This window comes from Emydura macquarii, unplaced genomic scaffold, assembly GCF_026122565.2.
Source record: "Emydura macquarii macquarii isolate MOO-44397 ecotype Brisbane River unplaced genomic scaffold, CSIRO-AGI_Emac_v2 contig_691, whole genome shotgun sequence".
Taxonomy (NCBI): Eukaryota; Metazoa; Chordata; order Testudines; family Chelidae; genus Emydura; species Emydura macquarii.
Window position 1 is genome coordinate 12,524,124 of NW_027130828.1, and position 120,751 is coordinate 12,644,874.

Below are 120,751 nucleotides of genomic sequence, written 5' to 3' on the forward strand. Positions count from 1 at the left end.
CAGGAGCCCTGCTTTTCCTCATTGAGGTCTGGATTCTGGCAGGAGAGGAGATGAAGAAGAGAGACAGCATTGCGTGAAGGAGTGTGGGATACAGGAAAAGAAGGCGGAAGACCTGACTGAGTAGAAGAGATCAACACAAGGAGTTGTAGGGCCTGCAACTCCAGGGTTAGACTCTTCAGACTGGCTGGGGTAGTATCTGCATTCAGCCCCAGGCTCCTGTGCCCTCTGTCCTGTGTGCATTGCTGCTCTGCTATGCCTTCGGTGACTGGAAGATGATGAAACCCAGGAAGAGGCCAGCTCACCAGGAAAGTCTCCCATTGCTGTGGATGGGTGTGGTCTGGTGTTTAGAGTAGGACACCTTGGTTCCATTCACCATTCTGCACCTCGGACCAGTTATTTCGCCAGCTCTGTGCTTTAGTTTCTGCCTTGTGATCTGCTTATGGTCTGGTGCTGCAAACACAAGCAACTATGCATGCATAGCAGTGAAATCACTGAGGCTATTTCAGGCAGTCAGCTTAAACAGAAGTCTGCCAGACCAAACCTTTATGTCTTTGGAAAGGCAGATTAGCTTCTTTTGAGGCAAGTATCGAGATGCACTGGGCCATGTGATAGTGACCAAACCAGAGGCCAGTGGCCATAGAGGGTGTAAAATAGGAATCAAAGGGCTCAGTTGGCTGTTGGAAAAACAGAGGGCTGAAGGTAGTGTCACCTAGTGGACAGAACACTGGACTGCCTCAGAAGCGCTGGGTTCTGGCTCTGCCTCTGGCCTGCTGCATGACCTTGGGTAAGTCACTTTGCTGCTCTGTACCTGTTTCCCCAGCTGTCAAATGGGGATAATGAGACTGACCTCCTTCGTACAGCGCTGCTGAGGCGCAAGGTGGTATTATTATGATTATTTTCCATTGCTTGCATCCCAAGGGTCGTTCAAGCCTGGGTGAAAAGGGAGCAAGTCGGAGTGCAGCCAACTGGTGCGGTGACAAAGCGAAAGTGACTATCCCAGGTGCCAGGCAGGGGAGAAAAGGCCCATTTGAGAAGCTAGATGAACCACCGCAGGGATTGAAAAGCCAATACAGTGCATGTTTACAGACACAGCACCGCACCCCTGGGGCCCAACCAAGGAATTCAGCAGAAGGGGGCCCACGAGAGGATAGGCAGATGGGAGTAACCACCATCCCAGGCAACACCCCAGGGTTGATCTTCTAGCTGTGTAGGTGTGGGGGCCACTGTGGGAAAGGAAGTCTTAGAGGTCAATCTTAGCTTGTTTTTTCCTTGTACTCTCCCGTGTGTATCTGTCTCCAGCTGTCTTATACTTCGATTGTAAGCTCTCTGGAGCAGGGACTGTCTCTTTGTTCTGTGTTTGTACAGCACCTAGCACAACAGGGGCCTGCTCCATGTCCCGTACTCCTAGCTGCTACTGCAATACCAATAACAAACAACAGAGGCTCAATACATCCCAGCTCGGTAGAAGCCTTCAGCTGGCTCTGGTGTTGAAGAGAATAATTTCAGATCTCCATTAGCAATCAGTACTAAAACCATGCCTCTGCAAGGATAGGAAGAGACACCCACACCTTCCGCTAGATCAGGGGTTCTCAAACTTTTTTTGCTGGGACCCCCTTTGAAACTGTTTCAGACTGGCATGACATGACATGACAGCCCCCCCCAGTCTGCGCTGCTTCTGGGGCTGGTGTTGCCTTCAGAGCCTGGTCAGCAGCTGCTGTTCTCTGGCCACCCGGCTTTAAAGGGCAGGGGCTGACAGCTTACGACCGCCCCCCATAATAACCTTGTGACCCCGGGAGGAGTCCCGACCCCCAGTTTGAGAACCCCTGCACTAGATTGGGTGGCACAGACCTTTTATCCCATTCTCTGGGAGATGGGGATGGAGTTTTTGCCCACTAATCAGAGACAGGATTGAGGCTTGAACTCACGGGACCTACTAGTTGTTTTGCTTAATCTCCCCCTCAAGGGTACATCCAAGTGGAAGAATGAGCTGCCCACTCCCTGACTAGTTGCGGTTTCCCAACAACCTGCAAACAGTAACGAGAGGAAGGCTCAAAGCTGGGTAACAGGTTGGAGAATGCAGACGGCATTAATTACAGAATTGCTGCCAGCCACCAGGGATTATTCAGAGGATTTCCATGATTCTGAGAAAAACCAGAGAGGACTGAATCAGATGCAAAAAGCATCATCATTTCCAGCTTGTTGGCCATATACCACTGTGCAAGAGGCAAGGAATCTTGGAGGCTAGGAATTACTCACTGCCACTCAAGACTTCGTTTCATTTCTATGCCTTGCAAACTGGATATTCATTTAATGTGTTTGAAAAACCTGAACAAAATATTTACTTCCAAAGGAAACCAGATTGTGCTGGTGGCTGAGACTCAAGGTCACTCTGGGCACCGTTACATACAAGCTGAATATCTCATTAGAAGTTCCTGGTCCGTCTCTCATTAGGGCCAGGAGTTTCTTAGATATAAAATAGCTTGGAAACGAAAACCCAGCTGGAGATGAAGTTAGAGTTAAAAAAAAAGCTCATGTTGAAACAGCAGATCAGCAGATAGATAACATTCACTGAGCTTGATTTGTAGCCATGAAGGATGCATTTATCTTTAACACGCAATCGAACTGTTTCAAGTTGTTTGTTAACTCATTAAATGACCTATTGAGAATCTGAGTTTACAGACTCTGCTGATTTAAGAGTTTGTTCTATCTGGCACAGACGTGTGGAGATTTAATCAATCTCCCTGACTAGGTTATCATGAGTGATCTGATCAGTACATCACAAGTCTGTCTACAGTCTAGGACAAGTAATTTATCATTGGTAAAGTGCTATCAGCTTCCATCCAAGGCGACAGATTGTAAATGCATAAATAATGGATATTAACGGATTTCTCAAATTGGTGGGATGTTTGAAAAGCAAAGAACTTCATTCAAATCCAGACACCTTTCTTGTTAACAGTGAACTTTACTTCATTTCCTTCTTAAGTCTGTTCTAGGACTTCAGAACAGATCCTGGCCATGAGATCAAATTCAGCAAGGCCATGGGGCATGCAGCCTTTTATACCACAGCATAGCCTTGCTCAAGTTATTCAGTCCAGGTCAGAAATCTGCCCCTCACAGAAAGGGAGAGCGGCAGGAGTGGAGATAATTAACTATGGGGGTTTAAAGTAATGTTTGTAAAGGGCTTTGAAGATAAATCTCTATCTGCTGTTGCAAGAAAACAGATTAAATGCTCTTGTGTGTAGATAAGAATCAAGGAAGTCTCTTCCTTCCCTAAAAGAGTTAAATGCTTAAAGCTCTTTCTTGAAACAGGAAAGTCACAAAGGCCAGAGAATTTGGCTGAAGTCCAATTTGGCTCAGAAGACTCGAGGAAGGAATCTGAATGGAAGATAAGTGTGCACATTCCAGTGTCTAATTGGTTCTCTGGACTCCATTCTTGCTACCTTCTGGTCTGCTTTTGCTGGGCCTAAGGGCTTGTCTAGATGGGGGAAACTTCCTGGTGTAGCCAGAGCAGAATAACTATTCTTCTATAGCTATTCTGGTATTACTGCCCCTGTGATTACTATCCCAAAATAAAAGTGATTTTATTCCAGAAAAATTACTTCACTTCCAAATTGCTCTGCTCACTTTTCTTCCGGAATGGTATCCCCACCTGGGGAATAGCTAAGCGGGTTATTCTGCTGTACCTGGACACAAATCCGACATAAAAAATAGTAACATCCGTAAACCAGTCGGAGAGCACTTCAGTCTCCCAGGACACACTGTAACTGACTAGCAAGTTGCCATACTTCTACAAAAAAAAACCCTTCAAAAACAGACTTCAAAGAGAAACTGCAGAGGGGGAACTTATCTGCAAACTTGACACAATCAAACTGGGTCTGAATAGGGACTTGGAATAGTTCTCTCATTACAAGAAGTAATTGTCACTGTTCACACATTCTCATCTTCTAATCAATAACTACTCTAACTGAATGGACTTTGCTCATATATACCTTCTCCATTGTTGTTCCTTACCCTGGGATATGTATATATATATATATAACTCCTATCTGATTTCTATTCCTTACATCTGATGAAGTGGGTTACAGCCCACGAAAGCGTATGCCTGCAGAAATTAAATTTGTTAGTCTTTAAAGTGCTACAGGACTCTCCTTGTTTTTGCTGTATACAGACTAACATGGCTCTACCCCTCTGGAACTGGGCCAGGTAGTTTCTCATGTGTAGACAAGGACTTATTCATAGCAGCGAAAGGACTGGGTTTCCCAAAGAGAAACTAAATGATGGGAACTAAAAAGGACTTTGTCCTTCTGGTTTCCCTCCCCTCCAGATTGTGCCTCTGTAACCAGGGGGAAGACAGGAGTCCTTGCCCCCATCCCCAGAGATAGGCATTTGTAAACACTGCAAAGAGAAGGAGAGCAGATCATTGGAGTCGGTGGAGCTGGAAGCCAGAAACGCCTCAGCTCCATACCCAGCTCTGGCTGGCATAGTGAGCAACAAACAGCTTCTCACAGTCAATCTCCCCGGCTGTACCACGCAGAGCCTACTCAGACTGAAAACACTTGCTGAAATCCATTTGCTATGGTTGTAGGTTTGAAAAGTCAGCAAAGGGTAAGATATAGCAAATCCTTCCAGCAACATCTCCGCAGAGAGAGGCAAGCTGGGACAGCGACAATACCGCAGCCCCACGTAAGTGGCCAGCCTTTGCAACACTGAGTGACGCAGCACCTAGAAAAATCACAGGAACCCCGCTGCAATCCATAACGTTGGAGCTCGGCGCATAGACGCCCTATACAGTCAATGGGAGGAGAGACACCTTACAGCACAATCCACAAAAGCCAGGATGCTAGGCAGGCAGCTGCCTAAACTAGCCAACGGGAGATGCTGATGAGAGGGGTATGTGCTAAGCCCCATCCCTCCGTCCTAGAGACAGGTGCCTCGCTCTGCTAGCGATCCATGAACGGCCGCCTGCCTCATTCCACACAAGAAGGCAGGAGGAGCAGCCACCACCCAGCTTGTGACTTGGAGCTCAGTGATTAGCACACTTACCTGGCATGGGGGAGACCCAGGTTCAGTTCCCCTGTGCTGGGGTGGGAGACCGAGTTTGAACCGGGGGTGCCCATCTCTCAGGAGAGTGCGCTAACCACACAGCTACGTAGTCCTATGCAGGGCCCCATCCATCTCTCGTTGAAGCTGTTCCAGTTTGGGTGACTAATGAAAGAGCGATTGGGCTAGGGGGACCGGACCTTGGCTCACCCTCCTCCCAGGGGGTGCCCTAGCCCCCAGGCTACCGCGTCCTTATCTCGCTCTCTGGCCTACTTGATATTTAGCTGCACTAGAACACATTCATAGCTTCTAAGGCCAGAAGGGACAATTGTGATCACCTGGTCTGAGCGCCCGTATAACACAGGCCAGAGAACCTCCACTGCAGCTTCTCACCCAATCTTCATTTAAAAACAATCGCCAGTGATGGGGAATCCACCACGCCGCTTCATGAATTTCCCAGTGGTTAATTACTCTCACTTATTAAAAACGGACCTATTTCCAGTCTGAATTTGTTTAGCTTTAACTTCCAGCCCTGGGCTCAGCTTATGTCTTTCTCTGCTAGACCGCAGAGCTTGTTATTCAATATTTGTTCCCATGTAGGTACTTGGAGATTGTGATCCCCTTAACCTCCTCTTTGTTAAGTTAAATAGATTGAGCTCCTTGAGGTCTGTCACTCTAAGGCAGGCCATGTTTTCTAAGCCTTTAATCGTTCTCATGGCTCTTCTTCAAACCCTCTCCCAGTTATCAACATCCTTCTTGAATTGTGGGCAGCAGAACTGGACACGGGATTTCAGCAGCCGGCACAGCAGTGCCAAGGTTATTTTACCTCTACTGGAGATTCCTGTTTAGGCATCCCAGGATCCCATTAGCTCATTAGGCCAGCGTCAGAGAGAACGACAAGAGATGGAAATAATCCTTCCTTTCCCCCACCTTTGAAATGTCTCCTGTAGCTGGACTGTAACCTCCTTTGGGCAGACACTTAGGCATTGTAAGTGCATTACTGCTCTTTGCCCTACCGTGCCCTGCCTAGCACAACGACATGCTTATCTTGAGGCCTCTAGGTACTTCTGTACTACAAATAATCATGTGCTAACTTAAACAGGCACCTAAAGCACAAATCTACAGATTACAGGACCCATCACAGGGGTGGGGACTCATTGGTGCATGTTTGCACAGCGCTCTAGGACTAGGAGGTTAAGAGCATTGGTGCTGCTGTTGAAATGTGGGTAAATGCCTGACCTAGAAAGCAAACAGAGCAGAATTTGCCTCACTCCCCTCTAGATCTTTGATCACGCACCAAGTGGCAGTGGTGAATTTTCCTTTGTTAAACTGTTCTCAAACTGCAGCAATTTGTCCAGCTGTCAGGCTCTGATCCGGTTTCAGTTCCTATGAAGACCTGGTCTTGGTGGGCCTTTTGAACAAGAGTGACATCTTGAAACTGACTGGCTGGATTAAAATCAATTTATTCTGCCTACATTAAATATTCTAGGTAGCCAGAAGAATGCATCTCAAATCACATCAATGCAGTTTTTGCATACAATTCCCCCCCACCCCACCATGGATAAAAATGGATTTTTTTTTAAAATTAGATTTTATTTAAACTGGATTTTTTAATTGTTATTTAAATTATAATACTTTTAAAAAAATTAATCAATTTAAAGTGAATTCTAAATTTAATACCAAATATGTTAAGGCTTACATTTATAAGTTCTTTAAAGATTTAAATAAAAATAAATATGCTGAATCCATGAGCCTCTATAAAAACTTGGAGTTAAAAGCTGCTTTTCTATGCAAAGAACAAATGAGAGGAAAAACATCTTAGTTTGGAGGTCAAACTTTGTAAGTGCAGCATGACAGGACTGGCAAAGTCATCACAGGCGTTGGGACCAGGCTCTGACACCATTGAGTATTACATAAGGATCATCCACTGAGCCTGCCTGGGTGGTCTCAGACTCTTCTTTTATAGCTTCTCCCTACCTGAGCTCTGACGGACTTAGAAAACGGTGACTGAGTGGAGCTGTAAATATTCATAATTTGAGAACTAACATATAAAAATGTACCATTAATAAGAACCTGAAAATATTAAGCTACATAATTGCTTAAATAAATTGTTTATAGTTATAGTGTGCTCTCCTGGGTAGCAAAAAGATGTACCAAATCTAGCACAGTGGTTCTATTTAGTTGTAAGACAACCTATTTTAATGTTTATATCAGCCAGTGAAAATGCACCTTTCTTTAGAAAACAAGTACAAATGGAGAAGTTGTTTAGAATGAAGGATTTAAATTGAGGCTTTCCACTTGGTGGTTTCAATCAGTATGGTTTAAATCAATCCACCCCGCCTCCCCCGTGGGGGAGAAATAGAAGAGAATGAGCTGTCTTGCATTGTTCATGAGCAGCTAGTTGAAAGTTATTGATGGCATTAGAAGGGAACCCACTGGGCCAGCGAGGAAGTATATTGGGCGGGCTTTAAACGATTCAGGTGTTTGTTAGATAGAGACTTTTGGGGGGAGGATGAAGCAAAACAGCTTTGCCGAGTTTAACCAGCAGACATAGGGTGACCAGATGTCCTGATTTTATAGGACAGTCCCAATATTTGGGGCTTTGTCTTATATAGGTGCCTATTACCCCCCACCCCTTGTCCCGATTTTTCACACTTGCCATCAGTCACCCTAAGTGTGGCGCTCCAACCCAATACTTTGGAAAGAGTGCAGGTTGGAGTCTCTCTAGAGCAAGGGTTCTCATCTCCCTCGCTGGCACTTCCCCTCCCACGTGCAATCCCACAACTACCTTGTGGTGGCTCTGTAAATTACCTCCATAGAGGGGGAATATTGGGTCCAAGTGCATGCTAGAAAGTTTTATCAGAATCGCTACGTAGGTCACCCTCCCTTCCCCCAGCTGACATAGCTATGCCAGCAAATCCATCAGTGTTGATGAAGCTATGCCGACAGAAGAGCGCTGTTGTGCAAGGAGGTGGTGTTACTCTGCAGCAGAAACCTCCTTCTGTCGGCATATGCGGCTTTACACAGGAGGCTCTGCCGGCATAGCAGTATCAGCAAAACATGGGGCGCGTACACTAGCCCACTGAAGCTATTTAATAGATTCCTGGCTTCTCTGCAGTTTAGCTGTTAAAAAGGGGGCCCAGCACCATGTGTTCAGCCAGATCTCTGCAGATGGCCAGCAGATGCTCCACGGTCCTCTGCCTGGTGAGCAGTCAATGCAGGGACTCAGAGTGGATCTGGGCAGCCCAGTATCTTTTTCTTTGTTGGGCAAGATGGTGATAATTGCATCAATGCAGACCAAACTCCCTTCGCACGTATGGTTCAGGCACTTAAAGTGATCTGCTTCGAATCTTTCTTGCATTCCTCTTCAAGGCTGGACACCACCTCCCCTCCACTTCAGGGGATCCACTCCATGTTGCTGTTGGGCTTGTGCTATTTGCAACCCCCTTGATTTCCCTTCCTACCAACCTCCAGTAATTAAGTCAAGGGAGGGAGAGTCCTGCTAAATAAACCCTTCACAGCTTAGCTGCTATTGCAGAATTCATGGAGGGAATCCATGGGTCAATTATTTGTATTGCAGTGACATGCAGCAACCCACTACGCTAGGAGCTGTACATGCACAGCTTCATTTTCTTCAGCAAGATTAAGAAAAGCCAAGGATGCATGGGAGGGATGGGGGGAAGAAACCCAGCCAAGGATCAATACGTGAAGTACCAAAAAAAACCTTTATTTTACCCAAAACCATAACAACATTTGACATTATATTGATTTCCTCTTATATTTGTTATTTCTCTACATTAGGAACCAGATACAGAAAATACAGACACGATCTGTTGAATCAAAGACAGCACAGCATTCCATTAGAAAAGAAACAAAAAACTAGAGGAGCAAGATAAAAATGGTGAAAAATAGTCATTCCCTCCAGCCCACAAACTTTCCAAGAATCATCATCAAAATAGAGCTTGGGAAGTAACTTCTTTCTATACGCACTTCTGCTTTATGGAAAACATTAGATTTTTATCTTTTTTTAGATTTCAAAGTAAAAAAAGGTTAAACTATCTTTCAAGCAATTTTGGAAGTTTGCATAGACCCAGTCCCTTTCCAAAAATATCTGTAATCTCTCTCTATAGCATCTGAATATAAATTGAGTGCACTTCTCTTCTGAAGATCACAGAGCTCATTTCATTTTCAAGAGAATAAACCATGATCTCCCCTTTCCCCGGTCTGAAAAAATATGGGCTCTAACAAACATTATTTCTTCTGCTCTCAAGGCAAATAAGAGGCTCAGCCGCACCTCCAGCTCAACCCTGCTTCCAAGTTCCTGTGATTTCCCAGGTTTTCTATGCTCACTCCTTCCCAGTGGGGTAGGAGCAACAGCTCCCTGGAACTGTGGAGGAGATTGGGTGAGGACTGCAGAGGAGGGAGGATGGAAAATGCAGCTCTGGGGTGGGGGTGGGGGAAACTTTGCAGGATCAGCCCCTTAGGTAGAGGTGGCGGCTTGTAAGCACCACAGACACCCGCTACCAGGCGCAGTGTTTGTGGGAACAGGCCCTGAGAGACCAGCCCTGTCCACAGGACTAAGTCACTGGAGCAGCAACTCCCTCATCTTGGGATTGGGGGAGAGAAGAGGAGCGAAGAATTAGCAGCTCCTGAGGTAAGGCAGCAAAGGAATGAATGGGGCTAGGGGAGGTTTGCTCAGCTCCCTCTCCCCAGGAGGGGAGCCTTTCACCTGGGCACTCTAGTCTCAAGCGTACCTGGAGTGAGGTTTCCCAGAGGTTCGTGAGTGCAGAGTCCAGCTGCACAACCATGAATTTAAAACAACGACGCAACAAAATAAAATCAATCCCTCCTATTAATGCAACAACTTCCTTCAGGTCTCAGCCCAGTTCGGGACGCTCTAAAAACTGGAAACCATTTAAAAGGGCTAAGCTTTCCCTACAGAGGGTGGCAGTGGGGGAGACCCTAGGAAACTGGCTGTCCTTTATTTGCAATCAGGACAGCATGAAAGCTCCCAATTAAAGTGCCAGTCATAGAGAAAATGGAGGCATTATGTCATCCTTTCCCCAGCACCATTCCCACCCAGGGCAGAGCCGAGCCTGTCTCCTTCCCTATGCTGAGTCATGACCTCCACGTCTGCCCTTGCCAGACAATTCTTCAGTTGTCAGTTTCTTTAAAAAAGTTAGTGTAAAAAAAAAAAAAAAAAAAATGCTGCTGAAGATGCCACGCTCTGCAGTGGGCTTCCAAACAGAAAGGTCTTGAAATGTTAACATGCTATAAAGGGGAGTGTGGAATCCAGTCCGTTCCAGGTAGGCATTGGGATCCGAGGGGGGGAGGAGGGAATCCAGCTCTGCTCCCTGGGTCAGCCCATCTTAACCGTCCTGTTCTCCTGCATCAGAGACCAGGGCTTACAACACCACTGATCAGGGATGCAAAATCTCACCACGGAGGGCCCTTCCCTTGCCTAGTTCGTTTCTGGATCCCCTGAGAAGGGGATGATTTGGGGAGGAAGAGTTACCTCTCTTAGCCCCCCAGGAATAAAATACCAATGAGAAAATGACAACAGCACAATGCAGTCAAAGTACACCAGCCTGCTGGGTTTATAAAATTCAATAAACTTCAAGGAAAAAAAAAGGAAACTAACCAGTGGTTTGAGTTTGACAAACTCGCAAAATATTCTTCAGGATCCCAACTAGCAACAAATACCAGAAATGCCACGAGGAAAAAAGTGCTTGCAAGATACAAAGCTTCTGGACAGACAGCAGACCTGCTGCTTAGACGGTCCCAACGCCAGCTCTGCTTCCCTCGATGCGCCAAAGTACACACGCAACACCAGGTCGGGGGACCGTTGGGCATCGCATAGGAGTGAGGGTGGGAAGCTGGAATTTGGTGTGGTGTCCTCTCCTTCTTCCCTGCCTGGGCCCTGTTCTCAATAATCAAATGTTAGCTGTATTGCACATGTTCCACACGACTAGGGCTGCTTTCTTAATCAAAACAGGTGGTGTTTGAACTAAAAGCTGCTAAAAGACCAGGGTCTACAAAGTCAACCACCACCACCAGGGAACAAGACCACGAGGCACAAAACTGTCAAGAATTTAAGCGGCACTGCACTGAACTGCTGGAAATAAGCCCAGAGACAGCAATTCACAGAGCTCCAACATCTCGGGATCAGAGCTTAGGAGTGCCGGCCAGCCTGGTGACAGGGTGGACAGAGTCTTCTGAGAGCTAACCTGCTCCTCCTCTTGTCTCCCTGGAAGGAACTATTTCTCCCTTTGTCTCACAGGGTGTTTTGTGACAGCAAACATCTCCTCATGGACCAGTTACGTCTCTCACCGATGGGAGCCAGCACAAAGGTTCTTGGTTCCCAGCCACTGCTGGAGAAACAACTAAGATGGACACCAGAGGGAAGCAGCTACTCTGACCGGGCTTTGGACTCCTTCCAGTGTTACTTGTCTCCTCCCCACTCCTTGAACTGCTGCTGCAAGGCTGCAGACACTCAGGACCTGATTTCCAGGTGTGCGGCAGACCCACAATTCCCACTGAGGTCAATGGAGCAGTGGGTGCCTGTGACAAACACAGAGTGTCTTGCCCATGGATGGCCAAAGGGAAAGCAATGCAAAGCTACTGCTGGAGGAGCACTGTGCTCCTGCCCCAATTTGGGCAGCAAGGGCCAGCCAACCCAGCCTCTGCAGCAGCAGTTCTGGAGGGAGAAGAAAGCAACTAATTCTCTCCCTTCTCCCAAGCCGAGCGGGGAGGAGACGATGATTAACACGCAGGCAAGTGGGAAAGGGCCTTTGCCTTGGACAGACTCAGCCAGGCTGTGACCCAGCCAGGAGCTCTTTCCCACATTCAACCAGAAGGTTTGACAGGCCCAGGACAAAATTAACGGGCTCTGCGGGGAAGGTAGGTGGGTGAAAAAGTGCACACCCAAGATGCTCTCTGCACAACCACAGTAAGCAAGGAGAGGAATTGGTGGGTCTGTGGCATAAATAGCTAGAGCCAGCCTGGCTACGCTGCTCACAGGTTCCTCCTCACCCAAGCCTTCTGTGCTAGCCAGACTAGAAATTCAGGCCCCTTCAGTCTTGCCGTCTTCTGCTGAACTCTCTTGCCCAGCAGCTGATCGGATGCATTCTAGTTACCCAGAGACGCAACCCTTAGTCCTGAAAAAAGTTTGGCAAGAATTTGAAAACCAAAAAGATCTATTACAAATCTTTTCTTCTTGCTAAACGGGACAGCATGTGTGTGTGTGCGAGAGGATTTGTGTGCATGCACGTGTGTATAGCCAGTGATCTGGAGTGTGCCGTCAGTCAAAGTGCACAGCTGCCAAGTGCTACCACAGGACAACAGCAAAAAAGGAACAGGCACCACACAGAAATAGCTTATAGGCTGAAAGCATCTGTACAGAAAGCCAACCCAGGGCAGGAGCCTGCATAGATCCTCACCTGTAGTTCATCTGCCGGGAGAAATCTACAAGTGGGAGTTGAAAAAGGCTCACCTCTTTTCTGCCACACCGTGCAAGGAAAAAGGGCAGTTCAAGTTTCAGACAACTGCAGAAACCAAACTAGAAAAAATTCAACCGTGAAAAGATCAACCAAGAGGACAGTTCGAAGCCTGTCGTTTGTCAGACCCAGAGTTTACAGCCCAGGAGCGGAGGAAGAGGGCTGCTGTGGCAAATGCAGCAGAAGGGCTTCACTCCACCAAAGCGGCAGAGATTTAGCCATTTCTTTCTGCATTTGTCAAAGATTCTCCCCAGCCCAGGAGGGGACTGGCTCCCTTCTCACATGGGCCAACCATGGGCCCAAGAAGGGCCAACCAGAAACCGTTCCCTTACTGGCCCTGGTTGGCAGAGAGAATCATTGAGCCACTCTTGTCATGACGGGAAAAACCATCGAAACCAATCACACGCCCCGTTCTGGCCCAAAGGCAGGATGCCAAGGTTCCTCTCCTAGTCCAAAAATGGGCAGACAGCAGCACCAGTGTGCTCCCTTCCTGAGCCAGGACAGGCAGGCCGGCCCAAGTCAGGCTCGGGGATCCAAGCCCAAAAACAGCGACTGTTTGCGGAGTCAGTCCACAGAGCACAGATTACTTTTCTGAAATGGCCATTACGAGCCTCCTCTGGGTACATCTGGAATCTCTAAAGTGCTCCTGCTAACAACAACAGATGAAAACAGCCTCCCATGCCCAGCAGTGGAAGGAGGTACTGCAGTTAGTGATCTCAAGCGGTAACATTTAACCTTTAACATCAATTCCATCTCTGTTTTCTGAAATGCACTTTTGGGAACTATTTCCTATGACAACTGGGGGGTTTGGTTTTTTTGGATTCATTGTTCAGTCGAATGTTGCCACAGGAGGTGAAGTTTCCTTGCAATCCACAATGCAGAATCAGTGGAATGAAGTATCCTGCTAGCGGCCAGCTCATCGTTTCACCAAGAAGCTGCTCTCCTGGTTTTCCCCTTCAGTGGTTTGAAAAGTTCACAGTGGTACAACCCAGTGGTTTGCAGATACAGGAGTCGAGAAATCGCTAGTAAGGATGCAGTGCGTGGAATGAGGGTCTGGGGAAGGCAGGAACAACCTCCAGCAGAGAGAATGCTTCCAGACAGCCCTCTTGGAGCTGCAGGGAATTCAGGAGTGTTTGGAAGCATAGGGATGAGGGGGAGAATTAACGCCAAGTCAGGAAAAGTGCACGTTAGGGAGTGGTATGGTCTCGGAGGAGTTCTGCAGTGCAAACGTAAGGGGAGGGGTCTGAAGAAATCCCTTCTGGAATGTTGCATGTAGAGAGGTAAAGACTGGCATCCCTGTGGCAGAGGACAGGGTAGGGGGTTCTGTCGCCAGCAGTTCTACCCTGTTCTTCACATTTAACGGGTTTCAATCACCACTGGCTCAAAAACTCCAGATGAGACCCTGCAGGAGGAGAAGGGAGAACATACAGGGAGAAGGGAGAACATTTAGATTCATACAGAAGCGTCCGTGCAGAGCTCAGAATGCAGAAATGTTTTCCAAACAAAAAATACTGAAAAGAGCTAAACCAGCCTGGCAGGATCCCTGCCTGCGTAACAAAAGCCAGGCAGCCAAATGGCAATCAACATCCAAAAGCTGTGAAGACAGCTGGCTGCAACACACCTTTCCTTCCTGCCAGAGACAGATGAAAGAAGCTAGTCAGATGACATTTGGAAAGGCTCCAGAGGGGAAGCTGGCTAACAGAGCAGGGAAAGGATTAGCACTCCTGGGCTCCTGTCCCCCAGCTTTGCCATGGGCTTGGTGTGTGACTCTGCATCAGACACTTCACCCCAAACTCCACTTATCTTGGAGCTTGTGAGGTTTAGTGAATGTAAAAGGCTTAGAGATCCTGCAGAGAAAGGCGTTATGGCACTGCAGAGCATCAGAAGACTGGACTTGATAACAAGTCTCCTCACTGAGGAAAGGAGCTCTTAACATGCCACTGAGAAGAGAGAATAAATTCGTTTTGCTATAATCCAGCAGGAGGCAACAGAGCTTTCCTGCCTTGAACAGGCTTTGAAAACAGAGATAGCCCGGCCTCCCCCGACTGTTTTGTACACTGTCCCTCTGTCCCCATTCTAGCAGCCAAGATCAAATACTTCAGTCAAGCTTCTGCTGAGCTCTGAATACACACACGCACAGCTGCATCCTGTGACTAAGGGGATCCCAGGAGTATTAGCGTGGGAACAAAGCCATCATGTATCGCACGATCTTCAGAAATCTCTGCTGAGATGAGGTGAAAGTCTCCTAAGCATAAAGAACTAGCTGACTCATGTTTACAGAGCCCCTGTGTCCACCAGCCTTTCAGGAGCCATACCTGTTTCCCAGTTGAATACCACTCAACGTAGTGGTGCCATCTCTGCTCACAAACAACCTCAGGTTACTGTCTGCGGATAGGAGGAGAGGAAGAAAAGATCGTGAAACCCAAAGTCATAACAATCCCCAAATGTCCCCTACAGGCCACGTTACACAGTGCTCAGCGAGGGAACACATCCATTTTCATTCTGTTTCTGTGAACATGGGGGTGTATTTACTATTCCTCTGATGTTTCTGATACATCTTGATATTCCCTCTCTCCTCCTTGCTTTAGAAAGACCCTGTGGGCAAATCAGACTTTGGAAGACTATGCTTTTAACAACAAATGTTAATGAATGCGGTTTTGATGGTTAGGTTGTTCTTTGTTATTGTTTTAAAACTTCTAAGCTGTGCCATGAATGAAAGGAGTCCTTAGTACTGGTTTAAAACTCAAAGAGGCAACATTCCCCTGCAGCATTTGCAATCTCATAATTACACCATTGTGGAGGTACTGTGGTTCGTTCAGTCTAGTTTTCCCACAGAGAGTGAAGTGCAAAGCCATTAATGAAGCATGATCATCTGTTTTTATCATCCAAGCCGGCAGAAATGCAAACAGTGAACTGGGCAAACAATGAACAGCAAATTAGATTAAAGTTTAGAGTTCTAATAAATCTAAGACGTGGTTTGTATAATAGGTAAGAACAGTAATTTCAAATACTTTTTTTTAAAAGGAGGATTCAATTTGAAATTTTCCTTAAACTGACCAAACAAACAAACAAACAAAAAATTGGTTTCAATTCCTTTAAAAAGATTGAAAAGGCTTCTCCCTCCTCTGCAGAATTCACAAGGATCCTTCGGTCAGGCCAGTATGTTTAGACCCATCCTTCTTCCCCTCTCTGCACACACCAACCCTGCTTTCTCTTTAGCTTTGGTGCTGCTGTTTCCAGCGAATACCCTCCTGCACAGCGTGGGGACAAGCGTGCCCAAGAGCTGTCACCAGAGCGCTGCAGGAGGGTGATGCAACTGACCAGCCAAACTGACTACTTTTGACAGCACTTCGTGTGTACACATGGGAGAAGAGAAGGACTGTTTGCCTCCAGCCCCATATTGCTGTTACTTGTCAGAGTAGCAGGTACAGGCTGTTTTCAGATGGAAATGCAGTTTCACATCAGTGGGGTCCCTTTAAGGCAGTGGTTCTCAAACTATGGGGTGGGCACAGGAACGTGTCGAGGGAGGAGTGAGCTGTGAGTTTTTGGGGTTTTTTTTAAAAAGAGCTCTGGCTTTCAGCCTCGGGTGGCCGGGGCTCCTGCAGAAGAGCCACACACACCTGGGAGGCAAGGATAAAGAGGGCAGCCAGAGCCCTGATGCCCTAGAGCTGATAGCCAGAGCCCTGCCATCTGGGCTCTCTCCTCCTCCCTCCATCCCTCACTGGGAGGCAGCCCGGTCTCAGGCTCTCCATTCCTGCCCCCATCCCTCACCTGGAGGTGGCAGGGCTCCAGCTGTCAGCCCTGGGGTGGCAGCAGCAGCAGCACAGAATTAAGGGGGGCAATGGGGCGCTAAGTCTGCTGTGAAAAGTGATATTGACAAATACAACTTTTGACATTGCCTCCCTTACTTCTGTGCCGCTCTCTGCTCTGCCTTCAGATCTGGGTGGCAGAGTATGCACAGTGGGTGGGGCGGTGGGGAGGGTCAACGATCACAGACACAAAGAAGGGAGAGGGGGGCCTGATCAAATAAATTTGAGAACTGCTGCTTTAAAGGGACCTACCACTGAAACTTCCAGCAAGCAAATTAGGTGAGTGGGAGACAACATCAGGTGGTGCCAGACTTGGGATTGGAGAGGCCGATGAACATCATTAAGTCTGGAAGAGGAGCAGCAAGTTTCTCCTCTGCACCTCACAGCACTCTCACCTTCAGTATTGCTGACATCCGTGAAATCCTGACTCTGCATAATTTTCTCCACTATGTCATCAGCATCAATCCTGGTGTCATCCACCCAGGTTGGGTGACTCTCCACTGAATCCTTTTTCCTTCTGGGGGAGGAAGAGGAAACAGATTCAGCACCTCAGGTCACAGGCTGTCACATACCCTGCTGTGTCGTAAGAACGGCCATACTGGGTCAGACCAATGGTCCATCTATCCCAGTATCCGGTCTTCTGACTGTGGCCAATCCTCGGTGCTTCAGAGGTAATGAACAGAACAAGTAATCATCAAGTCTCTTAGTTCTAGCCGCTTTCTTTCAGATTACAGCAACAGCAAATCTGAGGCCATAAAGGTAAAGGAAGAATAAAGGATCTTTTGTTTCTAGACCTCTCCCAACCAGAGAGACACCATTTTTATACTGCTACCTACCGGGATGATCTATCCAGCAGGATGGCTGGTCTTGGGGGGCGAGGTGGCTTGTCTAGTTTGTGGTCCCGCTCTCCCTCAGGACACTCCACCGTTGAACTGAGCCCCCCAGATGCACTGCTGCTGGTGGACGTATTCCGGCGGTGGGTCAGATCAGACATACTGGAGGAGCGGGAGTGCTCCGTGCTATAACCTGTGGATACAGACTCATTACAAACCAAGCCTACCATCCCATAGCAACACAGTGCAAATAGCCAAGTCTCCAGTCGGGGCAGGGAAGCCTCACTGAAGAGGAGAGGAACCTCAATCCATGAAGACAGAAGGATTACACAGATCAGATCTGATTTGCAGTCACCACAAAAATGGAATTTCAGAAACAAGGTTCAGTCGTGGCGCTAAGTCAGAGGCGTGGCTGTGAATCACTCTCAGAGGAGGAAGGTGCCATGGGAAAACAGACTGCAGATCTGAAGACCTGCACCTTCCTGGAGATGGATGCCAAAGTTCAGCAGGTCAACAATTACCGGAGATTTTGGACTGTTGACTGGCATAACTGGAGTTCCGCGAATGCCCTGAGTGGAATACTTCCTCTGGACTGGACAGATTCTGATCTGGTTCCTCTGGAACACCTGCCAAACAACGGAGCACTGAAATTAGCTCGCCACCAGTCAGCTCACCACTTCCTGCAGAAAGATTTGATGGGAGTGTTGTTGCCCTAGGCCAGGGAAGGCTGGAAGGGTGCAAGCCTGTTGCCCAAATCTTCCTCTGCACTGACTTGCACAGAGCTAGAAGCTGCCAGGCACCACTGACGATGAGCAGCAGTGAGAGGCTGCGTCAGAGCTGTCACCCCTTCCAGTGGCTGAAGGGCTGCCCAATTCCTGAATCACCAGGGACTTACAATCCCTGGAGCCCATAGAGAGGATGGGTCAAGTCTGAAGCTATTCATAAGAAAGATACTTTTGAAAAATATTAAACCAGCTTGGTGCATGCCCTGTGAGAGACCAGGTGCCCTTACAAGCCCTTTACTACTCAGACCGGAAGCAGCCTGGAGTGCTGGGAAGGCTGTAATACGGGACTTTGAGTGGAGAGCAACAGACGTCGGTACAAAAACCAAAAGAGGCAGGATTCTCAGAGCTCCAACAAAGATGCAGGAGGCTCCCACCAGGTAGTGAAATGCACAGGGTATGTGACAGGCTGACAAGAGCGAGGTGGATTGCCAGTTAAGGCTCTTAATCTAGCTTTCCCTCTTATATACAGATATGAGTCAGATGTAGGGCCTGGTTCAGAGATTATGGTAAACAGCAGCTTGGAACTCAGTCCAAAGGCGAGGCTGAAGCAGGACAGACGGCTGTACAATAGAAAACAAGGAAGGGGCGGTGGCTGCTTGATGCTGCTCCTTCTTGTTAGCTGCTTTACCTACTATAACCCCACCCTCCTAGGGGTGAGTTCCATCATTTACATCACCTCTGAATGTGGCCTGAAGAGTCGGCTCTACCTCTGAATTTCCCGATTTCAGCATCCCCACCCTTGTGAAAGGTCTGTAAGGAACATTTTTGGTCTCTTGGGTAAACATGTAAGGCTGCTTTTCTAAGGGCTCATTTACCCTTTTCTGACCCAGTGAGATGGACTCCAGATTTTGGTGCAGTGTGGGTCTGTCACAGGGTATTTGGAGCCCATTCACTTTGAAGAGGAGAGCTATGGGAGACTGCAATGGCCTTGACACATGGGCTCTTCGAGAAGCTTGAGAACTCTGTTTCAGCAGCTGGAACAAGGCCATTAGAACAAGCCAAGACCCCGAAGCACTAAAAGCTGCATAGGAACTTTTTTAAACATCAGCCTGAGCAAACCTATCAGCAGAGTGGGGAATAATGTTAAGAGTCATTGACTACAGGAGGGACCATAGCGATGGGCACCTTAGAGAGGACTGCAAGACATGCATTGAGTAAGTCCCTGGCGGTAAGAAGGAATGACTATCTCCTCCATTAACAGAAACACAGGTGCTGCAGAGATTCATGCTCCCTCCACTACATTTAATAGAGTCTTGCAGGTTTCTTAGTTAGCAAAGACGCTAGGATAGGTGAGGGAGAGCATGCAGCGCAGAGTCATTAATCCTCCAACTTCTGGAGTCAGCTAACTAGAGCGCTGGAACAAATAAGTCTTGAGCACAGAGGGCCTGTACCTGAGCTGAGAATGGTGGTTCTTGACTTGGCCTGACGCACTGCTCCGATAGTGGCTGAGCTGCTGGTGCTACTGGTAGTCCCCTCGCCCTTACAGGTCAACTGCAGGGAGGAGTCCTGTCCTGGTATGGCGATGGACTTGGCCGTGGAAGGAGGCCTGCAATAGCCAAAAGACACAGAAATAACCCAAGCAAAACTGGCAGCGTCAGGAGGTGACCGATGAAGGGGGCCATTCTCTTCTTGCTTTTGTATGGGGAAGGATGGAAGCCTGCAAGAGTTTTGTAAACAAGGAACACAGCAAAACCTTTGCTTTTCTGCTTGCTTTTTACATTAGAAATTCAGTTCTTTGTCTAGCTTAGAAGACTACAGCAATCAGAGAACTAACAAAATTACTACATGACAAGAGATTAAAATAAGTCTTTTCCCCTCTCAACTGGTGATTCTTTTTTTAAAAAATCAGACTATTTTATAGATTTTTAAGGCCAGAAAGAACCATAAAATTAATTCCATCTGACCTCTGACGTAACACAGGCTAGAGAATTTCACTCAGTTATTCCTGGATTGAGCCCAATAACTTGTGTCTGATTTCAGCATATCTTCCAGAAAAGCATCTTGATTTAAAGAATTCAAGAGATGGATCCACTACTTCCCTGGATACATTTGTTGCAGTGGTTAATCACCCTCACCCTTAAAAATGAAATTTCTAATTTGAATCTAACCTGAATTTGTCTGGCTTTAACTTCCAGCCACTGGTTCTTGTTCTGCCTTTCTGAACTAGCCCCTGAGTGTCTAGCATTTTCTCCCTACAATGTTACTTATACACTGAAATCAAGTCACCTCCCTCAATGTTTTAGATAAACTAAACAGATTGTGCTCCTTTATTCTCTCACTGGAAGGTTTTGGGTTATTTTGGTTCTCCTCTGTGTCCGCTACAATTTTTCAACATCCTTCTTAAAACACAGACACCAGAACCATCCACTAAAACCTTTGGAATCGCCACCCCAGCACCAAAAAAGCGTATTTGGGAGAGGGAGTGAACCCGCCTAGTCTAGATACATCTTATACCCATGGAAGAGTGCTTTTACAGGTACAGCTTATGCCAGCTCCCCCAAACAAAATAAGATATACCAGCAAATTTTTGCACATCTAGATCCATCTACACTTGAGTGTTTGTCACTATAAATACGTTGTTTAAAAAAGTCACACCTGTAACAGACATTACTACACTGGCAAAAAATTTTTAGGGTAGACCCCAAGGAAGTGTGCAGCAGAAGTAAGGAAGTTGTTATTTTGTTGAACAATCACTGAAAGATGCACATATAGTCAAGGCAAGGCTTTTCAACATTACAGTACAATATATTTCTTGTGGTTTTGATTCATTGTCCTCTCTGTTGTGACATCACTATGGAAATACTGCAAAACAGTGTTAAGATCTCATACCACAATTATTCTGTGGCTCTCAAAGACCTTGTTTTCTATAGTGAAATCTTTCCAGTTCCTCAAGACTGATTGCTACAGCTCCTATTGAGAAGTCTGGGGTTTGTTGCTAACAGTCTTCAATGTCGAACACTGGGGGAAAGGATATCTTCAGTTAAGGTGTACAAATGGATCACAATACATACTTGGGACTACTTCTCATCACCACCTGCCTTAAGAAAAGGTCCTTCAACAAAACTGGGGGGGAGAGGAAGATTATATTCTTGATATTTTTAAGGCTAAAAAACAGGGTTTTTTTAAAAAAAAATTATGTTTCCTTTCTCCATCATAAAGCATCAAAGAAGCCAAAATGGGAGCATGCTTTGGGAAGTCCTCTGCAGGTCTCCTTTCATGGCTCACGTCACCTGTTCATTTGTCGATATTACCAGTCTGACTAGTTTGATGACTTAATACAGTCAGGATTTTAAAAAAGCTATTTTAAATAGCAGACATAACTAACTAGTTCTAAGAAGTCAAAAAGTGACACCTTCTATCAGTGTCTCTCAAAATGCACTATAAACAGCTCTGTGAGCCAAATGTTTTCTCCACTTTACAAATGGGTAAACAAGCACAAAAAAAGTAAAGGAACTGCCCGTGTCACACAGTCTTTGGCAAAGTTGGGGACAGAATCCAGGAGTCCAGATTCCCAGTTGTAAACTTTTTTCCTACAGTACTTTTGGGAAAGTCTACTGGTTTGTAAAATTGCCTAGATGATCTATGGGCAAGACGCACATGATCATGTTTGTACGTCACTGGGCTCTATCAGAGATCTTAGCCAGCTCAGGTTACATAGCCCCACCCTTCAGGGAACAGCTTTGCGGCCAAAAACCATCAATCATTCCAAATGATTCTATTCTCCAGTGAAGAAGGAAATACTGCAGATGTAACAGGTTCCCTAGCAACTCACGTTTTGAAGCAGGGGTCCCCAGAGAGCAGCGACATTCCAATTGTGACCTATGGGAGATAGAAATTATACAAGTCATTAGGAACTGCCAATTCCACCAAACTAGTCAATCATCAATGGGGATAGCCGCACTGGGTTCTGTGATACTGGGGGAGTGGGTATCTAGGAATCAGGAGTTTGCGCAGTGCTTTGGATCAGCTGGACTGCCTTTTTCTCCAATACAGAAGTAAGTTTGAGGGATACTGCAGGGCATCATTTAAGCCATTAGTATCACTATATTCCAGACACATCAGCATCTCCTGCTCAGAAAGATGTTGCTACAGCAGCTCTAATGATGCACTCAAGACTTTCTTCCTGCTCAGATCTGATCTGCAGAAACATAGCATTCCAATAACAGCCTTTTAAACTGTGTATCTGTACACATCAATCCAAGAGCAACTGCTCTCTGTGGAAGTGAGAAACTGTTCCTCTGTCTCCAGTCTGGCTTTGGAAAGGGGCTTTTCTGCTAAACATCCTAGCCCACAAGGATGCAAGTGGGAGGGCTGGGAACAACATTCTGTACTACACATTCAGGTGGGATTTCTGAAGAATGCACTGAACTCAAGTAGTGTCTCCATGGGAGAGATCCTAATGTACCTTTAGGATGGAGTTATCCTGCCGGGTGTTCTTGGTATCATATCCTTCCAACAAGCAGCATCGAACAGTGAATCCAGAGCCAGCAAATTCTGCCAGATTCAGATCAGCAAAACCCAGCTGTGGCCAAGAGAAAACAGGAAAAAAGCTCATTAAAGAGACAGTGCATCATACACAGAACAAAGGGAGAGAGTGTTTGTGGTGCTGAACAGATGCATGTGCCTTGCAGGCCCCCTTCTGCAACTGTGGTTACATGGTGGACACCTGTCAGCATCTACTGTCAAGGATGAAAAAGGTCACCTTCTTAATCTGCGAGAAAGGTGAGCATTCAGGAGCCTGTAGGACGCCTCTGTCTGGAGGAAGGAAACAAAATGGTAGTTCTGGCCAGGACAGTGTTAACCAGCCTGCAGTTGTTGCTTAACTAAGGACGTGGAAGGCACTAGGTCAATGGTGTGGTGGGGAAAATCACATACATAAACATAAGGCACTCTTTGTACCATGCCAACCCAGAATGCACTGGACCCTGCAAGCCAAGAGATGAAAGGATATTGTCATAGATGAAACCAACACATTGTTTCTCAGAAGCAAGAACCAGACATCAGGAAAGCAAGCCAGAAGTCACTTTAGTTGTAGAGATCAAGTTATAAACCTCTTTGGCCATGAGACACTCTGGTATAGGCCCTGGAGCTTAGCCATTAGGATAGGGTGCACCTGGAACAGCCTTTCCTCACACCCCTAGTGGTTAGCCAGCCAACAGAAGGTTTGATAGACAGGAAGGAGAAGGAATGTTTTGGGAGATTTTTAATTATTGTCTCTCTAAATCTTAGTTCTTTTCATAAACTAGAGAAGAAAATTACATAGGTGAGTGAGAGTGTAAAACAAAATAAAAGTAGAGCAGACAGGAGGGAAAGCAACAGAAATCAGACACGTTATAAGTGTGTTGATAGGTCAGGAGAACATACAAGTACCTGAATCAAAAAGCAGTAATTATATTTCTCTGCACTCCTGGTCCTTTGAAGGTCTGGGATACTGGGGGTTCTCTTAGGAGGGGGCATACACCTTACTTACAAAGAACGCTATCTAGCAGTGTTCAAGATAACACTTTCCAATCTTGTGTGTTTTTTCCTGGATCTAAAACCAGTTGAGTAGGGCTCAGTTTAGAATTCCCTTGTTTCTATCTGACTCTTAACTGCTGGCAAACAGAAACTCCACCCTCACATGCTGGCCTGAAGCTGGACACTCTAAAGGGACAATGCTATTCCTTCTGCTGTTTGAATCAGAAGGACGACCTAAGTTCAATCGCCCCCGCAAACGATTTTTTAACCACTGCTCCATCTGCAACCCAGGACAAGGCAGCAGAATTCAGGTATGCTCTAGCAGAGTGTCTTGGACCAGTGAATTATGGGCCTGGGTCAGCACCATTCTAATGGCATGTGGGGTTTTATCTGGTCATTCTTGGAAGCTGACAGGTGAGTATAGTGCCACTGTAAATCACAGTTATTGACTCCTGTATTCACTTTGTGTTTGGAATAGTGGAAGCCAAGCTATAGACAACAGCGGACAAGTGCCTGAATAAGAACGACTAAGGGGACCAGAAGGGAGAATGGGACTTAACTGATGGTCAAGAGACTAAGGAGAAGGCAACAGGATCTGGAGACACTTCCTTTCTCCCTGCCATCTCCCCCAGGGGAATGCAGGGACAGTCAGAGTGAAAAGACAGTAGGGTCAAAGGCACATCCAGAACAGTGACTAGAGAGCACAGGTTCTTCTATAATAGAAAGGAAGCTAAAAAATAACCCAACCCTCCGCTCCCCATTTATCTCACAGAAATCCGCTCTCAATAGTTAAGTGTTCTCCCAGTTCTCTCACTACACTAGGGTACGGATCAACGCCCAGCCTAACAGGCAGTAGTTTCAGGGATGAGAGAACAAGTCTCCAGAGCTAAATAATTCCAAGACCAAGGCCTTGTCTTCACTAACATGTGGCTAGCTCCTCCCACCACTTCCTAACACATGGTAAAACGTTAGTGTGGACAAGGCAGTTGTAGTTTTGACACATATCAGAAGGTTGGGGGTAAATCCTAGGTTCCCTGCTGGTTGAAGTAAACCCCAAGGTGGAGGGGAACTGCTACCTGTATTGCTGATACTGATGTAACCCAAAATGGGGGATCAGAGGTCACAGCCATGACTACACCAATAGGATACCATTACACAACACTCTCCCAAGGGGGGTGGACCAGCCTCAAAACCCCACCATCTAATGCACAGATACAAACTCCTGGCCCCTGCCCTCAGAAGGCAGGTGACTGGTCCTCACAGACTGCAAGGGTATAAGCTGACATAAAGCTTTACACAGCATGCCGGGGCCAGGAACGTTTTCCAGGAAGCAGACTCCCAGTGCAGGGAGGGGTCTGCCGAAAGGCAGAAGCTGCAGGAGGACAGAACCCTTATCCAAAGGATGTTCTCAGCTGTAACCTTTCAGAGCAGTTTCCCTCATTTTTCCAGCCAGCTGCCAGCATTTTCATCTGGTTCAGGAAAAATAAGGGGGGGAAAAAAAAAGTTTCCACTTCAACAGCACATCCTGCTGGCCCAGATCCATAACAGCTTTGGTCCTTTCCCCCCGCCCCGAGACATTAATACCAAGCCCAAAGGTCTACGGAAACCCAACTTCTGTTCTCTGCACAAAGCCAGTTGGAAGCATCCGCAAGCGAGTCTCAAAATCTCTCAGCCACTCTGGCAGCAGGATTGGGAAAAATCACAAGGGCCCAGAGTCCTCCTCAGTATTGGGAGAGGCCCTGCAATATCTTTGCTGGGCAGGGCCATTGCTATCCCCTCACAGCTCAACATAATTTCATTCCACTGAGCAGTTACAAGTTTGAGAAGAGATGAAAAGTCCTGAAAGTGAGGAAGGATAGTCATCTGCACGCCATCTGCTGATGCGTGCACACACGCCCACCTTCTAGTGCACCTCATAAGGCCTCTGCTTATCTTTATGTGGATTTTCACAGCAGAGTTAGTAGCTTGAGTGATTGGGTTAGCCTCACCCCGGGGTGAGCAGCCACACTGCAAAGCTCAACCAGAGTTGCTGTGTCCTCAGTGGCGCTGCACTTACCTATGTGTGGATAGCACTTGTGAGGGCAGACCCTACAGTTCCTCTGTGTTGTAGTAAGGTGCGATTTTCTCAGTAAACTGGGGGTGGACTTGTTTGTCCTTCTGGGCACAGGAGGACTTGTGGGAAGGCTTTGGAAGATTATTAGCACTTGAGTGGTTTACCCTACGACACCCTCACTGCAAAGTGGGTAGGTAACCAACCCAAATAAAAGCAGCACTTGGATTTTAGCTTATATCCTGGAGGGGGCCAGATAGCCCAGGGTTAAAGCACCATTAAACTTGGATCGAGTGTGTGTGTGTGTGTGTGTGTGTGTGTGTGTGTGTGTGTGTGTGTGTGTGTGTGTGTAAAAAGGAGGAGGGTTATTGGCAACTCCCACATAAAAGCTTGGAGTAACTCTGCAGTGCCATGCCCCATGACGCTCTTCCAATCCAACACTTCCAAGTGGTAGGGAAAAATTCAGGCCATACATTAAAGAGGGAACAGGCATGCATGTACTTAGTTAACGAAGTGTTGCATGCACGTCCCTCCCTCCAGCTGTGCGGCTCTCTTGCTGGCTATGCAGCTCTACAGAACAGCTTTTTAGTGAATGAGACACAGACTGACAGCCCTGAAGATTGGGGTCATAATTAGCTGCAGAACAGGAACAGCGTCAGCAGCAACAGCTTCCTCCCCACACGCCTCAACCCACATGTAAGACCCTATCCTTGGTCTGACACTGCCAATAAAGGTGCCAATTAGAGCAAATTACAATGGGGCTTTTATGGAATAAGAACACCTGGCCCCTGGGAACAGACACAATCAACTCATTTCACATAGGCCAAAGACCAGCCTTTGCATGCAAGCAGCTGGCTCTGGGCTCTGTGCAGATTCACAGCTCTTAAGCCAAACCAATCTCGCCTCCCTCCCTGGTCCTGCTGTGGGAAGGAGAATCACAGCCCACTGCCCCTCCTGCAGTGCATGAGGTTTCATACATACCATGCAATACAGAAGGAGAAAAGGAATCAATAAAACCCCTCTTGATCAATCTGTTCCTCCCTTCCAAGTCTATAGTGCTCTCCATGAGCATCTTGCTGCATGACGAGCTTCAGCTAAGCGCCACACTGCAGTTCTAAGGTCAGTGAACACAGCTAGCTATGGGCCAGGCTGATTTTTGCATTCTGGGGAACGCAGGGTAAGAGTTTACATTCCATATGTGTCTTCATTACAGATGACCCTAAGCTGGAGAGTTCATATCTGACTCAGAACTTCCCCCCAGTTTAAGGATGTGCCAAGTCTGTGGTTTTATACCAATCCCATCTCTAGAATTCACACGTTCAATGGGATCTGGATTCTGTCCCAGCAAGTCACAGTCCTTCAGTTTTAGGGACAATACATTAGTTCCAACCCCAACTACAACTAAGGTTTACTGTGTAAAGTTGACAGACTGCTCTATACAAACATGGCCCTGCTTCCTGAGAAATTCCGCCAGTGGCCATTTGTCAGCACACTGATGGCTCTGAGGCATTGAGTGAGCATAGGACAGCTCAGCATTCTATTCCGTTTGCACGCTTTTTGCTCTTACCTTGGAGTAGGTTTTTCCGCCCTTCAGTTCCTGTAATGGGAAATAAGAAAAACAGGAAAAGGGGCCATCAGCTTTACCGTGGGAACAAAGGGAAACTCATCATACTGTCAGTGCTAGAATAGGCTTCCAAGATTTCACACCTCCCTGGCAGCCAGGGTACCACCTCCTTAGTCTCCCCTTCAAACATTGCAGGAGGATGGGGTGTGGGTGTGTGAGGGACGGGCTCTGACTATTTCCATTCAACTAGCCCAAGCAAAAAGCTTCTGTTTACCATTCAATATCCATGTATCCTCACATCTCCAAGACAAGGCAACCCCGGAACAATACCAACCCATCCAGCTGCCCGGGACGCTCCCATGTCAGAGATGGAGGATGAGTACTCGCCTTACGCACAGATACTCGGCAGATGCAGGGATCCAGGAGGCCTGTGGCAGGATTGGCACTCATTTTACACACAAAGGTGAATTTCTTCTTCCAGCGGACACAGTTTTCCTGCACTTCCTCTCTATGGGGAAGGAGAAAAAAAAAAGAATTAAGAAAAAGCAACCTGCAAGGAAAGTACAAAGCTGATCAAGCCAATTGCAGCTGCAAAACCCTCTACTCTGAAGAGCTGCCTGGTTTGCAAAGCTCTATTTGCATGACATTTCAATCCACGTCAACCAGAACTGATCACACACAGTTCTGGTTATTTAGGTGCCAAACAATTCCCCTGGCCAGCAGACAGGGTCCAATCCAAAGTATACACACGCCACATCTCCTCTACATGGAGCTTTTAAACAGAATTTGGGAATGGTGTTTAAACATTTCTAGCTAAACTTGGTTGGCTATCCAGTGTGGATGGGGGCTCAACTCTGTTAGAATCAAACTTTAAGAGCTGGTTTCTAGCCCATCCTGCTGGCTAGGCCAGTGCATGACCCTGGACTCAAATTTAACACATGCCTTATGAAGCAAGCACACTGCCTACACAGGGCTCTCTGTGCAGCAACCCTGTTCTCATGCTGGGTTCCAGCCAACACAGCAGCCCTACTTAGGTTAACAGAGGCACTGCAAGCGGGAGCCCACCATACATACAGGAAGCAGGGAAACAACAGATTTGGACCATGCCAGCTAAAGATCCTGTGTGCTCCTGGTCTACTCTGGGACGTGTGCAGCTGCCACAGAGGCTGGCCCTGTTCAAAAGAAAGACGGTGCTGGGAGGGGAGAATCTGTGCCCGTGACAGTCTGGGGATGCAGTCGCCTGGGGAAAGCAGCTCTCCAAACCCCCTCTAATCCAAGCACTGCAAGGCAAGCTAAAAGGGTGTTTAAATCGAGTTGCTGCAGCCTGAGCCACAGAAAGAAATGGAAGGGAGAGAAAAAATAAAGGCAAGTCTCTTGTTGCCTCCACTTTAACTGACAAGGGCTTTAGACTGAGATTCCTGCCTCTGGAAGGCCCTCAAAGGGAACGGGGGAAGGGAAGGCCTGGAACGAATTCTCTTTTTGGGGAGAGGGGACGTGGATGAGCACGGGGAGAGGCTCCGAATATCCATGCAGAGAGGGTGCACAATGCTCACATTACCTACGGTCTCTCTGCACACCAGGAAGCCCAGGCTGATCTATTTACAGCTCAGGCCTCTCCCTTGAGCCAATTAAATTCTCAGTGCATTTGGGCTCCGGGGCAATGAATCTTTGACAAGGGATTTCACCATTTGTAGCTATTAATTGCTATATTCAGATTGCCAACTACCTCCTCCATCTCCTAGCACAACACAAAAGGGGCTGGAGAGAAAGGAATGAGGGCACCAGATATACGCTGTACTTTAGTTGTTAAAAGCAATCCCTCTCCCCAGTCATAGCACCCAGGCATAATACAAGATCATGAGATCAGCGCTCTGAGGAAAACATACCTTCAACACCAGCCTGACACCTTGAAGTGGGGTCTGGCTATCTCTAGATAAAAACCATGTTGGGAAGGTTAAGTCTAACTAGCTTCTCATTCGTGTGGCTTGTATAAAATGGTTAGTGTGAATCCGGCAGGGAGCTAGAACAGGCTGGTTATTGCTAGCTCAGAAATACTTAATCTTCCCTTATCTGCCCCCAAAGAGGGCTGCATCATCCCCTTTTACAGATGGGAAAACCGACAGACTGGTGATTTTCTCAAAGTCACAGAGGGATCCTAGTGGCTTATGTAAGATTAAATCTCAGGAGTTCCTGGATCCTACTCCTGTGCTCAACCTACTACTCCACGCCTTGGAACCAAGAGTATTACCTCTCTCGGAAGGGACTAAAAGGCTTTTCTCACAACAAAGCAAGCTCAGCACCAGCCAAGTTGAGAGAACAGCTGTTTTTTGTTTTGTTTTGTTTTTTAAAAAGGGACAGGACAGAAGAATAAAATCAAAGAACTCCAAGGTATGTGATGTCATAAACCTGAACTGATGGCAGACAGCATGAGTGCTGAGAGCTTAGAAAGGAAAATTCGCTGGACACAGGATCAAAAAGGAATCCAGGGCAGGCCAAAAATACATATACAAATGCCAAATGTGCTTCAGAGATCCAAAGCAAGACATTTGGGATCGGTGGAAGCCCTGAAAACTTCAAGGCAGACAGACATCCACGTTCACAATAGTGAATGAAATGGCATGATGCAACTTGGGAATTAGGATACAGAACAAAAAGAAAAGAGGGGAGAACTCTACCTCATAAAAGTCATATAGAGAACCGGCACGAGACAATGAGGGGGGAAAAAAAAAAAAAAAGATCCCAGTGTCGTACATAATCAGGTCACACTTCATCCAAGGAAGTCAAAGTGCTTTAAACATTAATCCTCATACCCCGCTAGTAAGTAGGTGAGCATTATCCCATTTTACAGATGGGCAAATTAAGTATCCTTTCATCCAAATTAAGTGCTTTCCAGACTGTATACAGAGCAATTACTTCTCCCACCTGGGGCTAGGGCAGCCATTTTACCTCAGCAACACTACAGTTTCCTCACTCCTTTTCAAAGGGAGGAACGTTAGGCAGCACGTGGCTAACAATTTATGCAGAAGGCATACCAAAACCTGAACTTGGGCCCTCAAAGGGCAGGCCAAAAAAAAAAAAAAAAAAGGGGGGGGGGGGATTTTCACGTTATTTAGGTTTAATAATTTCTTGGTACCAATTAATCTGGAATTTGTAAGTAATTGCACCAGTAAAAGCTCACCAGCCTGACCAAACATTGTGATGACTAAGCTTTAGTGTGTCAGCATCCACAGCTCAGAATCCAGTCAAATACCTGAGGCTACTAACAGCTCTTTTTTGGGGTTACTGGTAGACATTTTCCTTTGGCAAGATTGGCTGTTCGAATGTACAGACTAATTTTCTTACCTGTAATTTGTATTGGTCACACTGCAGTAGAATAATCAAGTCAAACCAACCCCATCACTAACATTTGACCAGGAGATGTTGATATATAAGAAACACTTCTTAAAGGAATGTACTTCAGAAAGTGATATCAGTACTGACTAGTTACAAGGAACTGTTGTACAATACTAAACATTTTTTATCTGTATTAACTGTGGATTGATCCTGCCACTGGTTGAAATCATTCTACTTGTCATTATGAATCCTATGTATTCTGTAGTTTCAAAATTTTTACCATCTTGTACTATGCAACTTAATAATGGGTATTGCGAGATGAGGTGGTTTTGGGTTATTGATTTTTTTGGGAAAGAGTGTTTTGTGTAATGGTGGAAAAGGCCAAGACCTTAAAGAAAAGAAAGCCCTTAAAATAATTAAAAAGAAGACCGTAAGAGGCATAGTGAATCATTACAGCTGAATTCTTCTAGGAAAAAAGAACAGTTTTACACAGCTTGAATAGGCTGGGTGTTTGATGAAGTGGCAGACTTTGTCTGCCCGTCTGCTGACATCAGACAATCATTGGGCAGATAATTACAGAGAGCATGTTTTAAAGGTGGCCTTGAATGAAGCCCAGTTTGTATTTAGCACTGGGATACTCCCAGGTGTACAAACAGAAAACACACAAGAACCAGCGAGATGGCAGAAGTGCTGCAAGGAGATGAGAAGGGAGGTGTCCCCCACAACCCTAATCACAGAACAGCCATGCAAAACTACAAGCCTAAAACAGATGTGTCCAGTTTTAAACCTCACTCTGTACTTTTGGAGCCAGAAATAGATTCAGATCAATGCCCGGCCACAGGTCCAGACTCGTCACTGGGTCTTCAGAGGTTTTATTTTAGTAGTGGTCTATAGCTGTGTGCTCCATTTCGCCCTTGCCAGCTAAGCTCTGACCTTCAACAGAGTAGGTTTATAAACTGTATATACTTAGCCAGGAAGAGTAATTATACCATTCTCACAAGAGAAACCAAATCAAGCCCATACGATAAGTGCCAGTTCCTTGCAGAATGTGTGGAATGCCTCAGTCTAAAGAACCAACTTCTTTCAGGACTTCAAATTCCAACACCTTGCCCATTTAATGTATCCTTGACTCCCTGGACAGCCTGTGGGATGGACCTTTGCACCCATCCACCCAGTGATCTACTCCATCTAGAGCCATAGCGCAATGTGATAAAGAGGTGCTGGAAACTTGGATGCCATAATGCACTAGCATGCTACTGGTTGGAAGGATGTATAGCAACATCCCATGAGCTTATCAGCAAGTCAGTGAACAAGATATACAAGTGAACAAGGTGATCCTTTTGGAGGGGAAAGGTGATCATGAGACCACAAAGGTTCTCTCTGTACAGATTCTGTCTAACTAGGGGCTTAGAGTTGGAAGGTGGAAAGTGTTTCAGATTTTGGAATAAAGATAGTTACCAAGCATGATCTACTTGCATATCTGCCAACCACAGAACTGCACTGTTATAGCAAGCCACAGAACCAACTATGACTTTAAGATGGCTAAAAAGGACATTCAAAAAAGGTAATCAGAAAAGACCGTGTGTGGAATAAATGCTGTCTTTGAGTTAATGAAGTCCCTTCTCCTGCATACCAACAACAGCTATCTAGAAAAATACCAAACCCCCCAATCAGACCATAGACAGATTCTGGTCTCTCCACACTGTCCCCAGCCAGACATCCCAACATGCAAACCCAAGCTCCTGGGGGAGAGGAATTTGTCAGACTTTTAATTATTAAAGAAAAATTGAGTTTCACATTGACTTAAATCCTGAAGGAGTAAGTACATTGCTAGATAAAATTGTTGTCCCCTTTGATTTTCCCCAATGATTATTCTGTGGTCTTTTTGGGAAGTGTTATACTGTTATTTTCCCTGTACAAAACACTTAAGAAAAAGACAGCTTTCTTATGACAGACATTTTAATAGTGCAACCCATTTGTAGTAAATGCCGAAAAGTTTTACACTCAAAAGCAGAAAGCCAACTATCGCACTGTTAAATTAGATGCTGTGTGTAAATATTTCCCCCATGAGCAGAGCTCCTTATTTCTCTCTCACCTCCCACACTTAGGAGCACAGCTTTATTATTCATGATGCTCACAGTCATTAGTGCACTCTAGCGGTGCTCCCAGTTTGAAACCCCTTCTAAAATGTGGATCTGGGTCAGCTACTCTGAGTAGCACTACTCGGCCTGCATGCCCACAGCAGATAGTACTCTGTGCTGTTTACGGTTCACCACTTCATTCAGTGATACTCCAGTGACAGCACTGCAAACATGACCCTTCCCCTGCAAAGTCAGATCAAGCTAGTGAAACCGTTTTAAAGAGGTCAGCCAGCCAACTCCCAGCTCAGATTCCTATAATAAATGCGACTGATTGATTGGAGCCACTCATTGTACCATCTGCCATTTTCCAGGTTTCTCCTCCCATTTTTCTTCCTTTGGAGTGGAGATGGTTGGTAAAGCAAGACAAAGAAAGCTGGGACAAAAGCATTCCTCAGAGCTGCAAGGAAAATTTGGTTGAGTGTCAGGAGCTATTACTAGAGGTAGATGCCTACATATAAATCCTACACAATTTCACTAAAGCTAAAAACTGAGCCAGAAGAACTTGTTACAGACACTGTCAAAAGCTGTGCCATAGATGGAATCCAACTGTATCTCTGTAACCAGGCTAACGCCTGAGACAGTCAGGGTTTTAATCTGTTACAGTGACACCGTTAGGTCCCATCTACGCGATAATGACGTAACTTGGTCAGGTGATCATCTGTTTTTCCTTGTGTTCCCTGACTCAGGTATAGCTGTAGTGTAACCCATGAGAAGAACTGGAAACAATTTTTAGGTGCTAACGAGGTCTGATGGTGCTATGGTGTCTGCAGTGGCCAAATGCACAGGCAGGCTATTTACTAGTCACTTGAATTTATACCTGTCCCATAGCTATCAAACGCCAGGCCTCGTTACAAACTTTGCGAAAGTTTTGTAAACACAGATGTGTCCCAGATGATTTAACATTTATCTTGACTATTGTGTCCTTAAAAAAGCATCTCTCAGAATATGTAAAAGAAGGCTAATGTCCTACATCTGGCCCTTGGCAGGCTGAGAGTCCAGACAGTGACTACAGGTGGGGATTGCTTTACTACCTTGCAGCCATTATGAGAGGAAACCCTGCAGCCCTGATGCTCAGCTATTTGGTTTCTGTGCACGGAAATGGCAAGAAGTCAGCAGCAAACAAGCTACACCATCAGCAGCTGCTGCACTAAGAGGCAGCCTACTAGCAGGAAGCTAAGGTTGGCACCCCTTTACCCACTGCACTGCAGTCTGCACACACTCAAATCAGCTACCATCAGATCAACGTGCATACTAACTAAAAATGTACAAAAAATCCCAACCAACTTGTTTGTCAGAAGCTAAATTGCTAGACCTGGTACTGCACAAAATGGAGAAAGTGTCCATTTACATTCCAGATTAATCAAGCTCTCTCTCCATCCCAGATCCACTCATGTCCCAGCTTTTCATACCTCAGGTGTGTCTCTAAGTTCTCCAAAGAACTGAGAGGGAGGTAGGCAGAGGTACTTTTTAGGGAACACCAATTAACACTGATCAGCATCTCTTTCTCTTGCCCCACTCACTGTAAGATTTTAGGAGAAGGTAGAAACAAGCCAATAAATGGTCTTCACTTGCATTCCAAAATTGGGGATGCCTGTGCAGGTATTCAGCTTTCAAAGTAAGCAGGGCAAGTAGCTGGATTATACACTTTCAAAGGACAGCCACATACTACAAGTGATACTGTGGTGTAATGAGTCATCAGCATCAGAGCACAGTGTTAGAGGAGATACAAAGATGTCCTCAGCACCAGTGGTCATTGGATGCATTCTAGGAGTTAACCCAAGTGACCTGACAAAGACAGGGTGATTACATTGTCCAACTTATATTTCCCTGTAGTTTCAACTGAAGTTGTTACTCACTTACACTGTTGTGTAGTTTTCCTGGTGCAAAATGGCTGCTGCATGGCAGTGGTGAGTGAAGCGATTTCTAGACAAAGGTTGTACAGAAGCAGGATTTTCTAAAATTTGGATTAAAAGAAAGAGCCCCAAGCTATACGGTGTATCATTATTAGACCAAGGGTTCTCAAACCTTTCCAAGTCACTGGGCTAGTGATGGTAGCCTCACATGGCCACCTCCCCACACCTCATCCCACCCTCTTCATACAGCAGCTCTGGTGCTAGGTTACCTAAAGTAACACCAGAGAAAGATGAACTCTAATCAAGGAGCTGTACACATCTCATTGCTTTCTCATCCTGGACCCAAATTCTGCTACTCTGGATCTGTGCAGTTTGCTTCCTTGCCCTGCACGTAGGGCATTTACACTTCTCAGTCAGGATCTTCCAAGTGGATGTATTAAATCCTCACTGCTCTACCTCCAGATCACCTTTCCTTGTGGCTGTTTCCTGTGCATTTACTATGCCTCCGACTTGTGAACAAAATTTAATTAAGTCTGTGGAGACAGTCACTCATTAAATCTGTGCAGCAAACCCTGGGAGAGCCATATAAAGGAGCTACACTTGAAAACTAACACATACAACTGGAGTAGGATGGCAAGAACCCCCTCCTTTCAGTTGTACATGTTTCTCCATTGGGAAGGAAGTTGTTCTGGGGACCACAGTTTGAAGATGGCTACTTTGTGGGCAACCCTCCCTCCAAGAGAATGTTTGTGTTTGGGAAGAGGTGACGAGTGGAAGAAAGCAAGGTGTGGCCAACAATTTTTAAGGCTTTGGAACAAACTTGTATGGAACTTCCCAGATGTGCGAGAGATGCCATTGATTTGTAGAAAACAATGGACACATGATGCGATGAGAAATCTAAGGTGATGAAGCCTGGAATACAGCAACATGCAGGTGCCGAAGGACTAACCTACACTAGAATCGATACAGCGACACAACTGCACTAATGCAGCTGCGCGGCTGTAACGAGTCTGATGGAGATGGCTCTCCTGCCAACATTGCACTGTCCGCACTGGTGCGTAGGTTGGTGTAACGTACATCAGTCGGGGGTATTCACGCCCGAGTGACGTAAGCTATACCAAAGTGGTAGTGGGTACAAGCCCTTAATGTTAAAAGCCATTTAAATCCAGAGCTTGTCTTTCTTGGACAGAAAAGATACTAGCTATTCAATGACTCACACTGAAATCACTCAGTTATGACTGAGCTTACGTCACTCACTAAAACAATAGCCAAACTCAATAGCTGAATATCAGCTGTTCACAGCTACATGCGTCTTTCCCTGAAAACCCCAGTATTCTGAGACTAACAAGAGCTGGCTGTTATGGACTAGATGTAAACAGCTGTGGTGGAAAAAGGATGGCTCAGAGACAGATGATGTAAACCCTTGTTACTCAGAGAACTCGGTAAGCAAATCTTTATTGTTTGATACAAGCAGTGTTTGGGTGTTCCACAAGAAGTGTTTTATGTAAAGAGTTCACTCGGATGGGTCACCACATCCACCCACTCACAAAACTCACTCTCTCGTGCACTTCCAACAAACCTGTTTACTCTCCATAGATACAACTGCAGTCGAGAAACATGCCTACTCACATCCCCTAAAAATCCAGCCCCGCCCATTCAGTTACTCACATTAATGCCAGGCTACTCATGTCTTTTCTTTAAGGCATCTTGCCCACAGACAACACAAATGCTAGATCTGGTTGCTGAACAAGCTACGATAGTCCTTTTGGGATCAAGGCAAGTTCTGCTCTATGACAAATACATTTTCAAAGTGCTTTATGAACATTAATTCTCCCCCATCCCTGGGATGGTTCTGTTTCTTCTGCTGGTCAGTGGGATTTTCAAGGAAATCGAATCAGGAAGCCAGCTTTGATTTACTGCTGTTTAAATAAATGAGCATCACCCAGACAGTTCTGCTTCCATGGAGAAGGGATGAATGCAGGAATGAGGTTTAGTGGAAGCTAAGTAAAAAAGGAGTTACACAGGGGAACTGAAGGGACAGCTCAGAAAATGAGTCAGGAGCAAACTTCTCTATGGAACCGAGCAGAATGAGCAGTGGCAGGGTTGGGAAAGGCAGGTGAAGACAGAGGACTAGAGCAGAAAGCAACAGAAGCAGAGAGAAAGTGACAGAACATGGCACAATAAGAACAGACTAAAAGATCCCTTGGAGAGAAAAGGAAGCACCTAGTTCTGTCATTGCACTGCATACTTTGCTGCCTCAATAATTTTATTAAAATGTGAAAAGAACCATAAAAGTATGGCTTTTTATTGCCACGACTATCATTAGTTCTGACGGGGGTAGACTAAAGTCAGGGAATTTGCAATTGCAGCAAGAATGATTAATAAAGGGAACTCCAGGGCGTTCACCCCTACTTACAGATGTATACATACAGAATTTCTAACTGTATGTTAGGAGCTTATTTGGTGGACAATAATTCAATTTTGTTTGTCCAGACTCAGGCTTCCTGACAGTAGGATTTTTTCTAACTGGCAGGCACATTAACACACAATTCTGCAACCCCACAAAACATCCCTGTAAGTAAATGACCTCCAGTTCGCTCCATATGATAGTACATGGCACAAATGAAGTCATGAGGTACAAACTGTAACAAAATATCCGTAACTGCTGGTGACATCTAAAAACTAAAACTGCTGAAAGAAAATCAGTTTAGAAGAAGTGAAATATGCTAAGAAGTCAGCGCTTTCAATATGTTTGCTATACTTCAGAAAAATACCTTACAGCTGACGGGCAAGCCCCATAGAAAAAGGTGTTTAAAGGCCCCTCTACAAGCACAAAACATCTACAGTAGAACCTCAGAGTTATGAATCCCTCGGAAATGGAGGTTGCTCGTAACTCTGAAATGTTCGTAACTCTGAACAAAACGTTATGGGCGTTCTTTCAAAAATTTACAACTGAACATTAATACTGCTTTGAAACTTCATGTACAGAAGAAAAATGCTTCTTTCGCTTTATTTTTTTTTAGTAGTTTACGTTTCACACAGTACTGTACTGTGTTTTTTTGTTTTTGTCTCTGCTGCTGCCAGATTTCATACGTTGGTTCCATGGTTGACCTGTCAGTTTGTAATTCTGGCGTTCATAACTCTGAGATTCTACTGCATTAGAATTTAGGGGGAGATAGTTACACAGCAGAGATCTTAAAGGTCTGAATTTGCAGAACAAGCCAGGTGGGTTGGAACCGCCACTTTCTTTGGGAAAGGAGCGGGAAAATATTCCAAACACAGCAGTAAGGTATATGCATGACACTTTACAGGCACCTTAAGAGCCCCTGCTCCGAAGTGTTTACGCTCTATGGAATCCTAAAAATGAAGGGCTGGAAGTTCAAGAGGTCAAGTTCAGCCCCCTGTGCTGAAGCAGGACCAAGTAAACCAGACCATCCCTGACAGATGTTTGTCCAACCTGTTCTTAAAATCCTCCAATGATGGGGATTCCACAATCTCCCTTAGAAGCCTATTCCAGAACTTAATTATCCTTATATTTAGAAGGTTGTAGGTTTTTTGGGTAATAGCTAACCTAAATCTCCATTGCTGGAGATTAAGCGTATCGCTTCTTGTTCTACCTTTAGTGGACATGGAGAACAACTGACCACCATCCTCTTTGTAACAACTCTTAACATATTTGAAGACTTATCAGGTCCCCCTCAGTCGTCTTCTCACAAGACTACTTCCTCATAGTGCAGGTTTTCTAAACATTTGATCATTTTGTTGCTCTCTCCTGGACTCTCTCCAATTGATCTACATCTTTCCCAGAAATGGACACAGTACTTCAGCTGAGGCCTCACTAGTGCTGAATAGAGTAGGACAAATACCTCACCTGTCTTACATATAACACTCCTGTTAATGCAGCCCAAAATGATATTGGCTTTTTTTGCAACTGCAGCACATTGTTGACTCATATTCACTGTGATGCACTATTACCTTCAGGATCTTTTCAGCAGTACCATCACTTAGCCAGTTACTCCCCATTTTGTATGTGCGCATTTGACTATTCCTTCTTAAGTGCAGTATTTACACTTGTATTTGTTTAATTTCACTTTGTAGATTTCAGACAAACTCTCTAATTTGTCAAGGTCATTTTTAATTCTAAACCTGTCCTTCATGATGCTTGCAACCCTTCTCAGACTGGTGTAACGCACACATTTTATAAGCACACTCTCCACTCCATTTATCCAAAGACAAAGGCTGTAGGGAGAGGTGGTATGGGCAGGATAAAGGCTGCAAGAGAAGACAAGTATAAAAGAAGCAAAGACTGACTTGAGGTAAAAATGCAAACCCAAGGTCTTGTTGCCACATCTACAGAAACAACACGAACTGCTTTTGGTCAAAGGCCAGGGATACATGCCAAATGGAGAAATGTCACAAGAACAGAAGAGTCAGTTAAACTGAGCTCACACTGCAGTTCCAGAGAAGATATGACTAACCAGAGACGCTGGGCAGCTGATAGTTACTGAGATACAAGTCTATCGAAGATGTATACAGTACACTAAACATGGCTTTCTGAACTCTGATCGCTATCTATTGAAACACTTCCCCTTCTCCCACTCCCATTGTTCTGATAGCTAATGCAGCTCCAACCAGTCTAAGAAGAATTTGCCTACCGCACTCCCAAACCTAGTTACTGCTCTCCTATAAGCAAAATTCAGATGGACTATGGTGGTTAGAGCAAGAAATTAGGGTCTTTGCTGAAGACTTAACTCCAGTGATTGGCACACAAGTCTGATCATCCAGTTTAGTCTAGTCTAGGTGTGGGCAGCCACACTACAAAGCCACACTTGAGTTGCTGTATGCTCACTGGTGCTGCACACCCCTGTGCGTTGCTAGGACTTCTGGGGGCATATTCCATGTTCTTTTGTGCTGCAGTAAGCAGAGGTGCTCTATGCTACCCTTCCAGTGAATTGTGCATAAACTTGTCTGTCTTTCTGAGCATATGGGAGGAATTGTGGGAAGGCACTGGAGGACTATCAGCACTTGAGTGACTTAGCCTGTGTCCTCACTGCAAAGGGGGAGAGGGGCACTTGCCTGTGTGAAAGGGTAACCTATACCCCCACCCAGCCCAGCTAATCAGAGTTTAAAGCACCAAACTCAGGTGAAAAGGTTTTGGGCATGGACAGAAGAGTTGAGTAAGAGCCCAAATTAATTCTGCAGTGAAGACATCGTAGGGGTCAGGATTCCTGGGTTCTAATCTCAGCTCTGTCATTGACTTATCTTTGGGCAAATCATGATTTAAGTAGTATAAGGAGACCAGGGGAAAAGGTTTGAGAAAACATTCATCTGAGGCTCTACAAGTGCTTTCCACGACGATGTATGTGTTTAATATGGACAAAGTGGATTGAACCTCAGTTTTCAGAGCAGATCATTAGCAATTTTTTGCTAGTAGCGAAGAGGGGATGCAAAAATAAAGATGCGCTGCAGTGATTTCCTAGTTCTATGAACTGTACAGATTATTTAGTAGGCATTAGCAGTGAACAGCCTGGACATAAAGTTTGTGGGATGAATAAAAAAAGTTTCATAAATACAACTATTGCTGGAGATGCTCTAGGGGTCAGTTCCTTGTTGACTAAATCCAGGTCCTGTTGAAGAAAGGCTCCAAGGTAAAGTCCAACAGGGAAAAATCTGATCATATTCCTATTATGCAGCATATAAGATGTTGCTGTTATGCCACTAGACATACAAGAAAAGGACTCTGTGCACAAACAGACCTCCAAAATGAAGAAAAACCCAGAATCACACAAACGGCCAAGTTCACCTGTGCTATAATTCCACCAACACAACGGGTTTCATCAGCCACTAATTTGGCTCAAGTTTTCAATGCAGGAAGTATCAGCATAATGAGCCTGAAATCAAACCCAGTGTTATGAAAAACAGTTTGGATTATCCAAGAGGAAACACCCTGACATGCCTGGGCACGTTCCAGCTGAGTCACTCCCAGGTGATGACAAAGCGCACATCAGTCAGGGCTGCTCTACACTACAGTGTGCTGTCAATGGAAGTCAGCTTTTGGTGACAAAACAGTGGTGGTGTACCTGCTACAATGCTCCCCGCGCAGACAAAACTCCCCTGCTTTGGCGACAGAATAAAAGCACCTTGACGAGAGGCGTAGAGCTTTTTGTGGAAAAGTTAGCGCAACAAAGCGTTAGTGTAGACGCTGTGTGCCGTAACTGGGCTCCAGGAACTATCCCACAATGCCCACCCTGACTGCTCTGCTCACTGGTTTGAACTCTGCTGCGCTGCTCTGCATTCCAGCTACACAGGCAGGTGCCGCTCCCCTGTCAAAGCCCCAGGAAGTTTCGAGATTGCTCAGCATGGAGCTCACATAGCTACTGCCCAGCTGAGCATGTCGGCTCCTGGCAACAAAGGCAGTCCTGCCTGGACTACAGGGGAAGGGGTGAATCATTCTTCTGGGTCTGTGGGGAGACAAGGCTGTGGGAGAACTCCCAGGGAATCAATCCTGCTCTCCTCTGGCAGGCATGCAGGCGGCATGGGCTCCTGCTGGGGGAGGAGGCGGGGGAGACTCCTGATGTGCTGTGCAAAGTCAGGGAGGGAGGTGGAGGCTGATGTCAGGGTGTCCCCTTTCTCCCGCTGGTGGTCAGGTCTCTGCTGAACTTGGGGGGGGGCGAGGCAGGGGGACACCAGCTGTCTGTGCACCAGCTTCTGCCTCAGGATTGGTTGCTTCCGGCAAAGAGACAGAGAGAGGACACTCACTGTTCCCCAACACACACAGGCACACTCACTCCCTGTCACACACTCCCTCCACCCCACCTTTCTGTGGGCTTCCAGTGTTTGAGTTCAGCAATGTCAGCTTGGCTGACAGGGCAGTCGAGAAGCAGCTGTCACTCTAATAGGATGCCTGATGGGACTCAAACCTTCATCCTGTGATGCTGGGCCTGCCCCAGGAGGCATTGCAAACCCTTCCCAAAAGCACCCTGCGTACAGTTAAGACAGTGGGACAGCTACCCACAGTGCACTGCTCCCTGTATCCATGCAAGACCTGGTAGAGTGAATGCACTCCACTGAGACAAGGAGCACAGTGAGGACATGCAACAGCAGTTTAATTACAGTGGTGGCTGTACGCCAGCATCACTTGTGTCGACAAAACTCTGTAGTGTAGATAAGGCCTCCGAGTCAACACCACAGTACAATGGAGAACCTTCTCCAATGAGCAGCACCCTTTTACCCCAGCCGCAGGATGCTTGTTCACACTGCACGCCAAAACCCATATAATGGGAGCGCTATAATAGTCACCAGCGTTCCTGGCTGTGTTGGTATCAGATCTCAAGCTGCAGAAAGCTATTTCTAGACTGAACACCTTTCTGAATGTTTCCTAGCATCATGTTATCTTCAGGCATCCTTATTACTTCCTCTAGCTATGGGAGTTTACCATCTTAAAGGCTACTCCTGTTGACTCATAGTACAAGTCATTTGCAAGATGTGTAAAAGATCTGTAGGACAGCAAACTTGCATGGTATCCTTGCCACTTTGGCATACTCAAACAGAAGCTACACATCCCAAGCACATCCAGTGTCCCGTGCAGCTTATTCTGCTAACAACCTTACTCTACACCAGCCACGATACCCCACACTGTAGTTTCATGAGCACAGTTTCCAGGCTGTATCTGGAACACCGATAAAGGTAGCCTCATATGAGCCACAGCTTGGGCAGAAACAACAAACCTGAGAATACAGTCTTTCTAGACCACTGTTGAAGTTATAGAGTCAAACTACTGAACTGGTGGAAGTCACTGGCCAAGCACCTGGTACCATAGTTTGTTCAAGTGCTAAACCAGTTTTTGACAACAGTAGATTTTTCTGCAGCTGCAGAAGAGGCTACTTTTCTTCATTTCAGTTTATTCAGCTACTTTAGTTCCATGACTAGTTCATTCAAAGTTCATAAATGGACTGGGAGCTGAAAGCAGAAAGTCTGGTTTTCCTCTTCCAATCTCATGAATAAGTCTCAGAGAATGAGCTCTACTAGTTCTAAAGGACATGGTCACCAATCAGTTCAATTCACTAACTACTGCTACTTCCTTTGTTTAATAAATTAGTTATTTTTAAACACAAGAAATATGTTGATATACATAAGAAAAAAGTATTCCACACATTTTTGGTAGATTTATTTAACTAATAAAAACCATTTTGTGTGCGAATTTGATTGAATTCCAGTTTCCATCCAAATACAGCTTGACAAGTCATGAGTAAAAAAAAAATTATCTAGTAAATAAAACCATCATTCACCATTTTCTATTATAATACAAAGTGCTAAAATTAAGTATCTGAATAAATGTATGTTAAGTTATATAAACGCTTAAATAAATGTGTATAAAGTGTATTCTGGTTAGCAAAAAAAAGCAGCACCAAATTTAGCGTAAAGGTTATATTAATTGCAAAAATCAAGGTTTTAATGGTTATCAAGCAACAAGAATCAACTTCTCTAAGAAGTTAAGTGAAAAGTACAAATGCAAAATAAGATGAAAGTTGACTGAAATCAATCCATCCCGAAGTGAATCCTCCAACAACCCTGGATACCACTCTCTTCCTTTCTTCTGCCCATCCTTCACCCCCAAAGACACAAACACTCTTATTGTAATATGGCTGTAGCTGTTAGCCAAGTCCTGGAGAGTTCAGCTCCAGTGCTAAAAAGGTAAAGCAATTCTAGAAGGCTTGTCAAGCTTCATTTGACAGTCTTAGCCACAAAGTGCATTCCAGCTACAGTACTGAAATGAGGGACGTGTCAGGCATCAAGCCTCCTCCTACTACAGTGCAAGCACACCACTTAGACATAGGTTAGACAGTCATCCCGGCATGGGGGCTGGGTGTCTATTAATTAAAGCAGAGATAGCCACCAGTCAGAAACCCATTCGAGAGCTGCTACTGAAATCTTTGTGTTTTGTTTCGTCTGAAGTCCTATTCTGAAAGTAGAAGTGACGTGTTTAATCTTCCCACTGTGAGCCCCAAACCCACTTCCACTCTATTTTGGGAGGGGACTTCCTGTTGATTAACAGCTTCAGAAAAGCTACCACCAAACCTAGACCTTCTCTGAGGCGACAGACTAGAGCCAGATTATTTTAGAGCAGGGGCAGTGGGCTAGGCTCCACAGACACTGACAACAAGAAATCACTCACTTGTAAGACACTTTAGAAACTCAGCTGCCTGCATTCTGTGCTACTCAGAAGTAAAGGATGGAAGGGTAAGAGAGACAAAACATTTCTTACCATGCATCTTTACCAAAGGAAGCCTCCTAGCCTCCAGTGTTGGTTTGAGTGCGTGTTTTAGGGCAAGCAATCCAAGCTCAGCTTCAGAGATCTTATTTAATGCTCCAGCTCCCCTTATTTCAGCCCCCCTAGAACACTATCCCACAACTTCTCTAAGGGCAACAGCCCAGCAGAACCCATATAGACTGAATGAACAATCTACAATTGATGTTTCTTTGTTTAGAGTCCCACTGCTTTGGCACCGCATAACCCAGCAAAACCCTAACTCATTCCCACTGCACCTGTAATAGAGGACTTCGGGAAGGCCTCCCCATCACCCAGACTACTGATAAATTCAACCACACCGAAGGCATAATCCTGATGTTTTCCCAGCTCAGCTATTGCTGTTTGAAAGGGAAAGCACCCGTGCTAGCCACAGAATGACTTTGCTATGGCATATCGAGAACATCCTGTCTCCCCAACACTGCAGCCTCCTTCCAGACCTCAGGTCTCCTTGTGCTTCCTTTTCATTCCCCCTCCTCACTTCCATATCCCATCTCACTTCCCTCATCTTTCCTCCGCTCAGCCACATCAACACATCTAGAAGAACTGACCACACAAGAAAACAAAGACTTCCACAGAAATCAGCAAATTCAGCTCCAATAGAACAATTCCCTCCTTGCTTATCCACAGGCTAGAGACATCCAACAACAACGTTGTTCATCCTGTGAACACAAGGCACAACTGTTTGTCTAGTGGGAAGTGCCTATCAAAAGGAGGCACTAAAATGAGATTCATAGTCCAGCTGTATGGTACCAAAGACGTTAACTCCTGACTCAGTGAGAACAGGGATAGATATTATGCCTTCCAGCAGGTGCACAGAGTAAGACGTGGGCAAAGAGTGAGCGTCAGGAGGAAAAGAAAGGGAGTTTCTTTAAACGGCACGTGCTAGGGTGGGACAAGGCACTGACACCACTCACAGCAAGAGTTAAATTACTGGTTTGAGGTCCTAGGCCCGTACCAAAGAAAACAGTATTATCTGACTAAGGGTTCTGCATGCACACAATAGGCGTATGGGCCAATATTTGGCGGGCCATCAAAGCTACGAAACAAGGAGTTTAAAATCCAAGTCTTTGAATGGCACAGAGCAAGGGATCCACAAGGAAGAACGCCAAACAATAGAGACTGCATATCCAGACATAGCCATCTTCATCCCCCCCCAGACGTGATCCTCTCCAGTTAAGCAACCTGGGAGGCTGGATGCCTGAGGTGCTCACTCACACATGCCAATGCTCAGACTTGCCTGGAAGGGAGAGAGGTTTCTGATTTCGAAGAGCAGAAGTGGGTGTTCTTTCCCAGAAAACTCTGAAATAGCACATGCAATTTCCTGCAATAAAATATAATCCTCCCTAGCATTTATCCAGAAACTGGTACTAGAACAGCTTGCCATGGGCACCTTATAGTCTATTAAAATACAAACAGATGTGCACCAAAACCACAGGGTCTCAAAGGCACACATGTATGGCTCAAACAGATTACAATTCACGAAGAAGAGAGGCAAACCAAAAAGCTACTTATCGCTTCCCCTCTATTTAGGAAGGTAGCTACAAACTTTCAAAGGGAAGGTGGATTTAACTCTCAGGCTCAGTACCTTGCTCTCACCGTGTGCATTGGGCCGAAATCCACAATGGAGTGGACAGAGAATACTGCAACATTTTAAACAACGAGGCCACAGGTTCCCTACCCCCCAGTGTAGAGCATTAATTTATAGTGGGCCATTTTTGAGATACGGGCTGCTCAAGTCATGTGGGGAAAGGCTGTTGCTAAATGTTAGTTGGCAGAGCAAGCACTGGTGCTAGATCAGTGATCAGGAAAGAGGGAAAAAACGGGATCCCTGCTGTCCCAGCATGGAGCTTTTCACAGCACATCAGTTACAGAGAATAAAGTCACACTCCACCTCAGAGACACTAGGCAGGACAGGAAGTCAGAGCTATGGAGTCCACAGGGACTGACTGACCTTACACAAACAGGATACAGCCCCCATAACAGGAAAGTTTTAACATCGTCTTGCAAAAGGTTAACAGAATTCTGCAACTATGACCTACAACAGGAACAGACTGGCTCAGCATTAGGCAACAGGGCAGAATGAAGTTTCTCTATGTCAAATGCCGCAGGTGTATGAGCCATAAGCTGGGAAAGTATGAAGAAAATGCAATGTAAACATACAGCAGCTCCAAGGTAGTTTGCAGTTAGCTCACACCACAGTTTGCCATGGTGTCTTGCTCTACTTCTCCCTCCCGGTTTTTCCTAGCACTCGCTTCCTCTATCACTCCTGCCTCACCCCTGTCAGTGGAAAAGACTTCTCTGCATGTCTTGCTAGCTGGATTTTGCCTACCTCATTGACTCTACTGGTTTCAAACCTTAGATGAAGACAGTTGTTCTCTATTGTCTATACTTCCTAATTTCTCTCTATTTTTCTAATTTTTAAATTCTCTAGTTTTCTAATTCTTAAAGTGTGTGTATATTGGTATGGTCTCTTATCCTGAATTAGGCTGTGCTGTATCTCATAGGAGAGTTGTTTCCACCAGGCTGCATTCAAATCTCTTCCATTAAGGCCCTCCAACGGCATTCCTCAGCCAGTAGCTGAGAACTACGTTCTACACTCCTGTATCTGGTGACGTTGTTCAGTCACATAAAGAGCTTTCTGTCTCTACGTAGGGAAGGCCTTTACTTCCAGCTACACTTACAGCAAAAGCACTTAAGATGTCACCCTGCTGCATACTCCTGCAGATGCTGGGATGAAGCAAGCCTGGCTCTACTATACAGTCAGATCCCCATACAGCTAGAACCAAATTCTGCGCTCAGACCCCTGCACCTCAGAAATCAGTGGGATCTCAAGAGAATAAAAGAGCAGAATTTGACCCACCATTCTTTCCCGTCATTAGAGCCGATTCTTTCGCTCATCCTGGCGGGGACTAACTATGGAGGATGATTGTACAATTCCCTAAGCCTAAAACCTGACATACCTAGACTATGTGGAAACAGGTTTAAATCCCAGCACAGTCAGCCTTTCATTCTCTGAAGAACTGTAAGCAATTTACCACATTTGGCTCTTTCAGACAAGACCTTAATAAAAAAGTGTCTTGGCTAGTATGCATGGATAGGGAAGATCTCCTGGCACATTTTATAAAAGCAGAGGTTTGCTCTGATGTTCTTGTCCCCTCTCCCTCTGCTGTGCAAGGGGCTGTGTGCTCCCCTCGACCCACGAGGCAGCTGCATTTCAGTGATGCCCTACAAGTACAACTGTAAAGTGCTTCAGTATCCTTTGGGAGGGGGAGTGTCAGGGGAGAAGGAGTTAATCTAAAGCAAATACATTCTTCATCTAAAAGAGCAAACAAAGTCACTGCTGCACTGAAAGCCATGCCCTAACTCACAGGGGACCATCAGCTGCACCAAGTGCATCTCCAAATGCCAGCTACTTTGCCTTCCCTTTCTCTGGGGGCAAGTTTGTGTGTGCTGCAGTCAGCAGAGGAAGTGGCCTTACACCCTTGCAGCACTTAGCTGAAAGTCATAAGACTCCACATCAGCAACTTCCTCGGCTCAACCTACAGCACTAAAAAGCCTCCTAATGAGCCAGACTACCCTAAGGGAGTCAGCTCTTCCCAGATCAGAACTCTTCCACTTCAGTTTGTCTATTAGCAGCTGTTAAGTTGTGACAGAAAGAAAGACAGAGGAAAAAATTGGTTCCCTGGCCTAAGCTAGAGTTCAAGTGCTAGAAGCACATGGGAAACCAAACGAAGCTGCTACACCAATCAAAAGGAGCATGGTCTTTAAGAAACTATGATTCTCAGCTTAATGGAGCATCTAAATGGTTAAGTGCATTAGATTTTCCACCTCCAAGCCTCGGGAACGAACAGAAATGCCCTGAAATGGCTCAGTTCTAGTTGAACACAGGTCGGCAGGGATAAGCGTTCTAATTCCACAGTCCTCGTTTGCGGACTCCCACAAAACTCAGTCCTCTCCCTTATAATATTCAACACCAATATGAAGCTACTGGAGAGCCAGTGAAACCACACAGACTAAAATGTGAGCAGTAGGTGGATGACACCTGGCACTTCAGCTGCTATCCATCTGAGGTAGACAGCACTGTCTCCTGGCTTTCTTAATGGCTAGCCGAAATCAGCACTGGGATGAGGGCCAGTTGGTTATCACTCAACCCAGACAGCATGGAGGCGATGCTGTCTGTATATTGAATAACTCATTACCAAGGGCATCAGTCCTCAACTTCTAATGTCAACCTGCAGCCTTTGGGTCCTTTTTGGTGCTACTGGATGATCTTGTAGCCCCAGGGGAGGTCTATTTCAACCGGAAAGCGGCTACAAGCCTGAGCTGGATCCTATCATAGAGAGAGCTGGTTGTGGTGCTCCACGCAGGAGACCTCCAGATGAGGCTATTGCAACATCTAAGATTGAAGATACACACCTGGAAAAGCTTTAGCTGGAAAAAAATGCAGCACTCAATCTGCTTTGAAAGACTAGTTGCCATGAATGCATACGTCATGCCGGTGCCTTGCTCTTTATTTTCTATTTTGAATACTTGGGAGGCACTTGGATACAACGGTGATAGGGGACCTTAAATACCTTGGTTAGTACATAACAGAGGTATATTGGTAGAGCTGTGTAGGAAAATTTGCACAGCACCTGCTTGCCCTACGCCTGGCTTTAAACAGCACTTTCCTGAACACCAGGTTCTGTACTTCAGCTAGACAGCACTAAACCAACACAGATACAATAGCCTGTAATTCTGCTAGAGCACTGCAAATGGACATTGATAAGATAAATCTTATCCTCACAGGACCAGTCCAGGATGCACTAGGAGAGGACTTGATTAAGGGGAAAAAAGTGAAAGGGAATTTACTGCTTGCAAGTTCATACTTTAAGACAGTCAAAGCCTAATGCAGCCCACCAAGCCAGCTAGTGTGGAAAAAAGGGCACACTTCTGAAAATGAGCACGCCAAACCAGTTGGAAATGCTCTCGGGAGTTGGGAGCTTTTCCAGGATATTCTGAATTCCTAAACGCGTTAAGTCTTAATGCATTTTGGACAGGTTCCCTTTGGAGGTAGGCTGTTTTGTTTCTACCTCTGCCAGAGGAGCTACTGGCTATAGTTTCAGTCAAAGGAGGGGGTTCCGGACTCCGGGAGTTAACACTTTCTGGCTGGAATCTGCATGCCCCATAACCCAGATAGGCCTCCCTCCCTCCAACTCTATTGCAGGGAACAGTAATATGTCTCTGCAGCTCAGGCTGGAATGGACTTGGAACCAGGGTATGGTGCTGGGACATGGGAATAAAGCTTCCTAACTTCTCCTTTACTCACAATTCTGGTTATTAAACTGCGTGATCAAGTCAATTTGACCCATTTAATGCTACTAAGTGACGGATCATATATGCCTCCTCCCCTAACTCTCACCAAACCTTTCACACTTGTGTCCATGGATTCCTTAACTAAAAGCCCATTGCAAATACTGGCAGAAAAGTCTCTCTTTTTCATATCAGGTTCCACAACAAGGAATTCTTCCACAGAAACCCAAAAAAGTGCTCCTTCTACACCAAAGATTGGCCCTATTCTGGAGAAATTTCCTTATGGGTTTTAAAACTGGTTCCGCTAAACCACTTTTAAAATCCATTACACGTCTTTCCTATTGCACACAGGATTCCTTACCCAGATGTTGTTTTCATCTCACTTCTTTCAGAAAAGTGCATGGTTGGAGAGCAGTGGCAATTGTTCTACTTGGCCCAGTCACACAAAAGTTCTATAGAAGGGAATATATCTTACTGCCAAGGAAAGTCAGAATTTACAAGTTGTACATGGGTGTACCACACAGCCAGCAACACAGTGAGAATCTCCTTTACACCAAATGGTTTGGCAACAGAAACTCTGCCCCAGCAAGCACCTCGGACTCCAGTCTCTTTTGGAAAAGTTTTGGTACCAAAGAAATGATCACAGACTCTAGCTAAATTCTTAGTCACATACAAACTTCCAATTCAGGATGGATATAATCTCTCTTAATTCCCCCAGATCTTTCGAATTTCAAAAGGGTCACAGTTAAATGGAAAAGCAGTAAACTGAAAGTCAAGGCAGGTCTGGGGGATCTTCTGTACAGGGTATTCCTTGACGATCACCACTTCTTACAGTTAGAGAGACTGCAAGAGAAAGAGCTCAAATGAATCAATACCACTGAGCCGAGTACTTTTCTAATAGGAACACATTTCCACATGCTTTCAGTTAAACCAGAGAGAGGCTAGGTGAAAGGCGGCAAACCCAACATCCAGCTTCCCCTTTTGCTGGATTATGAGCACAATGAAGCTGAGTAAGTGTAACATATACATTTGGTTTAAATTACAGATGATTTCTCTGCAGTTACATGAACATGCTGCATGCTGAGAAAACTCCTGAACCCCAAAAAGCCAAAAAAAGCCAAAATACCAACCCAGAAGGCTGGCAGTAGCACCAAGCCTGCACTCCCGCAACTTGCTTTCTATGACAACAGGGAGAAGCTTGAAACCCAGTCTGGGAGACCAAGTCCACCTGGCATAGTTTCCAAATGAATTAGCTGACTTAGGAAGCGAAGGAGTTAATTCCTTCCTGCACTTACATACAGCTCAAATTCCTTAGATAAGCTACTTCTCCGGAACCCAGGGATCTAACACTGGGGAGAAAACGACAAGGAGTTGTTATGATAGACTTTTTCCTCAGAGGAACTCGGTTAGGTTAGCATCTGCTTTTCCAGAGGGGTGGCAGCTCCCAAGGCCTTCTATTGGAGATGGGGTTGCTCTTCTGCAAAATCAGGCCTTGGTGCTCTGTTGCAAGGCTGCTCAGACACACGTCCACGTGTTTACAAGGTCGAAAAGGTTTAATTTTGGCCAATAAAGACCCCCCCTCCCGGAACAGAACAGCTCTCATCATTCTCAGCATACAGTGCCACAAGAGAATTGCCTTTGTGGACTCAGTTTTTCCTGGAACCAATCAGCACTAAGAGCCCAATAAGTTACCTTTAAATAAGATTAATTATGCTTGGGTTAATAAAAATTTAAAAAAAAAAAAAAAACAGACTTTGAAAGCCGCTGAAGGCTGTTAGAGCGTACTGAGGCAGTAAGACTGCAAGTCCAGGGCTGTTTTGGAATTTGTGTTGGTATAGCACTAGGTAATAACCAATGTGCATAGCTGGCAACAAAGCAGATTTTGATTAGCAGTTTGTAGCAAGAGTGGGGCCAGAGACCCCGGAAGCAGGCAGAGAGAGAAGCCAAGCCAACCCAAAAAGGGGGAAGGGGCCTTATAAAAGAATCCTACAAAAGTATTCCAACTATCACAGATTACATTGCTGCTGCAGTACTTGGGTCCATTAAAAAAGTGACAGCAAACCGGGAGCGGCACTCATTTGAGAAGATAAGCCCTGGCTTTGAAACTAACAACTTTAACCTCCCAGGCAGCTGTATTCCTTTTCATGGTAATTTGCTATGCAAAGCAAGCTATTTCAACCCTTACCACGGACAGTAATTCAGAAGCAAACAGGGAGAGCAAAGTTGAGCAGGGTTTATTTGTTCAGTTTAGATGCAATTTCCTACTGAGTTAAATTTCTCATTAGGCACAAGCACAGTATGGTTTGTTCTTTCATAATAGTATGTGTGAGCTTTTTTCTGGAGGGGGGGGGGGGGGAAGAATTGTGATCCAAAGTGTTCATCAAAAGCCCCCAATATCTTTCAGAAATGTCACCCCCAAAAATCTGAAGGATTCAATCCAGTTCTGATCAGAGGCCACACACATACAGCTGGCCAAGGATACTAGGCTCAGGGCTCTCCAGCTATGCTCAGATGGGGGTAAAGAGACGAGAAGTGGCCTGTGGGTCCCTACAGCAGGACTATTAAAATCACATGGAAGAGGCAGGCAAGTGTTAGCAACATACTAAACAACTCAGTTCAACACATTTTAACCAGGAAAGGAGGAGTATGAAGATGGGGAGAAGAGAGAATTACACAGAGCTTCTTACCTGGAAGACAAGCTAGCAAAGTCCCCTCCATCCAGCAACCTAATTTTGCAGAACAGAACACCATTCACAAAGGGAACAGCAGTCAGCTCCTCCAGGGTGAAACTGGTCTGAAATTTAAACTTCTTTTTCTTCATCAAGAAAGCCATGGGCAGGCTCAGTGAGAAAAGCCCAGGAACTCAGAACAAAATCAGAGAGGAGCTGCTCAAAATGCACACAGATAAACAGAGGAAGGGCAGCTGTTTCAGGAGTGGAAGAAGAGAGTGTAAATTTCAGTTCAATTGCAATGACTGCTCAGCTTCAACTGCACAATCCTCTTCTCTCTTTGGTGATCGGATCTGGCTGTGGGATCATTGCCCTGGCAGGCTTCAGGTGAGGAGGAAGAGGACAGAGTAAACCTCTGGAACATCTCCAAGGAGGAAAAGCAGGGAGGAAAAATCCAAGCTCCGGACCAGCAGGAGCTCCCCTGGCTGCAGCTCTCCTGTTTAGAGGTTGTGGTGCTCTGTGTCCATCAGGCCCCCTTCAGAAACCATCTCTGATAACAAGTCATCCTGAATTAGTCTAGCTGAAAAAAATCTTAGATCTGCAGACAGCACATTCACGGCTTCCTAGTTTCAGTCTCCGCCCCTTGTGTGACAACTTTACACAGGTCTCTGCTGTCTGTGCTACTGCTCCAACAGGTCTCCAATGTCAGGTAGGGAGGGAAATGAGTAAATTAGTCCCAGCCAGTCCTTGGCTTCTCCTCTGAAATCTGTTTAGGTGGATAAGATTTTGTTCAACGTCATTGCAATCAAAGGAGAAATGCAGTTAGCCTGCTTCAAAGATCCCTTTCCCCCCTTTCTGCCTACTGCCATCTTCACCCCCCCAGGTTGCTCTCTATTTTGCAAGACGTATTTTGCACTAAGCTGTTCTATAACAATTTTCATCCATAGATCTCAAAGCAACAGTTGATCTGGTGGAAAATGGACAGAAATATTGGTGGAATGGGCGGGGAGGGGAAATCAGAGCTGGTTGGGAAGTTTTGATCTTTTTTACTCCTGCCCCACCCCAAGAAATCTGCAACCCCCCCGCCGTTTCCCCCACCAGTTCTAATCATAAAGCGTTCCCACTGGTTCAGGTGCAGCACCAGCGTGAGTCCGAACCCGTGCAAAGTTCCTGCGGCCGGACCCATCTCCAGCGCTGTGCCCAGTGACGCGCTGCTCAGAGGGGACCTGGCTGCAGAGGCCTTGTCTACACTAGGGCTCGGACGCCAGCCCAGAACCACGGGGGGGGGGGGGGGTCGGTACCGCTCCCCAGCCCAGCCGAAGGCCCAGAGCTACTCTCGGATACATGCGATGAGCCCTGCGCGGCCTCTGGTGCCGGCGGCCTCGCCGGGGACCACAGCGGCAGGAGCATCCCGGATCCTGCCACAGCCCCCGCCCGCCCCTGCGCCCCCCCGCCCGCCGCGGAACCGCCTGGCCCCGGCGCTGGGCCCCGGCCCGGTTCGAGCTCCCGGCCCGGTTCCGCTCGGCCGGCCGCGCCTCTGCACCGTCAGCAAAGCGTCCCCGACTCGCCGGGTAGGTGCGCGGCGCGGCGCCAGGCCCCGCCACCGGCCTCGCTCTCACCGTTTGCCCGCTCCCCGCAAAGCCGCCGCCGCCGCCCGCTCCCCTCCACCGTCCGATCGCAACCCCTGCTACCGCTACGCTAAGTGCGCCGGCTACGCTAATGACGTAGATAGCGGCGGGGGCCGAGCGGGCCCGCCAAGCTTCGAGAATACCAAAGCCCAGACAACATTCCTCCTCCCTCCCTTTCCCACGGGGGCCGCAGGGAGAGCGGCGCCATCGGATTGGGCAGAGGCAAAGGGAGGGATTCCTAGGCGTGGGTTCGGATTGGCTAATACAGCACAGCTAGGGGAGGGAGAGCGAGCTAGGGGTTCAGTGATTGGGGGAGGTAACTGTCAGTCTTATTAAAAACATCCCCTACCTCAAGATTGAGATGGAAGAGAGAGGGGAGGGGGAAAGAGGAGATAGACAAGGGGGGGGGAGGAGAGAGGGGAAGGAGGGGGGAGGTGAAGTGGGGGAGAGAAAGAGAGGATGAGACTAAAGGTGGAGGAAAGCCTGCCTGGCAGATAAAGGGCAGAAGAGAGGGGGCTGGGAGCAGGCAGGAGGAGGAGAAAAGCTAGGTGGGGATAAAAAGATGTCAAATGGAGAGCCGGTCAAAGAAAAAGAGGGGACAGGACCTCACAGGCAATGGACAGGGCAGCGTCGCCAGTCGCTCAGCACTCACGGCCGGCTGCCCCCCGATCGCGAGACCAGCTTAGAAAGCCTGAGATTTTTAAAGCACTAATACGTTTGGGGGGGCTGGTTTGTTTGCCGCTTGGGAGGCGAGACCCTTGGGGGTGCACTCGTGTCATGTTTTGTAGCTTTTCTCTGCAACCATGAAGGTTAGAAAGTTACTTTTATTTTTAAAGGAAAGCTGAGCCTCCCCTAATCCCCTGACTGCAGGAGATGGTGCCAAGATCCTCAAAGATATTAGGTGCCTAACTCCCATTGATTTCACCTAAATACCTTAGGGGATCAGGGCCTGGCTCTTTTAAAAAAAAACATCAATATCGTGAGGCTTGTGATAACTGTTATTGCTAACAACAACTCTTATACCTAGCCCTTCTGTAGCTCCTTACATTTACTGAGGCCTTAATTCACACAGCTCTCTCATCCCACTTACTATTACTGGCCTGAATTCAGGAAGGTCCTTAAGCACATTCCTAACTTGAAGCATGTAAATAAGTTATATTACCGTTTATTATTTATTTGTATTGTGGTAATACTAAAGAGGTCCAGTCATGGCCCAAGTCCCCCCTGTGCCAGGAGCAGTAACAAACACAGTACAAAAGATGCTCCCTGTCCCAAAGAGTTTACAATCATTTTCGCTTAAGGGCCTTCTAGAATCAGGACTATTACCCACATTGTAGAGATAGAGAACCTGAGGCACAGAGAAGGGAGGTGACTTGCCCAGTGTCGTACAGCAAATCCGGCATAGACAGGATGAAAACCCAGGAGTTGCCAATCTCCCATTGCTCCTGTTAAACATTTAGAATCACTGCCTCTAATCCAGTGGTCCCCAAACTTTTTCTCTCACCCCCCTCTTACCAGTAATAGAATGTGTCTGGGCCCCCCGCCAGGCCAGGAGCGGGGGCCAGTGGCCAAAAGCAGGGGTCAGAATGGGGCTGGGTGGCGCTCTCTCCCCGGCCCCTCATGGGGGCTGGTCTAGACCCTGACACACCCCACCAGATGTTTCTCCATGCCCCACAGTTTGGGGACCACTGCTCCAATCACTAATGCTGACAATAGCAAGAATTATCAAATTATTTCCCCCCAATATGAAACCTTTTTACAGTGACAGAAAAAGCACATGGAAACTTACTTGAACCCAGTGATATTTTCAGGTCTGATTAGAATCAACACTTTGCCATGCTGGTTTTTGCTACATTCACAGGGATAAACTGATTGCCAAATTCAGGATCAAGAATTATTTTTTTACTCCCAGCCTCTTGGCAGGGACCTATGAGGTGAGTGTGATGGAGTGGGTTAACCTTCCAGCACAGCACTGAGCAGGGGGGATACCCTTTTTAAGATTAAGGGGTTGTATTCCATGCCCTATAAACTGATATCTTGTGCTTACAAGGGCTGACAGACATTGGTGGATATTGACCCTTTCCACCTCCTATTTCTTTATTTAATAGAAATGCCATGGTGAAGAATCAAATCCTCTGGACATTTTAAATCTGCAAAGCTGTGAAAGAGGGGAAGGGGGAGCCTTATAGAATTTTGGAAGCATTTCAAAGTCACCTCTTCTGCAAGCTTTCTGTAAGGTCCACTGTCCGAACTCTGGTGATTCCACTTCCATCACTAGAGAAAGGATTAATCGTCTCTTTAGTAGGGCACTAGGGATATCTATTGTGATGCACTCTAATAAATAACTCCCTTAAGGACTTCTCTCCTTTGTTTACAGCAACAGGGCTGGATGTTAACATTTACAGAGATTTTAAACCTTGGTGTTCTCACGCATATTTATTCAATAGCTTTGTCAGAAACATCTCTTGAAAACCTCAATGTTTGCTTTATAATTAATTGAATAATGTGCCTGACGTTAAAAATAAATTAACTTGGAGAAATGCCCAGAGAATTGCATAACAGTCTGTAATATCACAACTGTAGTTGGATTCTCAGGAGCATGTATATGTCCCCCTAACAAAAGAAGTATCATGAAACCGGGATTAAACTCTTGGGACACAGATTCTTTATTAGTCTGAAACTCTCCATGTTGGCATTTCTGTATTTTTACTGCACATTTGTGTCTTGATAAATTAGCATCTTTAAAGGGCCAGGAATTAGGAAAACATGATTTGATGTATACTGTTGAGAGAAGATGTAATTGACTAGTTAGAATTCCATGTAGACATTATAGGAAATATAATGAATGCATATGGCATCTCCAAGTTCTTTGCTCTTCAAACTCAGGCAGGTGCAGAATGCTGCGCTCCCACTTCCCACACATGAGGAGAAGCATGGCTATATCACCCTATTCTCAGCTCCACTGACATCACCTTACTTTCAGCACGCAGATCAAAATTGCTCACTTTGGACCAAATTTATTTGTAGGGTAAATTCATATAAATTAAGGGAGTTATCTCAGACATTAAACTGACCCATAGGGCCAGATCCACAGGTCTGTCTATGCTATGTTCAGCTAAGAACCCAAGGAAGGGTGAAGTGAAGCGAGGCAAAGATGTCTTTCCCTCCTCCCAGTTCCAAGGAAAGCCAGGGTTTGACTTGCTCCAAAGCACAAGTTGTGTTTGTTTGTAACTGCCCATGGAGCGCACTACATTTTGGACACATTTTGTTTCATTTCCTGAGATGCCCCTTATTATAAGCATGCGGAATTTGTACGTTTCTACATCACTTCTTGATTCCATCACACTAAAGGAATCCCCAGCTGCTGAGGATCTGACCCATAGTTTTTAAGCCCCTATTGCCTTGCTCCATCCTTTCTTAAATACTGACCTGCTCTTTCTTCCTCAAAAGCGATTATATATCAAAGGAATTCGATGGTTTTTGTATGGCACTCTCGTTACACCTAATCCAGTGAACAGTATCTAGCTCTGATATCTTTTGTTTCTAAGGAAAACAGTATTGTGCCGAAGAATGTGCTACATCAGCTTTTTCTTGTTAGACAGGAGGTTTGGAGGTGACCTAATCGAAGTGTCACAATTATGGAGGTGTGTGATAGAGTTCACTGGGTAGCAGGATGTAAAAGTGAGGAAATGGAGAGTGAATTCAAGCAGAACAAGCAGCTGTGAAGTTGCCAAGTAACGGCTATGAATGATTATGGGTAAGAAATAATTTTAAAAGACAGAAATATCTTTATTTTGAGAGGGAGGGGAGCGGATTGAGGGAGATAATGAGAAAGCAAGGAAAAACTGAGCTGAGATAAATTGAAAGGGGACTGGATTGGGTAAAATTAGTTAGTTAGTTAGATAGATAGATAGAGAGATAGATAGATAGGGTCAGTAAAGTGTGAAAAGCATTTGGGGATCTAGTCCTATTACTTAACCTGGGGGTGGTGGTCTCCAATCAGATCACTAAGCCTTGTAAAATAGACAGTTTCCTCCTCTGGAAAATATCATTGGAATAATCCATTTGGACTAGCAGCCAAACACTGAAGACTTGGAAACCAAATTATATAGTCATTATTACAATAAAAGCATAGTAATGGACCTGTTCCAGTACAGTTTATAACTACAATTATAATAGCTTTAATGAGTTTTCAGTGTTATTGTACAAAGAATATAAATGTTACTACAAAATGCATTATGCTGTATAAATGTATTCTTCATACTGCTGCCAGTTATACGCCTAGAATGCACCTGCTTCAGGTAGCGGTACCAGATACTGTGGGATGGGTACCTGCTCTGCTTCTGCAATGCTTGCTAAGTGCTCTGTGTGGGACAGTAGTGACCTCACACCAGGATGGCTAGTGGGAATACACTGCATTGTTGCACCTCTCCTCACTAGGGCAAGCCGCAACAGAGTAAAGTGTCTCGTGCAGACGAGGCCTCAGTGTCAAGTTACTGCAGAGATGCACCCCATTTATAGAGCTCAGGACTTGGAGAGCTATTGGGAGTGGTGCAAAGGAAAATGTATGTTTATCCTCATTAGGTAGGATTATCCTATGTTACTGAGTTACTCTAAGCTTGTATCTTCTCAGCTTAACTTAATAACAGACTGTGAGCTCCTCTTTGATCTGTTTGTATTTTTGATTAGCTCTGTATGTTAATAGTATTTATGATAATAAAGGGCCATGAACTGATTTCACACTTACCATGCCAGCCAAGTGCAGAAGAGCTGCACACTGGGAACACAGAGAAGCTACAGTGGTATACTCCTGGTTTGAAGGGACTTGGGACACCGCAGTTATGGAGAAAAGGGAGTACAAGACCCAACTCTCCAGCTGCCTGACCTTTCTTATTTATTGGTATTTATCAGTATTTCCCCTTTGTGTTTTTGGTATGTTAAGTATCTCATAGGAAACCCATTCAACAGAAAAGAATTAAGTTAATTTGCTCCTTCTGATATATTCAAACTTGCATCTGCAGTGCCTGAAGCCTTTGTCTTGTTTATAGAATACAATCTTATGTTTGTAGCACACTGCAATGGTGTGGTGCATCCACTCTAGTTGTGAACTTTTGCATCCATCCCCCAGTTCCCGGCATGGCTCCTTAGAGTCTCACACAAGCAGGTGCATGATGACCATGGCACATAACATCCATTTACACCTATTCCCATTTTGATTTGTTCCAGTAGGTGTTGCAAATGGTTCTGTCTTACACAAGGAGGTGTGCATGTGGTGGAAGGGGTAGGAGCTAGATCCATCACACTCAGACTGCTGACGCTATCATGACAGTCACCAGACCTCCATTCCCTCTTCACCTCTCCTCCATCCACTATCAGATCAACTTCGGGCCTGTATGTCCACAGGCTGTTACAGTGAGTGCTGCCACCTTCAGATGGTGCTTGGGAGGGCAAGGAGCTTGTGTTTTTCCTTACTGTTAAGTCTTTTGATGATGTATTATGCTGTTGTAGTTTTTCCTCTCTTGATTTCTTTTGTTGATGTTGTAGTTGTTTTGCTGCTCTAATTGTTCTCTTCTCCTTTTTGTGTCCCTTTAGGATGCTGAGACAGGGGAGCCTCGTGGCTGAGATGTGTGCTTCACAGAATCATTGTTACAAGTACTTTGAAAAAAGCGAGAAACATACATAAAAATATTCCAGGGGGAGGGAGATAGACAATGCTAAACTCCTAACTACTTCAGCCTTGATCATATCCTTACCTTCTGTCTCATCAGTGACTGACCTGCCTCAGGGTCTGCAGACCATGGATATCCCAGCCAACATTAAGCCTTGCCACCTCTGCCGTCTCCCTAATAATAAAGGAGTTTGGCTTCTAAAGCTGTATTTTCTTAATCATCAGGTATTGCCGTGAGGAAGAAGGAAACAGCCTTGTCTATTAAGAGAGAGCTCAGGGAAGAAAGAGATTACCGGAGAGAGAAGGGAAAGCAGGCTTTCCTGTACGAACTCAGGTTCCGGTCCCAATCCATGCAGGCAGATCCTTATGCTCATACGGAGTCTTGCTGAAGTTAATGAAGTTCTGCACAGGCACGGGGGTCTGCCTGTGTGGATCACCTTTCAGGATTGGGACCCAAGTGGCCATGTGTCTCACAGGTTACAGATGAGGGAAGCCTTTATTGAACTCTGGTTTTACTGCTAACCATAAAGTGCAACTTGGAAGCAGCACTAATAATTTATTTGGCAGTCTCCTGCCAGTTACTTTCAAGAGTGTCATACAAAAATGGAAGGGCCTTAAAAGCTTAGACTTTCATACTTAGCTAAACAGAACAGGCCAAATTCATACCTGATCTAACTTCACTTGGAGTTACATCAGAGATGAATTTGGCCAAAATAGGTTTGACAGTTAAGCTTTAAAAAAATATAGTGCAGGGGAAAAAAATTAGACAAAAATTCAAATCATGGTAATTTTGCACATTTCTTATCACTTTGCCAGTTACTAGCTACCAAAACTATAAAGTAACTTAAATGCACACCAGATATATATGATATACAAACATATTTATGTGCTATACTTATCAAAACCTTTGATTTCCATCCCTTTGCCTGTAAATGCATAACATCTGTCATTGTGGCTTGTACATCTCCTTTATTCTATAGTAAACTTGTTTACTAGAAATACTGAGCATTACTGAGCACGTCAAAAAAGGGAGTTCCAAATAGTCAAGCTCTTTGTCCTTCTGTTTTTGCTGGAAGGTATGTTGTTTTGCATTCCCAGCCAGCCGGCCTTTTCTTTGGACACAGGGCTTTTTCCCTGTGTTATGCTGAGTTTCTTTCTTTCCAGCTTGTCAGCCTCAAAAAGGAGAAAACTGTGAGAGGATAAACCAATAGAATCATAGGAGGTAGAGATGGGGAGGACTTGTTAGATCAATCTGGTGTGGTGCGTTGGCCAGTTCAACTGTAAGGCTCTCCTGCTGTAGGATTTTAAATATATACGTTAATAATTGTTTGTTTGTGGATGAACTGAGATCTCAGTGGAATGCCAGGCAATCTGGTATCCTAACTGCCGCGATTTCTCCATTCTGTTATATGGTGCCATCTGCAGGAGAGAATCGAAATGAATTCTGTACATCACTAGCCAGATGAACACCTTTAAAACTATGTATTTGTCCCAGGGGTGGATTGGCATGTGTAAAGCAGCCTGACCCCCCTGGTAAATGGCCTCTGATGGACCAGCGACCACTTCAAGGTTTATTTCCTGAACCTCCAACACTAAAAATTTGTGCTGTATACCACTGACAAACTAGGAATCCCAGTAGTGTGTACTCTATAGCATTTCCTAGGTGTGGTGATTTATGATACAGGCCCTCAAATCACATTTGTGTTATACTCTTTCACATCTGTTGTGTCCTGTTGGAGAAATCCTTGCCTGGTACATTCCTGAATGGCCTGACATTCCAGTCCAGGCAGCTGGCTACTGAACTCTCCAGTTCCAAAAAGAGCAGCATAGTTGGAGCCCAGATCAGCATCCTAGATGCTTTGTTTCTCATTTTCTGTCACTGTTGGGTACTACTTTTGTATTCAGTCAACATAACCTCTTCCCACCCAACCACAGTTTGGGATATCTTTTTGGCTGCTTCCTTTTACTATCTAGTTTTCAGCTTGGATGGGCAACTTTTTCTTTATTCCTCATAGGGCTCTAATGAACAAGTAACGACCAATGGCTGAGCCCCAGGTAGGCAGCTTGTACTATATTTAAAATATTGCTACAGTTTGTTAAATGAGTGAGAATTTATGTACACAATTTACAGCTGAATGCTATTGATTTGAGTTAGACCTATATTTATCCTTAACTGACAGATAAATTGGTGTTTCCAAGTGCCAGACATTCAACTATCTGTAGCAATAACAATTTACAATAAGATGTACTACTGAAACATCACGAGGGGCTGTATCATTGAAAGAGTCATTGTAAATCAATTCGAAAGCCTTATAAATGCCAGCACTTTGTCCTCTATTATTCTAGGATGTTATACTTTATCCAGCTCATGGTAGACATACAGAGTAGTAATCGCTACTACAAGATAAGATAGCAGAAACTATTGATATTATTTGAGAAACAGAATGTGATCATAAAACTAAATATTATATATGACGAATCATGTGCACAAGGGGAAAGAGTTAAGGTTGCTGAAAGGAATGTGCAACCTTAAGTTTGGTATTTCCTGACTTTTGAATCCTTTTCAGCCTTGTGTCATCAGTCTTTTCCTTGGAAAATAATGATATGTTGAGGCAATTTACAAAAAAAATCATTTTTATTAAAAATTCATATTGGTAAAGGAGGGCCCATTCTTTTCACAAGTGAGGTAAACCGATATGATGCAGCGTGTGTTTTAAATATAAACTGCAATTAGGTCACTGATTTGATTCCACAGGGTTTGAGAGAAATGAGCCAAGCAAATTGTACTGATAGATGGTGAACAAGGTGGGAAAGCCATTGATGGTGCTGTCCTGACTCAGAATGGAAGACTGAATGGATGGGTCAAGGATCTTCCATGGGCCAAAGTTTTCAAACCACACTGTTCACCATCCCTCCTTTCAAGCGACAGTGAAGCTACCAGTACAATGAAGGTTATAAAATATAGCAATATCCCATGTACTGGGCTAGTTAAGGGCCCCATTAATGTTTCCATCATAAAAAGATATATTTAGGGATTTATAATTTAGTTGTACAAATTCATTCCATCATGAATTTCAGCTCACCACTTCTCAGCCCTGCAGAGAGATCAACACCAAACATAACAACATAAAAAAGAAGTTCCATTTTGATGGTAATATTTGGCAAGTATTAACACATAATTTCGACTCATTGGTTCTGCAAGTGGGGTGGGAGGTAGGGGGCTAAAAGAAGTTAACAATGAAAAAAAATGTTTTTAAACAAATCAATCAGCTTCTACACATGTAGAGGTGAAGCTTTTCATCTGAAATAAAAAAATCTTTTTTCATGTATGAAGTTGGTGCATATCTGTAACAACCACATTCGCACCACCACGTTAACTTCCTATGAAATTAAGGGCTCTTACTTAGGTCCAGGCCCAAAAAGCCAGAACAACTCAAAAGGGATGAAGGTGTGAAGCATCATTTTCCCCCCCCCCAATATAATCTTAAGAAAAAGATTTGGGGCCAAATCCCACGGTCTTTAGGCAGTCAAAATGCCTGCTGAAGTCAATGGTATATTGACTAAAGACAACAGAATTTGTTTCTAACTCCTTAAAACTACAAAACAAATTACAAAACCGTAAACAAAAACAAAAACCTCCCATACTGTTAAAATAGTAAGTAGTTGACGAACTCACTCAAGCAAAGACTTTCAGAATTATGACTGCTGAAAACTCCATATTTTTCCCACCTTGTTGTGGCAACATATTGTACAGGTTTCAAACTATATTGCAGTACATAGTCCACTAGGATAGAGTTTCATCTATATGTAAACCTTACCAAATGAAATTCATACTTAGTCATTCCCTTAAGTATTACTTTGAGACATTTGAAATACACATGTAAAAGCACCTCCTCTAGCTTCAGATGAAATTCACCACTGTGCAGAGCGCCAGCATGAGGTCCATGTATAACTTCAGCTCTCAAAATAGAGTTTAAGTGGACTTCTGTGCGATTTAGGTTGTGCATATGCCTTGTGCTGGTCCGCTGTACAGGGATGACTTTCACCCTTAAAAAGCAACATCCATAAACCTCCAGCACAGAGACATTGCTGCATCACCTCAGGTACCATATTATTACTCTACAAATGTACAGCAAGAGATAGAGTACAGGGGAGTTAATGCAGTCCTAACAGAGTATCTGGGCACCTTCAGTGCTGAGATGTGACTGCAAGATCCTCAGCATGTTAGGAGTCAGATAAAGACTGCATGTCTTGAAAAGGGATGTCATTTTTTAAGATAGAAATAAAAATAATCGTCTTTTTATAAATCAATGTGGAAAAAAATTATTATTATTTTTTTTTTAAAAAGGAACCAAATCCCCTAACACTAAGTTCCAAGTTTATCACACATCCTGGCTGTCATCCTGGATGTTGATTCCACAGAAGCAGATAGTGTAGGATCATCACAGAAAAAGGAAGCTGTCCAGGAGCAGCTTTTGACCCCAGAGGGCTGGAACTGAACCAGTCCACAATGACAAGAGTCAATCTTGTCCCTCCTACCTCTGGCCCAGTGCGTCCAACAGTAGCAAAAATAGCTCTTTTGAGAGAATAGTCCAGTAGCTCCTAATCTCATTGAATGATGCTGTCTTGTTGCCCATTTTGTGCCACGTGGCTGGGGTCAGCAGTCACTGATGGATTGGGTGTATTACTTTGCAGGAATCGACGGAAGTCCTTGATCATGGGGCGTAGGATCTGGATTAGGACACTCAGAGCAGCCTGGGTCCCTTCCATAGCCTGCGCCTGACGCTCTTGTGCACATGCCTGCACCTCTTGAGAGCGACGGATCATTTGCAGCAGGTCATTTTGCTGTTCCAAGTGCTGGGCGATCTCCTTCACGTGCAAGTTGGTCACTCGCTGCTCCTGCAGGAGCTTGGCTGAATTTAGGGCAATTCGGCTCTTCAGCTCCTGGGGTTTCACAGATGCCTCAGCTTGATGTGCCATCATCTCCAAGGGTGCTTCCGTGGTAACAGTTGTGGGAGCTTCTGTTGTGCAGTACTCCACCACTCCATCCTCCAGACTATGGTAAGTTGTCTCTGCAGGAACTAGGAACAAATAAAAAGAGAGGTCAGAGGCTGCAGTTCTTGGGTGAACATGTCTATAGGACACCACTGACAAATGATCGTGCCAAGACTTTAGTGCCTGCTTAAGGGGAAAACAGAGAAGATTGTGCATGAAGGATCCTTCCCCTGAATCTTTCCCTAGGCCTATAAAACACAGGGTCAAAAAGAGTAGGGAATACCTAGATATACCATTTCTCAACCTCTCAGTTCAAGAGGACCTTTCCACGCAACATTAACAAACAGACACAAAGGACAAGTAAGATGCAATGGCATTGGTCAGAATGTCTGACTGCTCAAGTATCCGCTGAAACATCTCCAAAGACCCAGAAATAGGTTTCTAAAGACAGAAGGCATAGAAATGTGTTTCCATTTTCTGTAACTCACAAGGGATTGGGGGATGGTGGAAGAGCTGGGAGTGGCCATAGAAGATACAAATCTATTAATCTCAAACTCTGCAAGACAAATTAGATTTCACTCACTCATCGTAGTATGAAAACAGCTACGTGCTGCTGTTTCAACTAGCATTTCTCTGAACATCTAAAGGTCTAAAGGAAGATCTGCATAAACTAACTTAGCTAATATATATACAGCCAGAGGTCTCTGTAGTCTCCTATTTTGCTCCATTCTGTACACTGGGTTTATAGACAGAACATAATGAGCATCCACTCAATGGGAAGAAAAGCATATGAAAGACATCTGAACAGATAAGTAAAGAACTATGTAGCATGAGCTTTTATTTTGGGCTAGAGAGCTCAATATTCAAGTTCTTTCTTTCCCTACTAAGCCCCCCTTAACCCATCTTTGCTCCCGTTTCTGATTGGTTACCCTACTCACAAGCATGCATCAGCTTTAACCTCAGAGAACTGTGCTGTAGTTACTGATCATCCTATGATACAGCCTTCCAGTCACCAGTAAGGGAGTTTGAGGGTGGGGAATGGCATTCAATGTCCCACAGAATCAGTTTTTGCTTGGGCTGGGGGGAGGGGGGTGGGAAATCAGGCCAGGAGTTGTGTCTGCCTCTGCTGTTATCCCCCAGAGGGAGGCTGGGGCAGCCTGTTTGTTGCAAAGGTGCACTGGGATGCGAAGTCCACAAAAGGCTGCTTGCTTTCCTTGCTCTTAAGACTGACCTTGCTCTCCAACAGGGGTGGCTTTTAGTACCTGCATATCCTGCACCTGCCTCTCTATAACGCCCAGGCTTACAGGGGGTGCCATTTTCACTATACCGTAGAAGGTGCCAGGGTTTAATCTGACGACCTCTTGGGGAATGGAAGCTGCTCTCTATGGGTACCAGAACCCCTTCTTATTGTTCATGGGAGAATTGCAGGGAGACCTGAATGGCCTTCTGACCCAGAACCTTCAACAGGGGCAGCACTCACTCTGGGTCAGGGTGACAGTGGTGGTGGAGGCTGCGATGGGTATCTCAGCACCATCCCCGGCAGTGCAGTCCCCAGTAGGCAGACTGATGATGGTGGCTTCTCCCAGCAGGTTGCAGATGCGCTGCTGCATGGGGGTGAGTATGACAGGGGTCGCGGCGGCACCAGTTGGGTCCTCGCCGTCCTGGCTCTCGCCGGCTCCATCCTGTCCTACGCCGCCCCCTTCCACGGCAGCCCGGACCTGCGCCACTTTACGCCGCACCTCGGTCTTGAGGTCCGACCACTTCTTCTTGACCTCTGGCAGCTCGCGGCGGCAGGTGGCCACGGCGTTGACGCGGCGCAGGATGTCGTGCCAGGCGGCGGCCTTGGCGGCCAGCGGGACCCCGGCGTTGAAGTGGTTGATGAGCAGGTGCTTGCCCCGCTCCAGCTCCTCCACGATGATCTCCACCTCCCGCTCCGAGAAGTTCATCTTACGCTTCTTGGCTGGGGGGGCTGGGGGCGAGGCCATTGCCATGGGGTCACGGTGATGGGGGGGAGGGGAAGATGGGGGGGCTGGCCCTGGGGGAGCTGGGAGCTCAGGGAGGGCTGGGGGGAGGGGGAGTTAGAGGGGCCTGGAGGCCTGAGGGGGAGCTGGGGAGGGGCCCTAGAGGTGCCTGGAAGGGCTGGGGGCCTTAGAGGCCCGGGGGGAGGGGGAATCAGAGGGGGGCTAACAAGGGCCCTGAAGAGGGACTTGGGGCCTAACGGAGGCAGAGGAGGGGGGGATCCAGGGGCCCCGAGGACCTAACAGGGTCTGGTGACCAATAGAGCCCGGGGAAAATGGGGGGCCCCCAAGGGGCCCTGGGGTGCTACCCCCCTTCAATAGCGAAGGATACGCAAATTGCGTACCGCGGCCACCCCAGCAAAACGGCCTCCGCCCTGCGGCAGTGGCGTAATGGCTTCTAGAATCAGCCCCTTTCCTGCCTCAGCCCATTGGGCCCCTCGCTTGCCTGTCAGGGAATAGGTCTCACCTCCCGCCGCCGGAACCATTGTCCTATTGGTCAAAGGGGATGTTTGTCAGGAGTAGACCCCGCCTCCCCTCAGCGCCGTTCCAGCCGCGGGCCGGCATGCTGTCTGTCAGAGGGTGTACCCGCCTCCAGGGGCCACCGCCACAGAGCATTGGATGTCGTTCCTGCTCGTCAGATCTAAGGCCTCCCCCACTTGTCTGCGGTTAGCGTCTCAGCCCATTGGGCCTGTCGTCGCCTTACCCCGCCTTCCGCCGCAGCTTTACCAATGGGAATTCTCCGTCAATGGGAGTAGCTTCCGAAATCCTAGCACCTGCGTGGGCGTTCCTTCATTCTGATTGGCTGAGACGAAGGCGTGCGTGTGACGTCAAGGTAGCCCCCCCCACTACTCCATGTTTTGATTGGCTCATAGCTAGGCGCCGGCGGGTGCGTGGGTTGCGTGGTGTATCCTCCGTGCTGTCCTCGCGTAGCGCTCCCCGTACGAATAGGGTGCTCCGAATGGCTAGGACAGGGTCACGTGGCCGTCTGGGCGGGCGGCGCGAACCGGAAGCGGGTTGAGTCACTTCCTTGCCGCGGTGGGGGGGCGCCTCCTGCCATTTGCCGGCAGTTTCGCGAGTCGCGCCGGTGGATGATGCCGGGGCCGCGCCGCTCGCTGGCCTCTCCGGTGGTGAGCGGGGTGCTGTGCCCGTGCGGCTCTCCGGGGGCGGCAGCCGCCGCCGCCGCCACCTCGGCAGCGGAGTCGGGCGGGCCGGGGCCTTGCGGTCGCTCCCTGTGCGGGGGCCCGGAGCACCGGCGCCTCCACAGCCTCTTCCAGAAGCTCGACGTGAACCGCGACGGCGCGCTCTGCGTGCACGACCTGGCGGTGGGGCTGGGGCAGCTGGGGCTGCACCGCAGCGAGGGGGATCTGTGGGTGAGTGAGCGAGCGAGCGAGCGCGGGGGGCCTCGGGGGGGGGGGTGGAGAGAGGGGCCGTGGCGGGGCTCGGCGTGCGGATTGCGCGCACCCCCGGCCGGGCCGGGCAGGGGAGAGGGAGGCTCTAACGGGTGAGTTGTGTGGGAAGGGCGGGGTGATTGATTGCACGTGCTGGGGGGGGGGCGTGCCCGTGGGTGAGTGATCGCCGGGAAGGGAGGGGGGTATGCCCGGGGGTGGGGTGGGGAGGGGGGGAAGGGAAGGGCGCTCCCAGCTGAGTGACGGGGGAAGGGCGGGGGGATTGCGTCACGCCGAGGGGGGAGGTCTGGGGGCTGGTGTGCCTGCGGGTGAGTGACCGGGGAAGGGGGATTGCATCATGCTGAGAGGAGGGGGGGGGAGGTTGCCCCCAGGGGGTGGGGGAGGGGGATTGCATCACGCTGTCCCCAGGGGAGTGGGGGAGGGGGGATTGCATCACGCTGAGGCTGGCTGCTCTGGGTGGGGGTGGCCTGGACAGAGGGTGCAGCAGCAGCACACCTAAAGGGTGTCCGGTCTTTGCTGAGAAGTTGCATTCTGAGGGAGAGCCTAGGCTAATTTGGGGGCTTCAGAGGGAGAAAGTTGGGAGGGTTTTTAACTGAGAACAGTCCATGTGTGTATGTGGGAGGGGGGGACTGTGGGGGCTGATGGATGCAGGCCCTAGAGACAAGTAGGGTTTGGGGTCCTGTGGGAGACTTTCTGGCACTCAAGGTAGTGTGGTGTGCATGCAGGTGATATGTTAATGCTCTTTTCCAGCTCAATCCCTTTTGTTTCCAAGGGGACCCTTTCCCTATGGAGAGGTCATCCATAATCCTGACCCAAAGTATTTTGCTAAAATAACTGCTTACCTGTGTATCTACCCTGCCATTCACTGTCTGCCTATCCCATGCTGATGTGGGGGTACAGCTTTGGCACCTGCTGGGTGCGTTAGATGGGGGTGGGCAAACTTTTTGGCCTGAGGACCACATCTGTGTATAGAAATTGTATGGTGGGCCATACAGAGGGGCAGGAGGGAGGAAGGGCAGGGGGAACTGCATGGGTGGGAGTGGCTGCCATGCAGCGCTGCTTGGGGTCCAGAGCAGCTCCAGTCAGGGTGCCACTGGGCCCATGTGGTGGGAGAAGGGCTGGGCCACAGTGTGGGAGAGGGGTAGGGCTGGGAGGGGGGAGTGGCCTCCACGTTGGCTGCTGTGCCCATGTGGTGGGAGAGGGGCAGGGGGATGATGCAGGGCTTGGAGGGGGAGCAGCCACCGCTGTGCCACACAGCTTGTTCTGCAACCTTTCCGTGGACCACTGGTTGAGCTGAAGGGCCTGATGGAAAGCTCAGACGGGCAGTAGATAGACTAGATACTGTTACTTGGGAGCAGTGCATATAGCATTGCTCCATAAATGTGCCTCTCAGAGCAGCTTTGGTTTTGGGTAGAGGAGCCTCCCTGTAAGGTTAGTCTTAGGAGAGGAGCTTTCCCCCCCCCCCCCCGGCGGCCAGATGGAAGGAGTTCAGGAGGAGGCTACCTCCCTCCTTGCTGATCTCCTGTCTCCCTGGCTGCAGCAGGGAAACCCCATGTGTTCTGTAGCCCGGTGTGCTCTCCCTAGGCAGTGGCTCCCTTCTGCAGCCAGGGGGATGGGACATCAGTGCTCCCCTCCTTCTGGCTCCAGCAGGGACCCCAGCATCTAGGGACCTAGGCAGAGCACTTTGCTCTCTGCTGGAGCCGGGGGACAGGAGTGCTGATCTCCCCTCCCTCTGGCTCCAGCAGGGATCCCAGCGCCTAGGGACCCAGGCAGAACCCTTTGCCATACTCCCTGCTACAGCCAAGAGGAGGGGAGCTCTGATCTCTGTCCCCTTAGCTGCAGCAAGGAGCCTGTGTTGATCTTTTAGCCCCATGGCAATGCGCTCCTCATGGGCCCTTAGACAACAGCTCCCTTCTGCAGCCAGCAGGAGGGTAGCGATGGGCCACTTCGAAAGCCGCCATTGGTTGGGAACCACTAACTAGACTTACTAACATTTGTATGAGAACTGTTCTCACAGGGTTTTTTCTGAAGTGATATTTTCTTCAACCATAATTTCATATTAATAGTTTTTTACCTGAAAATTTTCCTTAACTTTAAAAAAGTGTAAGAATGCTTCAGTTACCTGAAGATCTTGCAAGCTGCATAGATACTATGATGAAACTTAAAGCTGTGCAGGTATTTTGTTTGTGACAATAACTCTGGGATCCTGTAATCAGTGAATCTCTGCACTGAAAAGTGTTTAGGTATGAAACCTAATCTTAACATCAAACTATAAATCATCTGCATGTGCCCTCATAAAATGCCTGACCTGCTGCTCTTCCTGGGCTCTGAACTTCTCACTCTCTGGGAGAATTGTGTTGGATTAGCCAACAGAACATTCTGTGCTCGCATCTACGTGCCTGGGCAGTTTAGCATGCAGGCCCTTTTCTTCCTCTGGCAGCGTCGTTATATCTGACTTCACATTTTCTATGAGGGCTTGTGTGTGTGTGTGTGTGTGTATGTATGTATCTCACATGAGATGAAAACTACCATATTGCAGGAAGCCCATTGAGGAAATGTTCACAGAGGGCAGGAATATATGTTTTTAATTGGGAAACAGGCTTCATGAATCCAGTTTGTCTAGCCTATTCAGTGAAGCCTCTCTCCTTTGTCAACATTGTCCCTTCACCTGGACTCACTTTTTCCTCTTTCCTCTCCTGTTATTACCTTGTTTATCCCTACTCACTCTTTCCCCCACTAAAATCTCCTCTCAGCAAAGCTTGGGCTTCTGGATATTCAGAGTTTGTAAAGCGTGTACTAGGGTGTTGCACATTTCATAATAATGCATCCGTTGGGGCAATATGTGCTTCCTAATAAATGCATTAGTTAAGATGCAGAGCTGAAAATGTTGCAAAGCTTTGAGTATGTGAAAACAACCCTTCAATAGATGTTTGTTCAATTTTTCATTAAAATTATGTTTTGATGAAAATATTCCCAACTTCTGAGAGAAATGTTTCCTGTTTCCCATTTTTTTAAAATTAGTTCCCCTTTTTCTCTTTCTTAAAACTAGCCAGAGGCACCAGTACTTAGGCAGGGACAACTAATTTGGAGTTAAATTCAGAGACTATGTTAAGTGAAAGTATTGGTATCCCTATGTCTCCAGACATATGTGGCTCAGACTGTGCAGGAAAATTCTGCTTGATCATAGTTTCACAAGTGTGAAACTTCAGGTGGGTTAGCTTTGGATCAGCAAAACATTTTGTGGCTCAGACACCTAGCATTCTTATTTCCTACCCACTAATCAGTTGCAGAGTTGAGGTTCCACTTCATTTTTTGGGGGGCAGGAGAGGAGAATTAATCTTGTGAAGGAAGGCTAGTGTCAGCCTTAATTGTGGATCAGACTGATATCTCTCAGTAGTGTTAGTGAGTTAAAAAACCTGCTTGCCTTAAATGAGTTGGATTGTTGCATAACAACACTGATCTTGTGATGAGTGTAAATTGCAAGCATTAAAACAGTATAGGTTCTTGGGCAGTACTCCAACTACCTTTGTTTTCTCTCGATGAAAACTTTCAGGTGCAGAAATTATTTTTGTTGCCTATTGCTGGTACAGAATAGCTGCTGCTTTTTATTTCAGAGGTGGCTGTGATTTAGTGTTGGGGGAGTTAGTGCATTACTTTAGCATCCTTCAGATGAAAGTTGCAATGTAAATGATGTGGTATTATCTATATGATTACTTTAAAACTATTCAGCCTATATATTACCAAACCACTATCTCTGACAGTAACACAAACAGTGCAGGATGATCAAAAATACTGGTTTCAGTTGTTACACTTTTCTAAATAATAGTTCATTTTCAGTGTTTAGTATGAATCAAACCCTAGCCATATACTGTACTTGCATCAAGAGCTAAGATGTGAATTCAGTAACTGTATATATACTCATGAAGGATCTCAGCTATTAACTGTATAGGGACCACTCTTCCATCACTTGATTGCAGCAACCTCTGGAGTAAAGAGCCAGTCATTCTCTATGCAACACTACATAAGCTTTTTAGGAGGGGAAGTCAAAAGTAACTTCTCCAATTGATACTATAGGGTGCTTAGATGGGACATTATTTTGACTTGCTTGAGTAGTATTTTGATCATTTGGGGCTAAGCTCCTCATATTTTAAAAAATACTCTATTAAAAAGGCATGTTTTTATTGCTGATGTATTCATACTGCTAACATTCATTTTTCCTACCAATCATAATCAATTGCAGGGCTGGAGCATCCTTCCAAAAGTGCATCTTTGCTGCTGAAATTAAAGCCAGTTGAACCAGTGGAATTTGTTGGTCAGCCAACATGCAGAATCTGACGTAGTAATCAGCTTGATCTGCAGTAGCCTCTTCTATGATGGTGGAAAACTCTTCACTTGGACTAATTAATGAATATTTCATAAACTAAGTCGAGCACAACTCCTTCTCTTCTCAATCACAACCGTCTGTTTGCCTCTGCTCTCTGTAACTACGATGTACTCCTTCACCCTGAGCTTTTTCTCTTCCCACATCTATATCAGCAAATCTGCCTGTCCGTCCACCTCAGTGGCATGTTCCCTCTGATGCTGCTTCAGTTCTACCTGTGCTGAAATCCTCATCTGCTTTCATCTCTTTCCTTGACTAAGGCAACTCTCTTCTCTGATCTCGTCAAGTACCAGCTCTCCAGGTTCAAGCATGTGAGTTCTGCTGCTCTCCTCGTATACAAAGAAGCATGACCGCATTGCTCCAGCCACAAAATCCACTGATTGCAGCTTGCTTCAGGCTCCAGTTCAAAATTGTTCTCGTATTTAAAGCCCACCATGGACTTTTTCCAAATGTCTTCAAATAACTTGTCTGTTTATGTCCTGTCTGTGTTAGTTTTTATCACTTGCCTTTTGATCATAGCAACTACTAGCCAGACTAGTCACCTTGAATTTTCTGCTTAATCAGTCCTTCGTCTCCTTTCAGATCTCAGCTGAAAACATAATTTCCCTTGTTACTAACTTAAATTTCTTTCTCCTTTTGAGCTTTATCTCTGTAATTGTTCAACCCTACAAAATGTTTTAGGCTACAGTTTGTTCGTGATTTAAGGGTAGAGAAGGCAGGAAAGTTTGTATTTTGTTCCAAATAATAAAACAAAGTGCAACCCCTCCCTCCAACAAACCACACAAAAAATCTTCCATCAGATGAAGATACCTGTAACCATACATTTGGTGGGCCCAGTGAATGACCAAGTTCTATCCACTGTTTAAGCTGAAAGTATTAAGATCTGGATGACACCAGTAGGTGTTCTTTAATCCAGGCTGCAGTGTTTCTAAAATCCTGTGTATGTTTGATAAAATGTATTTTACTATATATGTTATGAATCTTTCTCCAGAATGTACAGAACTTTGAGGGATATGTGACCTAATGATTCAACATTAACTGGACTAAGGGTTTTGAAATATGTATGAATTCAAACAAATAAATTACAAACTGTTTCCTTTTTAAATGGTGGACTATGGTCCATTGCTTGCTTTCAGGTATTTGCCAACAGTTCACTAACCATCTTGGGGGCGTATTGTGGATGTTCTAAATCAATTCAGACAGCAGTCTTGCATGTTCGTGAAATTGTTCTCAAGCCTAGGTTAGTGTATCACTTTTGGGTATAACCTTCCTTGAGCTGGTAAGCAAATAGGAATACATTTAAAAGAGCTCTAGAGAACGGAGTACTTCTCCTGTTGGCGGATGGCTTGATGAAAACTCTGTTCTGTTCTCATGTACCAGGGCATCATGGTGCCAGTTCTGTAGGCATGTGGGCTAGAATTCTTTTAGCTGCAAATGGTATCCTAAAGCCTTGTGCAGAATAGCTGGAATACAAAACTTATGCTGTGTTCCTCAAGTGGGGAGCAAAATGAACACTTTGTAATCAATCCAAAGAGTTCCTCTCAACCAGAGCAAAAACTCCTTGCAGAGGAACTTGTTAATTGGCCTTGGGACAGGCAAATCTTGCAGTTGTGGTGTCCTTCTATTAAAAGATTTGGCCAGTAGCCCTGCCAAGACAGGAACTGTGCAAGGGGATTGATTGTACCTGTACCTGGAGAACTGTTTGGCATGTTCACTGTGTGCCTTGATCACTCTGCGCTTACCCACAGAGCCAATGAGAAGTTCAGCTGGGAAGTAACGGGGGTCTTCAACACTTAGGGCTTGTTCAATATTGGTGAAAATCATCAGCTGCATTGTTTGGGCCCTGTGCTGGCCATCCAGAGGTTCATCTTGGTTGCTAGAGGAATAAATGCTGTAGCATATTGCTAGCTACACTCTGTGTCTCAGAGTAGCCAGGGAGAGAACTTTTAAATGCACATACAGGAGATTTCCCACCCCTTCTTGCCTAATTAAATGAGCAGAGCACTTGGTACTCCAAGCAACATATGCAATACCTGGTGTCTTATGCTGGGGGAATGGGGGGGTGTCAGATGTGCTGTCTTATTGGGATGTGATCCTGGAACATTCTTTCAATTAAACAGATCACTCTGTAGTCTGCATTTCCAGCAAATTGGAGAAGGTTGATGCTTGTTAGGTGTCTTCAGCTGGAAGAAGCCTCTGTTTAAGCTCAGGCCTGACCTTTATGGGATGTAGAATTAGCAATGCCTCTTACATGAATTTTTAATGTAAATGGTATACAGTGAGGGAATGTTGCTTGTAGAGATGTTTTCTGTGTGTTCCTGAGATGTATATTCCTGCTGGATAATACATGTTCTAGATTCTCCACCAAATGGGGCAACTGCAGAACAACTCAGCCGACCTGCAAGTACAACCTACAGAAGGAAAACTAAATCACAAGAAGCTACAGAATCAAAAACACATGCAGCCTCATTCTATAGCAAATGGCTTTGACCAAATGGCATGGGCAATGTTGTTTTTCTAGGACCTACTCCATGGGGTAATGAATAATTAGTGAGGAGAACTAGGCAAACAAGCCTCAATGTCTGCTTTTGGGAAGCTGCCTCTCCTAGTCCTGGCTGTAAGTGAGGACTGATACACAGGGAGTGGTGGTAGGAAACAAAATACTCATCAAAATAAAGGCAGACAAGAGGCCAAGATATAGGGCCACCCACTGGTATTCTTCCCATTAGGAAAATAAATGAAAATGAAAAGTCAAGAACCTGCCTAAAAGTAAAACAGACTCACAAATGGCTGGAATAGCTCTCAAACTGTTTCAAGAAGGATATGGGCTGTTGTTCAGAGTAAATTTAATAAAAGGGTGAGAGTTGGCGATCCATGTTGCCTGTGTGGTATATTATAGCATCCAGGCTCAGCCTCACATGTTGTTGGGTAACTTTGTCACCATTCACTGATAAGATACCTGTAAAAATCTTTGTTCTTGTGTATAGTCTCACTACAGGTGGTGTGTTCTGGCTCAGTGGCCAATGGACAGCTGGGGGGATGTTTGGGAAGTGTAGCATCTTTCCCCAGATTAAAGCTCAGCAGTTGATAAGTGACTGCAGTCTCCCCCACATCAGCATGGAATGTAAATGAAGTTTTTTCAAAGTTATCCATGGGATAAAGCTAGTCACATGACAGCTATAGGGGGGTTCAGAAAAGGATTCTGCAGTAGGGTCTCTAATCTGTTAGATTGAGACTTGTGGAATGGCAGGATCCTTTGGTATCTGTGTTGGGCTAAATAAATTTCCCTAAATGCTGCCGATTTTAGAAAGAACAGGACTTGTGCCTTACTGCACCCCAGGAGCTGTGGGGGAATAAGCTTGGGGCTCAGGACTAGAGGGAGAGAATAATTTCTTGATAGCTATGTTCCAGGGATGTGTAACCCATTAAGATTTGCCACTGCAAGTTGTGTGCCTGGGGTTTTACGTTCCTTTTTACTGGTGCAGTGGAGAGAGACTAGCTTTTTAATCTTGCAGTGTTTAGTCTGGCCAGTCTCCTGTCCACCCTCCTTACTCGTCACATGATTTGTATGATCTTACTGAGTACTCACTGTTCAGTGGTCCTGATGAGCTCCGCCTCTGTACCAACCCCCTCATCTGCAGTCTTCATACCCTTGTATTTGGCACAGGCTCCCCTTGCTGTTTTGCAGTTATTTATCACCTGGAATGATTCTTTTGAAACTGCAAAAAATGAGCAGGTTATCTAGCACGGGGACTAGTTAGCAATTACTACACTGTTCCCTATATCAGTTTAATGCTTTACCACAGCTGCAAGGGTTTTTTACACCACTCAGTTTAATTGCCCAAGAAGTAACGGCTGGAATGTCTGGTTTTTGCTGCCTAATACAAGAAGCACTGCAGGCTGCGTTTCAGCTGTGTCTCTGGAATGTGAAAAGTTCATACTCAATCCTGTTAATTTGCTCAACGATTTCAGTTCTCAAAGGTTGAGGGTGACAAAAAGTGTAATTTCTCCCATGCAGAAAGGCAAGGGGCTATTGCAGGGTTGCTTATTTGTAGCCAGCCCTTGTCCTCAGCTGGGGGGAGCTTTGAAACAAGATGAGTCACTGCTCATTCCTGCAGGGTCACTTGGGGAACTGGAGATGGCAGCTGCTGTGGGTTCTAGTGACTGGGGAAGGAGGAAAGATGCCATTACAAGCAATCCAATCCGTGCCTCTGGAGCAGCCCCGTTTTTGCTGCCGTGCTCTTCCTCCCCCCACCCATTCTTGCCACGTTCACTAGCTGTGGCAATGAGTTCACTGAAACACACTGCAAACTTCCTCAGTTAAGAAGATTGTTTTAAAAACCAGCTTAAAAAGTAAAAAGGCAAATGAACTCTGAGACTGAATTTAACTCTCTAGGGTTGCATGGTGGAAATGTAAGGGATTCATCTGGCACCCATTGGAGTGGGAAACAATAGGTCAAAGGGTCTCAAACTTTTATAGTGTGGGCTCCATCTTAATAAAATGGTTTATAGGTCACCTCTTTCCATGCTCACCACATCCTAATTGCAGGACATCCCCGTGCAACTACTACATGGATTATAGAGAGTCTGTCACTTCTTGGTCCCTTTGGTAGAATGGTGTTTTGTGGGAGTCCCCAATTCTATATGCAAGTATCTTGGTGCTAACTGAACTTCCCTATAAGCATCCTGCCCTTAACTGGTTTTATTTTTGTAACCCTAATATCAGGTGTTCTTCTCTTGATATGAACAAAACTTTCTTCTGTTAAATCTGGATTAGAAAACCTACTAATGCATACAGCAGTGGCACAGATTAGTGCAGTGAAAGAATTCCAGCGAGGCCTGATTTACTAAGAGGATGAAACCCAAAGGGGCTTGGCTAGATTTCTACACCCAAGGCATAATGTCATCCCTTGCACAGATGGCTATCTGAAGACAAGCAGTGTGTCTAGTTCTGCACTAACAAAGTGAGAGACAGTCCCTGCCAAGAATATTACAGCCTAATTTCAGGTTAATATTCAGCAGATAAACTATGGAAATATTGGTGTGTAACTTCAGTTGTTAGTGTGAATGGGCCTTGCTGAACAGCAAATCATAATTGGAAGCTGCCTGTCTTCACACATTCTATTTCAGGCTTAGGCATTAACAAGAAGGTTGGTTTGCAAGAATTGTTACTCAGTTGTTCCAACCAGATTTGTTAACTTTAAAAAAACTTCATTGCTTGGGCTGAGAGAGCACGAGAAACTTCAACCTAAAAGGATAATTTAAGGGATTTAAAAGAGGGGTCTAGTATGGAATGATTCTTTTGATTTATGTTTATAGTTGTGGTATCACAGAGAAGCCAGGAAATCTGCAGCTCAGATTCTCATAATGTCTGAGGCTTAAAGAATTGTCAACTTTTATTGCAGTGCAATGGTAATATTTTAAATGGCTAAATATAATCTTCCTTGTGTGACTTTTATTGCTCTTCTGTAACTTTAAACAAATCCCTTGTAGTTTCTTAACTTGAGTCTATTGGAACTGTTATTAGGTACCTTTTCCAGACCTGAGGAAGAGCTCTGTGTGGCTTGAAAGCGTATTTCTCTCTCTCTCTCTCTCTCTCTCTCCAACAGAAGTTGGTCCACTAAAAGGTGTTACATCACCCACCTTGTCTCTTTAATATCCTGGGGCCGACACAGCTACAACAACACTGCTTAGTCAAGGCATTACAAAAAAGTATTCTTCCTGTTCCCACTTCTTTCCTGTAGACTGGGCTTCTGAGTAGAGTAAAATCCAAACCACAACTTTCTTGACCCATTCTTAGACTGTTGTAGGAGAGTGTGGTTTTCCCTGCAACTTCATAGTTGGTATCACTTCCTCTTTACTTCCTAACCTCACTCTTGTTTCCTTTAATGCAGAAGCAGTTAAAAATAGTCACTTGGCGGGGGTGCTGTGGAGTCACAAGGCCTGTACATTGCATTTGAGACTCAGCAGATAGTGCTTGTAATGTGAAGTCTCCTACAAACTTAGAGACTAGCTTCAGACTTGACCTTGTCTCCTGCTTTTCTGCATAATGTTTCATGATGTGAATTATTACATTAGTGATTAAGTGGACTTATGTTAATAAATACATGGATACAATATTACATGCCCATCCTTACAAACTCACCTGCAAAATGGCTTGCCATTTCTTACAGCTTATAACTACTTTGCTAGTTTCACATAAAACATCTGCAGAACTGTATAATTTCCTGTAGATGATTCTCTGTAGTCAGAAGTTAAAATCCTGATGATAGATCACCGTAACCAAAATCAGCTACATACAGTAAGTAACTTTCCCTACTCCTTAGGAGGTTTCTAGGGGAAAATATTCTCCCCAACTCCATTCTTCCTTTTTCTAGCATTATTTTTGGCTATGCTCACAATTTTCCAGGATCCAGGGGACAATACTTCCATTTTCAGCAACTCTCTTTAATATGGCAAGGCCACTTAAATCAAGATGGAGCATTGCATGCTGGGACCTGTAGTCTCTGGGTCACATTCCCATATTAATACTTCTGTAGTGGCATTTATCTGAAGATATCAAAACATTTTACAGTTTAGAAGAGAAACCAGAAATCTTCTCTCTCTTGCAATCCCCTGCTGTATCCACTAGGCCATGCATCCTCTCATAGGACCATCTAAAAGCCACATACAGAACTCTGGCTGAATTTGACCAGCTGGCTGCACTTTAACCACTGCATGTTACGTCCTTTGGAAAGAGAAGGAGCCAGGAAGGCTTTGTAAATGTGTGCCATGGTATTGTAGTTAAAGCCACACGGCAGAAGTGCAATGCAACACTAAGCAGCTATTGTCGCTACAGATGAGACTATGATAGACTAGCTGCATGCCCCTCCCTCCCTTTAGAGGTCAATTCAGTTGTGGCTAAGGACAGCTGGCCTCTAGCTTATGAAGAGCCATCTGCTCTATTGACAGAGGATATAGATTCAGCTGCAGCTGCTGAGTCATAAGCAGGTATGTGTGATTCTTTTCCTTTTTCAGGTTTCTGCATGATAAAGAGGCCATGGCAGGGTTGTGGACGTGGTTTAGATGCCCAGAGCTGGCACATCTTTTTGAATATGGTCCTCTTCAATCCGTTGGTACCTGGCTAATGCAGTCTCATTCTGGAGGCTGCAGTCAGCGCTTTTCTGCAGGACTGTCTGGCTGCATGCAAAAAAATCCTCTGGTTGCACACGCTCCTATTGGGCTAAGATTGCTGGTTTGAATAATGAACATGTTAGTGTCGGGAGAGGTGATTGGTTGGGCACTGCTGCAGTGAGATGCAGGCTGGATACTCAGGGTTTCGGCTCACTTGATGTGCGCTAGATGAGCCAGGGAGAGCAGGTTAATTGGTCGCTCTGAGCAGCTTCCCAGAGTGAAAGAGTCCATTTTAGTTTTCATATTAAGCTCAGCATCTTGGTGTGTCTGGCCAGACTTCCTGTAAAGCTCAGTATCTTAACTTCTCCATGCTAGAGGTCTTGAGCTTTATCTATTGCCATGAGCTCTGGCTCTCATACAGTGAACTGCTTGTCAGGCCAGGCATGATAGCAGTAGCAGCAATTTCAAAAAGCAGAAATCAGCTGCAGGAATAGTCTGTAAAGAAACTGATCCTCTGGAGTTACTGGCTTGTACCTCTTTCTGGCTGCTGTGCAGAGCGGATTCCCAGTCTGGAGTGCTTGGTAGTGCAGTCACATCCTTGGCAGCAGACAGCCATTCATTGCAGGGTTTCCTTGACTGGGACTTTCAGTGGAGCAGCCATGCTACAGACCCTCTGGCATTTTCTGTCTAGTCTCTTTACCAGGGCCATGTGCCACGGTCCTGCAAAAGGAAAAGCGAATGAGGCCAGAGAGACGACCACAATTCCAGACTCAGGGGACCAAGGGCCAAACCTGTTGGGGAAGCTACAGGACAGAGGGGCTGATCCCATTGAAAGGAGACCAACTATCTTACTGGTGGTTGGACCTGCGGAGCATTTTCCAAAGGTAATGGGGCTTCTGAGGTTCCTGAAGAGGGGCTGGCCTGCATTGGGTTGCACATGCTTTGACTTATTTGAACAAAAGGTATTGGGGGGAGAGTTGATGGAGGGGTGGCGGGGCTAGCAAAAAGGAGGGAGAGGGATCCTGGGTGTGGGCTTGCTAGAAGTGTAAGGCAGGAGAAAGGATTGGGGGCAATGATTCTTACCTGGAAAGAGCTGCCAGTATTCCTCATGCCCCCCCCCCCCCCCCCCGCAAAATATTTTGAAGGGTGACCTCTCTAGGGAAACTGCTTTTTTGGGGGCAAGCTTGAACATTTTAGTCCAAAGGTTCCCTGGCATCTGAAAGAATAGGCTTAGTCCAAGAAGGCAAGGAACAGTAATGTGAGCTAAAGGTGAGATTCATGTACCTCCACCTCTGCACGGGGGACTGGTTAAGGGTTAAGAGAACACTTCAAAAAATGTCTTGGAATGTGTGGGGTGATGCCTCAGGAGATGCAAGTGAAAGCAGGGTATTTTGAGCAAGCAAGAAGAGCCTGAGAGGATTAGCCAAATGGCACACAGACCTGGAGTCTGTAAGAGGCAGGAGGATTTACACCTTGGAAATGAAGAATAGCTTCACACAGGAGAGGAGGTTAGAAAAAGAACACTGCAACTGGAATGAAGATTGAAACTTCTGAGGAGGGGGAGAGTGGGCGTGGGGAGCAGGTACAATAGATGGAGAACAAAAGGCGACTCTTTGGGTCTGCGGCAGATAGACAAAGGCTGTTGAACAGTACGTTAACGTACAATAATCTGGGATCATGTGACCGTATCGGCTGGGTGCGATTTTAGGTCTCTTCATTTGGTTATTTAGCTATTTAGAGAGGATGCCACTGGTCTCTGTTGTAGACCAATGTAGAGCTGGGGAGTAAAAAGCAGTAAGGCTGTGATTACATATGGCTTGTTACAAAGGGAGTGGCCCTGTCACTGGGGAAGAGGGGGTCAGGCAGGTACAAGCTCTGCAAGGGATTGGAGCAGGGCAGGGAAGGACGTTGAGCCAGGTGGCTGGGCTCCCAGCAGGGATAATGATAGGTGGCTTGCTGCAAGTTCCAGTTTACCAGGCAGGGAACCAGGTTTTGCTGCTGTTGTAAAAGCCTTCCTTGTTCATGTAACTGCAATCAACAGTCTGGGATTAACTGGTGGAGGCGATTGTAATCTTTTCTGCCTCAGGCATTGGATTTGTGGATTTGTGGTTGAATTTGTGGTCTGTTCCAGGGGATGGGATATTCCCTGCCTGCGTCTGACTGAGAAATCTGCAGAGATTTATGCCTCTTCGCTGGCTGTTCAGTGATGGGAAACGTGTACCATTTTTAAAGGAGAGAAATGCATGAATATGGAATGGAGAGAAGATAGGAAGGAGAAAGAGAAAAGCCAGTGAGGAGCTAATGAGGCTGTGAGGGGGAGCCTGGAATGAGTGGGGTTAAAGATCTCAAGTGCATTTTCTAGGAGAGTAATGGGTCCTCTGCCTCTGAGAGGATCAGTCTGCCTCTCCAATTAAATGTAGCCTTTTTGAGAGTGGGTCTGAAGCTGATGTCTGTCTCTTTCCTTCCCCATGTGACACATCCCTGTGACCTTGGGAGGCTGCTTCCTGGAGAGAGAATTAACTCAGCCTTGAAATCTTTGGGAGGGGAGAAGAGCTTAGCTGAGCACTGAGGAGCTTCTAATTTACCTTTGCTGGCATGTAGGGGGAACGGTTTGGTTAGAGCTTAGGGTATGGGAGGCAGAGATAGGAAAAAGAACCCAGCTGTGCCACTGAATGTTGGTGATCTGGGTGAGACGCCCAATCCCTCTGCCTCTGTTTTCCATTTGTAAAAGTGCCTTGAGCACCTCAGCTGATATACAGGTACGAAATATTTATTATGCCTGAGAGCTAGGTACTGTGGTGGCTTCATTTGTAGTAACAAATCTGGCAGATTCCATAGACCAGTGTGAATCGCTTCTCTTCATTCCTGTGGTGCTTGCCTTACAGTTGAATAGGCTTTGATGTGCTGGCTACTTGGAGGTGGTTATTGAACCATCAGGCTATTTCTCTCTCTCACTCTCACTCACTCACTCACTCACACACAAAGTTGATGGGCATGGGCATGTGATGTGCTGGCAAGCTTACAGTGTGTGCACAGTAAATTCCTGCCAATGACATCACCACCAGGATCTGCCACTCGACCTGGTTGTCGTGGTGGAAGAGGTCAGCTTCCCTGGAGTTTAGTTACCTTCATGTGAAATATTTATCTTTCACTGTCCACTTCCCTGTAGCCTTGGCTAGCTGCTATTGTTCTTGAGTTTGCTGGGGACTATATTGAATTAACAAATGATTAACTGCCCTCTTCATACACCTGTCCACTCCTTGACGTTTGTGTCCTGTTAGGACTTTCTGTCCTGTACAATGAATTTTTCACTTCTGGAAGGTGGAGTATAATACAAAGTCAAAAGAAATTACCAGCCAGGACCTATTTATTCCTTTGCTGAGCAGTAGTGGGACACAGTGTTTCTCAGACTGGTCCACCAAGCTACTTCTGCCACAATGGAAAAGCATGTTAGCCTTTAAGCTGACACTTGCCGTGCGTTGTGGCCCAGTCCAGCACTTAAGAATTCCAGAGACTTTTTTTAACCAACTAAATTAAAAAGAACCAAACCCCTCTGTTGTCCTTGTGTAGTTGCTTCATGTGTCTGGGCGGAGTTTTTTGATGTAAATTCAACTGCAGTCTGACTAATGGAGGGCACTAAAATTGGAGGTGACGCATATGCACGGGAGCTAGAAGCTGAAGGTATGTCTATACTGCAGGAAGATCTGTGGCATGGCTGCGGCTGGCCCGAGTCAGCTGGCTTGGGCTGTAGGGCTAGAAATAGACGTGTAGATTTTTGGATTGGAGCCCAGGCTCTGACTAGTAAGTGCGGAGGGTCTCGGGGCCCAGTCTCCAGGCCAATCCCAAACATTTACACTGCTACTTTTAGCCCCACAATCTGAGCCCCATGAGCCAGAGTTAATTGACCCATGCTCTGAGACTCAGTGCCACTGGGTTTTTATTGCAGTGTAGACGTACTCTAAGTAACCAGGAAAGGTTTGGGCTGAGGGGTCTTCAAGTAGCTTAGATGTCAAGCCTAATGTCATGCATCTTCCAGGGAGAGGAAATGAATAGCATAGATATCAAATGGGGAGGACGTTAAAGCAGGTATATGTTCATCTTGTCTCCTTAGTACTAGCCTATTATTGCCTTTTCATGTAATCAAACACTAGAGTTTCACCTGGGAATGCTTGGGATGAGGCATCTACAAAAGACTCTCTAGCTTAAGAGGCCGTGAAAGGGAGGAGTCTTGAGAATTGTGGGGTTGCGGATACTCTTGCATTCAGTCATGTTGTGACTTGCAATCTTGGTACTATGTCCTTTAGTGGTGGTCTTCCAAAAAATAGGCCCCTGTAAACAGGAATGCACAGAGCAATCTTTAACGTTCAAATAAGATGTCGCAACTGGTAACTGTTGCTAGGGTTTGTTTTTTATGTCAAGTGCTGTTTTATGAATGAATTTGAAAGTAAGTTGCATCTGTCTTGATGGCAAATCAAGGTCAGTCCTTTCGTAGCAGAATGAAGCTGGATCCTGGCAGCGCTCTTTCCTAGGAAGGGCTGGTCTCAGGGGTAGACAGTGACAGGACGTTCACTGCAAGAAAAGAGTAGGTATGGACCTGTCACATGACTCGTACCTCCTGCAACTCATCCATCCTGCTATCTGGAAAGGAAATTGGTGGAAGGAATAGTTTAGGTAGGAGCAAGGCAAGGATATTGTAGAGTTTAGCAGTGAAGAAGCAGCAGAATCTGTTGGCCTAAGGTAGGTATCTTGTGTAGCTTTTAGCTTTTCACTGTATTTCTAGAGTCCAAGTAGTTGAATGATTGCCTGAATGATGGGACAGCTCAACCTCACGTACCGCCAGGTGTATGGAGAGTGGGCTGGACGGTGGCACTGCTGAAGTTTTTAAAAGGCCGTACTTGGCTTCACTGTTTAAAGGATGTAGAAATTAGTTTTTTCCCCTTTTAATAGTACCTCAGTATCACAGGTCTCTGCTTTACAGAGCAATTTGCTTTGATACCTCTAGCCTTCCAGCTTCTTGGAATGGAATCTAGACACTTGATTTTTGGAATCTAGACACTCTCCTGCTTTGCCTTCATTTGTATAATGCAGTTTCTGGTGTAAACTCCAGTTGCACTCCATCTCATTTTCTTAGTTCATTGTCCTGTAATACTGTAATACTCAGCTTAAAAATGGATTTCTTGGCCTCCTTTCTTCTCTTCTCTACTTTGACGTAGGGTGGTGGGCGTTTCTTCCCCCAATTGCAGCTGGAGACAATGGACAAAACAATGCAAGTGTAGGTGGATTTCATTGGGAAAAGCTGCGTTGTGCTGTCATAGCAACTGTGGTATCAAGTGGCTGTAACAAAGAATGACGTCTGGGAATCCAAGAACCTGTGTGTGTGTGGTGGTGTGGGGGGATTCTCAATCACTGTGTAGTGGAGTAGATCTCTGAAGGGAAAAGTCAGTTCAATTGGCCTGTAGGAGGCATTTGCCTTTGACTCTCTGGGTTGGGCTGATGATTATGGCAAAGGTTGGTCTTTGAGCGAGTGTGGGGAAGTAGGGGTGCACTATTGGCTTGTAAATCACACCAGCTACTGCAGCTGACCTCTGAGAGGATCCTGTTCTTTGTGCAGATAGATGTCCGAGGGGAGTAGGTTAAGCTTGGTTAAGTGATAGTGAAATAAAGGGACGCAGTGGGGTGTGATGCTTCGGGGAGGAGTTAAGAAAGCTGTACTAAAGCCAAGCTTTTGGGGGCTGAAGTTGGGAAGAACACTAAATGTTGCTTAATAGATCATGACTTGCTTTAGTAAATTCCTCAAATTAAAGCCCTAGGCTAAATATTCTCAGCACATGTAACTGGTTTGCTACTCCATGATCGTCTTGTAAAGACTCATTTTAAAATTGCACCATAATTAACAAAATAGCAATGAAAGGCCTAAATGTGTTTTTTGGACACTAGGATGTGGGGGAGAGAATGCTTGAACTGGTTTTTAAATTGGTTCTGGCATACAGTTTGCCTGGCCAGTGTGGACAGAGCATAATCATTAGCATACTATTACTTTAGCAAGATAAACTGTTTGCTGAGCTGGTTTAAACTAATTCAGCAAATGCACTTCCTTTTCTCTAATGCAGGTTGATAATAGTGCTTTGAGAAGCTGGAAATTAAATGCTGATTCTTGCATCCATTTCTCTTCTCGTAGCCTTTCTATGGCATGTTTTAGGGACAGGGACTCGACTAACTTGCGGTTAAACTAAACTGCATTCTGGTAATGCAGAGGATTATGTGAAGCAATTAATAGTCCTATAACTGATTACAGAATGCTGTGCTGGTGTGTTTTTTGTTGTATTTTCTCTGTCTGAATACTGCAATGCCAGGGAATATTTAGTACTCACACACCAAAGTGGTGTGTTCAGAAGCCTGTAGTCATATCTGTGCTCAGCAAAGGATGTGTCAGAATCCTCACACCACACCCTATTTGTCAGCCTGACCAGCCCTACAATGCTCCATGCCCCTGTAATGAAAGCATTAAGTGGCTTAATTATAGATGGGAGAACCAGGGAAAAACGCTGTGTCCCCCCAGACCATTTTACAGTGTAAGCTGTAACTGGACAAAATGTTTTTTCATGTTTTCCCATCTATAATAAACCACTTACTATGTACGCATGTGAGCTTACACCTCTGCTCCATAGATGGCTAGTTAGACTTTAATTTGTCTCAAAATTTGACATGGAAGTTTTGAAGTGTATACTCGACCTTAATCTGAAGCCTGCTTTTGACTGTGGCTTCCTGCAAGTCTATCTCAGTGGCATACATCTTCTCCAAATTTCTCCTGGCTTCCTTTTCTCAATGTCCCTTAGAACAGGGCTGCAGCATTATTAATCTGTTTGAGCATACAGGAGATGCTCACTCATGGCTGACATCATCAAACTCTTAACTATTTCTCTGAAGATTGTTCATAATCAGAGAGCTAATTATTCTTTTATTATGCCACAGCCGCCTTGAAATATGGGACTTTTGGGGTCTCATGGTGACTGGAGATTTTGAATGTGGTATGAAGGCAGTGGGTTATGGAGTGTCCTGTCTCCTATGCATCTTTTAGAGGAAGTGAGAATATCATTGGAATATTGCTGGAGGTGGGGTGGGGGCAGACTCCAGTTCCTTCAATCCTCTAGTATTATCATCTGTGGTACTGAGCAAAGGCCAGAGTCAGCATTGGATGCCATTGTGCTGTGTCCTGGGAAGAGACGGTCCCTGCTCCAAAAAATCTAGTCTAATCTAAAGCAAAGAGCATCCAGTGAGTATTAGGAATGGGGAAGGCAGAAGCTTCTCCTTGATGCTCTTGCAGCTGTCCCTCTCTACCCACTTAGAAATGTATTGGTGCCTGTCCCAGCCCCAGTGCTGTAGGTACTGCATGTGACTGTCCTGGCTGCATCCAGGAGACCAGCTCAGTTGAGGAGGGAGAAGGGATTAAGCGTGGGGGACAGAAGGGTTAACTCTTCTGGTGAGAATGTGACGTGGAGCCTCTTGGGCTTTACAGGGAGCCTGGAGTTGAGCAATTGGAAGCAGCTCACATGCCTCGTCACAAAGCCAGTGTCTGGTTGACTAATTGTGTGGTATTGCACAAGGAGAGCTTGCCATTTAAGCAGAAGGGCAGGGCTTGAACAGCCAATGGCAGCTGCGCACAGACAGCTCATAGCCATGTGTCATGAGACTTGCCGGCATTTCCTCTCCACCGCACACTGAAACTAGAAACTAGCTCCGGCCGGTGATCCCAGGTCGTTTTCCATCCTTTTGTGGCTGTGCCGGTCAGCACCTGAGTCGCTGGCTCAGAAACATGCTCTGCCTGTGTCTGTATGTGCCGGTGTTTGGGGAGTCCCAGACAGAGTTCGAATACTTTGAGTCAAAGGGGCTCCCTGCCCAGCTCAAATCTATCTTCCGCCTGAGCCTCTTCATCCCTTCGCAGGAATTCTCTACCTACCGCCAGTGGAAACAGGTATGGCTGGGAGTAGGGTGGCAGCAAGGAGGGTGGGGGTGCAGTGGGAGAAAGTGGTGTATCAAGATCTGAACTAGTTGGCTTGGCTAGTGGATGGGAAACAAGCTTGCTGTGGCCCCTGCTGCTAATATCTATAGTCAGAGGCATGGGCTGCCGTCCTCTCTTCCACTGCCTCTTTGCAGGGGCTTCTGACGGCAGCACAGGGCAGTTGTCTTTCTTTCTAGGCTACCTCCCTCCCTCACCTTGAAAATGGGAGTCAGTTGTGTGTGTGGATACTTGGGACATGGGAGCCAAATAACCCTTCTCTTCAGCAGCTGTTTTAGGTAGCTTCCCCCCATATTTCACCCTTGCTGAATTTAGGAGATCTTGAGTAAACCAGCTGACTAACGGGACGATATCCTAGTGGACTCTGCGAGGGAAGAAGTTGGGGTCTCTTTTCTTTACTTTGCCGTATCTGCCCGTAGACAGTCTCTGTGGGATGGCAGTGCTAATCCCACCTGGTTATCTTCCCCATCCTCCATATGACTTGTCTTCCCCCCCTTCTTGTGCACTAGCATCCAGCAGCATGGACACATCTAGGTCTTGTGTCTACTCTGAAGTTTGAACCTTTTCTCACAATGGGTGCAGCTGAACACATGCTGAGCATTGTTTAGCAGCAAGTGTAGACAAACACAAACTGTTTTCATCAAGGCTTCAGCAACCATATCTAAACCCTGCATGGAAGAGTTCATAGTGTAAGCAAGGCGATAGCATCACTCACAAATATTTCATGTAAAGCTCTCTGCTGCAGAGGGGCCATTTACTAGACTCGCAGGCTCACCCTCTCTCCGCTTCATTGCAGCCCCTTCTGCTCCAACATGCTGCTGCTGCTGCTGGCACTAGCTGCATGTCAGATGGCCATGCTATTAAGGGCTCTGGTGACTGCTTATGTATCCAAGGAGATTGTGTGCCTGGCAGACTTATGCATAAGAACTGAGAGGGGCAAGGGAACAGTATGTTGTAGAGTCACTTGATTCAGGTGGTCATGGAAAACACTAGCAGCTTAACATACCTAAAGTTGCAAGCATAGCTGTGCGAATGCTGCATTCTGCTACAGAATACAAAATAGAAATTACTGTAGTGATTCCTGTTTGCCTCTGAAGGTAAGTAGGCAGGTGTGGGTACTCACCCACATACACCCCCGTTAGCGTACACCCCCTGCTAGGGTGTCCAGTTAGCAAATGTGAAAAACTGGGACATTTTTTTGGGGGCTGAGGGGGATATAGTTGCATATATAAGGCACTGCCCCTAGTATTGGGGCAGTCCTGTTAATATTGGGATGTCTGGTCACCCTACCCCCCTGCACAAGTAGGCAAAAATCCCAGCACTGCTCTTGATGTAAGCTGGGTGCTGTGACTTGAGAAACAGTTTGCATCCTTCATGGCTTAGTGAATCTTTGGGTAATTAACTTGGTAAGCCTGAATCAGGTAGAAACTGCCTAACTGTGATTGTTCCTGTTACCCCCATCTCCTCTGTGAAAACTGTTGTGAAGTATCCTAGGAAGAAGGGAGCCTTTTAGTTCTCCTGATTGTTTTATGGAGGCTGTGAATCTCCCTGGCCATGAACTGGTCAGGGATTATCAGCTAGAGGGAAGCCTGGATCAGCTAACTGACACTGATCTGCTGACATGCCAGAGGTGTTTGTCTATCTTTAGCCTGCAAGTTGAATATTGGGCCCCATCTGTGTCCTGTGACTGCAGACTAGGAACACAGTGGGCATATCTATAAGGTCACTGTGGTTCAGATTAGCATTTTATTTTTTTAAGACTCTCAGAAATGAAAGGAATGATTCTGGATTGCGCTGGAACCAAAATTGACCAGTTGGGGGTGTTTGTCTGACTTTAGTAACCTTAAATGTAGTGGCCACGTGTGTGTAGCCATTTATTGGATTTAAAACTAAACGGTGTATCTTGATTTAAATGCATTTTAAATACTTCCATTTCCACCTGCCTTACAAATGAATGAGTTAGGTACTGGTAAGTACAGGACTTGTTAAAGGGTCTGATATCTCGGAGTCCAGAACTGAGTTCTGTTACAATAATAGCCACCTGCTGTTTGCAGAGAAAATAATTAGCATAATTTATAATCCAGAAGGTAGGTAGGGGAAGTAGAGAACATGACTGGACTGAGTCACTCATTACTTGGTGTTGGTCATTGTTGGCTCCTGTAGACTGTGCAAGGCAGTTAACCAATGTGGAGTGGAGCAGGAACTGACTGACCCAAATTGCTCTGTGCAGGCTGGCTCTCCCCTACCCAGTTAATAAGCAGCTATGGGTCCATGTGCAGGGCAGGCTATGTGCTATTACCTCATGCTGGAATGAGTTGAGGGGTGAGAGCACTGTATGCCAAGGCTTTCTAACTTTCCCAAGTGCTTGGGCTAGATTCCCATCTTGATGTAAGCACTCTGTTCTGCCTGCTGTCCTACAAGAAACCTGCTGTTCAATCTGTCTCTCCCAGGGACCTTGCGCAATTCAGGTCTGCACAAGTCTATAGCTGCGGGGTGGCTCAACCAGGTCATGCTGGCATCACAGCAGCTTTTATCACTAACACTGTCCATGGGAGGTGGACCTCACTTTGGCAACAGGCTCTTGCTGTCTGGGATTGGTTATTTCCAATGGTGGCTTTCTTTTTCATGCGTCGTGGGGGAGAAGGGCAGGGACTCTGCTTTAACTAGGAAGCTTGAATTGGGAGGGGGAAAATCTGATTGAGTTCTATGATCCAAACCTCCTGCAGTTCTAGTGCCTCTATCTGAATCTCAGACCCAGGTCCTGGACAATTCTAATATCTGGCATCGAGGGTGGTATATTACTACAGGTCTGACATTTAACTGGCCAAGTATTAGTTGCATATTAATGAGTAATTTTATCTGCATGTCTGATTGACTTGTGAAGACATAAGCCTGGGATCAGTTTGGCCTCTCCTTTCCCTCTATTACTATGCACAAACCCACATTTGAGTGATTGATTGACACAGTTCCATGCTGACCACTTCCTGGGTAAAGCTGACCCCGTTAGGAGGGGAACTCTTCTTAATGCTGCATGTGCCTCCTACCGTCTGTCTAGCTAACTAAGTGTTGCATAGAGAGGGGTCTTAAAGAAGGAAGGTGGGGGTAAATATATCTGAATGAGCAAGGAACTGAGATTGTTTTGATGTCTTCTAAACAGAAAATTGTGAAAGCTGGAGACAAGGACCTGGATGGGCAGCTGGACTTTGAGGAGTTTGTTCACTATCTCCAAGATCATGAGAAAAAATTGAGGCTGGTCTTCAAGAGCTTGGATAAAAAGAATGATGGTAAGGCTCTTTCCATTGGTCATAGATGGATCACTGGCCTCTGCAGGTCAACCTGACAGCCTTTTTGGGTAAATGGGCTCTAAGCTCATTGACTTCTATCTTTGCAGGCCGTATCGATGCCCAGGAGATCATGCAATCCCTCCGGGACCTGGGAGTCAAGATCTCTGAACAGCAGGCTGAGAAAATCCTCAAGAGGTGAGTTTTCAGCTGGCTCCTACACTTAGTTTGCACTTATGAGAAGGAAGTGTAAAGAATGACTTACCTCCCCTTTCCTCTCTGTACACACTGTCTAATGACTGCAGCTCTCCCTCCTCAGACCTGTCACCTCTTACTGCATTCTTGAATCTTCTGTGTATTGTAAACTGTAAGGCTGTAATGCATTATGGAGGCCAAAGAACAGCCACCCATTTGGTCAATGGGCTTGAATCAGACTGGAGGTCCAATAAAGAGCGAGATCGCTGATCAAGTAGAATGCATAAGAACAGTGACTTGTGCTGCTAGATCGACCACTGGACTATCAAAATGGTATTCTGTCTCCAGCATGGCTACCATGTGATGCTTCAGGGGAGGTGGGAATTCCATCTGTGCATAATCATCTTCTAGGTTCCGAGCACTTCAGTTACCCCCTCCCCATTCCATAGAAAGAATGGAGAAGAATGCCTGTAGCCTTTCACCCAAGATCTTGGAGCCTTGCAGTTAAAGACCCTGGTGCTACTTTGCTAGCCGATTGTGGAGAAGGGCATGCACTTGATCATACCAGCATCCCTTGTGCCACTATCCTATCATCCACAGCTTGCTGCTCTGGAGAGGGACTGTTCGTTTTCTACACTGAAATGCTTAGCACTCTGCATATGACACTAACACTGTAACACTTATTTGCCCTGTTTTTCCTCTTTCCTTTGCCATCCTCCCCTCTGTCTGTTTGCCTGTCTGTCAGAATAAGGACAGGCCATTTCTGGGGTCCTGTCACCTAGTAAGTACCTGTTTAACTTTAGTCTATGCCAGTTCCTTATCTTCTCTGCAGTTTCAGAGTTTTGTTGTTCTAACCATGCTGGGAGGGTGCACAACAAATCCTTTGGTGTGGGGAGGGAGGAAATGAGGCATATTCCACCACTCTCTGCATGGCTTGGGAGGGGAGGATTTCCTAGCAATGTCTTGTATCTTTCAACGCTTGTAACACTTTCTAGTAGTTGTCCTGTGAATACTTCTGCTTTGCCGTGAGGGGCGGGGCCCTGAATAACCAAGGGGGAGGTGAGGACTAGTTTCTCCTTCAACGGGGTCCTGTACCCATCTCCTGTTCAATTGCTTGTAATACACTTTTGCAGCATGGATAAAAATGGGACTATGACGATTGACTGGAACGAGTGGCGAGACTATCACCTGTTGCATCCAGTGGAGAACATTCCTGAGATCATCCTGTACTGGAAGCACTCCACGGTAAAAGAAATAAAAAATTCCTCACCAAAGCAGGCCTGATCCTTCCCTAGCTTCTTGATAAGCATGCCACTCCCCCACAGCTCTTATCAAGTCATCATCGTTCTCGTCTTGGTTCAGTAGCTGTCTCCTAGCTCTAGAAGCCTAGTCACTTCCAGCTCCTCTGTTACCTTTTTATTTATCCTTGGCGTGGCTCCTGAAGTCCCTGGTGCAGGTGACAACTGGACCTTCTGAGGGAGGGGAGAGTGAGTGAGCAGGTTGACTTGGATCACAGCTCTGAGAGCTCACACCATACCAGTTCCTGCTAGTTCAGAATCTGCCAATACCAGAAACTGATACAACAGGCACCAGCCCTTCCTTGGAATATTTATTCAGTGTTTTATATACATGTGTAATGAGAGCAGACTGGCTGAGTGCCAGAAGGTTCCAAAAGCTTCAGATCTCTTTCCCCACCCCGGTGCCCTTGGCTAGTCACTTGAATCATTAATGTTAGGCATTTTGTACTGGGGCAGCCAAGGGGTTGGCAAGTCCCCAGCTTCTTGAACTGCAGTTACTAAAATGTGAAGGGTCCCCATGTCCTATAAAACCATGAATGTCATGGAGAAAGAGAATAGGGAAGTGTTATTTACCCTCACATGACCCCTAGTTCTTGTGTTAGCTGATGAAATTAATAGGCAGCAGATTTGTAGCATCTGGCACCAACCCCTGGCATACTGTCAGACTGGTCTGACCCATAATGGCCATTCTTATGTGGTAATAGCTTGAGTGTCCTCTGGCACTGGTAGTTCTTGTATTTGGTGTGATCAAACACATCAGTTATGATTTGCAAACTGGGAATTTGAATAGAAAGCTCATGTTCAGTGTTTTACTGCTATTTATTCATACTATGTACTCACGCTATGGGAAGTTGTAGGTGATTGACAGTGGGACCTCTGAGGACCTGACAAGAAGCTGCCTACCTAGCTCTGTCCTACTATGCACTTCTTAACCTCATTCCTTCCCTTGTAGATCTTTGATGTGGGAGAGAACTTGACAGTCCCAGATGAGTTCACGGTGGAAGAGAGGCAGACGGGCATGTGGTGGAGACACCTTGTCGCGGGTGGAGGTGCTGGTGCAGTGTCCAGAACCTGCACAGCTCCCTTGGACCGGCTGAAAGTGATCATGCAGGTAGGGCAAAACCAAGGACACCTTTGTTTTATCGAGGCGCACATGCTGCTTCCCTTAGTGCACTGGTCCAATGAAATGGATCTTAGCAGCAGACCCGAAACTGTCCCTCCAAATAACTGACCAGTTCTGGTTGGACTCAGTCTCATTAGTTCCACATTGGTGTGCAGCAGCTTTTTGGTCTGTAGCAAATATCACTTCTAGCCATGTAAAAGCCATTCTTGACCTGTTAGTCGTCAGAATAATATGAAAACTTTAGGAGCTGAGCAGCTGAGAGCTGTCACTGGTCCTAGCTAGACTTACAGCCTTGGGAAACTCTTACTTCCATGGAACTGGTTCAAGAGGAGTCACTGGTTTGAGAGCTGCCCTTGAAAGTGGCTGAGTTGACTTGTTGGCAGGGTTGCTGGCTCTAGGCTCACAGGGCAGAGATAAGCGTAATCGATGATAGAAACCAGAGTTACGAAACAGGGATTTTGGACTCTGCAAGCTCAGCAGTGACTGTCCCTGTCTCTTAGCTGAGAAGCCTCTTCTCCCTGGTGCTAGAGCCCATGGGGGAGTGTGCAAGAATGTTACCCTCCCCTCCCTGCTGTGATGGGCCGGGGCTCAGGTGAATTAATCAGTAACTGAGGTCAGACTTAATTCCCCCAGCCCCTCAAACGCCTTGTTTTCCTATTTCTAAATGTTATCTGGTAAGGGTTAAAGCCTCTCTAAATCTCTGGGTACATAAGAAATGCCCTTTGGCCTAGGATTACAGAAACATGGGAGCAGTGGTAATCGGGACCAGAACCAATCAGAGTTCTCCCCCTTCCTCCTTGTCAGGTCCACGCCTCTCGCAGTAACAACATGTGCATCGTTGGTGGCTTTACCCAGATGATCCGAGAGGGTGGGACTAAGTCGCTGTGGCGGGGGAATGGCATCAATGTCCTGAAGATTGCGCCCGAGTCTGCCATCAAATTCATGGCTTATGAGCAGGTAAGGAAAAGGTCGTGTTTGAGCTTGGACCCAAGGCCATGTGGGAGTCGGAGGAGCCTTTCCATCTGAGTGACTGCCCAAACGTGGAACAGATGGTCACCCACCAGTCAGGCTAAATGTATGGTGCCTCTAGGCAGGCTGAAGGCATAAGCTCTCTACCAGTGCCTCTCTCCAGTGGTGGGAACAGTGCCTTTCACACGTCCTTCCATGGCAGAGCGGGAGAAATGGGCAGCATGAAGTGATTGAGTTCACGGCTGGAACAGAGGTGGTGGCCATGCTTCCCCCTCCAGCCTGTGCCAGGCCCAGAGAGTGAAAAGGGAGAGAGCTCCTGGCCTGTGCTGAGGAGGGAAGGTCTTACATCATCCAGCCAGTTGAACAGTCACCACTGCAAGAAGCCCCCCTCTATAATCTTCTTTCTTTGCTTCTGCAGATCAAGCGGTTCATTGGCACCGATCAGGAAATGCTGAGAATTCACGAGCGGTTTGTGGCTGGTTCTCTGGCAGGGGTCATTGCCCAGAGCAGCATCTACCCAATGGAGGTGAGGCTGGTGGCTGGCAGCCTACTCCATGGTATTGGGGTGGGGAGGGAATAGGGCATCATGAGGTGGAGAAATTCAAATGTGGTGTTTTGAGCTGAATGCCAACCGTGGTACTTACTGTGTCGGGTGTTAGAGGCAGCTTTTGTACTGGGTGCCCAAAAGCATTGTCAAGTAATGGGGCTGTAGTAGTGCATGGGATGGAGGTGCTGGCACTCCCTGTGGTGCTCACGTCTCTTAGTAATGGGATTAGCTGTGACTGTTCCTCCTCCTAGTGCTGTCATGGGCATTCATGGTCTGCATGCTCTTGTGGTGTGTGTTAGGTTCTGAAGACCCGAATGGCACTGCGGAAAACAGGACAATATTCAGGCATGCTGGACTGCGCCAAGAACATCCTCTCCAAGGAAGGAATGGGAGCCTTCTACAAAGGCTACATCCCCAACATGCTGGGAATCATTCCATATGCTGGTATTGACCTGGCGGTCTATGAGGTACGGCGCCTGCCTGGCTTCAATGGGGCTTGGACACGTCACGTGCAGCCCAAGCAGGGAGAAATAGTGCCTATTGCTAATGTAGGAGCCCAAAACACTTTGTGTCAAACCTTCCCAGTTAAATTCTGTACGTGCCCCTTGAGATTAACATAAAATGGCCTAGGGGGAACAAAAACCATTCCAGCACAAGGCTTGTGACCATCTGTGGCCCTGCCCTTTCAGTGGGGGGGTGGCAGCAGCAAAGCAACTAACTAGCGTCTTTCACAGATGCTACGGTGGCAGCAGCAGCAGCTCAAGAAAATCTGAGAAGCTAGGATCTTGTCTTCAGCAGTTATTTCTAGTTGATACTGCATAGATCTCCACAAGCTTCCAGCCCCAGCTTCTCTTCCTGTACAGACCAGTTTCTTGTGGCTCCATGCCCTGTTCTTCTCCACTAACCCCTGGCTTATTTCTTTAGACATTAAAAAACGCCTGGTTACAACGCTATGCAGTGAACAGTGCTGATCCCGGAGTATTTGTTCTCCTGACTTGTGGCACCATCTCCAGCACCTGTGGGCAGCTGGCCAGTTACCCCCTGGCTCTTGTGAGAACACGCATGCAGGCTCAAGGTAAGAACTGTTCTGGAATTCTTGAGGGGAGTCTGGACGGCTGCCATGTGTGCGGTGAGCGTGGAACTCGCTGTGCGTATCAGTGGAGGTTGGGAAGACGCATTGCGGAATTCAGGCATATCTTACTTTTCTGTGCAGCTGAACTCTGGGATGTCTGTTTGCCAGGAGTGAGGTGAACTTTGTGACATTCTTGGCCCTAGGCACGTGGACCGAGAGCCCCAGTAACAAAGATGTCCTTTCATTCTCCTAACGTGTGTGCCTGTGTGTGATCACACACTGTCATGTACCTATACCGTCAGGGTAGAACAAGACTTGCCAGCTTGTATGAGTGCAATAAACAAATCTATCACATGCCTTTTGAGATGGGCATTTTCTTACAATATACCATAATCCAGGCTCTAATATTTCTTGTGGTTTCTGTTGTAGCTTCAGTGGAGGGCGCTCCAGAGGTGACAATGAGGGGACTCTTCAAACACATTTTAAAGACAGAAGGAGCATTTGGCCTCTATCGGGGTCTGGCTCCCAACTTCATGAAGGTGATCCCAGCCGTAAGCATCAGCTACGTGGTTTATGAGAACTTGAAGATGACCCTGGGGGTGCAGTCACGGTGACCAGGAGATGCCAAGGATTCTGAACTTTGAAATCTTGGGCTGTAATCCTGGGGCATGTAGCCATCTCTCATTCTGTGAATGTGTTAACACTAAGCTGACAAAGCAAAGCTGTGAAAATCCAGTTGTGTGTGAGTTGGGAGTGGGGAGGATTTGGTGTCCTTTGCCATCTTGCTACTCGAGAGCTCTGTTTAAACCATCAGGTGGTCCTTCAAGCGTACAAGGGACCAATTGGGAGAGCAGGGGATCAACTCGTGGTTGTGTCTCAAGCTGTGAGTTTGAGGCCAGTTCCCAGCAGCCTAGTAGAGCGGGGATCTTACGCATGGAAACAGAACTGCTGGCCTGGAGATTTGTAGCACCTTTGAATTATGCTGAAGGAGCTTCTTTTTTCCATTCAGTTTAACCTCCTACCTGTTTAAAATTGTACAAACTGTGCTGGTGCTGCCATCACATGGACTTATTTATTATGTTTACATGTATTTTTTTGGGCAGGAGACATTCACGTTCTGCTTCCAAGACTCTGACATGAAATGTAACTTTAAACTGTACTGGTTTGAGGGGCTAGTGAGTAGTGGTTCCTCTGCTCAGGCTGAAGGTTACTTAGGCCAGCCTGGTGGAGAATTAGGATTATTTATTTTTATAGGTCAGATCAAGTATCTCTCATAAACCTGCTAATAAGATGCACTTATTAACAGAAGTAGCAGACTAGAGCCTGCACACCTGAATTGTTGCATGCCAGATGGGTTTGTTGCTCATGCCCAGCAGAGATTAGGACGGGAAGACGAGAGAGCCCTGAATGGACTGTTGCCTTGATGCATGGCTTTACTGAATAACTGACTATACTTACTGCTCCTGTCCATCTCCACAGCTGTGGTCTTGGCACAGCATGGGAGAAGGGTTTACAGCCTGCATGGTACTCTGAAGAAGGCTCTGCCTGGTGTCCAGGGTGGATGACTGACCCTTTCCAAACCCTGCACCTAAGCTGCTATCTACCCCTCTTTAGATCTCATTGTAGTTGAGGAGTTAGGGTTTCCATTTGAGGAACAGGGAATCCCCAGGCTAGGAGTCCCTCTGCTGTGTGAAAGGATATTAGCAGACATTGGAAGGAGGTAGGCTTCGTCAGAGCTTTAAAGATGACTGCTGACTTTTTCTCCCAGAGGGCATTTTTCATAGATGGAAGGGAAGGGAAGGGAAGAGAAGGGCTTTAAAATTTCTCTGACTTACTATGGGCTGCCTCAGTCTGTAGGATGAGGCTTCTGGGGGCCCAGGAGATCCTCATCCAACTTTTGATTTGGAGCAAAATGCACCAGCATCACATTCCACTGATGTCTTACTGCTTAGATCATATTTATTTTATATTTATTTGAACAGAGTTATGTCAAACTATTTTTATAGACTTGTCTAAATATTATTACCGTGTCCTTGTATTTCTCCTATTTAAAAAGTGCTGTATTATTTTCTTACCCATTTACACCTTTACCATCACACAGCTGAGCAACAGGCGAAGACACTGAGAGGTCACTAGTGTCTTCTTCCCCTAAAGCTTGAGCTGCTTTTTTTACATCTGGGTTGGTTGTTGGAGGACCTCAGTCAGTCAAGAGAAATTCCCTTTAGCAATAAGCCATAGGAGGGAGGGGAAGTGATTAGCTAGGAAATAGTCCACTGGGACAAGGGACAGAGGATGGTGTATTTTGAGGCATGCCTTATTCTGGAATTGCCTCGCATGTGTACGTATGACGGAAAGGATTTCCTGTGGATGGCTCTAGCTGGGGAAATGGAAGGTCTGTGTATGTTGATGTCTCAATAGCTAATTGAGAGAGGGTTGATGGGAATTTTTGTGAGGGAGGGAAAATATCTCAGGGATTTTAAAGACAAACGTTGCCAGTTTCCAGAAATGTGGAAGGAAACTTGGGCTTGGACACTAGCTGCCACAGTTCTGTTTGAGGGCGAGTGAGTGGGTCACGGTACTCCTCTCACACAAATGTGCACTCTGGAGAAGTTTGTGTGTGGGAACGGGAAGGGCTTTGTTAGGCACTCCGGGCAACTGCTCCCGGTGTGACAGGCTTTGGTGGTGTGGAGAACCTTCCGTCCTTAGGTACTCGCCTTGCTGTCTGTTCTTGTCGGATAGAAATCTGACTTCGTACCTGGATTAGTGACATGATTTTTTTTCACCTCCCCCTTTGAGACCAAACTGTAAATTCTGCAGTGGTTCCTTCCTACCAGTGTGGCCTAATGGGAATATTCAGAATGCAAAAATCAATGCAAAATATGTCTGTAACCGGAAATTGTCAAAACACAAATCAAACTCATGAGATTGCTCATGGAGGGAACAGTCTGCTAATAAAGGTCTATCAAAGCTACCACATGCTTGCCTTTCTCTGAGTGTGAATGGCTCGTGCTGTGCGAGTGTCTTTGCGGTCAGTTCTTTTCCTAAAATCCCTTTCCTTCACTGTGAGTATTTGACATTGAGACTGTCCGAGCAGAATCCTAATCAAGGGAACACCTGAATATAACCAGAACTAAATGGTTCTCTGTGGCAATGAGAATGAGTCTGGCATATCCCATTACCAACCTATTGTCCTGTGCAGTGAGCATTGGAGAATCCTGGTCCTCCTTGTTCTGTGCGATAGCTGGATCTTTTTTCTGCGTAGACGATCCGTAATTCCTTTAATTTAATCTAACTGCATCCTGGAGGTATTGGCATTGGGGTTTTAAAGGGTATAGTCCTGATGTACTTTTTACAGAGTTCATTAACAATGAGGTGATCTACATGTAGCTACCCTGGAATACCATTCAAGTACAGTAGCTGGTGCAGAACATAGCCACCTGCTGGCTTGGTAAAATTAACCAGAGGAACCATTTTACACTAGTCCTTCAAAGACTACACTAGCTTCCTGTGTTCTTCCAGATGTTCAAGGGATTTCTGTTTGTTTGTAAAACCTAATAAGATTGTGTCCTAGGAATGTGAGAAACTGCCTCAGCTGATTGCAACTCAGGCACTTGAGTTGGCATTCCCTAGATTGGGTCCTCTAAAGGTTGGTGGCAGGGCATTATCAGTGGAGGGTGTTCCTGAGTTAATGCTCTCCTGTTGGTCCCTCAGAGCCAGAGCCTGACGTTTGGGGCATGATGCTAAGTCAGCCTGTCACCAGCTGATAGTTGTGTTTTTAATTGAGGGGGCTGACCCTGTACCTGTCCCCTGAGATCATGGGGGGCACATCTGAGGTATAAAAACCCCTACAACTCCATTTTCACTATAGCAAATACTCGTGACATCTCTTCTCCCTCTCCCCTATTGAGAGAAATGAAGGAACAAAACTGATTGAAGTTGCAGTGCTCACTACATACCTACCCCTAGAGGTAGGAAGGATTAACTCCAGGAAGAGGGGGTTTACTCCCTTCTGCACCTTTCCCTTACGTTTCTTATGCTCTGTTTCATCTCAAAGAGGAGGAAGGCTGGTTTAGGGGTTTAAGCCCTGGAACTAAGGCGATCAGAATTCCACTCCTGCCTTTGTCACAGACTCTGCCTCATGGCAAGTCACTTAATCTCTACGTCTTTGTTTCCCCAAGGACAATAAGACTTCCCCCACCTCGCAGGGCTCTTGTGAGGTTACGTTAATGAACTGATGTAAGGTGCTCACCTAATGCAGTCGGGAGTGCTCTGGGAAAGCCTTGTAACCAAGTGCTCTACAGAAGAGAGACTGCCACTCAATCACTTTTGGTTTTGGTGTGCTGGAGCTAGTGGGAATCAGGCTGCTTATGAACTCCCTTCTAGTGAAACAATTCCATTTCTGAATGATGGACCCCCCAGTGGCTCAGGCTATTTCTAGAGGTCTGACATGGTCGTTGTTTTTGCTAACGTAGTGATCTGCCAGTTTCTCTTGCCCATTCTACTAGGACCTTGAATTGGTCAAACATCCTTTGGACCTGGGATTCCAATTCACATCTACAAGTTTCAAAAAGGAATTTCCTCCTAGGAAATGGATAACTAATGCTGGTAGCCAAGTTTGGGACCAAGTAAGCTTCAATTTTACACTTGTGCCTCATACACTATCTAGCTGTTTTAAAATAGGTCTTTTCCCCATGTATTACAAGTGGTACAGGAGTGCCCTCTTCTGGTCATCCCAACATTGAGTGGTATCAATTCATTTCCAGAGTGGGGAAGTTGGATGTTAGTAGTGCCCTCTGTTTCCCCGTGCGTGCTGTTCAAACGCCAGTACAAAATTCGCTGCATTGAGCCAGCAATGAAGAAAAGTTCAAGTTACATGCTGTTTTGCAGCCATTGTTACTGCCATTTGTCGAGCATTTGGAAAGTTCGCCTATCAACGTCATTTATTTGCAAATAACTAGGCAAATCAAGCTCTGATCTCTCTTAACTAACCCTGATCTAGCTATCTAGCAGAGCAACTCCCCTCATTGTTGCTGCATCAACAATATACATCAGAAATAATAAGGAAAATTTTTATTTACTGCAGAAGTTAAGTGGTCAGGTCTTGATGTTTAGCTGTGGTAAGTCCAGAGTTATCCCTGTTCCTAGGACTGTAGCTTGGGGAGTTGTTTGGTTTCTTCCATTTGGCACAGCTCCTTCTGAGAGAAATATGCAGCAAATACAAGTGATCTCAATATGGCAGCAAGAGGAAAGAATTCTCCAAAGCAACAGGATCACTTTCTTTTCCTTGAGTTTTTGTTCAGCAATAAATTGGCCCCCAAAGGAACTAAGTCACTCTCTTGGAAGCAACTGGGCCTGTGCTGTATGCCTTTTAGCCATGGTTAATACTGTTACAAACTACAACATCTCTTACGCCATCCCCTGGATTCTGCTGATCTTTGATCACAGAACGTTTTTTGTTGGGAGGGGTAAAAACTGCAGCTAACAGTTCTTCTAAGTCTTTAATATAAAGTAGGAACTTTATGTAACAATAGTAATGTGCCACTGTGACCTGCACAGTAAATATGTCCTAGACCAGTGGCTCTGTCATTCCAGACTATTGTACCCCTTTCAGGAATATAATTTTGTCTTGTGTACCCCCAAGTTTCACTTCAATTAAACTACTTGTTTACAAAATCAGACATTAAAATACAAAAAGTGTCACTCTTGCTGCACACTCTTGCTGAAAAATTGCTTACTTTCTCATTTTTACCATATAATATAAATTAATTGGAATATGAATATTGTACTGACATTTCTGCATGCAGTATATACTATAGTATAGAGTAGTATAAACAAGTCGTATGAAATTTTAGTTAGTACTGACTTCATTAGTGCTTTTTATGTAAACTGTTGTAAACCTGGGCAAAACCTAGGCATCTAGATGAGTTGACCTCTGTGTACCCCCATGGGTACACATACCCCTGATTGAGAACATCTGCCCTAAAATGGGTATGGGAAAACTCAACTAGATGAATTTAAAAGGGTGAAATTCTTTTTAGATGCTCAAGGAATTATGTAAAAAGGTTGTACTCTTAAAGGGGCACTCAAATTAAATCCTATCTCAACACGTCTTTAACTATGTTAATATTGATGCCTTAGATCAGGGGTGTGCATGGGAGGTGGGCAAACAAGGGCATGGGTCCCCCAACAATTGGCAGGAGCACAGAACTCCTTCGACTCTGGGGAGGAATGTGCCCCTCCAAAAGTAGCCAATTTTTATTCCTGTGCACGCCCCTGCCTTACATTGAGAATAGAACATTTCAAAACCTGTTTTGCTTGTCACTACTGCTCTTTCAGCCTGGTGAAGGAAAATCAGTAAAGTCAGTCCTAGTTTTGTATAGTTACTTTCACTTTTAAATTCTTAGGGCAGCAAAAGTTTTGGGTCTCAGACCTTGCAGGGGAATCTTTCTTTCTTTATTTAAAGGCATCTGTGTTCATTAGAACTTTGAAAGAAAAAGACTGACTCGGACTATTCCTATTGGATTGTACCAGAACTTAAATTTGGTTCAAATGTAGGGTTGTCCCTTTAAGTTTGCAGCAACCCATAATTAGCTTGTTAGGAACAAGTTGCTACCTCCACAGGTGATCCCAAATTAGCTCCTAGGGAGATCTGACTGCTCAAAGGAGAAAGAAGGAGCAAATGTAGAAACAGGCTTCAGGCTGCATGACTGTTCTTTCTAGACTTCTGTTCAGTTTAGTAATGGCAATTGTTTCAAAGTTTTGCTTTCAATAGTTTGTTTTCCTTTGGCCTTAATTATGTGAAAGTGTGGGAGATTCCCAAGGAGAAATTCCTCTCTGCTACTTTGGGGAGGAAGTACTCAAATTCCCTCTGGGACAAGGCTTTTTCTAACAACCTTTGCCTAATGAGGCCACCTGGAGCTGGATTCAGTTACTAATTATGAAGAGAGATCCTGACGAAGCACAGGAGATGGCCTCTGATCAGGTATGGTAAGATTTATTCCTTCACCGCCATTTTGTCTAGAAAAGAATGCCTGCAAGCATACTATAAAGTTACCTAGCGACCTTAGCTTGGTTGTTTGAACAGAAAAGTCATGACTAGGCATTTTAGCGCCTGGGGTGAATAAATATATTTGCAGCCCCCCACCAGAGGCAATGTGTGGGTGTGGAGGGGCATATGCCCCCCTGATATTTTTGGTTGCCCCTCCATCTCCCTACTCCCACCCCCCATGACAGGCTTGGTGGCCTGCTGAGGTGAGTTGGGTTGGCGGTGGTGCTCCCTCCCTGAGCTCTGCCATGCCTGAGCTGCCCCTCTTGCTTTGCGTCCTGGGTCACTGCCCTCCCCTGGTTATGGCCCTTTTGAGGGGTGGTTTTGGTCAGGTCCTGGCTGGGGGGTGGGTCCTGCCTGGCACTCATCCCACAGTGGCAGCTCCTGCTCTTTGGGACTGGCTGTGCTGGGCTCTCCACCCTGGGTGTTGCAACAGCTGGGGTTGCAGCGTGGCTTAGGTTTGGCCCTGCTCCCTGACTTGAACACATTTGTGAGAGTGGAATTGTGACCTGGCTCATGAGGTTGCAGGGCCACTCACTCAAATTTGGCCTACCTGTCGTCATGACGGCTGGACCACCCCTGAGTGGTGTGGGGATCCCAGAGGTTGCAGGACCAGGAGCAGAGAGGTGAGCCCAGCTCGCCCTGTGGGACAGGAGCCCCCACATAACCTTTTGAAACATTCTGTTTACCCAATTTTGGGTCCTGACCCAGGGGTTGAGAAATCCTGTCCTAAACTGTTGTGTAATAGAGCTGTGCGCTGTCAGCAGTTGCCAGATTCTTCCCCAAAGGTGGCTGCATTTTAGTGATAAGTGGGGTGTGCTTGTATGTGTGGTTTATAAATTACTCTGATAGGAATACCATAGAAACGTAAGATGTTATAGTTAGTGGAAGGGTGGGTCTGTGGGTATCATTCTCTTTGTATTTAAATCCTGTATTTAATTCCTGTTCTGAGAGGAGGTAGGTGGAGGTTGGGTTTATGATCTTTACAAACCACACATTTTTAGTGAACTACTCTGTGAACTTGCGCGTCCATCACATGAAGATTTGTTTTCTGGACGTAAAACTTTCAAAAGCATCCAAGGCCCATTTTCAAAAGTGATTTAGACACTTGAGTCTAAATCCCATTGATTTTACAAAGAGATTTTAGGCTCCTAAGTGCCTAGGTCATTTTTTAAAATGGGCCTTGTGTGCTTCTGAAATTTTCCCCTGGGTCTATACATTGTGTGGTGAGCTGGGTCTATTTATTCATTTTTTATAAAACTCCTTGTAGCTGAGGCTGGCCCCTTTTGTTCCCTCCCGGCTCCTGAGAGTTACAATATTGTGTGGCACTGAAAATTGGGCAAAGATGTTTACTGATCCATAAAGAGAATTTTACCTTCTGCCATGGTGCATAAACTATTTCCTCTTCATTAAGGCCCAGACATTTAGCATGGTCTCTGAATTCCTGCAGCTGAGCTTTACTCGTGTTTTGGTTCCGGGCTGTTTAAAAAGAGAGAAATTTCTGTCACCAGTGCTCTACTTGCGGAGTGGTGAATCAGGGGACGTGACCTTCCCAACTTACTTAAACCCACCATCAGAGCCTTATTTGAGCTAATATGGCTGGAGAGTCTGAATGCAATGCAGAGGGGCGTGATTCTTGCTGGCTTGGTGGGTGTACTCCCATTCTTGGAGGTTGAAGTGAGGGAGAGCAGAGAAGAGAGCAGCTCCCACTTCTCTCCTTAGCTTGGGCATGTGGCGCTCCCCCTCCTCCTTGACTGGTGCAGCGTGGGTTCTGTTGTGAAATATTTTATCTGCTGCCCATTCTTCGAGGTGGTGAGGGCCACAGCTCCATAACAACGGGCATGTCTGTCTGCTTGCCGTGCGACCCAGCTCAGACCTACCATCTGGGGAAGTCCTATCCTCTGTGGTCCCTGGTGATTTCATTCCCCCTCCGTGGAGGCAGGCGGGTGGCTCACCTGGCCCTTCCTGCTATCGAGCTTTTCTGGGGGGGAAGACCAACACTCTCTCACCCAGATTTCTGACAACTGGGCTCAGTAAATTGCTGGACTGAATCTCAGCCATGTCCCAGGGCTGCACTGGCTCTAGGCGAGTTTTCCCTCTCCGCACCACTTCTCCTGCTGAGGGGCCTCCCTCCCCTGCTGGCTATAGGGAGAAGGTGCCAGGAGAAGGGCCTGTCTCTGCGGTTCCACCCTCTCCTCCCCCCCTTGTCAGGGTGCTTGGCCGCCTCTGTGGGCAGATTGCAGTTCCCCCCCTCACAGCCCGGTCAGCCCCACTCCTTCAGGCAGGATTGGAGCGTGCCGGCTCTTGTGGGCAAACCACAAGCACCCTCTCAGCAGCCTGTTCTAGGCCGATTCTGGTTCTTCAGCCCACCACCCCCAGCAGGAAAGGAGCCAGGCAGCACTGGAGAAGGGGGCTTCAGTGGCTAGGGACTCCCCCTCTGTGAGGGGAGCACAGAGTTTCCAGCTCTCACGATATTTGGTATTTGAATTTCTTGTGAACGTTGCCCTTGGGGTGACTGGCTGCCATCTTCCATTACTCTCAATGGGATGGAGGCCAGAGGCTTCCCTCAGGCATGATGGCTGCTCGTCCACTTTAGCATCTGTATGTGGAAGTAAGGCGGCTCTTAGTCAAGATGGCCACCATGTCCCATTGTTTCCACGGAGACAAGCCAGGCTGCCCACCAGGAAGATGGCTAATCTTGGATTAGGCAAGTGGGCAGGAGTGGGTCAAGGGGAGGCAAGTGACTGTGAGGGGGTGCCAAGAGGGGGACACGGGTGAGGAGCAGGAAAGAGGGAAACTCACTGAGGGAGGGGAGGTGAATATAAGGATGGCATGGGACAGAAGATGGAGGGAGAATGTGGGTGGGACAGGAAGGGAAATGGGAGGAGATGGAGAGGGATAGCATGGCATCTCTTTGCACCCCAAGAGACAGGTGAGGATAAGTGGAGTCCATCTCTAAACAGCTTTTGGTGTGTGGGATGTGGTGGAAGAAAATGGCACCTCGGCTGCACCTTTTGACTTTGGGATGGGTACCCCTCCTCGGTGTTTGTAGTCCAAGAAAACCCACTGTACACTAAAGGCTACAAATTCCATGTGTTCCCCCTCCGGGCTGACAGGACGTCTCCTGAAGTAAAAGTTCTCGATCATGGGCACGCAGCAGAGGGCCATTGCGTGCAAGCGCTTCTGAGATGCCCAGAATGTTCCGCAGCAGGGCTCGGCAGATTGCTTCCCTTCCTGAACGCACCCAGCTAAGGAGCGCCCGAAGGACAGCACCAGCGTGGGTCCAAGCGCCAGATTAAGCTTGGGCGTTGTTCTCTAACTTCCCATATCCTTCACCTGCTCTCCAGTATCAGTTCTGTTCATTATAAAGGCACCTGCTCTAAGTAGGCACATGGGGCTGCCATTATTGTCTGTGCTGGTGAGTTCCCCTGGACCCGCTGAGGGGTAGATCTTACAGTAAGTGCTGGAGGTCCTTAGGCAGTCCTCCGTTTTTTTTTAAACGAAAGCTGAGATTTTTATGTATTCATGTGACTCTAGGTGAGGTGAGGAGGTGAGGCTTCAAGAAAACCACCAAATATTGTGAGAGTTGGCAACACAGAGTCTGACGTGACTTTTATTAGACCGATAAAATTATATGGGGGTGAAGCTCCCTCAGATCACAGCTTCAATTATTTTATAATGAGGTTTGCATACCATAAAAATACAATCCTGTGTAGTTCTTCTCTTTGTGCACCTGGTATTGAATTAGGAAAATGTCTTCGGAACTGCTATTCATAAGCTTCCCCACCGTGCGCTGGTTCTTGGCTTCAAGAGAACAGAATCAGGGGTTGGAGAGGGGGCAGTAAGAATATTTAATTCAACCCCATTCTGGGTAACAAGACTCAGTATAAACCTGCAAGAACTGGTAATATGGGATAGTGAGTTTTAGTCTGATTGAAGATGAATACATGTTTTGCTACCATCTGATCACATGTAGAAAAGTCCTTATCCTGGTGTAGCTTCTTCTGTTGGGGCCAGTCCCACTCCCAGCAGAGTCAGTGGGGGGGAAATTACCATTGATTTCAATGTGAGTTGTAATGGGCCTTTATTTTTTTGGGCTACTTTTAGATAATGGCCTGAGATTTTAAGGAACCAAAGATGCCTGATTCCAGTAGTCCTAACATAGACATATGCAGTTGGCTCATGATTCCTTGGCGCATTCAGACATGAACCATTGTGCATGGATCCCTGAATACTCTCTTGAGATGTTTCACCTTGAAATTCTGACCTGAGGTGCATGACAAGCTCTGCCTTCCAGGTGAGGAAGAGACATGTCTGACACTGCTCTCTGCTGCTTGGGGCTTGTATTGCCCTCTAGTTCAATGCATGTCCATGCAGAACCCTTACGTACCTGGTGGGGATAGATTAACCACATAAGGGCAGGAATTAGAATGTGAAGATAGGATCATAGTGTCTTGAGATTGCTCCAGTTTTGCAGTCGGGAAGGCACTGTTTTACCTCTCATGGACTGGATTCTTCTTCTTTCCCTCATGGTATGGCCCTGGCTTTGTATGCAGGAAGGATTTTTGGTTTTTCAATAATTTTGTAAAAACACCAGAATTGCCCCACTGGTTTATATAACTTGATATGGGTTCATTTAGTGGCCAGAGCCAGTTAATACACCTAATTCTCCAAAGAGTGGGAGTTAATTTTTGGAGTGAGATTTAAAAAAAAAAAAAAAAAAAGAGATACCTCCCTTGAATAAGCTACACACTTTTTTCCCTCTCGTCCTAGAGTGAGAGACTTTAAAACTACCTTAAAATGAGTCCGTCTCTTTCCTAGTGAGTGAGAGCAGGTCTGTGGTTTGTCCCCTGCAAACTGTTGTTTCATGGACAGACTCACAGCACAGCTTTATGGACTAAGAACTACTTATCTCTCTGACACGGTGCAAAGAACTGCCCCAGTGAGGAGTGGATTATTCCAAGGGGGGGAATGTGCCCTTCAGTTTCTCGGTGGGTTCTGTCATCTGATGCCTCCCTTTACTGAGGCTTCAAATGAGCAATATATGCAATGGAAAATGAGGTGCACCAGAGAAACTAATATATAAACTCCTCCCCCATCCACTTGCCCTTCTCTGTGTTTAGATAATGATGCCTCTGTATGTTCCGCTTCCTTCTTGGCATCAGATTCTTACCATACTTGATGAGTGTGGCATTATTGATAGAGACTTCAAGGTAAGTCGAGTTGTTTGAGAGACATTTGTCCCCCCTAAAAAAGAGAGAGAGAGAGAGGGTGAACATAATATAAGTAGAGAAGTCAGGGCAAAGATTTCTACTGTCTTTAGACACTTGAAGGGAAATTCTACCAATGGAATTGAAAGACACAGATTTTTAAGGCCAGAAGGCATGATTATTAGATCATCTAGCCTGACCTCCAGTATAACACAAGTCAGAATTTCACCCAGTTACCAGTGCACTGTACACTGGACGCAGTAACTTGTTTGACAAAAACATATCCTTTAGAAAGGTGTCCAATCTTAACATGAAGGCATCAAGAGACGGGAAATTCACCACTTCCCTTGGTGGTTTGTTGTGGTTAATTACCCTCACTGGTTTAAAAAAGAAAAAAAGTGAGCCTTATTACTAATTTGAATTTTTCTGGCTTTGACTTCCAGCTACTGGTTCTTGTTTATGCCCTTCTCTGATAGGTTAAAATTCCTTTAGTGCTCAGTATTTTCTTCCCATGAAGGTACTTTCATAAATTGATGGGAGCTACATGCTTTCGTATAGCATCTGGTGTCTGTGTATATTATATGCTACTGGTATATTGGGTGGTACATTGGTATACAAAGTATAAATACTGCAGGGCACTCAGGGTATGTCCAGCTTCTTCCTCACCCTCTGTGTTTCATATGTGAAACAGAAGTGAGTTTAGTGCCAGACTGATGGCTTCTATCTATCCACAGGTCAGAGTGAGCTCAAGCAGTTGAGGTGGGTGAGCAAAGATGAAGAGGTCCAGCCAGGACTGTGAGAGAACCTGATGCTTAGAGGAGGGATTCAGTCTGCAAAGGCTGGGATGGAGCGAGGCAATGCATATAGCCCAGTGCTCATAGGTAAGTTTTCAGAATGGATGAACATTCATGGTCAGGGATGTAGAGCACAAGCAGGCAGTCTTTTTGTTTCAGGGGCCAATCTGGTACATTAATATGGATGCAGGGAACCTAGTGAGAGGCTGGTTCAGAGAGCAAGAGGGAATCTAATCTGACTGAAAGGACCATGGGAAAGGCCTGGAAAAGTAAGGGAAAGAAAAAAATCAATAGATTCCAAGGCCGGAAGGACCCATTGTGATCATCTAGACTTCTTGTGTAACACAGGCCATAAGAACTTCCCTCAACTAAAAAGAAGATGGCAGGACTGAATTAAACTCTTGTAGTGCTGTTAGTACAAGGCTCGGTCAGATGTGAACTAGTGAGGGGAGAGAGAAAGACACACATCATGGGGGAAAATTTACATAGAGAAACTTAAACAACATCCCCTTGTTCCCGCTCTTTGTTCAGGTGATGCTAATTGAAACCTTATGCTGAAAAGTCTATGGCGTAAGGGGGAAATGACGGTATAAAAATAAGCTTGTTTGGTGCACAATGGATTTAGGGCAGAAGGGGAAGGCATTGAAGACTGAACAGTCTTACACAGTGATGTGCTGGTTGATGAGTAACTCCTGCTCAGTAGGGTTCACATCAAGATAACCATTATCTATCAGCACCATTTCCAGCAGGTGAAAGTGGAGCTGTGAGGCACCAGCTATGTAGAACCATTTTCCCAGCAGCTGTGAAGATAAAGCAGGGGAGGGGATGAGAAGAGAACAAGAGACTCTTTTATGGAGTTCCAAGGGGGAAAATGAATGACTTGTCTTTATGGTGACAAGTCTTGCTCTCACATTCTGCGCTAGTCCTGCTTTTTGCCCCGTCAAATTCTCACTAACACAAGCAAGAGTAGCCAAAAGAGAGAAAGAAACAACATTCCTTAGGGTGGATAAAAATATCAAATGTGTTGATTGTTCTAAGGTAGTTTTTGGTTTCTGTTTTTTTTCCTTTTGCCCCTTTATTACTTTTGAATGGTCAGTGCTGGGATTTTTATTTTTTTTGCATTAGAACTTTAATTTCTTAGGGAAATTTTTTTACGTTTGAAATTCTGATTTTTGAAAAATAATCCCAGGGAAATTTGGTGGGGAAAAGAGAATGGGGCTATTACAAGACACAATGGGACAGAAAATGTGTATGAATATATATGTCAAAACATATATGATTCTTCCCCATTTTCCATCAGGTTTACTACCAGCTAATATTCACTATTTATATAGTGACATAATATACTACTTAGTAGTACTTAAGTGCTTACAGTAGTAGGATATTTTGGTGAAAAACGTACTAGAATTCCCAGTATTTGCTAGATAGGGAAATATTCTCCACAATATAAATGGAGAAACTGAGGCATAGAAGGTATGTAGGTAGTTTGTTGCAGAGGCAAGAAAAGAATTCAGGTTTCCTGATTCCTAATCCTTTACTTTAACTTTTATCCTGGGTTTTATACTTGAGAGAGGCTCTCTGTGATGTAAACTTTGGGTGCTGCACCCTGTAACATAAGACCCAAATCTCTTTGTGGCTGGTCCCCACCGCCTGGACTTTGCCTGGAATTGGAGTGTAATCACCAGAAGAAGCAAAACCCTGTGCAGGGCTTTTCTTACCTTGGATGCTGTAGTGTTGTCTGGGATTTGTGGAGGCAGGAGTTCACAGTGCAGGGGCATAGCACCGAGGAGCTGCGCTAAACTGAGGAAAGTAGCAATGCAGGCCAGTGCCATGGCTTCTCGTCAAAGGAGAGGAGAGAGAGTGGCATGAATCCGTCTGACTGAAACGTTACAGCGTGGGAATCTGTGTGTATCGAGATTTCTATGTAACTGTTCAGCTGTCCAATTGTGTCAGGGCAAATCTGCGAGGTGTATGTATCAGAGGCAGCCTGCATCGCGTTTGTGTGGGGATGAAGCAATGCTGTGCCTTTTCAGGAAATCGCCCAGCTCAACGCTGTCATTTGCACTGCGTCCAGAGCTTTAATTTGGCTTGAACATTGGCTTTGAGCGAATGCATGTGATGTGCCGCTTTAAGGTGGTTCTCTGAGGGGAACGTGTGGGTCTTGGCTTTCACTGCAAAAGGAACTTCAGTATCATGCATTACAATAGTGAGTGGGCCCTGTTACGTGCCCACAGGCTGTGATAGGCTGTACCTTGGCTGGACTGGAGCTACAGGTCTGTGTCCTTGCCCCTTACATGTGGCTGACTGGACTTTCCTCCAAAGCTCTGAAGGGCAGTGACCCAGCACTTAGTTTGCATTTTCTACCCCTTGCATATTCTGTTCCTGTAGGGTTCCTTTCATCTGTAACCTTCCTGACCCTCCAGTCCTTCCTCACACTGCTAGTGGATTTCAGTGGGAGTGGAACACACACACACACACACACACTGCAGGATGAGGCCATTGGATTGTACCAACCCAACCAGTTTAATGCTACAATATGGTTTTTAATGGCTCATCCCCCACTTTCTCCCTTCCATAAATTCAGGGGCCAGTCTGTAGTGGCGCTGGTGATGAGCGGGGCTGAGGTGCAGTATAAACACAGGATGCATCTCTACTATCCATAATGAAATCCTAGGCAGGAGTTGTGGGGTTTGTGAAATTTCTGGTGACAGAAAAAGTACTGAATTCTCAGTTCTCTGGGAGGTTGGGAAATATCATTCACTCAGTGTTACGGAAGGGGAAAGTGAGGCACACGTCAGGACTAACACTTAACCCAAAGTCACACAGGAAGTCTGTGGAAGAGGCAGGCATAGTCATAGGCCAGGTCTCCTGATGTCTAGTCTGGTGCCTCAGTACGTTATCCAGGGTTTTATATTTGAGAGATGATCTTTGGGATGTAAATTCTGGATGCTGCACCCTGTACGTAAGATATGATGACATTAGTGAACTGTCCTTTCCAAACAGTTCTTGTCCAGCCTTTGCATGGATCTGGGATGTAACTGCCAGAAGAAGCATGACCCAACATAGAGCTTTTCCTACTCAAATGCTGTAGTGTTGTCTGGTATTTGTGGAACTGGTTCAAAATCCAGAGGATTGAGCAGTGAGGAGGTGTAATAAGATGAGAATACCAGCAGTGTAGACTAATGTAGTGCCAGGGCTTCACTTGAAGGGAGGTGGAATAAAATGCTCTGGCTGAAGTTGCTCATCTCGACACAAGATTCTGTTTTTTTTCCACCCTTGTGTAAAAATCAACCAACCATTTTGGGGGGAGTAAATCTACTGGGCAAACATAATAGGCTCCTCCCACATTGTATTTGATGAAGTAAGAAGGTGTCTTTCTGGGAAATTTCCATAATTAAAAAAGTATCTTTTGCACTGAATTCTGCACTTTAATTTGGTGTGAAATAGGCAGATCTGAGCTTTTGCACATTCCAGATGAAACAAACCCTGTCATACTGCACTTTCAGTTGAAAGTTCCTATCACTGACTCCAGTCTTCCATACCTTATAAAGAGCCTCAAACATTAAAAAGAGATGAAATAAGGTTAAAATGCTCCAAAATTTTGAAAGCAGGGAAAATGCACAGTTCAAGTCACCCAAACAATCTTGACTCTGCCTTGGTAATGATTCCCTAAGGAGCTGTGTGGGGCTTTGGTTATGCTGTGGTTAGACAAATACAACGGGAGTTCTGTGGCACTTTAAAGACTAACAAATTTAATATTTGTAGACACGGAACTGCAATACTGTGTCATTGTCTTCAAAAGGGTGAGGTGTGGATTCTCATCAAACCCCTGGAGCATGAGTGTCCCCACAATATTCTCGTTTTCTCCCCACTTTGTGCTCCGTACCCTGCACGGTTCCTTTCGTCTTCAATTCACTCTGGTCCTCCTAGCCTTTTGCATGGGAAGTTAATGAAACCTTTATGCATGGGAGGACCGTGGGATCAGGCTGTAAAACAGTATCAACATTTAGTTTTAAAGCCATTGTTTGTAAAACTTCAGAACAAGTTGAAAGGCTTCCTCTACATCGGTCCCTGAGTTAGTCAGTCAATCAAACACACACACACCGAGCCTACTGAGGACTGTTGAGCCGAGCACCAGAGTTGCTGCAGTTGATGGTGTTGCGCCAGATATCGCGTAGTGAAGTTCCCTGATCTGGCTCAACCCTGTGAGTCCACGACTTTCTGAGGTGGCCCTGTGGGTGGTGCTAGATAGGCTCAGGGGGTGCACTCCTTTGTGCATGGATGGAGGGTTTGAGAGCACAGTGTGCTGCAGTGTTTTGGCCTTCCTGGCAGCATGGCCAAAGATTATGCAATGCTGCTTTTGGATGTAGTGTTAGTTTCCCCAGCTCATCTCTTAGCTGATACCTGAGAGACTGGGATATTAGGGTCTGTTCCAACTCTCACTGACGTAAAATGGAATCTTTCCCTTGATTTCTAATGGGGGCTGGTTCCGATCTTTAGTAGGTTTCGCTAACACTGTTGCTGTTCCTGGTGCCCATGTAGGGGAGTAGAGCTGCGAAGCAGTGAAACAATGCAGGGGACAGGAGAGAATAAGACCAAAGGAAATTCTTTATATCCTTATTCTTTATATTTCTTTATATCTGGGCTGCAAGTTTGATTCATTCCCAAGTCTCTTCCATCTCCTTTTTGTCTACTACAGAAGAAAATGACAGCTCTCTTTTTGCATATTGCTATGGTACTGCTGGCTTGGTGGGGAATGGCCATTAACTCATGATTTGTCCCTAAATGGTATGGTTCCACTTGGGGGGAAAAGTGTGATTTTTATCATTCAGCCAGGTTAGTTGTTTTATAGAACATTTAAAGGTGTGTGTATAATGTTTTTTGGGCACAGTAAGTGCTGCTTGAAAGGGCAGACGTCAATACAAGCGCTTTACGGTAAAAAAGCAGATATGTGTGGCACACCCACAGAGCAAACAGTTACTGTCAGTCAGATTTACCTTTATTTTTAGATCGACAAGAAAGAACAAAAATAAAGTCTTCAGGAGAGAGCCCAGTGTGTGGGTCACCTTTGTAAAAGTCTGCACTAACCATTGAGAACAAATGGTTGCTGAGCTCTGCATGTGTGAAGAGAGTGCTTAGAAATAGAAAAACACAGAAATGAAAATGTGCCCAAGAAATCACATGATCAGATGTAAGGAGGGGAGATCCTTCAGTGGTTAAACAGGTGGAAGAGAATTAACTGCTGATATCCAGCGTGTGTGGGGGCACCATTCCCACGGAAACCTGAGTTAGTCTAGTGGTGGTTCTGCCACTTCAACTGAGTGCTTCTTGTCATCTCTTCCTTCTTCCATGGGACACGGATCCTGCCGAGATGAAAATCAATATAGTGCGTGTAAAATGTGCTCTCAGTATTACAGGATTTTCTTACGGTAAAACTAGCACTATTGGTTGTGCATTTTAAAATTCCTCCTTCCTAACACACTAGAATCCTGAAAAGGCTAAAATAGTGTCAATTCCAGCAGCCTGTGTGGCAAGAAACTGTGTAGCAGGAACAATTTGTTCTATTTAAAAATTTAAATTGCTTCAGCAAAGATGGGGACTTCTTGCCTCACTGCTGCTTCAGGCATATGAACAATATGCTTGCTCAGCAGCTAAGCTTTGTCAAGCATATAAATGGAGGTGAACGTTAAAGGTGAAACCCCTTCACTGGGAGAGTGGAGAGAATCTGTTAAAATGCAGCGTCCCTTGTGGGGTTTGCACTGCACATTAAGGGCTGGCAGCTGCCTGGCCCAGCTACTGGGAAGAGCTGGCTGCTCAAAGGGAAGGAAGCAGCATTTATGAAATAGGCCTGGATATGTGTGGCCTTGATCATTGCACACTGGCTCAATGATTTTGGAGGCCCTGGGTTTTGCAATCCCTGATAGGATTTCAAAAGACATGAGAGGATTAAGGAATGGATTGGTGAATGTGGAGTCTGGTGGCACTTCCCCAAGGAAGCCAAGGATTAGGCATTTTGGAAGGGAAGGACTCTGATCTAACACCAGCCCAGTACCTGGCCAGTGTCTATCGGTTTTACAATAAGTGTGAAGCTTGTTTCTTTTGGGGAGGGGGTCTGTGTAGCTGAAGTTCTCTCTGTTTAATTCCTGTCAAGGCATGGGTGTAGAGGATTTGCTCCTGTGTTCTTTCTGATTTCTATAATTGCTGTTAATACATTTGTGGCCACTGGGGACTTTGTGGTTGTCCCCATGATGCACACCTGGCATTTTATGAGGACAGCAATTTAGACCCTCCTGCTCACGCTGAGCTACAGGGGGGTCTCCACTGGGGTTACCAGTGTAGGTGTTATGACAAATGGTTAAGCAGGTCTGACTCCATTCATTAATGGGCAGTGGATGGCTCATTAGCCCATTCATTATATCCTATTATTGTGGTGCAGTGCATCCTCTTGAATATGTTACATGATGCGGTTTGCTTTGGGTTACTGTAATCATCTCTCTTGTTTTTGTTTTTGTTTGAGCCACTTTTCGGGGATGAGGCTGGAGCATTTAATTTGATCCCAGCTCTGGGTCATTTCAGTGTGATTCTGATGCTCTAAAGATGGCTGGATAACTCTCATAGGAGCCACATGTTGATCTTTACCTTAGGTGTAGTATAGAATGTTTCCTCTTCCTTCAATCCAAGGCATGCCACTTGAGTTTTGAATTCTTCCAGCTGCTCTGTGCTTATGTTGTGGGTCCGGGCTATTTTGAAAGATGAAATATTAAATTGCAGAAAATCATTTGGCAGAGCTGGTTTGCAGAGGTGCAGTGGCTGCGTTGTAGCTCGGATCTATCTGAGGCTTCTACAGCAACAAAGGCTCGCACTCAGATCTCCTGCTCCAAAAGCAGATTCCTCTGCCCCTTGAGCTAAAGGAGCTGCAGCCCTCTTTATTCTTCATTGCTGGCACCCTCTATTTCCCGTGGTGGTGTTGAGCAGGGGAGGAGGAAGAAGAAACTTATCTGGTCAGTTAATCTCCAGTAGGAGATAGGATGGGTTATGGGGTGTCCGTGTCCCTAAAATCAAAACTGGTTCTGAGGCTTTAAATAATTCTCCTTTTGGCCACAATCTTCATATCCTAGGACCTAGATAATTGTTGTTAAGCATATTAACGGTGCTTGAAAAGATCTAGAGTCTGACACGATTTGTGCCCGACCAGTGTAGGCAGCTATTTAATTTTCATGCCCTGTCCCTGCCTTTCTCTGTCTCTAGTCTTGCAGGCACTTTTCTGGGAGCAGATCAGAAGGAAGGATGGTCTTGCAGTTTAGGGCACTGGCACTTGAGAGACCTGCATTCGGTTCTAGGCTCTTCTTGTGTGCCTTTGGGCAGGTCACTTAATCTACTCTGTGCCTCAGTTTCTTCCCTGTAAAATGGGGATTAAAAACTCCTCTACTTCACAGGGGGTTTGCAAGGCTAAACTCATTAATATTTGTGAGATGCTCGGGTGCTATGGTGATAGGGGCTACATAAGGACCTATAGAGCCACGGATGCTTTTTCTGGTGCTAGTATGCGGTTTACTTACCCGAGATTGATAACCCCTTATGGTTCCCATCAGTGTGGTATAGTAGCATAAGGTCTTCAGAGCTGCTCTTGATAAGTTGTGCGAGAGAACTTTCGTTTGACCCTTCAATAGAACAGGCATGAGGGGTGGTTAGAGGATTCGGTCCAAATCTCAGGACAAGTGTAATATAAGGGCATTTGACGGCCTTCTTGATATGGTGGCACTGTGTATACGTGTAAAAAGCTCAGCTCATACAGACCTAGAAACTGGTGTTTTAAATATGGCGTGGAGGCCAATGTGGCTGTGCTGACCCCTTCACGTAGCAAGCTCTAAACCCTTTTAGAAACTAGCATTAGCTGGTAGCAGAATGGTCACTTGGGCAGTTCTGTGGGTTTTATTACATAGAGGAACTCTTCCTCAAGCCACTATTTTGGGTACACATATGGCCTAATGCAGACAAATCCTTACATCTCTGCAGTGTTGCAAAGAATCGCCTAAAAGGAGAGGAAATAATTCCTTGCCAAGTGGGGGAAGCGGACCCTTGGGTTCAGATCCTTCACCCGTCTCTGCTGTGGGACCAGATAAATGTGTGGTAGAAATGAGGAAGTGAAATCTATGGGAGAAACCGTTTTACCTCTCGCACCACAACTCAATCCACCCTCCCCATGAGACGCGTGGGACACTTCTGCTTTGCTCCCTGGCATCTCTGGCTTCTTACCTTGCCTGATCATTGTAGAATTGTTCCTGATGACTGAAATGTAAGTGGAGTTGTCCACCACACACTTGTCCTTCCTAAAGGGGAAGAAACCGATTAGGGAAGTAACCACAGAGGGTGGAAACTCTCTGGCTCTCAGGGTTAAATTCTGTTGCTAGTCAATGGGAACTCATGTCAAACACATCACTGCACACAATCTTTCTGTGTGTATGTTACATTTGTATCCCTGTCAAGTGAGGTAAATCTGAAGGGATTGTCAAGATATCTGGGTCCACCCTTCTGTTCCAGAGTAGCGCTTTGTGCCTATGAGAATAGGATTTGATGCGGGATTGACACCCTAGATTTTAAAGGCCCCTGCCCAGATACAGAACATTTTCTGTGCAGGCCAAAGATGCTTTGTGAGACAGCACTGGAGCCTGATGTCTATATCAGGGACTACTCTGAATGAGAAGGCCTATGAGGAAGACATGGTGTTAGGGAAGGCTGCACAGTGTGGCTTCTGGCAGTGGTCTAGATAAGCAAGGAAAATTCATAGACAGCCAGTGAGAATCAAGGACCCTCAAGCATAGTTAAGAGTCACTCTGCAGGAAAGAGTTTGCACATTCTGTTTCATTAATAACAATGGCTTGTAGCACGGCTCTATTGAGGGAAATGTGAGTGTAAATATTTTCCCTGAGTAAGGGAGCATGTTGCTATCCGTAAGGCTGGTGTTAATGCTCTTACAGTCTCAAGACTTCTGTGAGGAGGAACTCGTCTGGATGATGGCTGGTAGGGTATAAGAAGAAATAAGCGTTCTGTATCAATTCCATCTCCTGTAGGGTGCGTGGATGCTGTGAGGCCCCAGCAATGTAGAACCACTTGCCCAGCATCTGTGAAGATGAGGAAGGGAGAAAAAGAAACACTTATTTAGGAGACCCGTTTAAGCCTCAGCGTGTGTGTGTCTGTGTGTGTGTTAATTATTTATTTGTATTGTCTTGTGAATATGGTCCCAGTCAGGATCAGGTCCCCCATTGTACAAGTCACTGTACAGTCCCAGAGGAGAATGGTGTCTCTCCTGAACATACAACTTAAAGACCTATGTTTTTGTGCCAGTCAGTTTTATGACAGATTGCCTGTTACCCCCTGCTCGTCTCACAGCAGGTGACGTTAGTCTCTTCTTACCTGTTGGAACTAAAGCTTCCCTTGAGAGAGGATCAACATGCTGAAAAGCCACAAACACCTGCTCCTTATGCCATCCGAGCCCTCTGTGCAATGCTCTATCCCATGTATGTGACCCCCGCACCAGGCTACCCATTTCCCCCGCAAATCATGGTGAGTATTCCGAGTGGGAATCACTGTAATACACGGTTTTCAAACACTGCGGGGAGGGACTGTGCTTGATCAGTTCATTCTGAGGAGAAAGGAAAAGCTGTGGATAGGGAAGGTTTTAAAATGCCAGATACCCCCTGTGACACTGGCTGGATTAGGGGGACCATTTATGGTATTATTTAACATCAATATGTCAAAATTACAATAATTCATATGGGAAAGGCCATGGCAGGTACCATTAGAAAGGTTATGATTTCCTAAGTATGATGATATTTTTTATGTTCGTGTGTTATGTGTAATGGAAGTTATGGCTACGTTTGATGTATCTGTATTTCAACTTGTGCTGTGTTTCTGGACGACACCCCAGACAGGATGTCTGAAGCACTAGCCTGCTTAACGGCCCATTCAGGAAACCCTGACCATGGCATTTTCAGGTGGCAACCCTAGGCGCAGACAGGTCACACCCCTCACATGAAAACACGCTGCCTTGTCCACAGGTGAAGAGGAAGGTGGCTCCTGGGAAGTCCCCCACCTTCCTTCCGTGCTGCCTTCAATGTAGCTGCCTGTGGGAGAGCTTGTGTACAGGGGTTCAAGCTCAGCTGGCAGTTTGCTGTGCTTAGCTCTTCTCCTCTGCTCCCGTGGCACTTAGCTGCCATCGAATGCTGAACTATGACCCAACCTCACTCCAGGACAGGAGTCATGCAGTGCTTAATTTGTAATGAAGCAGTTGTTGGGGCTCAAGCGATATTTTTTACTTTCATAACTGAGGTGGCAAGCCCGGAGATGCCGGGGCTATGAACTGCCAAGCCTAGAAGTGCCGGCGCTCAGCACTGGAGACGTGTAAAAGAAAATGGACAGGAAGAAGGAGACATGGTGGCAGTTGTGTCAGGACATGGTACAAGAGGAGAGGGGAGCACTCTGCTGTTTCTCTGACTCCAACAGAATATAGCTGGAACCGCTGGCAAGCCTAGCATCATTTGAAAACTGAAAGCATCCCCTAGCGTCTCCTTTTGGAGTCCCTTAGTGAGCACTGTGCAGACAGCAGCAGCTGCCCTGCATGCTTCCTTCACCTGCAAGAGCTAACCTGTTGAGTGAATGCCTGTGAGTGGCTCACAGAATGGGGAAGGAGGTAAATTTGGTTTTGTGCTTGCTTTATTGTCTCCTGTTTCTGGAAAGGACAGCACTTCACCTGAGTTTCCGGACTATAAACATTGATTTTAGCTGCCATTGTGGCACCCACCTCACAGCCTTAACATTGATTCCACAGTGACTGTCATCACTTCAGACAGAGGTTTATTAAAAATCCCCATTAAAACAAGTGGCATGAACCAACAGGATGCTGTGGGGGCCCTAAGGTTTCAAGGATACTTTCTGGGGAAGAGGCCTGTACTCCGGAATCCCCATCACGTAGGATGTTTAAAACTAGCATGGGGAAGGCACTAGAAAATGTTCCATAGGGACCAATCCTGGCCTGGCCTGCGTGGACGGATGAGGTGTTCTGTCAGGTCTTCTCTCTCTTAGATTTCTAAGGATTCCCTCACGGGTGTATCACTTGTAATGCAGACATCTCCGAGTCTTGGAATAACACTTGCAGAGCACTCTATGCTTTTGTCCAGTCTCCATTCAGTAGTTTATATTTCTGGGGGTAGAAACACTACTCATTTTGTAAGATTAAAAGCCCTAGTATACGGGTAATTTTATTAAATGATCCCCTTGCTCACATGCCTGGCCTGTGCCTTGGTCTAGGACAGGTCCTTAATGAACCTCTTAGTGCCCTCATCTAGAATATAAGCATCAGAAGTTGAAGTGCCCTGGGAAGGCCTCTTACCTTGGCTATTGTAGCATTGTCAATGGTTTCTGGAACTAGAGGTTCACAATCCAGGGGTTGAGCGGTAAGGAGATGTGCTGAACCAAGAATCATAGCAATGCAGGCCAGTGCCATGGTTTCTCTTTGAAGGGAAGTGAGACACAGTGGAATCAAACTCAGCAGCTGAAGTTTCTCATCTCAGCACAGGCATCTGTATTTATAGAGATTCATGGCTACAAATCTGAAATTTCGCAAGCGTTTCTGTGAATCCAGGAATCTGCTGCCTACGTGTACATGACTTGGCCAATGTTCAATTTGCTTAGTGATGCAGCAATGAGGTGCTGTTCTGCTCAACTTCTGAGATAAAACGGCTAAATTCATCATAACATGTTTTGGTTTATGGGTGTTGTGGCAGAAAGGCTTTCCTTTAGTTCAGAATGTGAAACGCTCATTAAATTGCCTCATGACAAGATCTACAGACAAAATGAGTTTCTAACTTTGACCTTATTTCTGTTTGCATCACCTGAAGTTAATTTCCCTTGAACATTCATACAGACACAATGCTGATTGCCATCAGCAAGGAATAAGGAAGCAACAATGTAGAGGAAGCTAAAGCCATTATACCTCATCAGTGAGCAGGTACATCCCATCCATTGACATGTTCAACTGCGCTGCGGGGTGAGGAGCAGTGGGGAAAGTTTTCCATTAGCAGTGTAGCAAGTTGCCGAACTTCATTTCAATTCACCCCTTTTGTAAAGCACTTTTTGTGAATATATTTGTGCAGACTATTTTGTTACTGCTTAAGGGCTTACCTTTTTTACACCTGTAACTGTCCATATTTCTTTAATTAACCCCTCAGTATTAAATAAATCCATGAATTTGTAATATTGTCTAAGCATTAACTTCTCATCCTTCTTTTCTTATGTTTTCTTTCAGCTCCTTCCATTTACTGTCTGCTTTTCTACCTAGATTCATGGGTATTTTTGCATTT

The 120,751-nt window shown here is 45.9% G+C and overlaps 5 protein-coding genes across 11 annotated transcripts; 1 reads left to right on the forward strand and 4 right to left on the reverse strand.

The window, feature by feature from the left end:
• Positions 1-8,746: 8,746 nt before the first annotated feature.
• EEIG1 (estrogen-induced osteoclastogenesis regulator 1) lies at positions 8,747-53,317 on the reverse strand. Its single transcript, XM_067542136.1, has 12 exons — positions 53,252-53,317; positions 51,651-52,398; positions 27,422-27,542; positions 27,038-27,067; positions 22,369-22,485; positions 21,736-21,782; positions 19,355-19,509; positions 17,700-17,804; positions 17,182-17,371; positions 16,741-16,862; positions 14,852-14,921; positions 8,747-13,938 (listed from the first exon to the last, which is right to left on the reverse strand). The coding sequence occupies exons 2-12, from the start codon at positions 51,794-51,796 to the stop codon at positions 13,893-13,895; spliced, it is 1,149 nt and encodes a 382-aa protein (XP_067398237.1). The 5' UTR covers positions 51,797-52,398; positions 53,252-53,317; the 3' UTR covers positions 8,747-13,892.
• Positions 53,318-61,574: 8,257 nt separating this feature from the next.
• NAIF1 (nuclear apoptosis inducing factor 1) lies at positions 61,575-65,914 on the reverse strand. Its single transcript, XM_067541621.1, has 2 exons — positions 65,404-65,914; positions 61,575-64,009 (listed from the first exon to the last, which is right to left on the reverse strand). The coding sequence occupies exons 1-2, from the start codon at positions 65,912-65,914 to the stop codon at positions 63,537-63,539; spliced, it is 984 nt and encodes a 327-aa protein (XP_067397722.1). The 3' UTR covers positions 61,575-63,536.
• A 1,006-nt stretch (positions 65,915-66,920) lies between these two features.
• SLC25A25 (solute carrier family 25 member 25) lies at positions 66,921-98,314 on the forward strand. Of its 6 annotated transcripts, none has more exons than XM_067542140.1 (11): positions 66,921-67,311; positions 90,016-90,142; positions 90,250-90,337; positions 91,080-91,115; positions 91,468-91,579; positions 92,585-92,743; positions 93,560-93,712; positions 94,143-94,250; positions 94,571-94,738; positions 95,196-95,346; positions 95,773-98,314. In XM_067542140.1, exons 1-11 carry the CDS (start codon positions 67,030-67,032, stop codon positions 95,955-95,957), a joined length of 1,569 nt encoding a protein of 522 aa, XP_067398241.1. In that variant the 5' UTR covers positions 66,921-67,029; the 3' UTR covers positions 95,958-98,314. The 6 variants fall into 6 exon arrangements, with proteins under 6 accessions (XP_067398241.1, XP_067398238.1, XP_067398242.1 ...); XM_067542141.1 differs by lacking the exon at positions 66,921-67,311 and adding an exon at positions 79,501-79,725; XM_067542142.1 differs by lacking the exon at positions 66,921-67,311 and adding an exon at positions 85,997-86,813.
• A 2,096-nt stretch (positions 98,315-100,410) lies between these two features.
• Positions 100,411-110,538, reverse strand: LOC137148705 (alpha-1-acid glycoprotein 1-like). Of its 2 annotated transcripts, none has more exons than XM_067541622.1 (6): positions 110,111-110,538; positions 109,056-109,192; positions 107,562-107,635; positions 106,082-106,192; positions 103,764-103,867; positions 100,411-100,538 (listed from the first exon to the last, which is right to left on the reverse strand). In XM_067541622.1, exons 1-6 carry the CDS (start codon positions 110,222-110,224, stop codon positions 100,485-100,487), a joined length of 594 nt encoding a protein of 197 aa, XP_067397723.1. In that variant the 5' UTR covers positions 110,225-110,538; the 3' UTR covers positions 100,411-100,484. The 2 variants fall into 2 exon arrangements, with proteins under 2 accessions (XP_067397723.1, XP_067397724.1); XM_067541623.1 differs by having other exon boundaries at positions 100,432-100,535.
• A 2,835-nt stretch (positions 110,539-113,373) lies between these two features.
• Positions 113,374-119,961, reverse strand: LOC137148916 (alpha-1-acid glycoprotein 1-like). Its single transcript, XM_067542143.1, has 6 exons — positions 119,782-119,961; positions 117,369-117,514; positions 116,649-116,722; positions 115,952-116,053; positions 115,032-115,132; positions 113,374-113,755 (listed from the first exon to the last, which is right to left on the reverse strand). Exons 1-6 carry the CDS (start codon positions 119,893-119,895, stop codon positions 113,681-113,683), a joined length of 612 nt encoding a protein of 203 aa, XP_067398244.1. The 5' UTR covers positions 119,896-119,961; the 3' UTR covers positions 113,374-113,680.
• Positions 119,962-120,751: the final 790 nt, after the last annotated feature.

Coding starts and splice junctions, on each gene's coding strand:
- EEIG1 (XM_067542136.1), bottom strand. CDS start 51,796: ATGGCTTTCTTGATGAAGAAAAAGAAGTTTAAATTTCAGACCAGTTTC. Junction 19,510..21,735: donor GGGGACCCCTGCTTCAAAAC/GTGAGTTGCTAG, acceptor TGGCTATTGCAG/GCCTCCTTCCACGGCCAAGT. Junction 13,939..14,851: donor GGTATTCAACTGGGAAACAG/GTATGGCTCCTG, acceptor CTCCTCCTGCAG/GGTCTCATCTGGAGTTTTTG.
- LOC137148705 (XM_067541622.1), bottom strand. CDS start 110,224: ATGGCACTGGCCTGCATTGCTACTTTCCTCAGTTTAGCGCAGCTCCTC. Junction 109,193..110,110: donor ACAACACTACAGCATCCAAG/GTAAGAAAAGCC, acceptor TTATCTTCACAG/CTGCTGGGAAAATGGTTCTA. Junction 103,868..106,081: donor CACAGGATTGTATTTTTATG/GTATGCAAACCT, acceptor CTTTTTAAACAG/CCCGGAACCAAAACACGAGT.
- LOC137148916 (XM_067542143.1), bottom strand. CDS start 119,895: ATGGCACTGGCCTGCATTGCTATGATTCTTGGTTCAGCACATCTCCTT. Junction 116,723..117,368: donor CTCACAGAAGTCTTGAGACT/GTAAGAGCATTA, acceptor CTTCCCCTTTAG/GAAGGACAAGTGTGTGGTGG. Junction 113,756..115,031: donor CATTCTATACTACACCTAAG/GTAAAGATCAAC, acceptor TCATCTCGGCAG/GATCCGTGTCCCATGGAAGA.
- SLC25A25 (XM_067542140.1), top strand. CDS start 67,030: ATGATGCCGGGGCCGCGCCGCTCGCTGGCCTCTCCGGTGGTGAGCGGG. Junction 91,116..91,467: donor TTCTGGGGTCCTGTCACCTA/GTAAGTACCTGT, acceptor ACACTTTTGCAG/CATGGATAAAAATGGGACTA. Junction 94,739..95,195: donor TTGACCTGGCGGTCTATGAG/GTACGGCGCCTG, acceptor TTATTTCTTTAG/ACATTAAAAAACGCCTGGTT.
- NAIF1 (XM_067541621.1), bottom strand. CDS start 65,914: ATGGCAATGGCCTCGCCCCCAGCCCCCCCAGCCAAGAAGCGTAAGATG. Junction 64,010..65,403: donor CACTGTCACCCTGACCCAGA/GTGAGTGCTGCC, acceptor ATTTGTTCCTAG/TTCCTGCAGAGACAACTTAC.